The sequence below is a fragment of the Myiozetetes cayanensis genome, unplaced genomic scaffold (genome assembly GCF_022539395.1).
Source record: "Myiozetetes cayanensis isolate MyiCay16 unplaced genomic scaffold, myiCay2020 scf6-25, whole genome shotgun sequence".
Lineage (NCBI taxonomy): Eukaryota > Metazoa > Chordata > Aves > Passeriformes > Tyrannidae > Myiozetetes > Myiozetetes cayanensis.
Window position 1 is genome coordinate 36786776 of NW_026087853.1, and position 143177 is coordinate 36929952.

General features: G+C 39.8%; 7 protein-coding genes and 1 long non-coding RNA gene across 10 annotated transcripts in view; 4 read left to right on the forward strand and 4 right to left on the reverse strand.

Annotated features, from left to right (window-relative positions):
- Window positions 1–1738: 1738 nt before the first annotated feature.
- Window positions 1739–31621, reverse strand: RTF1 (RTF1 homolog, Paf1/RNA polymerase II complex component). Its single transcript, XM_050335947.1, has 18 exons — window positions 31427–31621; window positions 28803–28913; window positions 20124–20271; window positions 18449–18653; window positions 16257–16371; window positions 14486–14597; window positions 13577–13712; window positions 12802–12979; window positions 11807–11889; window positions 11384–11471; window positions 11190–11297; window positions 10510–10587; window positions 9186–9307; window positions 8739–8796; window positions 8086–8163; window positions 6968–7063; window positions 6560–6671; window positions 1739–4844 (listed from the first exon to the last, which is right to left on the reverse strand). Exons 1-18 carry the CDS (start codon window positions 31619–31621, stop codon window positions 4738–4740), a joined length of 2130 nt encoding a protein of 709 aa, XP_050191904.1. The 3' UTR covers window positions 1739–4737.
- A 165-nt stretch (window positions 31622–31786) lies between these two features.
- On the forward strand, window positions 31787–38004 carry NDUFAF1 (NADH:ubiquinone oxidoreductase complex assembly factor 1). The gene is made up of 5 exons (XM_050336177.1): window positions 31787–31990; window positions 33343–33956; window positions 35878–36063; window positions 37273–37347; window positions 37567–38004. Exons 2-5 carry the CDS (start codon window positions 33459–33461, stop codon window positions 37705–37707), a joined length of 900 nt encoding a protein of 299 aa, XP_050192134.1. The 5' UTR covers window positions 31787–31990; window positions 33343–33458; the 3' UTR covers window positions 37708–38004.
- NUSAP1 (nucleolar and spindle associated protein 1) lies at window positions 37627–52958 on the reverse strand. The gene is made up of 11 exons (XM_050336178.1): window positions 52772–52958; window positions 51465–51524; window positions 50246–50437; window positions 49060–49228; window positions 47177–47266; window positions 46377–46489; window positions 44449–44636; window positions 42331–42515; window positions 41203–41313; window positions 40482–40593; window positions 37627–40035 (listed from the first exon to the last, which is right to left on the reverse strand). Exons 1-11 carry the CDS (start codon window positions 52862–52864, stop codon window positions 39948–39950), a joined length of 1401 nt encoding a protein of 466 aa, XP_050192135.1. The 5' UTR covers window positions 52865–52958; the 3' UTR covers window positions 37627–39947.
- Window positions 52959–53206: 248 nt separating this feature from the next.
- On the forward strand, window positions 53207–58204 carry OIP5 (Opa interacting protein 5). The gene is made up of 5 exons (XM_050335402.1): window positions 53207–53507; window positions 53663–53729; window positions 54441–54563; window positions 55117–55198; window positions 56371–58204. Exons 1-5 carry the CDS (start codon window positions 53207–53209, stop codon window positions 56524–56526), a joined length of 729 nt encoding a protein of 242 aa, XP_050191359.1. The 3' UTR covers window positions 56527–58204.
- Window positions 58205–59374: 1170 nt separating this feature from the next.
- LOC126650521 (uncharacterized) lies at window positions 59375–75169 on the reverse strand. 2 transcript variants are annotated; one of them, XR_007631443.1, is made up of 5 exons: window positions 75055–75169; window positions 74295–74508; window positions 70052–70087; window positions 69266–69494; window positions 59375–68477 (listed from the first exon to the last, which is right to left on the reverse strand). It is a non-coding gene; the product is annotated as an uncharacterized LOC126650521 (long non-coding RNA). The 2 variants fall into 2 exon arrangements; XR_007631444.1 differs by lacking the exon at window positions 74295–74508 and having other exon boundaries at window positions 75055–75164.
- Window positions 75170–76597: 1428 nt separating this feature from the next.
- CHP1 (calcineurin like EF-hand protein 1) lies at window positions 76598–96999 on the reverse strand. The gene is made up of 7 exons (XM_050336002.1): window positions 96814–96999; window positions 90834–90906; window positions 83630–83710; window positions 82325–82452; window positions 81397–81458; window positions 80332–80454; window positions 76598–79026 (listed from the first exon to the last, which is right to left on the reverse strand). The coding sequence occupies exons 1-7, from the start codon at window positions 96878–96880 to the stop codon at window positions 78973–78975; spliced, it is 588 nt and encodes a 195-aa protein (XP_050191959.1). The 5' UTR covers window positions 96881–96999; the 3' UTR covers window positions 76598–78972.
- A 1286-nt stretch (window positions 97000–98285) lies between these two features.
- On the forward strand, window positions 98286–116943 carry EXD1 (exonuclease 3'-5' domain containing 1). The gene is given in 10 exon segments (XM_050336696.1): window positions 98286–98304; window positions 98448–98596; window positions 101922–102030; window positions 103071–103162; window positions 103286–103361; window positions 107192–107349; window positions 109357–109510; window positions 109513–109547; window positions 115938–116213; window positions 116917–116943. Coding segments are annotated over 10 exon segments (1095 nt in total).
- A 2874-nt stretch (window positions 116944–119817) lies between these two features.
- Window positions 119818–143177, forward strand: part of INO80 (INO80 complex ATPase subunit) — a 65759-nt gene continuing 42399 nt past the window's right edge. Inside the window, exons 1-14 of one of the 2 annotated variants that reach the window (XM_050335534.1) lie at window positions 119818–120076; window positions 128053–128238; window positions 129499–129665; window positions 129757–129824; window positions 132628–132789; window positions 133778–133898; window positions 135203–135417; window positions 136428–136481; window positions 137681–137884; window positions 139144–139339; window positions 139536–139603; window positions 139939–140148; window positions 140723–140803; window positions 141935–142030. In XM_050335534.1, the coding sequence (XP_050191491.1) occupies window positions 128096–128238; window positions 129499–129665; window positions 129757–129824; window positions 132628–132789; window positions 133778–133898; window positions 135203–135417; window positions 136428–136481; window positions 137681–137884; window positions 139144–139339; window positions 139536–139603; window positions 139939–140148; window positions 140723–140803; window positions 141935–142030 (1785 nt within the window). In that variant the 5' untranslated portion in view covers window positions 119818–120076; window positions 128053–128095. Of the gene's footprint in view, window positions 120077–122879; window positions 122895–128052; window positions 128239–129498; window positions 129666–129756; window positions 129825–132627; window positions 132790–133777; window positions 133899–135202; window positions 135418–136427; window positions 136482–137680; window positions 137885–139143; window positions 139340–139535; window positions 139604–139938; window positions 140149–140722; window positions 140804–141934; window positions 142031–143177 lie in introns of those variants that run through there. The other variant, XM_050335535.1, reaches the window with a different exon arrangement.

Genomic DNA, 143177 nt, shown 5'->3' on the forward strand with positions numbered 1-143177 from the left:
CAGAAAATAACCTGTATTCTTTGCTTCCATTCCAGTGCTCATTTAGCATTAAGCTGTATTTATGAATCTTGTCTAAAATGGTCTTAAACAAATTGGCAAAGTTACTCATCTGCAGTGTGATTTATTACCCTATCCACCCTTGTATTTTCTGCAGAAAAAAGTGACAGATGTTTAATAACAAACAAAAACCTGCCCCAGGAAGACTGGATAAAATGTAAAATTTTTACTTGACAATTAATGTGAGATTTAGGAAATCAGCCTGAGACTTCCATCAAGTTTTTTTTTCCAATGGCTTTCTTCCCTTTCTCCTTTGCTGTAATCATGGGTTTCTGCACTGACCTACTATAATTTCTCCAGAACAGTACTCAAAAAACATAGTTCTCATATAGCAAAATTATACTAAAACCAAACAAATTTGTGCAGAATCTACAGTAATTTATGCACATGCAGTTAAGTCAGGAATGTTGCCTGCAAGCATTTGTATGAGTAACCACTAATTTCCCAACTGACCTACCCAATTTAATAACACTCAGATAAATTATTTGCTCTACAAAAAATATACTTTATAACCCACAGACTACTGGAATGCAGAATGCAGAATTTAGGAAGAACCAGTTGATAAATTCCAGGTTTTTCCCAAGGAGAGTCACTGTCCACGATAGCATTGGGCTATGGTAGCAGAACTGTTCTTAACATTTTCAATTCAATTAAACAATAGAAATTAGAAAACTTATGCACAGACTGTATAGAGAAGCCAAACTGTAACTAAATTGATAGCCTAAAATCCTCATTTGCAAATAGTCAAGTCCTGTTTGGCAACTTGGGTAACTCCTATAATCTTTCTTAAAACAGCTCTTCACTCTACCTTGTAAAAAGCTCAGTCTTCCAGCCTGCTCAGTGGTTAATCTGCAGGGACAACTTTGTTTCACAGACAGCGCTCGCAGGAATTCTACAGGTGTCTACAACCAGGGAGTCTCAGAAAGGATGAGTGTGTTGGGAAATGCCCATCATAAGCCACTACATCTGTGAGACAAATTCTATGTGCTACACGTAGTCTGTGTGTTGGAATGGTGATTGGGAGGGAGCAGTACTTGCAGGGAAGACAGACAACAACTGGAGAAAGCAATATGAAATTACTTATAGGATCATAGGATAATTCAGATCAGAGAGGAGCTCAGGGAGGTCTCCAGTCCACCCTCCTGCTCAAAGCTGAGTAAGCTACATCACATTATTCATGGCTTCATCTAACATTCTCTTGAAAACCTCAACATGAAGACAGAAAACTTTTATCCTCTTATCTTGGAAGAACTTATCCTGTTTCAAGGTATGCTTGTTGTGTCTCATCCTTCCACCAAGCACCCCCTGAGAACAGTCTTTTTCACCTCATTCAGTAGCTTAAGTTCAGGTATATGCTTTACCATCTTTGATTAAAAACGTACTCTGGATTTCCACAAGACAAGCAAAGCCTGTGTTTTAAGTGAGATGCAGCAGAGGTGCAAGTGAACTGACTTTCCAAGAGACTCCATTCGATTCTAGTGATAAGGACCAACTCTAGATGTTAGAGAGTGATCAGGAGTTAACTGCTCCTTTTGTAAAAGAGGAGGTTTTCTTTAATTATTTTACAGTATCGGTATTAAATATAATCATTCAGACTGAGAAGCAAAGTGTCAGTTTCTAAAAAAACAAATTCCAGACAGGAAACCCTTAGCACCTCAGATCAAGGGATAAACAATCAACCTTATTAAACCAACAAACCAATTTTATTTATAGAAGTCTGTACAATTGTGATGAACTATGCTAGGACACCAACAAAACAAAGTAAACAAATCTCTCCCTCTCTAACAAGTGGGAGGTGTAGTCACTCACCTTTACATGCACTTAAAAGAAAAAGATTACAGCATTCATACAATTTTGTAACTATTTGAGAGTACTTTTTTCATGTATTATTCTCAATATAAGAGGTTTGCATGATAATTTACTGTTACCTCTCTTAAAAAACAGCATTTCAGCAAAATCCAGAGACTTTGAGAGGGTAAGTGGCAGTTTCATAGTTGCAGATAACTAGGACATGGTCCATCATTAAGACTGGCATCCTAAACTCACTGCATCTCCTCTGTTTTGGTTATCTCTACTAAAAGTTACTTGCAACACTGTACAGGGTTTCATCCACATTTTGGCTGTAGTACAGATTATTCTTGTGTTACCAAACGTAGAAGTTAACTAAAATCAATAATAATGGCCAGTCTTCACGAGCGAAGATCCGGGGAAGGTCTTTACACCTTCCAGCCTGCGCATTGGATTTTTTAGGTGAGACACAGTGTGCGCGGAACTGAGCCCACCCTTTAATCCTAAGGTTCATCTGCCGGGGCCAAGCGAGCTTGGACGGTGGCAGCGAGGTCCTTAGAACGTAGATGGGTTGCCTTTAAGGGCTAACGAGCTCCACCTGCCCGGGAGTGGCCCTGACCGGGAATCGAACCCGGGTCTCGGCAGTGATAGCGCCCGCCTTTACCACTAGACCACACTAAAATCAATACAGGAAGGCCAAACATATTAAAATATTGTATTTCAGTTAACTTTACCTTTAGAGACTTGTCACTGCATCTCAGAACTCTGAGGCATTTCTGTGGAAAAATCAACTCCTGAATTGCTTGATTTGGCAATTATTTCTGCAAAGCATTGGAGAACGATTACTTTGAAAACTGGCTATTGCAAAGTAAGTTTAGATTTTATTACAAATCCATAACATCACTGAAGCCGTTGAAAAAACCAAAATCATTTCAAATGCATATCTACACAGTGAATCACATTTCCTATGAAGTTATGACTGTAGATTCCATAAATTCAATCTTAAAAAGTTAAAAGTACACATATGTGAGAGCCTACTACAACTCCAGAGAAGTTGCTAAAATAGGCCAACAAATAAAGCAGTCTACAATTACATATTTACAGAATAATCCATATGTGTCCTAGAACTATGGATTATTCAGTAAATAAGTACTGAAATATTCCTAATTATTTGTTTACATGATAGGCAAGAGCTGCTTTGTAGGTTGATTTTCTTTTTATACACAGTTTGTAGAATCAATCTGCACACAATTACATGATGTTTCTTTAAAGCTACTGTTAAAAAAGGAAGAGAAAGTTAAATAAGAACTAGATTAAAGTTTCATTAAGAATCCAACAAGAAAGTATCAAACACAGGTTGAAATGTAACCAGTGTATGATTTCAGAAAAACAGTAATGCTCTGACACAAGAAGAGCATCAGCATTTTCCCTCTTCAGGGTCCCCCAGAAACATTCCTATCCAGTTCAGTGCTGAAGTTATTATATATGTACTGTCCTGAGCAGGAACAAACACGTGCTTGCACGCTTACCTGAACGAGGGCCTCTAACCTTTTAGACTTCTAATTCTCTTTTAATTTAGTTCTTAGTTTCATAAATTCAGTTGTGTCTTGCCTGGAAAAGTTCTTTGTTAAATTTTGCTTATATTTACACTTGATTTTTTTTCTTTTTTTTTTTTTTTTACACCTGAGTGATAATTTAGCTGTCAACTTGTGTCCAGTCAAATATTCCATAAAGCCACACAATTATTGTGCACTTCACTTGTACCAGTTTATATATGAAAAACGTGCATCAGCTACCTCTCATACATCACCCACTGACCTTTCTATTACGTCCTTCCCTTTCCACAGAATGTGATTATATTTATTTTTTTTTTTTAATTTTTATTTGTTTTTAGGAGCCCCATTTAAATGGTTCATAAAGCAAGAAACAAAGTGAGCTGGAGCCCAGTGAAGACATGATGACTTAACAAATACGTAATACTGAAGGCCTGGAGAAGAAATTAAAGCCAAACTGATGAGCACCCCAGGGTCATCCCACAAAAAGCTACCTCATCCAGCTACCACTGGAGACTCTGGATGTGCTATGGATGACAAGTCCCACATTAAGAGCTGTGTGTACCTCTTTCTCATCAGTTAAGTGTAAATAAAAAAGGGAACATGAAGTTAAACAGCTATATCAGCCAAGCCGTTTTAGTAAGAAGAATCACATTTAATGAGTTTCTTTCTTGCAATTTCAGATGCTCAAGTACAGCTGGTAGAAATTCAAAACAGCCGTAAAGAACTGTGACAGACGGATACAAATAGTACTGCAGCTTAAAAATGATAAAAAACACCTGAAAAAAAGTCACACAACCCTCCCAAAAAATTTACACTTTGAACCTAGGCCAGTTTTTGAAGATTCCCTTCTCCAAAGCTAGGATGAAGGAGGAAGAAGAAGAGGAAGAAAGTGCAGATGACCTTCGAGCCACAACGGTCTTGCGCCAATGTTTATTCACTGTGCCTGTGGTGGTATGTAAGGGGAGATCACCAAGTGCTGATTCTGTGACTGCGAAGAGATTCCTATGGAAATCCAGACCTCAGGCTAATACTGAACACAGAGTGGACCAATGAGCTGCATCAACAAAATAAAAACAAAACTCAAACTAAAAGAAAATGGGAAAACCCCAAATAGCACAGATCCACATTTGTGAGGGGAGCAGGAGGAAAGGGCAAGAAGGGAGGTCTATACAGTAAATAGTTGAATGGTTTATGTTACAGATGACTGGCAGTTTTAAAGAGTCTCTTCCCAGCTCCATTGCTGCTCCAACCCAGAAGGGAGAACTGAAAAGGGAGGAAGAAAAGGTAGGACATCATCATGGAGCATGCAGGATCAGAAGCAGCAGAGTGGGCATGCTCAAATAAGCCCCCGTCTCTTTTTGTAGTCCTCCAAGTTCAATGATCGCCGCGGGGCACCATCTTTTGCTGGAGGAGCCTTGGAGGTGATGGCCAGTGCCTTAGATTCTGTTGGGGATAAGAAAAGAGTGAGGACCAAAATACATGAAAACTACAAATTTTTACTTGCTGCTTTTGTTAATAACTTCACTGCAAAATCATGTTTGACTTCTCTAGTATACATCAGGTTAGAACTTTAGTTAATAATACAGGGAGCTTATCTTCAGAGATACAGCTCATGCAATTTTGACCCTGTCTGTTAATCCAACTTTCTGTTGATAAGTATACTTTCACTTCTTAAGAAAACTATACCGCGCTAAAGTCACAGTATAAACAGCTTTCAGGCTCAGTTCTGGAATCTTTGGTAAATCATTATTCCATTATTGCAAGCACAAAGACACAGGAAGTGAGCAGGCAAAGTCAAATTTCCTATCCATGTCTACAATACCATTTTAACAAATCTCCACGTTTCTCTATTAAGAAAGAAGACTGCACAAAGATGCCAAAATGGTGTTCTTTCTAAGGAACTGTGTGTCTCATCCTTCTCTTTTCAGTGCCTAACCCTCATCTGCTTGCTAACTCTCACTGTCTGCTTCAGGAAGTCTCCTATTCTTGGCATCCTACCTCATTCTGTAGTCTTATGTCCAGAGTTTCAATCTTGACCTAGTTTGGAAAGACAACTGCTCCTACTCACCCTTCTTGACAAGGTTTTAAGTCTTCGTACATTCTTACAGTAATTCTTAAATTATTTTCCTCTAAAAAACTTCAGATGTAATCCTTCAAGTAATGAAATAAGTAATAAACCTTGTGTGTCAAATTGTACTGGTATACTCGCATGCTTTCCCTCCACTGTAAAACAACTTCATGGGACGCAAGGAAATGGCTTCAAGTTGCCCTAAGGGAGGTTAAGATTGGATTGTTAGGAAAAATTTCTTCACCAAGGTTGTCGAGTATTGGAACGGGTTGCTCAGGGAAGTGGTTGAGTGCCTTGGAGGTATTCAAAAGATGTGCAGATGTAGTACATGGGGACATGGTTTAGTGGTAGACTTGGCAGTGTTGGGTTAACAGTTGGACTCTATGATCTTAAGGGTCTTTTCCAATCAAAATGATTCTGTGACACTGAACTGTTCTGCCACACAAGCTGTCAAAGTCAAGATTACAAAGAGAAAGAGTCAGCAAGTTTCTTTCTGCCTGTATCTTCACTCCCTGGCCAGTGTTTTTGTTCCCCTAAAATTTATCTTCTAATACCATCTGCAATACCTAAGTTAGGGAACAGCAACTTGGTAAAGTAGTAGGTTCAAAATCAAGTAAAAATACTTAATCCCTATAGCATGTACACAGACTATGGATCACAACATCACAGACACCCAAAGCTTATTCATCCTCAAAAGCAATTACACAAATCAACAAAGTAAGTATCAAGGTAGCTGTCAAGACTTATTAAATACAACACCCATCTGTTCCCCAGAGATTTTATAAGTAATAGATAATGTAAACTGGAAGAATATATCAGAAAACATCATTATGTCCTAAACTTTTGAAGCGAGGATATGGGGGTATAGAGGTGTTTAGTCTAATACAATACAGTTGTTCTTGTTTTCTCAATAGATGTCACTACCACAGATCCCTGCCTCAGTTCAAGATACTTGCCAAGATGACAAACCGAATCCTTGCTCCCATTCTCAAAAGCCCATTGATAATTTTGAAAATATTATTCTGGAAGAAGTGAGCTCTACTGTAATGAGATGGACAATCACAGTCCTAAACTCAGCTGGAACACCTACCTGAACTAGGAACTTGAAGATCAATCTTTACATCAAAGTCATGCACTTTGAAAAGATCTTCTGAGAGGTCACTGGCTGATTTAGAGTTCACATCTTTATCTTTTCCTTGACCCTGAAATAGAAACTACAGGTAAGCCTTCAACCCTGACCTGTCCAGATAAACAAAGATAAAAATATTGTTTTCCCTCTTCTGTCACAAACATACTTAGTTTAGCTTTCATAATGCTAGAGAAACTTACATTTCTTTTCCCAAGAAACAAAAAGAAAAAGTTGTTGCTTTTCTATGATAATGGTCTTCAGGATACCCATTTCTAGAACTGAAGCATGCACATTTGCTATTAGTCATAAGCTTCACAGAGTAAAAGGGTGACTGTGAGGAACATAACAGAGACAGAAATGGAAACTTGCCTTACTCATGTCTTTTGGAGCATCTGGTAATACACCAGATCCATATTTTGCATTTAGCTGGGCAAGGATGGCAGCTTGGACAGCAGGATCTCTGGACTGCAAAGGAGAAATATTAGGGAAAATATGCAAATAAAAAACCATTGCATTTAAATTGGCAAAAAGCAGAACTACATTTTGTTAAAACAGTGCTCATATCCATGAATCTAAAACCATATAAGACTGTGTTTTAGTTCACCCAGCCTTCAGGATCTCAGAGACAAGTGAAATTATCTTGATACCTGTGCAATGCATCTCATAGTAACAAACTGAAAATCATCCTTCAGAAAGGTTTTCCTTGAAAAAATGAGAAATACATTTCCTATTGCTATAGTTTGTTTCTGTGACTACTCTTAACACTATTGTTAGATATAGTTGCTTACAGTTCTGGTTGAAACACTCTATAGAGAGAAGAAATCTTTAGAAGACTATTTTCTATACATAATATTTCTCCACCATGATAAAGCTACTCAGTTAATGATACTGTTTGTGGAGACTGATAAGAGTCAAACTTACCAGGTTTTTTTAAGTACCAATACCAGAACCATCTACTATTCCAGAACAGGCCTCAGCAAGGACAGATTACTTAGAAGTAGGAGTTGATCAATTTGCTGTTCATCAGTTACATATCTAGGGACTGCAATAACAGGTTTTGCCACAGTATCACATGGGAAGTTTGTGTTGAATTACTTTATCCATCACAGCCCAAAATGTCTACTCTTCCTCTCTCCTTTCACCAATATTTCAGAACAGTTTCAGCTGATTAGAAGTGAAACTCACACCTAAGGCAAACCATCTTCCAAGTGCTAACTATATCTGAGTAATTCTGCATAGAAGAACTCACTATAGAAGCCTAAATCATGGTTGCTTTTGCAGTACATACCCACATCACTTATGTCCTTCACACTTCGCATCAATAAAAAAATTGAGACCAGGATCTCACTCAATTATATATCATATTGGTATCCAGAGCATTATTAGCATATGCCACAGTTGGGAATTTTCCCTCTTGCTCTCTGCATTATACACCGGTTTCTACTTTTCTGCAAATGGCCTCAATTGAACTTAAGTATTACACTCACATTAGACACTATTGTGGGCTTACACTGCCGCCTAGTAAAGGGGTCCATTTGTTGATTTTTCATGCTGTGACTTTCAGCCTGAAGAAGAAAAAGCACATGGTTTTGCAGAGTTGGCTATTTGCTCCCTGGTAAATCCTCTCATAGCACCCCATCCATGCAAGCACTCACCCTCTAAACACAATGCCAAGATCAGAGGAAAATTAGCAACAGCATTACAGATTAGAAAGATTTTAACCCACCCACCGTTCTATGCTTCACAAGGCAAAACTGTCCTTATCAAATTCAGCACAGAAAACAGGCACATAACTCTCAGGACAGTTAATACTTAACCATTTGTTAACAAGCTTAACTTTTCTTCAATAAAAGTGTCACTGCAGAGAACTTAATATCTCCTTCACTGTTTTGTTCTATGAAGTTTCCTTTCTGAGTTCTTACCCATACAAAATGCATCAAGTCACTATGACAGTCACTAATCTGCTGATAATTGGTGTGAACAAAAGGATAAAGCAATGTGCTTTAAAATCACGTCATTTGCCTATATGAAAAATTTTACAGAACGTTAGAAAAAAAATTAGTAACTTCACCATGCAATTATCCCTGTTCACATCATTTCATCCCTACTTGCACAAAAGTATTACTTCAGCGCTATTTACCACAAGAGCCTTCTCAGACTCAACGATATTCCATTCCCTGTTCCTCTGGTTGATGTAACTGCAGAATGGAAAAAAAGGAGGGCGAGGGAAAGAAAAACAAAGTGACTGTCATTTATCAGTCCCTACACAACAAAGCACAACAATGCAACGAAAGCATTCTTAACAGCTTCATCCTGATCACAAGTTATTCTTATTGCAACACAACCGCTACCAGGGGTATGCTGAAGGGAGTTTACATTTTCAACAGTTTTAACTGAATGACAGATTCGAGAAAGTGAAGATAGACAAGCACTAACAGAGCTATCACAGTACACATTGCATTAATACATTGTACAGGAAAGAAGTGACAAAATTCTGCAGTTAATTTGCTTCTGCATTTGTTTCTCTTTTCTAAATATTTTGATTGATATTATTTAATAAAGAAAATTTCTAATATCTGCCTCTTACCTGATTGCAGAAATATTTTTTGTTCGTTGACGATCCAGTGCCTCTGCTCTCTCTTCAAGTTCATTAAGCTGATCTTGAATCTGCTTGGCCTTATCTTGGTCTCCCAAGTCCTCGGCCATAGCCTTCAACCAAACAGTGACTTGTTAAGCACTACTCTCTACCACAGAAATAGTCAGTGAAACAAGGGATGTACCTGTGAATCAGACAGCTAATCCTATGCCAATTGCAAATGTTCTTCTCTGCATTGTACAAATACAACAAAGAGCTACACTCTCTTTGCATCTCAAGGCAAAACTGGACTTCTTATTCTGAAGAACTCTGAAAACCTCTGAAATCCCTTAAACTAAGGAAGACATAGGACCACCAGCCCCAGAATGAGGAGAGCAAGTCAGTTTGATGATTTAAATTATGGGTTTCATTAAAATTTAACAACATCACTATTTACCAGCTCAGGAAAAGAATTATTTCAGCAACTGCCAGTTGCCACTTATTTCAGGGAGCTGGAGAATGCCCGAACACGACACGAGCTTATTATGCCACCTGGTGACAACAAAAAGCAATTGCAGTCTCCTGCGATGGGAAACCAATTATTTACCTATTTGTGCATAGTAATATGGTGACCAAATAATACAATTAAGCCAAGGAACGTAGATTAATACAAACTCTTTGTTTTTCCTGTATACAAAGCATGAATATCTTGAAAAAGGACTGCATGAATAAAAACAAAACATGTCTATCTTCAGAGATATTTAAGACTGCTTGGTTTCTTCACTTCTTGGCTTTGGCATCTCAGAGCTCCTGGGTGTATTTGTTCCAGGAGGACTACATGTAAAACAGTTTAGTGGCGAGTACGTCCTTCAGCCACCTTTTTTTTTTTTTAATATAAATTACTGGTCATAAAGTGACAATTCAGTTACCCCTGGGAAAAAAAATAGTAACACAATCTTATCTTTCCTGTTTTAAAATAAGCACAGGAAATCAATGTTATTATGGGGTACTCTAAAAAAAACAAACACAAAAAAAAGATTAAAAAAAAAAAAAAAAGAAAAAAAGGAAAAGTTTCTGAGGAAGAAGAGCTTAAGACCTTGTTTAAACGACACAAAAAGAGACAGCTATAATTGTTAGCAATTACTCTTAAAAAAAGAATGCAATAGTTCTAACTGGGTTCTGATTGTTCTGAACCCAGCAATGAACCCTGAGATCCACCTTTTAGCTGCATAGTTAAAGTCGAGCTTACTGCTGACTACCGCCAAAATCCAGATGAGCTCCAGTTCTTCAAAATCAAAGAGTGTATTAAGCTTGCAGGCATCATCTCATCTCTCACCTTCTCCTTTAATAGCTGAGTTTTCTTCATGGCATAATTTGGAGGTGCTTTTCTGAACCTTTCCTTCTCTTTCACAATCTGTAAGAGGTAGAAGAAATAGCACAAATATGTAAATATGAAATCTTTATTTTAATACTTGGACATTAGAAGAAACAGATCAGTATCATCTAAGAAATGTATTACTGTTACAGAATTTTACTTATGCTCTTTCTCTGATGCCTTGTTTTTGTTTGGTTGGTTTTTTTTTTTTATTTGTGCCTTTGGTAATGAGTTATAGGTCCATTCTTCTCACTTATGACCTACAAAAATCTGATGCTAATCCTCTTTGATCAGTATTAAGCAAGTATTAAACTGCAGAAGCTGTGATAAATGCAAATATCATGATGCTATTAACTTTTCAGAACTTGAGAATTAAGTTGCCATACTCAGGTTAGAAGTTCAGAGATTCACAACGAAAGTTCAAGAGGAGGTAAAAGGGCACAAAGGATGAAAAAACCAGGAGCGAGCGCCAAACAACAGTGGGATCACCGAGCTACTCTATCCAGTTATGAAACTTCATTTTGAGCCTTATTAGAAAGTAAATACCATGATCCTTTTGCTTTGTACCAGCTAGTGCTCTACTTCATGAGCTCTTGTCACTTTTAAGCACTGACACAGCCTCACAACAATGCACTGTTTACCTCTTCAATGTCCTGATCATTAAACTTGTAGTTGAGGGCTTCTTTGATGGACATTTCCTTCTTGTTTATCTCATCTAATGTGGGTAGCTGCATCCCAGCAGAGAACATCTAAGCACAAGAGACCAAGTTATTTTCCATTTAAAGTACGCTTGGCAGAAGGCTTCTAAAAAGGAACTGAAGTCTGGCAAACTTACTGCTTCCTTCCACTTCATAAATTCACTTTCGGTAAATTCCTGATTTGAGACAAACTCCAAACGAAATACACGTGAATCACTGCCATGCCTGCAACAAGAAAGTGTGAAAAATCCCTTTCTGATAGGGTAAAGTGGTGATCTTGGATCTATAGATGTAAACTAATCAAAGAATCCCCAAACCAGAAAACCAGATGTCAATACACTCACAACTCCCTGCATGAGACCTTTCCTTTTTAATATAATTTCCATTACGTACAAGGAGAAAAAGCCACAAATAAGCCCAAACTCAACATTGCAGCAGTAAGTAGCATGACAGGGCGCAGTCTGCTTCTTCGTTCTCACCTCCAAACCACACACAGAACGTTCTTTGCTATGAAAAGGACACTGATTCATGAACTAAAGAGGATTACTTCAGTATCTTACCGTAACTGTAGTCCTTTGTTTGTCCGTGTGCCACCAAGCTGGTAAACCTTTGCAGTCTCTACCACACCAGTTATTTCAGCAACCTAAATCAGAGTAAAATACACAAGAGAGAGAATGCAAGAGGGTTTTTATTTGGTGTTCCTGGAATATATCTGGCATATTCAAGCCTTTCTATTAGAGATAAAAACCTTAATCTAACTAACAATTTTAACCAGATCAAAGAAGCAAGACTCTTCAGGGTGCGTTATCAGGTACTGAATTAGTTGCTTCATACAGCATCTTTCAGTTAAAAAATTATACCATCTGAGTGCCTGATGCAGTTTTTCTTCTTCTCAGCCCTGCCTTCCTGACCAAATAGTGTACACTCTCCTGCTTTTCCTATTTCCTTTTCAACTAAGGTTGGTTTAGGTTAATGTATGTCCCAAATGAAATACACCAATGCTGCTCACAGACTAAACACAGCCCTTCTGGGGGACTTATTAATGCAATTTTAGAGAATATTATTGCATCCTATGCTTATAGCAATGAAACAGAAAAACAAAACTGTGTTCTCAATCACCTTCTCTCCTGAAGGCAAACTGATGTACTAGAAACACTTTGTAAAAAAACGAATCAAGACCACACAATAACTAGGGAACGGTCTCAGAAATGAGGAGTGAATATTACTCATCCTGACCTGGTTTGAGCAGAGTCTGGAACTCTAGTTTGCAATACAAATGATGAGATAAGACAACATGAACCAAAGCTGGGAGAACAGGCTTTGTTAGTGCTCCCTCTCTCTCACCAAATGCATCTCTTCCCCTAGCTGGTCCCATCCATCTATTTATTCTTAAACCAGTCTCCTCCATTTCTTTGGCAGCAACTGCATTTCCTAGTTATAAGCAATCTTTTTATATCAGTCAATCAAACAATCACAGGTACTTGAGAACTGATTAGCTGCAAGTATTGTATTACAGCACTAAAAAAAGAATTAAATGCCTCAGAGCTAAACTCACCCGATAAACAGGTTTACTGTTGTGATTGCCAATGCCAATACGGACAAAGCAGCCAGTGACTGTCTTGGCAAAGAAGGGCATGTGACACCAGCGTTCCAGCTTGTGTCGCGATAATCGTACTCGGTTCAGTTCCTCAGGCAAGGACACCGGCTGGGACTTAGGAGGAATTTCTTCTTTCCTGATTTGGGAAAGGTGAGAGCGAATAAAGAAAAAAGTAGAGACATAATCACCAAAAAAGGGGTTATGAGTAAGGTGCAGCGTGAGTGCTATTTAAATTACTAGTAAAAGGAATGATTCATCATCAGTAGTTGACTGTAGGGGTGTAAATTTAACATTCACGATAAAGGCTTAATGTGAAGTCCCAGATTTGTTACCTACTGCCCCTGCTACCACAAAGCAGAAAGATACACACCAAGGCAGTTTACAGACTAATGCTTTAAGATAAGCCAGCACACATCTCTGCCTTGATGCATGCCAGGGTTCTGCAGCTGCTAAACTGTACAGCTAAACAAATCTGTAAACAGCAGGGTAATCTGGGCTAAAGGTAACAGAAGGGAACTGAAGCTGCAAACTCATCCAAGGTAAATGAGTCCCATGAAACACGATATAGTGACAAGGACTCAAATCTGCAGGATGCAATTGTGCCTAGAGGCAAAAACACTAGAGACACTGAACTGCCCCAAACAATCCTCTAACACAGCGTGTGTCTGCCTAAAGTGGGTCTCTGTTTTGGAACACACAAGTAATCATAGTCCAGCACTAGTTTACTACTTACTCTTCCTCTTCATCAGAAGATGACGATCTGGATGAACGATCACTTTTCTCACTAGACTTATCATCCTCCTCCTCTTCTTCATCATCAGAGTATACTTCACTAGTTTTTAATGGTTGTTTTTTTGCAAGCAATTCAGCTGAGGGAAGGACAGTGAAAAGAAAAGAAAAGCAAGTTGTAAATCTTTCATGAAAGCTTCCTTTAAGAGATGAAAGGTGGTTAAAAACATCCAAGAGGCAGATAGCTATTAATTTTGTGCTGTATACAAGTGGCACAGGTTCAAATCCACTGCTAAGCTAAGCATTGATTTCTCTCTTGGAATATATACAGAGTATTTAAAAGCATCTTAAATCTCAGTTATACTTATCTTCAGTCTCCCAACTTGACTGCACATAGTAATTCAAAATGGGTGTAACAACTGGATATACAAGATAAAAATACTATGATCAGACAACTTGTTATTTTGTAAGGAAAAAAGAAAAAAAGTCCAGCAGAGTTAAAAAAAGGGTTGCATCCAAAGTCAGTGGCAAGATAGACAAGATAATGTGCCAATGAAGAAACAAGCAAATGTAGACAAGGTAGCACAAGTACAATAAACACAGTTTGGATCTTTCAGAAATTAAATAACTGAATCTAAGTGATCAATTTAAATATGTTAACTAAACATTACTAGAGCCATTCAGTGGACTGTGATGAAAGTTCACTCTGGTTTTAGACCATTCCAGGGAGGGACCGGTGTGAGGAATACAGCATCAGTGGCGCCAAACAACACCTTACGTGATCATATTGGGCAAAAGACCAAAGAAAACAGACACAGAATTCATTCACTCCAAGGTGTGGGACTGTTGCATTGATTTGAAACTGTAAGTAGCACTTTCAGAAAACTGTAGCAATAGTAACATGCTTTCATACCTGTTCTGTTCTTCCTTTTCTCTCTTTCTGCTTTTAGCTCCTCCATTGCCTGAGATTTCTTGTCTAGCTTCTCATCCCGCTTTGATCGCCTCTCTTTGTTATGAGACATGACCTAAAAACATGCACAGCAAGTGCCTCAATATCATAAATCCATAAACTGAAAAGCATTAAAGCGAAGATTATTTGCACACTTTGAAAATGTTTCAAACAGAAATTACTAACAACTCCTCTTTTTAAATGTTTTTTTCATTTCATTTTTTACAGAGGCTGGTAGTAGGGAAATCAATCTGAAGTGCATTTCTTTATTCTGCTTCATATCAGAAACAATGAACAAATTTATACTTCAACATTTCTGCCAGCAAGTTTCAGTCTCAAAACGCCTCCTTAAAGTTAAAAAAGGACTAGAGAAATAAAATGGAAATAATTCTGTAAATAACATATAATGAGAAAAAACTGGATGAATATTCTTCTCATTTGCTTCTCCTTCTGCAAGACCAAATCAAAGCACTTGTTCTCATATCAGCAGCAAAGAAAAAAACTTATGTTAAAAAATACTTAGAGCAGAAATAAAGTTGTTTGTAAAGTCTGCAATATGAATCCAAATATTAAATCTTTTAAGTCTTACAGTATTTTCCATTTCTATCCAGATATATCTGGAATACCAAGTAGCACAGAAAGTAGCCTCTATAATAAGCATAAAAGACAGTCATCTGAGCTAAGGTGAAGTAATTTCTGCAAGGCATTGTAAATGAACTCTAAATAACATCTTTTTACACATGCATATATGTATATGCATCTACACTGTATTATAGATGGAGTGCTTAAGATTACAGGATGGCCTACATAGATGCACTATTTAAGTGTACACACACACGTATGTATATGGAGTTGGGGGAGTAGGGAGATGAGACTCACTCCACTCAATATGTGCCTACAGGAATATTCATCTCACCTAATTTGATTTAGATGTTAAACATCTGTTTCACTAGAAAATAAGATGTCAGCTCTTAAGATGCCCTGCTCTGCTGCACAAAGTTAGCTGTGACAACAAGTGCAAACAAGCAACTATTTCTTCAATGGCTCAAGTTAGGGAAGATGAATTCCATCCCACTCTGGGAGCCTGTCTGCCCCGACTTTGTATTAATGACAGGATCTTCACCATTTGCAACTACAGCCAGTTCAGCCATTTGAAACTACACTTCAGTTACAGAGGCCTTGCCCCCAAAATTGCTGTTATCCTCTTTCTACTGGTGGTGGAAAAACTATAGAACTACTTCAGCTCCTCCTGGCATTCAAGCTACTCCTTAAGATCCCTACTAGTAGAAACTAAGCATTTTTAACACTCTATGCACATGCAAAATAATTAAGACAACAGTTGAGCAGTTTCTGATCTGCTCTCTCAAACTTTCATTTGCAAGAGAGGGAGTGTATGTGATGTTTCATCTGAATGACAGAAGTTTGGCTAAAGTAACTGTAAAAGGTTGCTTTACTGTCCTCATGTGGGAGGACTATCACAGCAACACTAGATGTAGCTGCAACTTTGCATTTTTCATTGAAAGGAATTATCAGTGCAGCCCTCAGCAGGTCAAAGATGCTAATTTCTTTAAATGAACTGGAAATACTAAGGATAGTTTGAGCATATAAACTCTATCTGACCTGCTTACTACACTTTTTGACACTAAAAGAAAACATCGGGGCAGAGAGAGGCAGCATCCTATCTCCTATTGCCATGGGAGAAAGATTTATCACTAAGAACAGTTTCATTTCCTACCTGGGATTCCTGGATCTGTGTGAGTTTTTTCTTCTCCTGCTCTTCCTCTTGTTTTTTCTTTTTCTCTTTCTTTTCTTTCTTTTTTGCTGTTTTTAGTTTTTTCTTGATTTCAAATCTAGTAGCAGATATTGAAACAAAAAGAATGTATGAAAAAATGCTCTCCCTGAGAGAGAAAAGGACTGCTCAGATGCTGTCACAGTTGTTAGTAGGCTGCAAGGAAAACTTCAACAGCTTGCTTCTTTAATGCTATCCTGTCCCCTATTCCCATCCCTTCCCTTTCCTTCCCCAAGAAAATAAAGTGAACAAAAGCTGAGTATAGAAAAGTGCAGACTTACAGAGAACTAACCTAAAGGGCAGATGAGACCACATAGTAATGACTATTCCACAGAAATCTGTCCTTACTCCATCCTCCTCTTTGCTAGTGTAGTGATCATTGCATGCTGCCTCCAACTCTAAAATCAACTGGCTATTTCACATCCTTTGAACCTGAACAGCTAAAACCTTTTTTGCTTAAAGCCACTATCATGCTAACTTTTTCATGCTTGAACTTCACATTTCTACCGGCACTGTTCTATAAGACTGACCACAAAGAAGTCTCAGAGAGTCCTTCTTCAGCATCAGAAGGTTCTCATCAGACTCTGGCAGTTTCTGCAGAAGAATTTAGGCATTTCCATGCCTAAATTTCTACTTTCATGAAATATATCACCCTGATATCTTCTTTTCAGCCTCTGTATGAGGCTGGTGATTTTGATGGAACAGTCCCATGACAGATTCCACTGCACTGTGGACTGGTTATTGCTTTAGTGAAGGGTGCATATGGACAAACAGGAAAAAAATTACTTAACTTCCAACAACTGAAATTCAAAATGTGTTATCCACATGTACATTACACAGTTCACTCTACTGGATTTTGCAAACAACAAACTGAAATGCTAGATGAGCTCATTGCCCTTTATGCTTTTAACACTAAGCATAACACTCAAGGCACAGGCATTGTATCCCATGCAATGCCTGCTGTAATTCCAAAGAACTCACAGCATAATGTGCATACAAAAAGCTTTTGAAAGATTGAACTGACCATGAAGTTAAATGATTACCCCACCACTCCCTTAGTTCTACTTGTCAAACCTTTACACACAACAGCACAAATTAATTTAAGATTAAATCAGTAACTCAAGTTTAGATTGCTTAGCTTGTTTGTATCAACTATTCCACAGCACTCATTTTAAAAGACAGACAGTTAGTGAGGAATATTGAATAAAATTTAAAAATATTATGTCCTTCTAGGTGACCTAAATGCAAACTTTCAACCATTCAGATCCCTTTGAGGAGAGCAGAAGACCACATAAGATCCTGAACGTAGTATTAAAACCATAGTCAGGCAGGCAGTGCTCTACCAAATAGACAGTCTGGCAGTCACTTCTATCAATATGATTTACTTAACAGATGTCAGTCCTCTAGGGAAATTTCTCAGCAACTAAGAAAAGAGAAGGCACTAAAGAGGAAAGAAACTGGAGAAAACTTGCCCCATACATGCCAAATCTTTTCAACTAGACAAAAGGGAAGAAAAATATCTTTACTACAAAGAAGCTGCCTGACTGGGTTGTGTAACAGTAACAGACAAACCCAAACCACAACACATAAGGTAGGAAATCCACAATAATCCCACAAAAATGACATATCCGACGCCAGTCCTCATTATTTCAATCTCTCTCTCTTCTATCAGGAGCCAAACCAGTTTCACACCCATACACAGGCAACCCTAACACTGCTCTGTTCTTCATCATTGTTTTCTGAAAAATTCCAGAAACTCATGTACCCCTTACACTTCATTTGCCTTTTTCCAAAGTATCAGCATATGACAGCAAATACAAAAGAAGACAGAAGAGAAATAAGGCTTTCTGACTGTCTGGCATCTAATCTGTGAAGCAGTAACATAGCTACAAGGGTAGCTGACAGAACCACGTGTATTCAGCTGAGGAACTTTCAGAAAACTTTAACAAGAACATGCAGAATTCTCGCTGTGTGATTCTCAACCAGCTATAAGGACAGTTATGCAAAAAAAATACAGTGAAGCTTATTTCACTTTATAGAGCTGAACCCTTGCACCTTAAACATGAGAGCACAGTCACCATACTCTCCATATAGTCTGTAAGAATTTGTTATCAAATATCAACAAATATCAAATTCACCTTCTCTTCAGCACTTCTCTCTTCTCTATCCGGTTAAACAATTCCTGCTCTCTCTCCTTTTCTGTCATTTGTTCCAGTCGAGCCCGGTCTTCTTCATCTCCCATCAGGTCTTCTCCATAGCCATCATGGAACTCCTCATCTTCAGATGAAGAATCTGAATCTGAGCTAGACGAGGAGCTGTTGCTTTCTGAGTCAGAGACTTCTCCTAATTCAAAAATATAAGGCAGTAAGATTCAGCTGGAGCAAAGCCCAACCACTTCATTACAGCATATTAGCAAAGGATAGCAAGACTGAATTTTACACTCATCTTCTACTATACTAAAAGCATACATATAGTGAAAATTAAACCCAGGTGGAAGTTACCATAAAATATGCATGCTAATAAATGATAAAATGAGTGGTACCACATTTGAAGACAAATTGGATTATAAGTGAAAATTCTTAGTAGAACAAGCAAATTTTAGGAGGCCTTTTGGTTAATGTGTTAGGGTCTTAAAGCATACGTCTATATGCTTATGCTCCAGAGAAGTTGCTTATACAGCCATAACTTTGTGTGCACGCACCTCGAATACCACTATTAACCACCACCAATATAGCAACATGATGGACCAAAATTCATCATTTGAGGACTGCAACACTACGAATTACTACATCAGGAGATAAAGTTGAAACACAATACCCCCAAGTCTGGCAAGGCTAGCTCCCTTAGTTGTAACAAGCACTCCCAGTTACACATGGGCTTAGGGATTAGCTGACTCCACAGCAGCATTGGGTAACACCACCTTTAAACTTGATCCAAGTCCAAGCACTTTGATTATCTCACCTAATCAACTAAATTACACTAAATTGCGAAAACAGACATTAGGATTTGTTCTTTCACTTTCATTCTGGTATTAGTATTTCTGGATACCTCCAGCTTTGCAAGCTCACACTGTGAAAAACCTTGATTTGTAAGCATTGATATATACAGGTTCAGTCACTTCATGCTTTTGTCTGTCTGTGCTGTGCTTGATATACTTAAAACTGTAGGCTCCTTTACACTCTTCCTTAACTTTTGGGTTTAGTATGAACTGAAATCGCAACTAAGCACCTGCAAACCTTCATGGGCATGACAACAGAAAAGACAGGAAGGAAGTTTGCCCAGCATTGAAATGAATTCAATATTCATATAAAAAAATTTGGACAAAGTTATAGAATGATTTGCCACCTTCTATGGTAGTATAAACATGCAAGAATTCCAATCCAGAGCAAATGCATGCAAGATAAGCTCCTATTTGCATCACCAATACTATATACATCTGTCTTTGATCTCACAAGATGTTTGGAAAGGGAAAATATGTCAATGGGAATAAAAAATGCTACCCACACTAAAGATGGGACATGCTAGAAGGAAGCAAAGAATTTTCCAAGAGAAAGTCAAGTATTGAAATATGCCATACATTCTTCAGTTGGAACAGTACTTGGTGTTGCAGTTGTAATGAAGTGCTCACAGCAATGCTATACTGAATTACACACACTTCAAGCCATGGTAAGCTAAAGTTATCTTGACTACCAGTAACAGTGAAAAGTCTTTCAAGACAGTCTAACATCACCATTTAACATTACTCTTCAGTGTGCACAAAGGGTAACTTCCCTTGGAATCACACAGTAAGTAGATGCACATGTGTTATCTTACCCTCTTCAGGTGCTGAGCTCTCAGCCGAGCTGTCTTTATCTGAGCTGCCTGAAGAGGCAGCTTTGTTCATCTGCTTCTTCATGGCTCCTTTCTTCTCTGCCTTACCCGCTTTTCCCTTTTTTTTGTTTTTAGAACCTCCAACAGTCCACTGCAAGAAAAGAACCAAGAAAGGGATCATGAGACACAAACATCACTCTCTTCTCCCTTCTCCAAAACATTGGAGTAAAAACGGCTGAGAAACAGTCCGATACCTGACAGCAAAAAATCAAACAAGAGGAAAGAGGGGAAAAAAGAAGAAGCCAATAGGAAACTTATCAAATGAAAACCTTTTACAAGGTTTTTGGGGGTGGAGTGTTGTGTGGTTGATTTGGGATTTTTCTTTTAAAAAACAAAGCACAAATCAGTTATCAATGCAAGTCAACAGTGAGCAGGAAATAATAATGAAGAATTTAAAGTCTGCAATATACACCAAGAGAGGAGGTACTGAAAACATTTTCCCAGGAAAATAATTTTAAACAACACATCCAACTGCATTTGTAAAGATTACCTTCAGTTTACTATTACACAGAAGCAACAGATGTGTTTCCAGAACTAGTTTAACCAAAAGCAGATTTTACATTTCATGAAGCACACCAATTACACAACAGCCTTTCCAAAATCTCAAGTTTTATCAAAATTACATATTGTCTGTATTTCTATGTAAGAAGCCAATAGTGCACTCACTCACAGATGCAGGTGGTGGTACTATTATCTATGTACACAAGGTGGAATCAAATCAGAATCAAAGTAGTCAGAGGGGAAAAAAAAAAGTCAAGTCCTAATTTTTTTTTCTTAATATCATATCCTCATTTAACTTAGACCGCAGATTCCAAGTACAGGACTTATATCACCACACATACACAGCCATTTTAAATCCCAAAGTCCCAGAAAAACTCATATTTATCTTACAGTGTGATTTCTTAATAGAATTTTTGCATTGTTCCAACTACCCAGGTAAAGCCAGAAGGGAATAAAACCAATAGGGATTGCCTGTGTATTACTTCAAGGCTTTACAATATTTTGCATTTCAGTGCCTCTCCTAGAAACTCTCCAGGCACGAGACTCGCAGGGATATAACGGGTTTTTTTCTAAACATATATATATTTAGACCATAATCCTCTTCATACCTGTATATTACTCTCATCTTTCATGCACATCAGCATCTGTTCAAGCACGTAGTCTATTAAAACACATTCCTAATTCAAGTGAGCAAAGACGCTTTTGCATAATTGAGATCTTGCACTCAAAACTACTCTTAAGCAGAAAAAAAGCTGCTTTAGGTTTGACTTCAGGTGCACAATAAGCTTTAGGCTTCTCACCCCTCCACCCTGTCCTGGGAGATTAATCAAGTCCATTTCTGCAGGTAGGAATCATTCCATCAAATTGGTGAATTATTCTGCCTGATTCTTCAGAGAACCCAGGTGTTCAACTACTCTGGATGAAACTCAAACAAGTAGTTATAAGCTACTACCTGATCTGCTAATACCTTTAGAATTTCCCAAGTTTTGACTGCTCTTACACTGAGCCTTGTACATTCAATATTACCAACTGCTTCATCATTTTCTTTCAGCATCATCGGTATATCCAAAAGTATCTGTCAAAGGCCATGCAGAAATTGGTTTTTTATTTCTCTGAGGTAAAAACACAGTGGCAAGCCCTGCAATTCATACCCTATGCAGGTACTCCAGTCTGTTGTGGTCTATAGGATTGCTGAGAAACTGCAGAGAAAGTACCTGATTTTATACCACCCTGAGCTTGTAACAAAGGCTTTACTGGCTTCCACATTAAAGTTCTATTTGTTCAGTGTTAACAATATTGCTCTCTAACAATATTTCTGTTTAACTACGCCCATGAAAATCAATTAAGAACAAGCCTGTACTCTTTCTTGAATCTGCTCAAACCTCAGCATTAAGGAATCATCTCCCAGGTGTACAGAAAAGTGCATTTTTGCTCTTTGCTCAAGAGCTCACCTATTTCAATCATAGCAGTGAAAACACAACAGTGAGAAAGTGAAACTAAGCATTTAGCAGTGATGCAGAGGTGCCTCCTTCCCAGAGTTCTGCTACTTCTTTTCAGTGTTCTAACACTGAATTACACCTCATGTCAGCATGCTGCACAGCAAGGAAGCAGCAGACAGAAAGCCACAGTATACAACACAGTTATATCAAGACCTTGAGAGGTCATGCTGAGGTGAAAGAAGATCAGATAAAAGACAGCAGGACTTCAGTTAAAAAAATGTTTAATAGCTGTACATACATGGGTTACAAATCACTGTTCTCAGCCTTTAACTCACAAGTAGAATAGTGGAGAGAACTTGGGATCAGGAAGATAGGACTGAAAAGAAACCTGTATGACAACCTCTTGAACAAAACAAAGTAAACAAAAACCACCAAAACCAACAACAAAAGTAATAAAAATCTGCCCTAAACTCAGAAGTATGCTTTGGGTTCTATTTCACCCTGGAGATTACACTTCATCTCACTTTTCTTTATGGAAGTGACCTCTATGTCCACCTCTCAGTTTAAATAGTGTCACTTAAAAAATTCTTCCTCATCCAACTCAGGTGCTTCAGGGCTTGATATTCAGTTACCCCAATCCCTCATGAATGCCTGGTCATGCCTGGAACCACTACCAGACAAGACAAGGGTTAGAGCAAATCTTAAGGACAAATAAGTCATCAAAACCAGGAAATGGTCAGTGCAAGACTCTTTTAGGCTCACAAATTGCTCTGCAGACTAAGGAAGCACTAGCAGTCATTTGGACACTGAATGACAACTCTGCATTGTTCAGAGGAGCCAATACAAAGTTTGTTCTTGCAGCAGAGGAAGACACAACAGATTAGAAGGTCTGGGAGGAAGAGACAATACTGGAAAGCCATGGGTTGCATGGCAATCTGCAGTCTAAATCAAAGTCTTGAGCCTCTTCCTCATGTTCCAGCACACAGGCAGAAATCAAAAAGGCAAGAACGTGTTCGCATGCAACATCAAGTGAAAATGCACACACAGTTATAGTCATAAACACTTCTTTACACTGTTTCCCTTAACTCCAAACAACAAATAACCACCACTTTCAAAAATCTGTTCTCTACTGAAGCTTCTCCACGTTCGCTCTTCCATTTTCCAGTCAGGCAGCACCAGTCAACACCTCTCACATGCTTCCCATGACTATAATGCCTCCTCTAAACAGCCCCTCTATTCACAGCTGCCTCCTCAGCCACCATCTGGAATCCGCCATGGTTCCAGACACAGCAAGTTAATAAATCCATGCAGAAGTGTACTGCAGCATGGCTTCCTGGATATTGTTTAGCACTACTGAACAGCAGAGCTTTATGGTTCATTCAAAAGAAGTAGCCAGAACAGCGTACCAAATTTTCCTCTTGCTGCCAAGGTTCATAGTGCTAATAATGTGCATATTTCCTCCAAGAAGCAGTAGGAAATGATGTTCTTAAAGGTCCTTGTCAATCCTAATAATTCTATCATTCTAAGGAATCCAAGAGAAGCCACAGTACCTAGAATGGACTTGGCAAAAAAAAAAACAACAACCCATCACATCAGAAATTACCTAGATCTACACGTCAGCTTCTACAAAAGCAACTACACAGAGTGATTGAAGAAAATAATTTATAGCTCAGCTATATTTCCACTAAGGAGATGAAAGGAGATCACGGGGAAAAAAAAAAAAAAGTAAAACCAAAAAACCACACACCTGCAGTGAGCTCAGAGCGCAGAACTGTTTTATCTCCACTGCTCAGATAGTTGCCGTTTTCTTCTATTCACACAGTACCTAAACACGTTAGCCACTGAGATTTTAAGTTGCAAATACGTGTTCTCCCAGTTTTCCCCCCATTAAACCAGACAGAGATGCACAAGCAAGGTTGCCAGCCCATCCTTGCCATATCCTTCCCTCCTGCATATGGCTTTTATAAGCAGAAGACAAACTACAAGCCACAACAAAGCAAAACAGGTCAAGGAACCAGTGTGTCCCTTTCCTAGGCCAGATAAACTTACACACCATGACATGACAGTTTTAGTGCACCAAGGTACACAGTATTAGCCCAGCTTACAAACTTCTATCCATTCAAATAGGAAGAACAAAAGGCAGTCCTCCAGGCAAGTCATCAAACTACAGTTCCAGCCTGTCTGAAGACAAGAGTAGAAAGCACAGATATGAAGACAAGGCTGTATATACTGTCTTCAGGGTTCCTCAAAGCTGAGAAAACTCTACAGACCGCACTCCAAGAGCTACAAAGGAGGAAAATGCTCTCTACCTCTACTTTTAAAACTAAATAGTAAATAAAAAGCCCTTGTTACTTTTCTTGCCTTTCAGGACTGACACCTATCATGAGAACACCTCAGACACTTTCATCATGACAACAGTGCAGTGATTAGAAAACTTTTTAGACCATTTTAGACACAGAGAGGAGACTCTAGGTGTCATCACCCAAATGGAGAGGAAATAAACAAATAAAGAAAACACCTTCTAAAGCCACAAGAGGGTTTGCTAGGAACTAGCTGAAAGAAGACTTCATGGGCCAAAATATCACCAGACCCCTGAACTACCCTTGTTGTCCAAGTAGTGCTCTAAGGAGCTCACTGAAAGGTAACTAGACAATTATGAACTACTAGGTTCAAATTCAGTTTAAGATTCAAGTTAACATTTGTTCTAGAAGTATTTTGAGGAGGTCCATGTATTGAAAAGTGGCAAGAACTTCTGAGAGACAACATCAAGATGGTAGATACCTAATGCCAATAAAGAAGCACTCTCCATCACCAAAACACATATTGGATGCTACTGGATGTGAAAAATGTACAATGTTTTATTTAAGAAGCCTGGACCAACAGCCTGAGATGACAAGAGCCATAAAACACTTGGTCAACAAGTGCCTTGCACAGCTCTAGCATCACCAGCCAGTCAACATCATTTGGACTAACAAAGGCTTAACAACTTCCCTAGTTATTAGACAGTGCCTTATGCATTGCACTCAGCAAAAACTGCTCCATAAGTACAAAGGAAAAGTTTGTTTAGAAAAACAAACAAACAAACAAACAAATCACATATTCAATCCAATACCTCCACGAGTCTATTTCTAAAGCAACCTGCTGTTCTTCAGAGGTTCTACTAGCTCTCCATATAAATCAAGTCCCAAGAAGTTATCACCATGCTAGTTTGCAATTTAAAGGAGCTACTTGAAGACTAAATTTTATACCCATGTTTGTCTACAGCTTGTTCAAATTACTTCTTTGGACATGCTAGCCTTCATACAATTAGCCTGTGCTATTCAGATTTGCACTTGCGCTTTATTGGGGGTAGGGGAAGTAACAGCATCTCTCTCCCTTGAAAAACAGATTTACCATTGCACCCATTAACAGCTCAAGGAAACTGACTCCAAGAAGAGACAAAGTTACAAAGCACACAGCCTATAAGCCGTGTATAAGAAGATTAAAGCACAGCCTGTTTCAAATTTTCTAAGCTTGAAAAAAAGTATGGCAAAGGCCTCACAGGACTGGAGAACTCATTCTTGAAGATTTAACTAAGTAATATTATGAAACAAAAGCACACAGGAAAAGACAACATTAATCATTGTAATTTCTACAAACCCACAAAAGACCCCCCCCAAAACAGAAGGAACACGTGCAGTTTTCTGCTAATCTGTGCTTTGCTGGAGTGCTAGAACTTGAAATGCAGTAAGTAAATCCAAACTTTCAAGTTCTTTCCTCAAAATAGGGACATAAATTCCTCCAGGTTAATGTTTGTAAATAAAGGCATAAACAGATATTCCTCACTAAACTCCAGACTAATAACAAGCATTCATGAGATAACTTTTCTGGTCCTGGAAGTATCTTCTGCCATCATCCAAGAGATGTTAAAAGACAACCAAGCCCTTCATGACATTAGAATGAGTGTAGAAAGGTGTAAGGTCTTACACCACCATTGGTAACAACAAATCTTTCAAAAGAAACAAAGAGGAGCTCCTACAGCATTGTGACTTTCTGTCTAATCAACACTAATGTCAGTGAAGTTGTTGTAGAAGTCATCCAGGCATCACCACACAACAGAAAGAATTACCTTACTGCAAGCAACAATGCCAAGATAAAAGAATGTGCAAGACCCCAGAATTAACCTACTGCAACTGAGGAACATCATCCACAGGATGCCTTTAATGGGCAACAACAACACGCTGTGGACACACACAGCTCTAGCATGGTAGCCCCAGTAGTAACTTGCCTAACACCAAACTGGGTACATGCAGAAAGCAACCAGTTTGAGATGATGAGCTCTTGAGTAGACATGGCCACACACTGATCCACAGACAGAGGAATTATCTGCTTCTATATGTGTGTCCATCTTAAAATATCTCTATGCAAAGGTAGCACTTCTTATTGCAAAGTCCTGCAGTCATTGCTATTTATCAGTTCATTGTCAATTCAGTCATGCATTTTCCACAGAGCCAACAGAAGACAGTTTAGAGCATCCTTCCTATTTTATTGCCTGCAACTCACCTTCAGTCCCTTGGCTAGGAAATTTGATTCAGAGGTCTTTTAAGTGTTACAGAAACCAGCATCTGAGTGAGAAGTGCATTCTCACTGAGACACATAAACATAACATTACAGAGCTAGCAAAATCCCTTGGACACTATTGTATAGATGCGGCATGATCTGTACATGCTGTTATTTAGTAATTCCAAAATGCTTTTCTCTCCTCTGTGCTCCACAAACTTTCTCCCCTTTAAAAAATGCAGCATGCTCTATTATCCTGTTAAGTAGAGATTTAGGCTCCTTGCTTCTACATGCAACATATTGTTGGAACATTTAGCACTTTCTAGGACCCACGAAGGACATGCACACTGCAAAACGTATGTAGAAGCACATGAGTATGATTTAGCACATTTGCCCAGGGCAACAATTTCCATGCTTTTGCCTCAAGGTCCTTATCTTGCAGGAATTCCAGTAATACAATTTCAACTTCTAGATCCTCTCTCCCAATCCTCAAGGTTGAATAAACTTCAAACCAACACCAAGAACACTTATTAAACCCAAAGTTGTTTAGCAGTACTAGTGTAGTCAAGCCTAGGGATGCACACAACTGAATGACTGGCAGAAGCAGAAGTGTTATAACCCAGCCTCTCACCCTGCTGTGACAAGCAGTAGTTCAGAATGCATATTTCAGGCACAGGAATAGAAGCAAGTGTCCTAATTACCTCTTCTCTAAATCTTTTCCTCTTGCTGCATGGAGGTCAGAAAGAACAGAGTATCAATTAGAAGTGATACAGAGATTAGAAAGAGTATCAAATGCACCAATGCAACAGTGACACTACTGCATCTGCACGGTATGTGCAAATTCCTGAAGAGATACATTATCAAATGCTACATATAGTGGAAAGGTAGACCTTATTACACAAGATAAAATTCTATCAGTTTTCAGAGGTAAACACAGAACGGAAAGCTTTATCATCCACATGCTTTTCACACCCAAGTCCACCTTCCCAAGCAAGCCGATCTCCACACAGCTTAGAATAAATACTCTGTGTGCCAGCAGAGCTGAACACAAACAGCAACAGACCGTTACTCAATAACAAATCTAATACATCTAGCCTATTCAGAATTTTCTCTCTCTTTGTGCCTTAAACACAGATACAAGAATCTCTTCAAGAAAAGGATTGATTGAAATAAACTTCCAAACATATTTATTTCAAAAATGCCTCAGAAGGAAAATTAATTCACAGTCTTCACACTTATTGGAAGAACTCTGCTACACTGCCAAATGCTTAATAGTTTATCATTGGCCTATCCAATTGGTCTTCAAGTTGCCACAACCTCACTGTGCTTTGCCAAAAGCTTGCATAAGACATTTGTATGCCTTCAAGAAAATTTTTATTCAAATACCCATATAACCTTTGTCAGTTTCTGTTTTAATAAGTCTATTTCAATTTTTCTTTCTAGATGAAAGCAGAGAGTTTTAACCAGCTTTTAACCAGAATGTGGTACCAAGAACCAACACTAAAACCAGATCCAGCAGATAAGCAGCACTATACACGAAACTGACAACACCCAGAACAACGTAATGCTAAACTCTTTCCCGTCCCTTTCTTCAAAAATGTCAGTCAAAACATACCCTGTTGCACGTCCAAATGGCCAGACAGCTAGTTCACACAGTCCTTGGAGAATCAAGGTAGCTAAATAAGACAGTTTTACTACCTGTAAAATAGTACCACCTACCCTGACCCTTCTAAAGCTGAGAACCTCTCTCCCTGAATTCAGAGTCCAGCTCTAGCAGCTTCACTGCTATTTCAACTGCAAGCATGACACAGGAAAAACACTAGTTTTAAGCAGGCATCTCATCAGACCATTCAGACCATGTGAACGTGGGATTAAACCAGCAGTCATCTTTACTACAGACAAACTATTTTGTAACCAGTTAGAGTTCAAAGCATATTAATAAAAAAAAAAAGAAAAAAGAAAAAAACCCCATCCTCTTGCCTTAATTGGTCACCATCAGTTTCACTGATGGAAATCTGGATGGCCAGTCCCATTTCACAAAGTCAGAAGGCTAAATATACTGTACGATAAATGCACTTGCACTGCTTAGGCACGATCAGAAAAACAACCCATAGTAATTTTACCAACAATGTGACAAACTCACCTCATCGTCACTGTCTGAAGTCTCAGAGTCTGAAGATGCTGTAGGTTTGCTCACAGGTGGTTCCTTTTCTTCCGAGTCACTACGTTTCCGTTTGGCCAGTGATAAGAGCTCCTGTGGTAAAAACATACGCATTTATTTCAAAGCGTCATAATTAGTTTTACCAATCCAGGTCGGTGCACGTGCACCTTCCCTGCGATATCTGAGCACATCCCAGTAACATGATTATTCCCACTGACTAGGGAACAAAGTAGTACCATTACTTTCTTGGTATAAATAATGTAAGACAAATTACTTCAGAGTCATGTCCAGGTTTGTTTTATTTGGATTGAGTAATAATTCAAAACGACCCTAAATACGCTGTGTAGCATTAACCCAAAAAGCTCCTTCTTCTACAAAAGAGATGTTTGCAATTATACACTTTAAAGGAGAAATACTTTAGGCATCACCACAATGTCATGTCTGATATTATTTAGCCAGCCTGTTCAATTCCTTTTCACTGTCCCTACGCATCACTGAATGCACTTAAAACTTTGCATAGACACAGAGCAGGCATCAAGCTCAAAGTTTGCAAAACTAAGTAGAGCTGTTCTCCACAAACGGAAGCACTTTCAAAGGCAGCACGCACCAGAACAAAGAACTAAATGTCTCAAATAATTGCATCATCTGCTGTTCATAACCTGCTCAGGTGTCAGAGGCAGTAGTACAAAAAAACCCATTTTTGAAACAGCATTACTGTCTTTGTAACCCATGACACATAATTTATTCTTAAAGGAATTGCTCTGGGGCTGATGAACCTTAGCTACCTGTAGAAATGCAATCACACCAACTTCTGCAGTCTTGGGAAGTCAATACCAGATTGGTTTGCATTAACTTCTCAACTGGACGATAATCTCCACAACTAATGGATTATAATTTAGTACCTCAAAAAAGAACATAAACACTGCAGAATCTGACGGCCTAGGCTACTTACCAATAAAGAAACTTTCCATTAGTAATGGCCTTTTACCAACTTTTCTCAGAAGAAGCCATGCAACATCAACACAGCACATTTGTACAATTAACAGTTCATCAGGAAGCTCCTGAAGGAGTACCACTCTGAAGAGTGGTACTGAAGAGTGCTTCTCTTTGGGAAGCTCCTGGAGTACCACTTTTATTCCAAGAAGTTTTCCTTCTTTCTTTCTACATTTGTTTTTTGTTTTCCAAGATGCTATATTAGAAAGGCTCCTACTCCTCTGATTCAACAAGCCTAGATCAGCAGGGGAAGCTAGGGGAAGTCAAACGTTTAACCTACAGGAGTTAACTCAGTATTTGACATTTAACTCAGTATCCCCACACCCCTGAATCACACCACAGAAACATTGCTTCCCTGCTACCTAGTCTTAATCTTTGCACATATCCCTGCAATTACAGTTGCTACAAACAGCTGAGTGTAGGGGGAAGCACCTACTACTCAGGTACAGCTGCACACGGATGCTTTCAGTGAATGACAGAACAGATGCAGAGCCATGTGGTTATTCCTACCACCATCACTCCGATTGCCTGATTGATGCTAGAGCTAGTCCAACTCCTTCTGCTTTCAAGTTCTAAAGAAACTACCAAACTGATATGCTAGCAGTGAGATGCTGGCAGCTCTAAAGGCTCTAGAGGTATGCAAGATCAACCACAACAGGGCATGCTCTGCTCCAGTGTATTTGTCTAACAGAGTATTCACCAAGATGCAAAACTATTTTTGAGTATTTGGGAAGGCTTTTTATTGCAACATAACAACATCTTCTACATTAAAAACCCTGAAGGTCCAACAATTAAATTACATCAGACAATTTAGGCTTCAGCATATTTAATCAGCTAAACTTCTCCCTGGAACAAGGACTGTCATACCAGCTGTAACACACTTCACCTATAATGTCTTTATTTACCATTTGAATCGCACCATCAGTACCTGCTACACCAAGAAATGAGTCTTTAAAAGCAGCTCCCTCATAAGAGGAAGGGGCCCCCTTTGCAGCCCTGATACGATTCAGATATTGCACTTACAACCCAGGGAGATGCCCTGACAAATTATAAATAAATACTTCTTCTTGTTACATCTATAGTCTCCTAACTCTGTGCGGTTTCTCATCAAAAGGGCTCCCCTAGCGCATCCACCAGGACTGAGGGGGGGACATTAAACACGCATTAACACTCTGGGAGCCCGCCTGCCCGGAGGGGAGCAGGGATCTGACACGCTGCTCTCCCGTTGCCGAAGCAGCACCGAAAAGTTGCCCAGCCCTTTGGGCCTCTTCCCCCGCTGCCCGAGGCGTTCAGACCGCCGGCAGCCGGGCCTCTCTAACCCCTCCTCAGGGCCAGACCACCCCTGAGCATCCATCGCCCCTCCGTCCCGCCGGCGCCGAGCACCGGGCCCGCGGCAAGGAGCCCTCGCCAGGGCGGGCCGCCTGCCAGGGGCGGGTCGGGGACCCGCCGGAGGGGCACGGGCTCCCTCCCGGCGGCCGCGGGGCTCCATCGGGCTGAGGAAGGCGAGAGCGGCGCGGAAGCTCCGGGCGGGAGCGACGGGGGGATGGCGGCGCCGAGCCCCGCGCGGGCCGGCGAGCCCAGGCCCCGCGTTCGGGCCGGGCCTGCCCGCGCACCTGGTCCAGGTTCTCCTCGCTGCCGCTGTCCTCAGTGTCGGAGTCGATGAGGACGCGGCCTTTCCGCTTCTTCACCATGGCGGAGCCGCGGTGCCCCCTCCCCGCCCCGGCGGCGGCGGCGGCGGCGGCGCTCGCACGGCCCGGCCCGGCCTGACCCGCGCCGCCCGCCCGCCCGACACAAAGGGCACCGCGCATGCGCGGCCCGCGGGGCGGGGCCGAGGCGGGGCTGCCGCCGCTGTCCCCGCGCGGAGCTGCGAGCGGTGCTCGCGCGGGCCCCGCGGTCCTGAGGCACCCGCAGGGAGGGAGGGAGGGAGAGAGGGAAGGCACGGCGGGAGAGCATCGCGCCAGGCATCGCGCCAGGGGTCGCGCCAGGGATCGCGCCAGGGATCGCGCCAGGGATCGCGCCAAGGGTCGCGTTAAGGATCGCACCAAGGATCGCGCCGCGGCCGCCGGAGCGGGCGGGACATCAGCGGCTGCGGCCGCCGCTGGCGGCGGAACAGGAGCGGCGCGGTGCGCGTTCCGCGGCGGGCCCGGGAGCGGCGGACCCGCGGCGGTGGCGGGAAGGTGAGGCGGCGGCGGAGGCGGCGGCGGCAGAGCTGGGTCTGTCGGTCACGGGGCGGGAGCGGCCGAGGCGGCCGCTCTGCAGGGACAGGCCGCGACCGCCGGTGTCCCTGTGCCGGCCTCGCCCCTGCCCGCCGGGATCGGGAGGGCGGGCGGGATCCCTCCCGGTGCTCGGGCCGCGGCTGAAGCCGAGGCGTCGTCGCACTGCCGGGCGGTAGGTCGTGGTGGCGCTACACCGGCGAGCTGCTGAAGACTTGCCAAAGATCGGGCAAAAGCAAAATGTATTAAAATTCACCATTTATCTCCTCCTTGGTACTCGGGGGAAACAAGGAGAGGAGTCAGGGTTTTCCTGTTCGGGAACTTTCCTCCAGTCTTACTGAATTCGTGGTGGACAGAAATGTGAATTCCTTCACTGCAGCTTTAGCCCACAGTGCACAACATCATTGGAGTGCGAGAAGGGCAGTGGATTTTACCGTGGGTTAAGGGAGGCACGTGGCATGAGGTGAATATCTGTAGAGTGCCAGTATATGTGGGATATTCCATTCTTAAAAGCTCAGAGAAACTGAATGCATTTGACATAATTTCTGGATTTATTCTGTGGCATTAAAAAAAATCAAACCCCAGAAAGTGTCTAATTTTATGAGTCACAGGTAACAGCCTCTGTACAGAGCATTGAATGTTAAGGCTCACCTTTATGAATTGGAGAATAGCAATGTGGCAGACCTGCTCCTACCAACAGTGATACAGGCAGAAGCATAGAGAAGATTTTCAGAATTTTTCCAAAGCTTTACTAAAAAAACACCTTATTGAATTGCAGTCTTTTTCAGTCTCGGCAATCGTCTCCGTGATCCTAAACTGGGTACATTGATGGGGGCAAGGAGCTGGATGAGGCGTGTAGTATGGCTGCTGCAGGACTTCTTATCTGAAAAGTCTTGTCATCTGACTGTCAAATGAGACTGTCAGTCTGGTCCTGGTGGCAGCAGGGTCTGCCTGTTGTGAATTTGTGGTTTTCTTGCAGGGGATAATACTTTGTTTATCAGCTTTTAGAAAGCTTCTTGGATTGTTTTTGCTGGTGTTGCACCTAAACTTATTTACAGTGGAAGAATGAATAGGAGTTGGGGGGGTTTCCAGTTTTATTTAAGGTGTTTTACATGAGTTTTCTTATTTGCCTGGGGATTTCACATTGTGGGGGGTGTGGAAGTCAAGAAATACTCTGAGGAAACGTAATTATTGATTTTTTTTCATTCCTTTTTCCAATGACTTAGATTTCTAGCTAACATCAGTTTTAAAAATTAAACCGTTTCACAAGTATCCTATATGCAATTTTTTTTGACCTTTCCTTTTTTGTATTAAAGGTGAAGATCAGCTACAGTAACTACAGCAAGACAGCTCTGGATACTAGTTTTGTTGTTCACTTAATTTCCAACCCATTCATTGCCTTACTGGAAGTGAATTCTTCAGGTTTACCAATATGACTGTGATGTTGCTGAACGGTGCTGCCTTGCGTGGTGGATGCTGCAGGCAAAAAACTTTGCTGCAATTGCTTGGACCTCTCCTCAGCCATTCAAAATTGTACAGCAGCTACAGGAGGCCAGGGGCAGAGCCTGAGAAAAAACCATTGTGGCAGAATGCTGATTTCAGCTTTAAGAAGGGCTTTGATGTCTTAAAGACTCAGCTAAGCTTACTGAAGGAGGAAACCCGAAATCACTTAGTAGGACCTGAAGGCCGTCCATTAAGTCAGTACCTGTTGGAACAGACGAGGGTGGTATGGCAGTTTCGGAGCCAAGAAGATTTAAATAAATGGATTATTTCCTCTGATGTAGAGATTGGAGGGAAAAGTGAAGTTTACCTCAAATTGGGTAGGAATAACCAGGGTGCTATGCTGTACGGAACCCTCAATACGGAAGTACCTCGTGATGGGGAGACAAAATACAGTGGATATTGTAGTATGAGAGCTAAACCACAACTGGTAAGTACAGCTCCATGTTTGCACAGCTTTGCTACTGAATCTGAGGGCATGTTTGTGTAATCCCAGTGAAAGCAAGTGGCCTGCTGTTTACTGCAGTTGAAACTGATCACTTTCAGTATTAGATATTCTTTCAGGGATGTCATTGCTGCTGTATCCTTTGACCTGGAAGGAACTAAAATTTTTCTTGGATTTCATTTTCCTTAGAAAAGGAATAATATGTGTTTGATCATTTGCTTATGTACCATAGAGAGACCCATTTGCAGCATCCTTGCAAATGGAGGATCTGTAATCGTAGAATCATTAAGGTTGGAAAGTACCTCCAAGATCATTGAGTCCAAATGAATCATTACATTCAGAATTGATATGGTTAAATTAGATGTCTCTCTAAATTTGAAGTTAAGTGAATATATCATAAGGAAAAGTTTTCTGGGCTTTAACTTGGTCTATTCATCCAACTTGGTTAGGGTGAACAAGCTCATCGTCTTTTCTCACAGGAAAGAAAAGAATGCTTTGAACTGAAATTTTTAAAGGTCCACCTCTTACTGTACATCAGAAAAAGGGAGACACAGATCTTTGATAGCTCAGAATTGAGCAAAATAGAACCAGAAATGAATGTGCTTGTTGTTGACACTGCTTGTTTCATTCCTTATTTCTAAGCACCTTTAAAAGCAAAGGAACATTTTGACTCAGTGTCTAAAATCCTAAACTGTTTAGTTTGTTCTGTTGTTTGTGTCTCAGCACAACTACACAGGTAAGATCATTTCTTGGCCAGAATCTTGAAGACCAGAACATATCAGCAAAAAACGTATCAGTAGCAAAATCAGTGGGTAAATAAGAAACAGAGGAAAACCAATTAAAATGGTGACAGTGGGTCAGACAAGTGGAACAACAAGTGGAATCTGGTCTGAATTAAATTCTCGTGACTGCTACTGATTTGTGCAGATATGACTCAAACTTTCACCTCATAATTTTGAAGAAGTGAAGTGTATCAGTCCATCTTTATAAGGCAGTTTGAAAATGGAGGGTGAAAACATAAATACAAAGACTCTTCTTTATATAAGTAGAATGGCTGAAAACTGTCAAAACTATACAATCAAGTAGCTACAGGCCTTGTATTAATATGTTGATGATCTAGTCATCCTGTTATCTACAAGATGAGTTGGTAGAAGGCTGGTTGATATGTGACCCATAGTAGTAGTGTAAAATAAAGGGGAAACATCTGAATTTTTGGTGCTAATTTTGACTTCATTTAAGCAATTCTGGTCAGGAATAAGCCTGACCCTTGCTGTAAGCGACCTCAGTGTAAGTCTCTGAAGACTCTTGGATCTGCCTGTGTGCAAATGGCAACAAAGGTGCAGATCTTTGGAAAAAATGCTGTTGAGAATTAGACATGCTTGCAATTGGTATCATTATGCACAATTAATGAAAAAAAGTGTTGGAAAGCATTAAATGCTCCCAGTGCTTATGTTAGTCTTCAATTGGGAGGTTATTACAGGGGATAAATTATCCCACTTCTTCAATTTCCTGTCATCATCTCTGAATAATCTAGAACTGACCACAGAATATTAAGCTTAATGAACTACATTAAACCTAATGAACTACATAACTACTGATCCATCACTATAGCATTTGTATACTTGCCTGGTGGGGAATTCAGTCCTAGAAAGATCTGATTTCCGACACTTAAAAGATTGTGGCTTATAATGAAAGCGTTAGTCCTCAGGGTAGTAATATTGCAATTTGTAGGCTCTCTAATACAGTGCTGAAGGAAGTCAAGTGAGCTCAGCAGCCAGTGTGATGAAAGAATCATCCAAAGTTTTCATAATAATGAGGGCAGTGATCAAAGCAACAGTGCTCTATTCTTCATAATAAAAGTTTCCCTTATTAAGGAGAAATAATTCTATTTATTAATAATTTGTAGGGATCTTTTAGGAGGAAGAAGTATTTTGACTGGTCAAACTTCAACAGTCTGTATTTACGTGTCCGTGGTGATGGCAGACCTTGGATGGTAAACATTTATACAGACCCTTACTTCTCTCATCAGAAGGATGACCTCTATAACTACTTTATGTTCACCCGAGGAGGCCCATACTGGGAGGAAATAAAGGTAAACTAATGAGTCGTTAATTCTAATGAGACTGTCTTGGGGTGTGTGGCCAAAACACTGTGGAAGGGGAATTCTTTCAACAGTCACAGTTTATTTCTGTTGCATTATTTCTGTCCATTCAGTTTTTGTTATAAAACAGACATGTGCCTTTGGCTTGAAAGTTCCCAAAACTGGATTGTGGAAGGGCCTGCTGTGTGTCAATTGTATTAAAGATTTCATCCACTATCTGTTTGCTTAAATGCCTGCTGTTGGCTATTACTGGAGTATTAGGATAGATACAGCAATTGAAGTTTAGCAGGTAATGCCATGAATATTCTCTGTGATAACCCTTTTATCTGTAATACAAATGGGCATAGGCTGGCATAGGATTTGTTCCCTGTGACAGGATTTGCTTAATCCGCAGCCTTGCTGGAGTCAATCAGAGACTCAGAGGTGTGGTTTGTCATTTGTGACCCTTGAATCTGTGACACAAAATAATATTTTTAAAAAATATTAGTTGCAGCTCTTTTCTGGTGCAACTTGGGGACCTTTCATAATTGGCTGATGACAATGATGAGGTTTGCACATCCTTACGAATTGGCATTGAGTGCTTCATAATACCATTGTCCAGTCATATGGTAACAGCCTGCTGTTTCACAGATGAGGAGTCATGAGGATGGAAGTCATTGTGTCATTGCTGGCTTGGTTGTTTTCCTCTCACCCTCAGCAGCCAGCCCTCCTCTTTCTTGTTCCCACTGCATTCAAAGTAATTTTTACATTATTCTGAATTGCTTTGCTGAAGTACTGATGTCTCAGTACAAAGTTTGTACTGTGAAATCCACAGCCTGGGTACACACGAGCTGCCAATGTGCACGTGTCAGACTTTTCAATAATATCTGTTTTATGTTGACATGTTATTGGAAGGAGATATTCTCGATGTAAACAGCCCTTTTCTATGCTGCAGCCCCTCATTGTATCCTGACAGGGTAACACCCTGCATGATGGCTACAGCCACCGCAGAACAGGAGGGCCTGGCGCTGGCTGCAAGTGGCCGTTTGAAAGAGTTAATGTTGGCACATTTCTTTGTGCCAGTTTTATCTACCCAACTAATGCTGTACCAGATGTAGCAGTGTTATTTTTTTTTTTACTAAAACAGGCTTTTTTATTTCCTTAAGGTTCTATTCTATATACTGGTGACACTAAACTCTTGGTTTGTTTTATTTATGTCAGATTCCATTCTCCAAATTCTTTCTCTCCAGTCGGGGAAGAGTCCAGGATAGTCAGCATCCTATCTGGCTAGACAAGGCAAGTTTTCTATAGGTTTTCTCTGAAATTTCTTTTGAAAAGGCAGTATAAGGAACACACAACTGCTCTGTAAGCCTTAAGAAATGCTGTTGTATTTTGAGCAAATACTAGTTCAAAGTGGATAGCCATGAACTGTTTGTAAAATATGGAGTGGGAGGCACAATTGGGTTTGATTGTAACATTATAAACACTGTTCTACTCTATGTATCTTTTAATTAGATTAGTACCCTTGGATTCACCATCGGAGATAAAATAGATGGTCCATTCCAGCTGGAGATAGATTTTATTGGCCTGTTAAATGATAGAGCTCATACAGAAGAATTTGCCTATGAAACATATGACAAGAATACTCCAGTCTAAGGTGGGCTGGTCTCCTTTGGGACATTCTTCAGATATTTGGTTCCTTTTTATAAAATATTAACACATGGCTTACAACAACTTGAAGATGCTCTGTAAACATTAAAGAGATAATTGCCTGAAGTTTGACACCACTGGCATCTTGAAGCTTCCAAATGCAGAATCCTGGCGAGAATGTACAGACACGTACTGCACCTAGCCTGAGGGGAGTTGTGATATGTTCTTACGAAGTAGTAACTCTTCCTTGGGTAAGTTTTGGCTTCTATCCTGACCCTTACTAAAATAAAAAGTATTTCATGAGCTTGTTGTAGTTATTTTTTTGTACACCACTTTCATTTTATACATTACATGGTTTGTTGACAGTTGTAAAACACTGGAACCTGCTGGTTTTAAACAAAAAAAGTCTGATGAGAATTAATGCCCTGATGACTGGTGCTTAAGTGTGACTCAGCTGGCTGAAATTTACAAACAGCAGCACTAAGAAGTGGAAAAGACCTTCAAAAAGATTTCAACCTTTAGCTTTAGTTACTCTGGATAGCTAAAAAAAGAAAAATCTGCTGCTGCCAAGATTGAAACAGTAGCTACGCAGTAGGCTTGGGTTTTCCTTGAGAGGTCTTGAGGATAATCCTACAGTGTTACAGAGCTAGGGTTGTTGGAGAAAAGTAGTGCTCTGGAGGAGGTTTGGGAGGAAATCCTCAGCATTGTCTGCCCCCTGAGGAGTCACAGCTTAGCTTGGCTTGATTAGCACCTTTACAGGGCAGAGCAGATCACACTTCTGATATGTGCAATTAGCCTAACTCAGCTATGGTGCAAGAAGTCACAGCCTCAGCTGGTGGCACAGAAGCTCAAAACCTCCTTTTTTCTGAGAAGTCTAGTTTTCAGTAATTCAAGAAACACTTTACAAAGTAAGTGCTGAATGGTCTTGTTTCAGCTGTCCTCCTCCACCGGGACCTTGTTGAAGTATACTTTACAGATATTAAATATACCTGTATTTTATATGGAAGTGACCACAATAAAGCAAGCTGAAACAATATCTTGTACTATCACTTTCCTTTTGCACAGAATTCAACAGCTTAAGTGCAAAAGAGGAGTGAGGGTTATTGTTTCTAAAGATACCAGACCAAGCATGCTTTCATGAAGTGGTAGGCAGGCTGGTTGGTAAGGAAAACATGGCGAAGAGAAAGAGGTGGAGTAGTAAATACAAGTGTAAACAAAACTATTGCTACACTAAGGAAGCAGTTATACATGGTACACTAGATAATATAACCACTGATAACACCATATATACAAAATACCAATTTCCTCCCCATTAATGTCATAAAAAAAGTTACTTGTTCTTGACATTTCGACATATATTTGATAGGACACTAAATTCAGTGAAACATTTATTGCTCAATATCTGAGATTACAACTCGTAAATTACTCTTTCAGTTCTATCCATAACAAATCCAGACAGCTTTTCTATGTATTTTTTAAAAGTAAAAGTAACAACTGCTTTTAAATCTAAGGTATTCAATGTGCCTCAACACTACAATCTCTTTTAAGCATCATAGAGATGAAAAGCAAAAGAATTGTTAGCATTGCTATTTACCATAGAAAGGAACAAAGCAACCTTAACTGTTCAAAGCATTCAGTTGGTAATTTGTAAATTCTCAGTTGTGACTTTTTTTAAAATAAGATAGCTTATAATTATGTTAAGCTGCAAGCTTTTAGTTTTCCAGAGAGCTTGCATATTTTTTCTTCTCTTTGAAATTCTCTACTATGCCACAAGCATGCAAATTAGAAATGCTGAATAATTGCTCTAACTTTTAGAGAATTTAAGGATTTATCTGGAAAACAGGTATCTCCAATTCCTGTAATTTACAAGTGGAACATTTCAATGCTTGCTATCCAAAGCCTGCATTCTAGTGGGCAACAAATGCATGCTGGTGCAGAAGTCTGTTCTGCAAGGAGGCTTCTTGAGCATCTTTTTTTCACACTTACATTTCCTTCTTTAACATGTTTATTTAAATTAGTTAAAACATTATGAAGCAACAAGAGAGAGCTCTAAGCTCCTGAAAGTCTAGAACTCTCATCTCATTGGAGAAGTTGATCACAGAAATATTATGCTCAGATACAAGTTCTCATTAATTGTTCTCTGGATTCCACTAGCTGATAGTAACATGAGCCATACACAGACAGCACACATATTTACAGGACAGGAACAATATTTACAGGGATTTCTTAGATACTTCTTATTCATCCTAACATGCAGATACTCCTCTACGGTTTCCGAGAGCCTGAGCCTTTTTCTTTTTTCTCTCTTGCTCATGTTTCTCACGCCTTTCTTCCCTAAAGGGGAAAAAGAAGAGAGATGGACCATATCAAGTTACATTAAAGGTAGAGAAGCAACCAAAGTAATCTGAAATTGACCAGTGCTTAACACCACTTTAATCAGTGTGCTGCATTTGCCACTAGAGAGAACAGTATCATTTTGGACTGAACACACATTCACAGAACATGCTTCTTAGACATAAACATTCAAGGTAGCAACATGTCTGTTGCCAGCTTCTTTCAAGGTAAAGGTAAATCTCCAAACTCTAGCACTGATGACTTTCATGGAAAAAAAAGTCTAACAGAATCAGAGTGGCCATCCTTGCTGGCCTTCCTCATATTGAAAACAAAAATAGCTTTAATACAAAAGTATTGTTTCCTGCACTGCATATTTAAATCTCAAGAAGAATGAGACGTATTATTTTAAGTAACAGTACTCATACAAAGACCAGTGGTGTACTAACCTTGTCTGGAGATGCGGCTGTTTGTAATCTTTCTTACGTGAAGAGATATTGCTACCACCAGACTTATTGAGGACGGTGTTTTCTTTAAATTCTCCCCACGGTTTTAGTCGTCCTGTGGTTTAAGGGTAAAAAGAGAGACTATTAGTTTAGTAACTGTGTATTTAACTTCTTATCATGAATTTTATCCTAGCTAGCATGTTTTTTGCTGGTTGACCTTAGGATGAAGTGCATTTTCAAGCTGTGTATTATCAGTTTCAGCATTCCATATGCATTTCAAGTGTACTATCAGTTTCACCAGCCCATTCCCTACAATAGTCCTTCTAGAAGTAGTAACAGGTGACTGTACCTAGAATTAGAACTCACCACACAAAGTTCAGCTTCTCAAACAATAGTGCACGTCAAAAAAAAAAAAGTCCAATTATGTAAGGAATGTTTCCTATTTCCTGTACATAACATCATTCGGTGGAATACAAGGGTGCTTATTCTCGTATTGATGGACTTTTAGTCATAAAGTCTTAATCTTCAGTAGTGAAGCTCTTGGAGCATATATTATGTAGAAATTTAACATCAGTCCACAGACTGTGTGGGAATCCAGAGAGAAAGGAAAAGAGACGAGAAAAGACTTTGCTATCACGATTTGTATCAATGCCTCCCAAGTACTCCCTGCCAGCAGCTGAGCATAAGGCATGTGACCAACACAAGCTGCAAAGGATCACAGTACCTTTATGTGGCTGATACCGAAGGGGCCTTGAGAGACTTGCTTTGAGATCAAATGTCTTCTTAGTGCTTGTGGATTCTGCAGGTTGAGCTCCAAATTTGAAGGGAGTGATAACTACAAAAGGCATCACAATATCATTATTATAGCAGCAAGAGTAAGAGTAGCTTTGTGTGTAGCTGTACACAAAGTTGGGAAGTGCCTGTGAAGACCATCTTACAATTATTAAGACCAAAGAAAGAGCCCTTAAGTGCTACTGTCTGCTACCTCTAACAGTAGAATTGCACAAATACAGCTTACTTGAAATAGGGAGTTTCAAGGTCTGGAGAGGGCAAGAGTTGCAGAATTTCTAGCCCTTTTAGTATGATTGGACTATCCAAGAGCATATACAGCTTCACGTGTTTTTCTAATACACTTCTGAGCACACTGTGTTCTCTAGTCTCTGTGTGGAACTGCGTGGCTTTTCACATTAAACAAAGAAGCGTTCCTTCAGGACAGATCAGCTTCAGATCAACATGGAGCTTTGTTTTCCCCTTAAAAACATTAATACTGTTACAGAGTAAACCAAGAAGCTCTGGGTTCTTGGCCTGTGCTAATAGGCTGGTGATACTAAAGGTATCAATGGCTGGATAGCAGAGCTGTGCTGGCGCGGAGATTGTGAGCAATCAGAAGACTTCTGTTTTTACTTAGTTTTAGTTCTGGAATTAATCAGAGTTACTGAGGCTGGTAATAACAGATTGTCCTAAAACATAGCTAAAAGCCTAATGCATGCTAACCCCATGAGGAGAATGAGATCTCTGAGAAGGCATCGGAAACTCCTGTCACCACAGACAGGATCTCCATGTATCTGCAATATGAACCTTTTGCTACGTAATCCCTAAAGGTCCAGAAGGTTTTCTATCCTCTCTTCTGTACATAGCCAGGTACCATATGTTTAAGTCTTGGCACCCAACCATTTTACTCAAGCCACTGGAAAACAAATGAAACAAAAAACTACTGCAGTTTCTAACAAATCAGTCATAAATTAGAGAATTAAGTTAAGACCTGGGACTACATGACACTGTGTTATTAAAAATTTATATAATAATTATTCACTAAGACAAAAGTCTTGATCTGAAAGAGCCAAATATTCACCATCCACTTTACCCTTTGGTGCAGGCAGATCATTTTTTGCATTTCCCTTGCTGTTTTTCAGACTTATTGGTTTGCAGTTCTTTTGAGTGTCAGGTGTGCAAATCTCCTGCACGTATGGAGACATTCGAGATGGAGTCTTGGTAAGAGAGCGTTTGTGCTCATTATCTTTTGTGGCTTCTGAGAACCTGAAAATAGTTAGAAATATGAAGACAAATTTAGTCACCTACAAGGAACGTAAGCAATGTGCTAGAATACAGAAAGTTCTGCATTCTGTTTTTCTTACATATATAAGATGTTCTTGCATATATAAGATATTCACAGCTCGCGCATCAATTGCACTAAAATGCCTTGCTGGTATAACAGTTTTCAAGTTACGAGCCATCATCAATAGCAGTAAAGGATATTAGGAATTACAAAGAACTCGTTTGTTGTTTTGGAGAGCAAATGTATTTCGATGCAATAAGATAGTAGATTTCTTCACCAACAGATATGATTTATTTTAGATTTGGATTCTGTAGGAAAGCATTACGTGTCACTATTGTTAATTTTAAAATTCAAATTAAGAAAAACTGAAAGAAAATTAACTAACAGAATGCTGGAACTCAAAGATCTACAAGATGAAGCTCAAAATTTTAGTCAGAATACACAAGTTACTTGCATACCAAGATGCACATATGTGCTGTATGTGTATATACACATTTTTAATGTGTATGTGTGAATACATATATATATATATATAAACAGATAAAAGAAAATTCAAAATCTTGCATGAAGTAACACCCCTATCAAAAAGGTACTGAGAATAAGCTAAAAGCCTGCAAGATTTGGAAAGGCAGTGAGTATATGTTGAAGAAAGCTATGTTTTGTGGGCTAGCAAGTTTATGGTTATTTTTTTCATTTGTTATTTACTGAAATCAAAAAGAGGACTTTAAAACTAGAAACAAAGCTAGTAAGCTTATAAACTTGATTTTGACCTTTGAACAGCAAAAGACCTGCATTCCAAAGTCACATAAAATTATCAGATATCCATATTAGAAGTTGCATTATCTGACCTCACAATAACAACAAGTCCACATACATTTTATTCAGGGACAAAAAGCTCCAGCAGTTTTAACCTTGGCATGCAAAAGTTGAAAAGTGAAGGTCATAAAAGAAGTGGGCAGTTACACAACCAAGACCTGAGAACAACCATGTATTGTTAGCAAGTGAGAATGTCTAATTAGAACTTCAGTCACCTTGGAAAGTTTAGTAAAATGATTAAAGACAGAATTAGTATAATGGTTAGAAACCAATTAAGGAATAGTACAGACAAGGACTCACTAAAAGAAACACAAGCAAAAGGATGTTTGTCAAAGGAATACCATAAACACTGTCCTTTTAATTCCATCATTTAAAAGGTTTCTTGATGAAAACTTCAATAAATTTTATTAGCTTATTAATAATTTCTTTAATAACAAATTCATGAAACAAACATTAATAGAGAACTAGATTACTGTGGAGGAATAATGACATACACATGATGTTTTAAAAGGAAATGTGATAAAATAGTAGCATTGAGTATGAGTTCACTCATTTAGCAATTCCTCATGACTTACTAGTGTCAACTTAGTTCCCATCTGCTAGAAACAATCTGCTTATAGTAGTCAATCACAAGATGATCACTGCTGTGACACTGAGAGGGAGGGAAAATAGAGGAAAAGGAAGAGAGACTAGCTAAAAACCCCAAATGATGAGTCCATTGCAAGACTCACCTGGAATACTGAATACAGTTCTGGTTAAGAAATTTCAAAGATAAATTAATTTAGATGTAACAGATAGGTTGTCTGACAAAATGGAAAACCTAACGCAGTAAGAAAAATAATTTGCTTGCCTGGTTTAGCAAAATGGAGGCTGAGATGCAAGATTCTGCTATCAACAGACATAAAAACGAAGAAGCGAGACAGTAACAGCACAGTAAGGATTAAACCAGCTATAATGCTAGGTTGAAAGTTAGTAATCAGAACTGGTCTTGCACAATTCATGTTTAGAATAGAAATAAGGTAGCAAAATCACAGTGTTGATTATTTCATGTGTATTGTATCAAATGGCTTGCTGTTAGTTTTGTTTTGTTCATTTTACCTGACATTCATTTTGGATGTTGAAAGAACAGAAGGATTAAATGAAGATTTCTGGGACAAAATACTCCGATTTGCAGCATTCAGAGAATTGCGTGGTGAGCGCCGGAGGTTACCAGGAGTGCAGGTGGTAGAGAATCTGCCCCTTGCTGGATGTGGGCTGAATAAAAGTGCTTTGCCACTGTTTCGTTTCTAGGGAAAATCAAATAATGAGTTACGAGACTCTGCTAAAAATTTATCTGAACAGTAGCCAAGAGGAAGAGAAAATACATAGCAAATCATAAGCATACAGCCTCTTCAGTTTTTTTCCCTTTCTTTGAAAGCATAAAAACATAAATAGTTTTATTGTTTTTAAACTCATCCTGATCTGGAAAGACATACCTTAGAACTGTTATATGAAGTTCCTTTTTCTGATGCTTTTAAGGGATTTGATTTTTTTGGTCAGCACCTGCCAATAGTAATCTGTCTCAAGTAAGCATTGATACATGTATGCCATAAAGAAAAGAAATGTAATGTTCAGGAGTTTCAGTGTTACTGTTTTGATATGGAGTTGGCAGTGCTAGGATAATGGTTGGACTCAACAATCTTAAAGGTCTTTTCCAACCTGAACAATTCTATATCCACTGACATATTTATAGATTCATTGATACATTGCTGTCACTTCTCTAGGGTTGGCTACACTTGCAAGAGGTTCTGTTAGCAGCTTTGACCCACACAAGGGTTAGAGGTAAGAACTGAGTGTCAGGGACACTAAAAACAATATATGTTGCATTTATTTTAAAAGAGAGTCATATGCAGCCATTGGACAATAGTCCTTTTAGGCACAAAAGAGGAAATGAATATTTAATTCCTGCTCTTTGAAAGGCAACCTATCCCCTTAAGTTCTGCAGCAATTCAAACAGTTGTAAACAAAACCTCCAGATCTTCCACTGAAGTGGTTGTGACATAATTATTTTAACTCAAAACAAACAAGTTATTTGTTGGTTCCTATAGCTATACACTGTTAATATATAAAAAGTTATATAACATATACGTTGGAAGTGCTGAGGCCTGAACAACAGGCCCTAAGCCAGAGTTGACCTCTAGATGAACCTTCCAACCTAATGTTGTATTTAGTCATCTATCTGCTTATTAGCCAAAATTCTGTATAATCATTTGTAAAATATGTAGTGTGATAAGACTACACCTGTGTAAACATGCATGCTTGTTGGTAAGACATATTGGTATCTGCTTATTAGTGAAGATTTCTATCCATTAATGTTCAACATTATATGGTCCAAACTGACTCCCTTGATTTTCCTCTGAGCCCTGGCCAGGCTTTGGGTGAAACTCCAGGAGAGAAGAAATTCAGACATTTTTCTGCACTAAGCAGTGATGTAAGCTTGTTTGTTTACCAATAAAAGCTGGGCCCTTTTCACAGTGAAGGTGGAAGCCTCACCTATGAGTGAACACACTGCGTAGGATTTGCCAGTTACCGGGAGTGGTTCTCAGATCCGTCACTGCAACTGGGGCTCCCCAGCTGACCTGCGGGTCTGGATGATGTTGCATTAAAAGGCAGCTGGTGATGTATCTTTCTTAATCACTAGAGACACTCTTTGTAGTAATGATTAGGTGCGTTGCGAAGCTTATCCTTTTGTAATTCTTTGCTGGGTTGAACTATAGTAAATTTATACACTTGTTCTTTAAAGTTCATGTCTGTGTCTCTCTCTTGTGCTGCCTCTCATCCCTCGACAAAACAATGTTATATACAAATAACTATATATAATTAGTTATATAGGACTAAGATAAATTTCATTCATCATAATATTCCACTGCTTGTTCACATGACCAGCTACTTACTGCTCTAAAGAGACTCTACAAGGACTTTTACAGAGAGGCCCTGGAAATAAATGAATATGGGAACAACAGATATCTTCCTCTGTTATCGGTTACCTTGACTGTGCTGAGAGAACTGGTACAGTTTTCATTCCTTTTTTTTTTCCTCTCCATGTAGTCAGCAATAGATTCCAAGTTCTTGAAGTGAGCCTCGTGCAACTTTTTAAAGTCTAAGAAAGAAGATTCACAGATGTAATATGCTCTAAGGAAGTTTAATACTTAATAGGAGAATTTTTCAACGCCTATTGTTATGGCCTCAAAGAAAAAGTATCCCTCTAATTAAAGACTGCATACACAGCTGGCCAAACACTATGAAAAAGATCCTATTTCACCAGCTTTGTGACCAGTTACCTGGTGCGTGCTCTGGAGAATTACAGATTCATGGAACTGTTTGGGTTGGAAGGGACTTTTAAAGATCATCTAACCTAACCCCCAAATTCTGCAGTTAAAGAAAACAGTACTTCTAAATTTAAACTAATAAATTCATTTTAAGAAGTGATGAAAATGAGCTAATGCATAGTAATATAGCACAACAGTAGTATTTATAAAGTGAAAACTAAATAAGCAGGAATAATAGCATGTATTCCTGCTCTTTGAAAATCAATGCAAGTATTATATCCCAAAGACATCAAAATGTTCAATAACAGTCTTATAACATTTACTACTTTGAATTTACAAGTTGGAATATATACCTTAAAATGTAACCTTTGGGAAATTTTTTTGTTTGCTTGATTTTTAAAGAGAGGATGTTCTCTTCTTTGAGCAAAAATAGAAATCTGAGTGATAAAAAACTAAGCCACATCTCCCATTACACACAGCAAAACACATCTATTTCTAAAGACGGTAGGTTATCTTACTTGGTGTAGTAGCTTTCATCCTTGTTTTTGCAGACCTAGGTGCACAGCCTACAGATAAAGGGGTCTTCCCGCCTGCATTATGAGCATCACCTGGCACAGTAAGATTAGACAAAATCATTAGAACTCCTGGAAAACATTTTTAAGTCGTCACAATGGTTTTAAAAGAATTTGTTCTAAAACACACCTCATCTCATCAAAGCGGGTTTCGGTTTTGAGAAATAAAAAGAGCTGGAATATGTCTTGTTTTAATTGGTTTGTCAGTAATACCATGTCTTGACAAACTACAAGCCCAGCATGAATCTTACAGTCCTATTAGGTTAGTATTTTATGATAATAAAATATTTCACAGAGAAAGTTAAAAAGAGAACTGTGCTTGTGGTAAGCAAAAGCAAGTTTAACTTCACAGGCCGTGAACTGTGTTTTTTAAATGTTGATAATAAAGAAAAAATACCTTTTGCCCACCTTTTCTGCCACTGCCTTATATACATACAGAGAGTCTGAGTTGGGTTTTTTCCATCTCTGCTCTCAGGTATATTATTAAGCTCATGTTCACATTTTACTGATTAATTTTCTTTAAAATATCAGGTGAAGACTCCACATCAAGTTCAGCATTTGCAAATAAAAAGCAAACATTTGCTTTTCTGTTCATTCACGTCCCCTTAAAAGTAAACACAGATGACCCATATATTGAAAGAAACCCTCATTGGAAGCAAATAATGGGGTGTTGTTGAAAATAATTGTTGAAAAATCAACTCATCAACGTTAAATGCAGGCATAGTATTTTCCTGTAACACAGCCTCCCTGTCTGAAATTACTGAGGGAAAAAAAACAAAAAACAAACACAACAAAGGAAAACCACCAACCCCCCCAAAAAAAAACCAACCAAAAAAACCCACCAAAAAACACCACCAACAAAACACCAAGACACAAAACCTCAACACAGAAAGTAGTACAGACACTTGTAACTACAGTTACAGGAAGAGATGTACCAGCTGTCAGGATGAATGCTGCTTCAGCCCAAGCATTCTCCACAATACTCTATTGCTTCTGTTTTATAAATAACCTTCACTGGAAATCCTACTAAGCTACTTTCAAAATTATAGGTGGTCTCCCATAAGACAGTCCTTGTAAATTCTACTGAATAGCAAGAATACCCATAGTCCAGTTTACAGACTACATACACATAGCCTAACCAGAGCAAATGAAGGTATATATCTTACTTGAGAAATTCACAACACAAATGAATTATCAGATTGATTAGAAAAACTCATTTCTTCCTGTCAGCTGCATACACAAAGGAGTGGGGGATAAATTAATATTTGCAGTGGTATCATGTTGCAAGAGCTAAAAAAAACAACCGTATGGAAAAATTATGCACTGGAATACAGATACTATTAGGTAGTTCAAACAAATTATAAAGGATTCTGTCTGTATGTCCTTTTCTACTAATTTTACTCCTGGGAAAAAAAAGATAAGCCTATTCATCTGTAGGAAAAGATAATGAAGCCTTAGGAAGAAAGTTCTCCTTTCCTTGCCACGTGTTAAAGAAGCCAAGTAACAACCTCAGGGATATTCCAAAAGGCACTGATCCTTTTGGAAGTGCAAGGCTCAAACATACTCAGATTTTTGAGAACTCCTTCACTAAAAACATCATGTCCAGAGTTCTGAAGTCAAAGCCAGCAAAACTGCTACAGTGCAGAATTTATGGATTTGTGTAACAATATGTTAAAAGAAAAAACAGACAGATTTCCTTCTGGTATCCCCAAATAAAGTACTAATCATCAGACATGCCACAGAAATCTTCACAACAAAATTAAATTTACTTCTTGATTATTTTAAGAAGTAAAAATTATTAAAGTTGCTTTTTTTCATTTCCTACTTACATTCATTTCCCTGGATTTTAACAGACGTCTTCTCTGTTTGTTTCTTCTGACCACTACCCATCCCTGCATTCTCAATAGCTCTCTTTTTGGTTACTTGTTTCTTGTTTTGGAGAACCTTCTGTCCCTGCTCATCCTGAGGCACTTCGTTTTCTTTCGTTTCAGAATGCACCTGCAATTTAAACATACTTCATTTTAAACTATTTCTTCCAATTGTTTGTTCCTTTCTGTTCCAGAGAAAGGCTGTTTTTCTGAGAACAGTGAATCAGTGGAACATGTTGCCCAGGGAGATGCATAACCTCCATCATCAGGGGTTTTCAATATGAGGTTAGATAAAGCCCCAAGCACTGTGGTCTAACCTTACAGTTGAGTCTGCTTTGGTTGGGAGATTGAGATTTTCTGAAGTCCAACCTGAATTAACCTGTGAAATACTTACCCTGTTACTTCACAAACAGATATATTAGAAAGCTTTCACCTGCACAGCTCTAACATTTTAGTATAAAATTGCCTTTATTGACAAAAGTTAATTATTTGCAAGTAAAAATAAATTCACTGAGGATGTTACTTTTCACTGTTGGAGCTTTGGTTACTGTACAATTTTCTAACTCTTCTCATCTCCTCATTTCCCTTCTTAGGTCAGTAAAAGTCTTTCAGACAGTTCTTAGTTTACCCACTCATTGTAGCTCTAGAGAAAAAGAATTCTACGTCCATCTCACCTTGAAACTTCCTCTCCCTCAGTCATACAACACTCACAATAAAAAAAATTGTGAAGTTTAGGCAATGGTACAACTTCTGATAATTTTTTTCTGTATTAAAAAAGTGAGAACAGCCTTGTTTTAGATAAATTTTGGCACTAGCTTAATATTCAGAATACTATCATGAAGTAGGTGAGAGCACTCTTACACTCAGATAAAGTGCTTGGTATTGTATATTTCTTAAGAGGAATTTATTTCCTTGAAGCAATGACTAGCAAGTAATGTCTGTTTATTATGGAATAGCACATAGTTAAGATAGAGGAAAGTCAGTGCTAGAATGTCCAATACCAGAACACTACATATGTAATTCTTATATGTATATACACACACACACACAAGTGTAAACCATCTATAAATGGTGGTAAAAAGAAATCAAATATGTTTAAATTACACTCAGAGGAAGGGGAGACACAAAACCAATCAATGCATATCACCTCTTTCTCATCAGAAAGCACTGGGTTTTCTTCACTGGTAATAGTTTCCTCATGGGAGTTCCTCTTTTTTCTGGTTATTTTCTTTTCTTTGCCACATCTTTTTGTAATAAAACGCACTGAATCAGGCGTAATTTCCTCCTGATTGCTCAGTTCATCCAATTCAATGGAAGCAGATGCACTCTTTTCAGGATCCTGTAGTAGAAAAACACTATAATGTGGTAGATACCTGACACAAACATGAATTAGATACTCCAGGGACAGTTTGAATTTTATTAATGGAAAAAGTATTTCACACAGAGGAAAAACAGTAGGAAGCATGCCATTTAGCAGCATAGTAATCACCAAACTGGCAGTATCTAGATTTCCCTAAACATCAAAGCTCACTGTTTGAGTACTCTCAAAATAAATTCTATGATTGTTTTATTATATTGTATTTTAATATTATAAAAGCCTAATATTTCATATTTGAAATCTAACTTGCATAATGCCGCAACCCTCCCAGATTTGTACGTTTGTGGAATACTCTTCACCAAAAAAAATTTTAAAAAGCTGACAAGGATTACAGCGCTCCTTCAAATCTTTAAAGGTTTTTGAAAGGAAGCACTTCAAAGGAGATACATTTTAGAAAAAGCAGACACCACTTTTTTTTTTAATCAAAACCAAAAAACATCACCACACCCAACAAAATAATTCCACTTAGAGAAAACTTTTAAAAAAATTAAGAAAATAATAGCTTAAGAAATGAATAAAGGAAATAGCGCAACTGTATCACTTTCATTATAGTGTTAGTGTAAGTAAATCTTAGTAGATACAAAATGTTTTCCAATTACTATCTAGACATGCAAAATAAATAAAATATTTTTACATTTGGTAGGAACTATTGTCTGGAGCTAAACAGACAAGAATTAAGATTTGTTCAATGAAAATTAGGTGTTAGTCTTTACAGAGACTAACTTTTTACTAATGCTGAAAAACACACTGTTAATTTTTGCAGCTGAAAGGAAAACAGTTTTGGGTCATATGAGAGGCCACTTCAAAACTAACATTAGCATACCTATTTCTATCAGCATATGGGTACATTAAGCTACAGGCACTAAAGAAAAAGGTATTTCTATTATAGTTCATGGTCAAAACCACCCTCTATCACACACCCCATCCTGCTGGTCACAAATTTAAGTTTATATCTCTTAAAAACAATAGTTGATTTATCATCTATTACCATATTTTCTTGTTCTGTTTCTTGAAAGTGTTGCTTCAATAATTCCAACAGTTTGTCTGCCTGGAGGGAAATCAAAGCAATTTATGAACCAAATAGTCCATTAAGTCATCCAACAAAAATCTGCATAAACGTAACGAGTGTCCTATAAATTGATCAAACAAACAAGCTGAAAATTCCCTGAATATGATGGAATAAGGTGCCTAGGTCTTCCTTCAAGGTAAATTAGGGAAAGTGCTTAGGGCCGCAGATAAGTACATAGCGTACCCTCCATGGAGGCACAAAGGCAAATTTCTCAGACTAGGTTTCTTTCGGTCTGTCTGTTTTTCAGGTTAATTGTTCAAGGATGAATGAGACAGATTGTTTTAACCAACACTGCACAGCTGAACATGAATTAAAATCATATTAAATTTCTGCAGTTAGTTCTGTCTTGTCCATACTACACGCAAAGCAGCTTTCGTCCCTTGCATACATTCAGCAGCTACAGCAACAAAATAACAACAAAACCACGCCACCGATAATTCAGGCTACGAGAGACTCGTAAGACCTAATTGGAAAGATCAGCATAAAATCAAACCCGAACTAGGAGTTTAAGAGCAAAATACTCCAAAAACTAAAACTCCAGGAAAAAATCTTAGTCAGGTCAGGACAACCAATTCCCTTTTCCACCGAAGCGGTGGATTTTCTTCAAGGTTTTGTGACTTCTCCCGCTGCTGGCAGCGCCTACCACGAGAGGCCAGGCCGTGCCACAGCTACACCAGGCAGGATATCGGGGAGAGCTGAAACTTCTCTTCCTTAAGCGCGGCTGGTAAACGCGCACACCCGCTCCCCTCGCCGAAGGCACCCTTCTCTCACTGCTCCTCCGACTCCGAGTCGTAAACAAAACACCCGACCCACCACACCTACGCGCACCGAGGGGGAGGAGGCGGGGAAACAGTGCGGGGACAGCGGCGAGAGAGGGGCAGCGGGGCCACCAGCGGCCGGGGCAGGAGAGGGGGGCAGCCTTCCCTCCTCGGTGCCGCCAGACGGCCGGAGCCCCGCGCCGCCCCTGCCCGAGCCCCCACGGGAGCGCACGGCCCGGCCGCGCCTCTCGGGACGCACCGCGCGGGACTCCAGCGCCGGGAGGGGAGGGCGGCTGCGGCCCCAGACCGAGAGCACCGCCCGCGGGGACGGACGGGCGCCTTCCCAGCGGGACACCCGCTGCCCCGGGCTCACGGCCGTGCGGAGGGGGAACCTCATAGCCCGGACCTTCCCCCCCACCCCTTCTCGCTCTGCTCCCTGCCACCGCTCCCCCCCGCCGCCCCGCTCACACGGAGGTTGGCCCTCAGCCCGGCGGCCTTGGCGAGGCGCTGGAGCTCGGCGTATTTCAGCGCCTCCAGGGAGCGGGACGAGGCGAGTGGCATGGCGGTGGCACCCCGGCTCGTGCCGCGCGCCCAACCGACGCTGCGCCCGCCGCGCCCGCCGTTCGAACTGCCCGCCGCGCCAGCCCATTGGCTGCGACCCGCCACGGGGGGCGGGGCGCGGAAACCGCCAATGGCGGCGCGTCCCGCCGCGCGTGCTTATTTTCAAGCGCGCTGGGGCGTTCCCGGCTGGGGAGGCGTGGCCCGGTGCGGCTCGCTGCCCAATAGCCTCGGGCGGCTAGGATTGACGCGCCCGCTGACCAGTGGCAGCTCAGACCCGTAAAGCGCGATCCAATCGCCGGGCTCGGAGGGCGGGCGCCGCGCTCGAGCGCGCGGCGGGAGGAGATGGCGGTGCGGCGGCAGCTGTGGGAGCTGTTCCAGGACCGGGAGCTGTTCCAGGACCAGCAGCCCGTCGGGACCATCGTGCTGGAGCGGGCATCCTCCCCCGCCGCTGCCGCCCGGATGCCGCCGTCACCGCCGTCCTCCTTGCCGCCGGCCGCGGAGCCGGCGTCGCCGCCGCGGCGACAGGGTCCGCTGCCGGAGCTGTGCGCCGTGTTCCACTGCCGCGGCTGCTGGACGGTGCTGGGGGACTCGCTGCAGCTGTGCGCGCCGGAGGAGCCGCGGCTCGGCTTCCTCGCCTGCTTCAGTCAGTGCCTCCTCGGGGACGGGGGTGGCGAGCCCGCGCTGCCGCTGTCCCCGGGGCCGCGGGGCGGGAGGACGCGCCGCTGCCCCGGGCGGGTCTCGGGCCGGGCTGAGGTTGGGCCGGGAGCTCTCGCCTGCAGCGCGTCTCTCTCTCCGCAGAAGTCACCAGTGATGTGATCTGGGAGGATTCGATCTTGATCGGCCTCGAGGAACCGCTCCTGGGATGGTGCGTAGCTCGCCCATGTCCTTGCTCTTGGCATCGCGCCGCCGCGGGAAATCGGGCGGGCAAAGCCGGCTCTGCCAGGGCTGGGAGCCGGGGGCTCCTCCGGCTCCTGCACGAAGGGTTCTGAGGGGCTTAGGAAACTCCCAAGTCCTTGTTCTACCTTTGCTTCACCGCTTCGGATGGAGAAACCTTTTGCAGGGATGTAGCTTTCGCTTCTGTCAAAATCAAAAGTTTTACTGGTCTAACCTTTGTAGTGAAGAGGAGCATTTGAGCAATGTTTAAAGGCTGCTTTACAAACTATAGGACTGGGAACTTTTTAAATATAAAACTTGCTATTTTTTTGTCTATTTTTCCCGCCCCCTCTCTCTGTATGAAGCAATAATTGTTTTATCAAGAGGAAATTTCACATCTGTGACCTGGTATGTGTGTTGTTTTATCGGTTAAATCCTCTTTGAGTAGTATAGCCTAAACCACTCTGTGATAATAAGACGTGTATTTTCTTCCGTAATTGCAACTTCACTTAGTAAAGAGCACAACATGAGCACAACATGCCCAACTTCTTATGTTCACGTTCTTTCTGTATCTATTATTTTTTTAATGAGAAAGCATTATTATGTCTTGGTTTTTTGTCCTAATAGAAGATTTGATGTTGTCTGACAGGCATGTAGTATCTGTGGTTTCTGTTTTAAAATATTTTTCCCTTTCTTCTTCTAGTGCTTACAATGCATTGTCCTGTCGGTCATGTGGCTTGTCTGTGGGCTTCATCCTTCATTCTGCCGCCAGCGACATGGCGCATCTCCGAGGCTTGTTCTGTTTCTTCAAGGACAGAATCCTCTGGTGAGTACATTATTATTATTATTATTATTACATTGTATTCCTACAGTCAGGGATTTCACAGGATTTGTAATTTACTGTACAACTGGCCAACAGCTAACAAAAACGGCTTTACTTTTGTCTGAGCACATTGGTGTGAGATTTTAACATCCTGGATGTCTAAGTTGTTTGTGTTGATTTGCCTTCCACCTCTTGAGTGTCCTCATGTAATGTAAGGGTTTAAATTTAGTTGAGTGCAATGCTGAAATCTCCTTCTGTTCCAGGTTTGCTTAGCTAATGTAAGGTATCAAAGTAGTTCCATGATAGGTTGAGGGCTTGACTATAGAAACTTCATTACTTATAGCTGGTAATGAGAGGATCTTAAGATCTCAAAGTAAAACTATGTTATGTTTATTGTTATGCTTTTCATATTTTCTTAATTATTGATTACTTTTGGCAACAAATTTGTATATGCTTTAAAATTGTCTTAAATAATCTGTCTAAACAATGAATGCAAGTGTGCGGCTTTTAACTGTTCTTCTTGTGGCTTTTTTCCCTATCCCCTTTTGTTTTCCAGCTATCTCTTAGAAAACAAAATGGTTATAGAAGCTTCTAAGGTGGATTTTCCTGCTGTGACCTTAAAAAAAGAAGTGCAGGAAGTAAGGTTTCTATATTAATCTCTACATTAATGGAAAATAGTTTTAAACCGCTGATAATTTGGGATATTAGTTCCAAAGTATGGATACAATTACTGGTTTTTTAAGTGCATAAGATTGAGAAAATGCTGACTGTTTTATCCTTTTACCTCTATACCGTGAAAAGAAAAAACCCAAGAATCATTTATACAGACTTCACCTAAGTATTACTACTTGTGTTGTCACTGTTGAAGAATTAAAAAATAGTAATTTGTTAATTTGAAAGGGATTCTTGCACAGTTATGTCTGTGTAAGCTCAAAACAGCATGGCAGTATTTGTAGCTTCAGAGACAGCACTAGGACCTCCCTCCTTTGGTGTTTAGATTGGATGTTCTTGTCTGTAACCTGGTTAGTTGTTATCTTAGTAAATTGTCTGTCCCATACGATGTGTTGGAAACAGCCAGCGTACCCAGTTTATGTGTTTACTTATACCTTTCTTTTTCTTTTTTTTTTTTTTGTTTTAGTTTAGTTTCTCTTCTAATGGGCCTGTGACATTTCTTTTGTCCTCTTTAAAGTCATCTTCCAGTGTCCATAAGATGATAGTGTTTTTGCAGGTCAAGTGAGACTAAAATGCAAAAATCTCATCCAGGCAAGACTTGTAGAGATGCAGTTTTCTGAAGTAAAAAAAAAGATAGTACTTCATTGCAAACACAAATTATGTGTCTGTAGAGTTTGCTTGTTGATTAGAACAAGCTCAAAAAAAGCAAGCCTTTGCTTTTTGAGAAATAATGTGTCCACATGTATTCCTAAACTAATGATGAAACAGTTTGTCCAGATACTGTCAAAGAAGGTCTCCAGTTGTGTGAAAACTTGTAATGAGTTAACCAGGTAAGATCAGATTCATCATAGTAAAACTCCAGCAACTCCATCTCCTTAAATAGAGTGTTTCCCTACATCTCTGGAAGGGCTGATGCTGGCACATATTCATCCATCTCCAGTTTGTAGTGCAGACCTATGATTTGAGTGCTGGTTTTGTCTGTGCTAGACATGCAGTATAAAGATTCAAGCCCCACTATTTTTCCATCTTAAAAACTAGCTGCTCTTGAGCCACTGAAAGTGCGATGCAGATCATTCAAAGACCCAGTGTTAGGACATTTTTCACTAGTTTTAATACTCTTATTTCTCTTTTTTTCTAGCTGAAAGAAAAGCTTGTGGAGTTCCACATTCGCATGGAGTTGCTGACGAACAAGCTGAAGGAACTGGAACAAAGTAATTATGTAACACAATGGCAGAGCTCTGCATCAGATACAGATGGCCTACCACCAGGATATGCAGGAGTTAGGATCAACTAGTAGCCATTTGCAAGAACTGCTGGAGTTGTTTCTGCATCTCTGCTGCGTTTGTTCATTGTGGTGAAATAATGCACCAGATCAGGTTTGACTGTTGATCTGTCACTTTATCTGTGTATGGAAAGAACTGATGATTAAGTGCATCCCTTCAGGGCAACACCTAAAAACCCAACATATTGAAGTTATGCTTGGAAGACTGAATAGCTCACCCATGCAGCACATCACTCTCTGAGGCAGTATAACTGTGACTTCGTTTTTTTTCTCTTGGGGGAAAACCAGCCTTTGAAATACTGAAGTCAGGTTTCTGGAGCTATACAAACACACTAATAAGGTGGTATTCAAGAGGAGCTAATATAAATTGAACATTCTTAGAGGTGTAAAGTTCTTGTCCTACCTTTTCATATAGATACAGTGTTAATGGCAGCCTGGGTGTTAATGGCAGCTGGTTAAGTGGCTCATTGGCTACATCTCATATGCAAACCACTGCTAAATGTACTCCTGAATAGTTCTTTTAAATTTGCTTGTATGTGTGGCCTGCAAAAAGGGCAGGCTAGCATGTCACAGATGCTGCACACTGTTCTTACTGCTTGAATCTGGATGGCACAATGCAGGCTGGAGCACAAGGTTTTGAATTTCAGTTAAAGGGCAACCATGCACCTGCCAAGTCCTCTGGAAATGCAGCCCCATGACTGCACAGGAGCGAGTCAAATACGTCCATTTAGGCTGTGAGCAACTGCCTTTAACAGATTTGAGCATTTCTTTCTGGGGCTGAAACTGTGAAACCATGGAACAGTCTTGTCTTCTCCTTCACTTCTGCTCAGTCATGGGAACTGCTCTGCTGGAGTTGTGATGATCTGCTTGCTGCCTTCAATTGGCCAGTCAAGATATTTAATAAAAAAAACCCTAACTGGCATTTCTCTCTATTTTGAATGGGTTCTGCTTATTTCCAAACATTGGAAAATAATTTGATGGAAAAGAAGGAGCACTACTCACCCTTTGTTTCTGAGACAGAGTATCTTTCTTGCTTGTTGGGAAGGTTGAGGGTCCTTTTCCTCTCCTTTTTGCTGCCTAAAGGGCTAATGTTTGTCCCTAAGGGGATGATAGATTTTATGGGAAGTTTAGTAGTTGTCTGTAGTAGGCTAGAGAGGATTCTATTTACTTGCTCAGCTTAATTCCAGTGATGCTATGTGCAAGCACCTTTCCACCTCAGGTAAATGTTTTCCACTGTATAACTTCACCTTTGTGGTACTTCCTAAGTGACAGCACTTCTGTTGTTGCCTTAGTCTAAGAAACATGATTGATAATGAGACTACCCACTTTTGTCCTTTCATTTCAGTTTCTGCATTGAGACTCTTTCTTGCTATATACTTTATGTCTATATATACTGTGTATAATTGTGCTAAATAGCTTTGCTTCATCTGGCTAAGTGTCAATCCCTAAAAGGGAAAGAAAGCTGTCAGTTACATTTTTATATTATATTTACAGTTGTGAAAAAGAAACTGTTTAAATAAAAAAAACCCCTGACATTCAGAAATTCATATTGTGCAAATCATTGCCAATATCATGGGAGTCATAGGCCTACTTCTTTTCCTTTGATTATGTTTGCAAGAAAAAAACATCAGTTTGTCTTGGTTGGGTTCTGGGTTGTTATAAAGCATTTAATGAATGGTTCCTCAAATTATATTACTTAGCATGAATTTAAACAAATAATGAATATATGCTAAATAATAGCTGTTAATTTTTTAAACTACATTTCTGTAATCTTTTTAACTGGGAGAACCTCTAAGTAAATTCTGTTTTAAGATGCAAGCTGCATAAAATAAATACATTATCTTCAGTAATTTGAAATGAACATGTACTGAGATACCAAATTAAACCTATGGATGCATTTTGATTTAAGTGATGCTTATAAACTTATTCCTGAAAGATTCAACGTTTGATCCCACAGCCTGTCCCGGATTCAAATTCCTTTTAATCTGAAATTGATCAGTGAATAAATGTTGTTATTCTAGAGTTGAGTCTTATCTCCTGTGCCTAGGCATCTTGAGATGTGTTCTAGCCTTCAGTGCAGCCAGGGCCAGTTTGGCTTGCAAGGGATGGATTCTCTGTTTAAATAAATAACAACCACTTAGAAAGCAAGTCTCAAGCTCAGGCCTTCTTATGTTAGCTAATCAGCAGCTGTCTTCTCTGGCATCCACAGATAAAACCCAATAGAAAATGAAACAGTGGTTGAACAGGCTATCGAAGTAACAATCATACTGCGAATCTTCCGTAAGGTAGCAGAAGGGTCAGCAATCCATAACAGATTTTGGAAAACTTGTGGCAGCGTTGGAACGCTTCTCCGGTAGTCCCGACGAGGTGGTGTCCTACTGCTGCATTACAGCAGTTCCCAACACTGCTTGCAGCAGCAACTGCAGGGAAAGTTGTGCCCCCCTGCAGGTTGTGACAAGCCAACCACAGAAGAAAGTTTTCAGATGTGTAGTTATCAAAACAATAAACAATCCATGTATATAAAAGAGCTACCTATAAAAGGCTTTTTACTTTTAGGCCATCTCTACAGGCAACATAGGGTTCTGCTACCCTCTGAAACAACCCTTGAAGCTTTTAACTGGTAAGTTACTCATCTTATGAGTGGAATAATAACAATTTTTGTTTAGTTGCCTTCCAAGTCAGAGGCTCTCGTGCTTGAAGTCTGCTGGAACAGCTGGCCCTAAAGCAGATACTCAGCATGTATCAGTTCAGCTCAAATTTTTAAGTTTTGACAAAGATACAGCAAGTACAAACACCTCAGAAGTAGAGTGTAGTCAGTTGGTTAATTTGTCTTCTGAACAGATGACACATCCAGTATTAGTGCATTCTCAGCCTGTGCTGCTTTATTGCTAAAAAAATTTGTTTACAGGTGCAGAGTTTCCAAGTTCATTTTTAAACAGTTCCTCTTTACAGTGTCAAAAGAATAAATTCTTATCTTGAAATCCTCAAAGATGCATAGATATAAAAGCAAGCTGCCTTTTGGAAAAACATCAGAATTTGCAGGGAGACATTCTTTCTCTGTTACCATGTAAAACATGTGCAATGGGAGTACACAGTTCCTAGTTACACCAATAATTTCCTCCACTAATCCATGTAAGAATGCCATCAGAAGTTCAGTCTAAGTATTTTCTAGCTTGTTTTAAGTACTAAGGTAATTTTAAAGAATTTATATTCAATACTTCTCCTTTGCTGTTATGCTTTCCAAAAGGAGGATAACTTCACTGACATCCTAAAGTAGCTTTTTCCTCAGGTTATACTGAAGCGAAATACAAAGGATACAATGGCTTACTCATCACAAAACAAAAAAAAAGACAGTGTTTAAAGCCATGCATAGTGTTCTAAAGACTTAAGAATGACCATGGTTAACCACTGGGCTAAATTTGTCTTACAGATTTACTTGTTGCTTGAAGAAGTTGGCTCAAAGGATTTCCTTTAGTCTAATTTCTAATACCATAAAATAGTTATTTTCTCTCATAATAGTCCTATCTTCGTTTGGCAATTCTTATCTATCTAGAAGGAGTACTCATGAGAAAAACGCAACCCCTGTTTTAAATCCAAATCACGGTGCTTCATGAATGGTTGGCCATGAAGTATGAATAGGAGTTAACTTGACATACAATTTCTTCCACCAAGACGCTTCTTTCTATTTAAGAAAGAGGACTGAGCCTCTGTACATGGAGAAGTGTTCTGCACAAGTTAAGCCCACTTACAAAATTAAGCTAAGCTAGAAGTATGGAATTCTGCAGTAACAAGCTAGTATTCTACATGTTTAATTACAAGTTTAAACTTGGAAAAGTATTAGTGATGTAGGTTACGCCACACATTCTCTTATTTTCAAACTGCCAGCAGAATTGACTGCATTATCCACTAAGATTTGCAGAATATTACAGAGAACACACTAAGAGTTTACAGAAAGATGGCACCCAAATACCCTTTTATTTAATAAGTGAAATAAAGAAAAAAGACAATTGCAACCTGTGTTGCAGAAGATAAAGACCTTCAGCGATCAAACCTCATTTTCTGTTTTTAAAAATCTCTTTAAAGAACATAAAAAATATACAAGATTACCAGTATTTTCAGGTTCATTCCTGCAGGTGCCATTATTGCTGGCTGGTACCAGTATGCTTCAGTACAGCTGCCTATGTGGCTAGAGTTACCTGAAAATACTGTCTATTAAAAAGCTATTCAACACCTGAAAAATATGTACTGTGCTTATTAATTTCAGTCTTCTCCAAATAATTTCTATCACCACATCCAAGCTCATTACCTACTGTCTGGCAAATACTACACTCAACTTGAGTGGTTTCTGCTACTTGTTTGTTGGTTTGGAGGTTTGTTGTCTTTTTGTTGGTGGGTTTTTCTGTGTTGTTTTGTGGCTTTGTTTTTCTTCTTTCCCACCAGTTGCTCCTCCCTGCACCTTGTAAGAAACTCTGCACCCTTTTCCTTGCTACAGCTGCAGCAGGTGAGAAACCTCATCTCGCCCCTAAACATGCTTAGTTCATGCCCTGCTTTTTACATGCTCAGGACACTAATATGAACCAGACGAGAGGTTATAAAGGCGAGTTCTGCTGATCCTAGTTCCTGATTTACAGTTTTGGTGCCATGCTTCTGTCCCTATCTATACATTCTGCCCCTTTCTCTACAGAGGCAGCACATTCTCTAAAAAAACCCAAAATTTGAGAATCAAAGCAGGAAGTTCAAGCTATTGGTATATTAATTCCTATTGCTTCATTATGTATAAATGCATATCTCAATTTACTGGTAATAACTACATTACACTAGACATTTTGAATCATGCATAATTAGAATACTAGCTCTAAGGTTTGGTTTGTGGGCCTGTGCCGCTTTCCTTCAGTTTCTCCATGCAGTTCTTCATGCCTACGGCATTGCAAACTAGCCTCCTTTTATTTGACCTGCAAACACACTCATTTGGAGGGGAAATGGAGAGAAGCAGACAGGATTTACATAGGACACACTGAACAGTAAGTTACCTTTTATCTTTATCTTTAGGTGGTGTAAAGTCTTGGCAATCTGTCTATATTATAACCTGGCACATAGGCTCAAGAGACAGAAACACGCTCTGCTGACATCATGAACACTGACACCTTCTCTAAATCTCAGGAGAAAGTGAAGAGCAGACTGAAAGGGAACAGACATCAGAATCCATGGTTAGTGTTCTGCACTGTTAAACAAGACACCCTGGTTCAACTGCTGGCTTTTGTGTGCCAGTCAAAATGCTACAGGGGCAAAATGCTGGATCGTTCTGTAAAAGAAATCCAGTGGAATCTAACTTGGACTGCCATTATGCAGCTTTGTACCTGAACAACAAGCACGATTATTAGTTTTGGAGGAAGACCAGACAGTTTCCTAAGGATGACAGTTTCCTAAGCGGTAATTTCTAAGATTGGTTATCAATCAAGAACTGTTCTTATCTTGAATAATTTTCCCTTTTCTGCCCAAAAAAGCAGGCTGCCAACTCTTGATAATGTAATCCAAGCGCCAGTGATCTCAAGCTCAGTAAAATTTCTTCTCACTCACTATCAAGAAGTCTTTGCAAGACTTTCTTTTTGTCCTAAATTTGACAATTACCCTCAGTTGCAAAAGGTGCAATCCTTGAAAGTGCAGTTCCCTGCACACATACTGGCTGGACCCTCTGCAGCAGCACTACTGGATATGCAAACAGCATATACTTGGTGTCATCTGGGTTTGGTACTGCTAAAGGAGGCACGTCCATACCAGTCACTACACCTTTGATATCCCACACCAAAGTGTAGTAGCATCTAACACTTCCACTCAGGTTTGGAAGCAGGTAAATCAAGGAGGTTGAAGGAAAAGTCATGCCACTGTACAAGAGCTGAAAGGCAAAGGGATTCCTTTTCTTGCTGTGAATAGTAATTTCTAGTCTAGTAGCCCATAGAATACAGATCATTATAAAAAGCCTGAACTGGGAAGAATATGCAGATAGCTTGCCTGGCTACATCAGTCTTGATTTCCTCTCCCCCTCTCTGAACGGATATAGCCTTAAAGAATTCTGTTCCACTACAAAGTTCATAATTCTGAAGTATCAACGTGACTGTGTTTTCATTATTTCACTTTATGTAAATGTACTTGCTGATCACAGACCAGAATAAATTTATAATTTCTCTAATGTAATCAGATAACAATCAAATTAAGGTCCCCTTTGGCCAGCTTCCAATTTTATCAATAATTCAATAGCTGGAATTTATACTGATTACAGCCTTCCAGATCAATTAGCTTTTCATATGCATATTACATACTAGCCAACACTTAATTTAGACATTCTCATGCTTGTTACTTTATACACTAAAAATGCTCACAGCTGTCACAGTTCCATTATCAATTTCTGAAGAGCCAAACTGCTTCACATCCATGCTTTCAAAACCACAAGCTTCCATTCAGCTGTAAGTCACAGCCTAAATTACTTTAGCTTTCCAGAAGAAATCCAGCCGGATAGATGTAAGCCGCTGGTGAAATAATTCTGTTCAGAATACATTATTATCTGTTGGGCCATATTGTCTCTATAGACCGAAAATAGCGTCAACTAGGAATGCTTTAGAATTCCTGTGGCTCTTTTATGTAACCCTTTGACAGCAAATACTTAGCTGGGTGCAGAGGCTACAGCTGGAGATCAATAACCCTTTGTGTTACCAGAGGCTTCACAGTACTTGCCCCTGCAAAACTTCCGGCATCGACAGAAATCAACCATGGTCTGAAACAGTGTTTAGCAAGGTTAAAATTATTTCCTGCTGTAAAGTAACATTTTTAGAATTCTACAGTTGTGCCTGGCATGTACAAACATTTTGAGTGTCAAGTGCTCTCTAATTTTTTTAGTTTGTTTTTTATTTATTTAAAGACCATCTCAGATTGGCCTTTTTAAACAAAAACAAACAAAAAAAAAACCACAACCAACCAACCAAAAAAAAAAAAAAAAAAAAAAAAAGAGCAGAAAAGACTTCACACAATAAAAGCTCTAACTTCAGAATCAGGTTCTCTTTACAGTCCAACATCTGGAAAGGTTCAGTTTCTTCTCAGAGAAATAGAGCAAGTGCTAGACTACTAAAAAGAAAAAAAATACAGGGAAACTTCAGCTATCCTTTCAAAAAGAACTGTCTGCCCTTCCCCTAGCACTCATTGACAGTGCTTCAGATGTGACAAAGCTAATTTTTCTTTTTTATATATATGTATCAAATTCATTAACTTTGTATTCAAGTGCCAAATTCCCTCCAATGAGAGGAACATAAGAAGAATTTACCTTTCTTCTCAGGAAGACTCTTCACACAACTCCCTGCAGCACAGAGCGCCACAAACTTATTTGGTTATTACCCACTTACTCTACTGTACAGTCTTGCTAATTTGCAAGTTATTTACTATCACATGCAAAACAGTTATTGCTACTAAAGTTCTATTTTCTTATTAAATCATCTTATGGCTTTGTTTGCATCAGGGATTCTTCCCCCTACATACTGTGCTATTTTGCATTCCAGTTTCAGAGGTATTTTTCAATTGATTCTCCCAAGCATTAAAACTAACTACTTTATTCAATGGTACAGCTACTTCCATTTAGAATTGAACCTGACTTTCAGCACAGGTCCCCCAGAGCTCTGCTGTAAATGGCCCATCTGTCCAATTTTCTTGGAAATATATTAGATGCAGAGGCTTGTCAGTTTGGTTTTGTTGGGTTTTTTTTCCCTGTTACATACATCAACTCTGCATGGATTACTGCCATTGCACAGAAGTACATGCTTCTTGATTAATTACTTTAGAGACATTGTACCAAAATACAAAACCAAGTACCCGTTCCCTCCCTCCCCCTAATGGCCATTTACAGGCAGGTCTCAGGAAAAAAAGATGCAGTATCCTCTCTAAGTTGAAAGAAAATTTTGTTCTTGTAAAAGAGAGAAAATGGGTGAAAAGCAACACTGGCACCAAATAAAAGACTTATTCCTAGGAAATCAGAGGATGCCATCCACAGAGCATTGCACATCTCAAGAATAATGCCAGTCCTCTATTTGACCAGTCCAAGCTGCCCATTGAGTCATTTTGACTTCCCCGGTCTAAACCTTCCTTCTGAGAAAAGCAGAGGGAGAAACAGAAATTATTAAAATTGAGCTCAAGAGCTGGAAAGCAAAACTGGAAGTTATCTAAAATACAGGATAGTGAATTCTCAACAATACAGGGGTGGGGAATCTCTGATCCACTGGCTAGAGATCGTCTGCTGTACAGATACAGTCTGCAACATCATTTTTCAACAGCCTTTGACCTTATTATATTCTTTATTCTTATTAACACTAAGATGTATGTAAATGCAGGATCCACCAAAGTTATTGTAAAATTCAATAGGACTTCAGCCAAAAAAGGTTCCCCATTCCTGCAATAATGGATAAAAGTCTTCTACATCGCATTTTGCAACTATTAACTTATCACATAATGAGGATAATGTTTAACTAGCTATAATAATCATATAGTCAGTCTGAAAAAAAAATTACTTGATCCACAGATTTTGCAAATGATCTGAAGGTAACAGAGATGTGTACAGAATGCACACAAACTCCTTAGCATATTCATACTTTTCTGAGTATATAATGGGATGGCTAATAATAAAATTGAAAATGCTGCACATGGAAGAAAACACCAACAAAGACTAAAAAGAATCCCACCGATAGAGATGGACGCTTGCATACTCTAGCTTACTATTGCCGTTGGACAGACAGACAAATAACAAAAAGTCAACTATGATTCTATGAAGCCCATTAAGTTAATGCGTTCCAGTTTTAAGGATAGCATTGCCATTGTCAAAGGGAGGATACTGCATGTTTAGACCATGTTTGTGACATTTCTATTGTATCCTTTCTAGTGTTAATTACATTATCATCACTGTTTACTAATAAATTTGTCACTCTGAAATTGTAAAAATACTACTAGGCTCATGCATTGATCCTAACATGGCACTACAGTTTGCTACAAAGCACTAATGCTTATGGAACTATACACATCTCAAAATGGAAGACATTGGTGATTTTGTTGTTTTCAAACAACTTGTAACATCATTTTGTCCACAAGTATTAAAATATATATATGTATATATATATATGATTTATTGCACGTGCCCCTTGTTTTTGTAATCTTTCACATGGGAAGATTTCCAACCAACACAGAGAAAAAGTGGAGCAAGAAAAAGTAAGTAGGCTGAAGCAGCATTTCCTAACACAGCAGTTTTATAAAAGTGCTGGCCAGGAAGGTACAGCAATTGGGGTCTTCTGGACATGCACTATTGCAATATTACTTCTGTGAAAACCACAGATCATTAGCCTAATAAAATCTTGATGTTCTGAAATTAAACTTGAAAACTAAAGCTGATACATTGTCATCAATAAGATTCAGGAGAAATCAACAATTTTTTCTTTTTTTTTGTTACAATGTGGGTTACAAAACATTAAGTGTTATTCCTAAAGAAAAAGAAATTGAAGAGCTTGAAGTGTCTACTCTGTAGGCAGACAAATTTGCAATTTCTGTACATGTCCACAGAAAACAAAAATACCTTCCTGTTCCCCAAGTATTTTGTCATCAAGCTATGCAAGAAACAACTGCTAGCTCTAATAGCAGAAGGGTAAGTATGGGCAGTAGGAAAAAAAGAAAATTCCCAGATCTAAAATGAGACATTTCTTATACCAGATACTTCCCAACGATTTATAATCCTATGATATTGACAGTGTTTTCCATCACTTAGAGATGGATCCTGCTTCTACAGACATCTACATTAAATCCTATTGGCTTCAACATAAGGACGCCCTAAAAGGAAGTGTGCTTTTCTAGTTGCCTCCAATGCCAGAAAATTCAGACCATATTCAGCAAAGAAATCCTATGCTCTTAAAAGTCAGACCAAGCTGATGGTTGCCTCAAGATTAATGTTAACTCTTATCGCAGAGCTCAGCACAGTGCTGGACACAATTTTAGTGCACCTGTCTGCTCATTACAGTTGGCATTATTTTGAGACACAGTGTCTTGCCCCCCGTCCTTTAGCTAACACATCTGCTCTTTTCTTCATGGGAACAAAAAATGGGTAAAGCTGTCACTAAACCTTATTGTTACAAGGCATGTCTAAACACAGACGTTACTACGAAGATCAGGATCAACATCAACACTTGTCCTCACTCTGCTATGGAACTTGGTCCCATAAAATATCACCACACTTTAAATATTAGAATGCTGCCCTTACAAGCTGTCATTAAGATTTAAGAAGGATTTCCATTGTTTGCTTTTTCAGCCATTTTCAGGCTGTTTGGCTCTCTCCAGCAGTTTTCTAAAAGGCAAAACAGAACAAAACAAGAAATCTGGAACATCTCCTCAACCATTTTAGTATCTCCCAAAACATATTAATAGAAGCTATATATCCTTATCTTATCCAGATTTGAAAACATTATTTTAAGCTAGTAAGTCACATTTTCTAAATCACAAGCTTGGAATAAGGTGCACTAAGAAAAGCTTCAGATTTGAAGTGGAATACAATACACATCCCAGGTCTGGTGTTTTTTTGCCAAGAAATCTTACTTGCCATAAACAATACCATAGCAGGGAGCACGTAAACAATATATGCTCCCATCTCAAAATGACAGAAAACATCCTATATAAGCACAAATGATGTAGACAAAGAATCTCGTGTAAACATAAGAACAACAGATTGTGCCTTAGTTTGGGAAGGAATGAGAAGAGCCAGAAAAAGGCCCATCCTAAGTATTTTTGCTGTACCTCGACTTACCCCCTTACATGGCTAACATTCCATTCTCTTCAGCCTATTTCTGCCTAGATAATGAAAATCTACAGGTCCTCTCAGTTCTCAGTCACGAAAGAATCAGAAAGCTGATTCCATCAGCAGTATGAAAAGCTGAAACTGTGTCAAGGAAGCCAGGTGGATAAACCACAACTTTACACTTGTGGTCTCCTTCATCTCACCTGAAGTTAATTTCTATAATAAAGAAACATGTTCTGCCCTATTTCTTCTACAGTAGAATGGTTTTGTTCCTTTCGCTGCTAAGAATTCACAAAAAGCCAGAGGGAGGGAATGATTTAACGTAAAGCTAATCATTATCTTGTTACCCTCAAGGCTTTAAAGCTTCATTTTTCTTTGCTAAAAGTTAAATGGTGCAGGGTGATTTCTCCTTCTGTTGAAACCTCTTCATATCCAGCACTTACATAGGTTTACACATGCAAATATACATTTTGATCACAGACTGGGATAATGCATTTACACACTACAGACAAGGTGATTCTGCATTTGTTCTTGTTCTTGCATTAGCTGCTTTATGTGATTTGACATCTATCTACAAAGTCAAGCCTGGGTCCTGGACTAGAAAATACCTGTATGGGATGTCCCCAGTTGTTTGGTAAGTTTCCTCCTCATGTCAGAGCAATTTTTCCTGCTGCAACTTTTCATATATGTCAAGTGAGTCTGACACAGTAATGCATGCAGACACTTTATCTGCTAGGAAATCCAATATGACACAGCAAAGTACCAAACCTTCCTAAAATGAAGAAGGAAATATCAGTGAAGAACACCAGCTTCCACTTGCATCTGATTACAAAGCATTTCTCATTTTAAAACAGAATGGAGAAAGCTGTTTGAAGAGCTGGCACAGAAGACATTTCTTCAGGAAACCAAATGCTGATTTCTGTTACTCTGCTTTTGAATTTTGATAAAACAGTGGGGGTACTTCTGTAGGAGAAACCATCTGGTGAACCAAATGTTTGGTGACATGACTGAAACTGGACAGATCTTTGTTCATTCAGCTCCATGGAAGTGAAGGACAGGTTTTTGCTTGCTAGAAGAGAAACATCCACATCTTGCAGTCTGTGAGCAGGTAACAGGACCACCTTCTTGATGTCAGGATAGGATCTAGAATCCCAAACTAAAAAAACAGGAAAGGTAGTTTAGGAATCAGAATAAAATATATTCAACATTAAAATGCCCATCAGTTCATTACTTTAAAAGCCTGACAAAATTAGCTGGCTTCACAAACTGCATTAATCCCTTGCTCTCTAGGACTTAATATCTAACTGTAGATGTCCACAAGCTGGCTAAGGAAATACTTCAGAAGTGCTGAACTATACACTTACTGAGAAGCAATGCATCCAGAAATATACCACTGTTAATTAGCTGTGGGGCTTCTTAACTGTGTCTTCAACATACAGCATGACTACGTTGAGGAAGCACCAGAAAGCATACTGCAGAGAGAGAGTATATTCTGCTCTAGCAAGTCACAGTTCAAAGACACATCCTGAACTATCACCTAACTAGTTATGAAACTGTCAGTGCTGTAGAGGAAAAAAGCATTTACAACAATTTTAAGATCATACACATTAAATACTTACTTTTACTCATTTCTCCCCACTTATCTACAGCACAAACTTCAACAACTTGTCACTGATGTCCTGGCCTTTCATCAGTGACACTCACCTGGTATCACCTAGTCACGGCGGCTCTTAAGACACGATGTTTTTTTTTAAGTTGGAAGGTAACATGGGTGCACTCCTGCACAGATAGTGCCAGAAATGTTTATTACCATTCTCCTGTGCTAAAAGGAGAGATGTGAAATAGAATATTTTTCTTTGGTTTCTTTTTCTCACATACAAGAACATGAGGACAACTAACCTCTTCCTCTCCTTTCCCTGTCTGTACTTATGTTATTCTAATTACCTTAACCACTTGGTTGATCGAATTCAGAAAGTCTTCCACTGACAATTTTCAGCTCCTACGTTAGAAGCAGCAAGAAGATCATGAAAATGGAAATACAGTACATATCACCATCTCTTTCTCTCTGAGGCACTCAAATACTTCTGCTGATCATTTTGTTGACCATCCATGCTCACACTGTTGGGAAAGTCTTATTCTTGTTATGAAGATGTGGAAAAACAGATCTGGAAAGCTGCAACAAAACATGCCAAAGGTTCATAGCAGAGCTGAGAATAGAATATAGTACTCTGTTACACACCTTAAATACCAAAATATCTTAATTTGATTCACTGGGAAAAAAAATAAATCGAAGCTCCAGAAGTTTACTGTCATCTTTAGACATTTTGAATGTACTTTTTTCTATTTGATAATTTACATTTGATTATGTTATCATTCTTCCAATCCTACTGTTTAACAAATAAAACTTTTACCATAACTACTTCAAGTTAATACCATGACACAATTAGTGCTTCATAGCAAATGACATCACAGGACAGGAATTTTATAATTTTAAAAGTATTTATTCTTATTAGAATATATAATAGTTAAATCATTGCTTCTTGCACACAAAGGTCAAGCTGAAAGCTGACACTGTGGCAACATTCCAGTTCTCAGAAAGTACGCTACAAAAAACTAAAATCTCAGTGACATATTTCTTTGGTCAGGGAAAATGAAACTGAATCAACCAACAAACTTGACAAGTTTAGTACATTATATTTACTACCTAAATGACCTTACAATTGTACTCACCGTTATTTTTAATCAATCCACAATCTCTTCTGGGAGCTTAGAGAGAAAGAGATGAATAAACAAAATTAAATTTGCATTTAGGAAGTTATTGAGATCATAGATGATTATCTGCAAAAGACACAAAAGATTACCTGTATCTTCCACAAACCAGTTAACGATTTTAGACTTTCCACATAAAATATGCCAATGTTAATTTTCAAATTACCATATCCACACCCCTCCTTTAGTTTAAGTCAAGAGAATTGGGCCCAAGTATGGAAGACCCAGGACAGGAAAACTTTAACTAAGAACAGAGTGGGGAGGAGAAGCATATATCCAAAACATGCCTGAAAGGGTTTTGTTCAGAGACCGTTCTGCTTCCTGGAGTAAAATCATGTGTGCCGTTCATTCCATGTAGTTTTCTCGCCACAGAATTCCCTTTTTCCCTGGAATTTGTTGGTTCCTACTTTACTGAGAACAGACTACAGCCCATGCTTGACCAAGTACACCTGGAGCATTAAGTATACACCATGACCAGAACAGCTTTTTAATTGTGCATATTTTGAAGATAAATCTTGTTATGGTAAGGTATCATCAACAGACACACATTTCAGATTCAAAGGAATTGAGATGGACACAGTTTAGTCTCCAGTAAAGCAAGAAGCTTTTTCATGTTAATAACAAATCACTGCAGCATGGAAGAGTAATGACTGCTCTCAAGGACACAGCTGACAACCTAACTGAAGGAACAATGGATTGCCACAAGCAGAACTATCTCATCACACAGACATACATTATTAAAAATTCCCAATATCCTCAGTTAAGTATTACTAGCTTTCACACTCCTGCATAACACAGCATTTCTACAAGCACCAGACACCTGCACCTTCAAAAAAACCACAGTCATCAGAAAATCCCCGTTTTAGCGTAGTTATTCTCATGTTGTCAATGCTGACTCTTCCTACTCAAATCCTCCCTCAAGCACTACGTGAGTTTGAGACTGAGGAACCAACAGCAAATGATTCACAAAAGAATTAATTTGAGAAGAAGCTCAAGAGCTCTCCCAAATTTCCTTGTCATAATAGAAACCAATGCAATCTTTGAAAAGTTGGATTTTCTTTCACTTATTCTAAAACTATAAATCAACTAAACTAAAGTAAATCTCATTTTAAAAAAAAGCAGTAGGTGACACTTGTCATGCAAAGGAATGGTTCATCCAACACTGAATTTCACTGGCTTTAACCTATTTTTTAAAATTTTATTTTTACAACTTCATCAACTTTGAATGCCCCAGTTTTTACCTACCCTGCTTGCTGTACTTTCTAGCTGACTTTCATAGATTACCACATGGGAGCTGATTTCACAGTAGTACCAAGAGAATGCACAGATGCTACTGGATATAAATCAAGGTTATTGACCATTAGTAGACATTGAAACTGATGTCGACAATACCAAATCTTCAAATAAAAGCTAGTGGACATTACAAATTAAAAAATACTATTTTTCTTGTTTCACACCTTACTGAATGCACAACCAATAGATATGGAACAAGAAATAATGTAAAAACTTAACATTACCTATATTAATCCTTTTCTGTTAAAATTTCAGAAAATATTATTTTTATTAAGTTTTCACCTACTGCCCATTCATATTTTTTTGTTCTACCATAACTAAAGGTTAGTCTCCATGAATTTTATATCTCACATTCAGATAGAGAACTTCTTGGATGCAGTCAACTAACTTTAGGAATTTCAAAGCCAAAAAGAGATGAAGAAATATCTCAATATAAATTTACCAGCAAAATTGTAACACTTGTCTTTTAATATATATCAAAATACTCTATTACCAATGTAAAAGTGTGGGGAAAAAAGCGAGTGTTCTGACATAATCAGTGCTTTGGAATTGGAAACTATACTAAAATAATAGTGTGCATCTATACAACCAACTTTCACTCCATCCCTCACACTCTGTTTTAAGGTACTCTTAGGTTTAATTACATTGTTCAGCAAAAACTCAGATTCATCAGACCCAGCTTTCCAAAATAGTACCTTTGTCTCTTACACATACACAAATGTTCCAGGACATAAGCAGAATTAACAAGAACACAGAAGACAATTTCTCTTCTCTTCTGTACAGCCTGAGAAGTGTGTAAGGAAGAAAAGATCTAGAAATCAGTTTATATAAAGACCAAAACACAAGAACTTGAAAGTTAAGTATGACAGAGACATGTAGAGATATAGAAAGCAAAATCAGCACTATAGATCACAAGTTCACTGAGGTCTTTCTTATGGCTTAAAAATGTCAAATGTAACCTGGAAATCTGACAATGACAAAAGCTTAAATCATAAACACAAAATACAACAGAAGTATCTCACAGTCCTGCAAAAAAAAATTACATGCCTTCATGCTCTTTCTACTTACTAGATAACTTTGAAATGGCTTCTAAATCAAATCTATGAGGTAAGGGCAACAACTGTGATAGAAAGCCTAAGACTGATGTGATTGGAGAAAGAACGGGAGTGCCTGAGTGTGGAGGCACCAAAAGGAACACTGAGCAGGAACTGGGCTCTCAAAAGGCACTTGTGTTTACAGCACCCAAGTTACCAGGCCATCAAGACCCCAGAACATCCCCCAGCAATTTCAGAAGACACACAGATTTTGAGACAAAGAAACTGATAATCCAGAGTCAGAAACCAAAGTCATCTCCAAAAGAGTAAACAAAGGCATATCTGAAGCCTAGAAAGGCTGCCAGCCTAGGAAGAGGCCAGAAGACAGGAAGGAGCTGCCAGCTGCTGCCCCTTGTCAACACAGACTGAAAGACTGTTGAATGCACAGCTTACACACCCCTGCTATGGCGCTTGGCAGCTGTAGAGATGTCTCAGGCACTGCAAACATTCTGCCTGAGATTTGTTCCACTCTGTACTTTTAAATGAAACCACCTTCCACAAGGTTTCCAGTTGATATCTGCCACATTATTGGTACAGCGTTGTAACAGCATTTCCTACCGCAGCACAGAACATACGGAAGACTGTTTAAAGATGAGCTTTCAATTCCATGACACATTATAGGAATGTGCTCCTGGAATACTGCTCAGGCAAAGAAACAACTCTTCCTTCACATTCTATTTTAGAGAAATCCTCTCCTTTTCTTAAATCTCCAAAGATTGCGCAGGCCTTTGCACCTTGCACTCACGTAACCTCCAGCATGTCAGGTCTGGTTTCAAGCACTGTTCCTTTTCTAGTTTTTAAGAATGAACGTGGGAGGCATGCAAAAGATACTCCAGACTCTTCACAGACTCGGGTCAGGTTTTTTTAGCCTTAACTGGCCCACGATTTTTGATGCCCCTGAATGACAGGTGACCGTGAGGTGCAGAGCCTGTTCATGCAGATTTTCACACTGCAGACTCTCAGCACTGTGGGCAAGATTGTAAAGCAGTGCATATTGCTGATTTGACATATAACAGGGTAACAGAAAACCCTAATGTTATTCTTTTTAAGATACTACTTCTCACAGCTCTTGTGCATTGAAAGTAATTAAAAATAAATATTAATCCAAATCTATTTCTCACTGCTAAAATAGCATACAACTTCATACAAAAGCAAGCTGATTGGTTATTATTCTTTTAATGGTAATATAAAGCCATACATATCTTTATATGCAGTATGCCAAAGGCAAATCCCCTGGCATACTTTAATAATTCATACACACACATGTATAAGTAAGAATATTCATCAGGAACAGCATCCTGTGCCTTACTGTTATGTTGCTCCTAAACTGCTATTACTGTTACTACATGAGTAATGCAGCACATGAAAATTGGTAAAATGTTCCTTTGGAAACTTTTCTCACAAGTAGCTATTGCTTTCAGAACTAATTGTAACAAACATGCTTATATTTCTTTTGAGTTATTTCGCCACTTACAAAGAACTAGTTCATTATTAGGTCATACAAGCTAACACACCATGTCTTCACAAGACCTAAAGCAATTTTTTCATGTAACCACTTCAATTCTTTACTTTACCTGCCACGCACATTGAAAACGCAGTCACAATTCTGACAAACTAGAGATTTAAAGAACTGCTTTCAGTAAAGAACATGGGGAATTTCATGTTAGTGACACTAATTCTTTTGCTTTCAGTAAGAAGTTTTGTCCCCACCCTCCTTTTTTTTTTTTTTTTAATTTAAACAAAGTACGTCCTGTAGCACAAAATGCCACGGACAATTTTGAACAATTCAGGGCGCCGCTGACCCGCATGACACTAACCTGAAGAGCCAGTGGTTTCAGTAATACTTTCACAGGTTTCATCGTGTCTTAAGTCTTTTTCACCTTATTATCACATGAATTCATAAGGCTAAACAAATTCCATTGTAATCTCTCCACTTTCCATAAAACTTGTTTTGCACTGTGGATTATTCGTACGTTCTGGTTTTGTCTAATGACTCGGACACCATCCCCTTTGTGCGCTCCTGTGTCAGCACTAGAGACATCAGAAAAGGATATGACCGTTCAGATCAGCAGAATCCACCCAGCACACGGACCGCAACACTAACAGCGGAGTAGCTCTAATCAGCACTACGTTTGCAGCCGGAGATGCAAAGGCTCATTTCGATGATACATTTCGTTTTCCCTTCCCCACACTGCTGCCAGCTGTTCCCAGCCGGGCTGCGGGGCACGGCTGTGCAGGGCACAGGCTCTGCCGCCCGGCCATCTGCTGCCAGACCTGCAGGACACCTTCGCCCCCAGCTCCGAAGTTGCCCGGACTTTTCAGGGCGGCGGGCGGGTCGGACCGGCCCGGTTCCGCATAGGCGCCCGCCCGGACACCGTCCCGCTCCTCGCCCGGGGCCGGCGCGGCGAGGGCGGGCAGCCGCTCCCACCGCTCGGCCCAGCCCGCGGAACGAGCACGGGCCCAGCCCCATCACGGGGCGGGACGGGGAGGCGGGTGCGCGGGCGCCCGGCCCCAGCCCCATCAGGGAGCCGGCGCCAGGGTCCGGGCCGGGCAGGCCGCTGCTCCCGCTGCACTCACCTGAGCGCGGCCGAGGCCGCGGGGCCGCGGGCGGCCCGGCCCCTCCGCCTCCTCCGCCCCTCACTCCGCCATCTTCCCCTCCTTCCCCGGCCGCCCGGCGGGGGCTCGCGCCGCCAGGGCCCGCCCCCTCGGCCGCGAGCCTATTGGGTGCCGCGCCCATGCATCAGCCGTCCGGCTTCGGCGCGGATTGGTCAGCGGCGCCGTCCATCATTGAGACCGGCCTCCCGCCTCCAAAGCTTCCCTCTCTGATTGGCCCCGGGAAGGGCAAGGGCCTGGGATTGGCTGGAGCGGCGCGAGCGGGGCTGGCCCGGGGCGAGTCCCGCGGTGACCTCGGCGGGCACGCGAAGCGGCCGCCAGGGGGCGGGGCGGGGCGGCGCGCGCGGTGCCTCGGTGTCACTCGTGGGTGCCGGTCCCGGGGTACCCCCGCGCTCACCCAGCCCTCTGATCCTTCTGCCGGGTTTGCGGCACCTGCAAAAACCCGGTGGGTTTCTTTTTAGCAGCGGTAGCTTTGCACTTCAAGCTGACGGGTGAATGAAGAGTGTGGAGTACGTACCCATTCAGAAAACCCTCGAGAAACACCCCCGTCTCACCGTGATTCATCACAGATTACTACAAGCCATTTTACTTGAAATCTTAACACGTGCGTTAAACATTTAACACACACTGTTCTCCCGTGTCACATTTTAGTGCAGACCATCAGCCTAAATGAAATGCTTCTGCCAACTTAAGTATTATACCCACATGCTACTTACAACCACAGCTGTAGTTTCAAAGAATCAAAAGCAGACTTTTATTTTCTACTGTAAAGTTACAGAAACTAACATAATTTTCAGTCTTGTTCTTCGTGAGTCAAATCCTGATTTTGGATTCTTTTGCTTTGCCCAGATTTGATGCCAAGCTAAAGGGCCTACAGCTATTTAAGCAAACTCATTTGCCACCTTTCAGTATTGATGAGACATTGAACCTATTTTGGCTTTCCACAGTCTCCATAATACCCCGGTAACTGTTCTCAGCCACAGATTTCTGCATCAACCATCCAGAGATTCTCAACATGGCAAACTCATGTCTGCAGAATTGAAAATAGACTTTCTATCTGCCAGCAGACTGGAGAATCGTTCATCTGTACTTACACTCCTATCCCTTATACTGCTTTTCCAAAGGACAAAGATGGAATACTAAGTACTCTGCCTCTGAGCTGCTAATCTTACCCCTCTTCCAGACTTTCACCTTCACAACCAACCTTTGTTCTCAAGATGACTGAATATATTTCTACAAGCAACAAACTATGCTAAAAATACTACTTTTGTGGAAATCTGCTTGTATCTGTACAGCTTAGTTTTGAACAAATTTAAGAACTCAGCTCTGGAAAACTCCTCCTACTGTCAACAACCTTTTAAGTTACATGTTTAATATACAGATTTCAGAACGTTAAGTAAGATAGTGGCTTACATGTGATTTATTCTGCTAATGGCAAAGTTAGATTCTGATAGTTGGGTGTCTTTTTGTTTATTGCAGGAAGGTTAGCTGGTCTTTGCTTTGATTGTTTTGTTTTTTTTTTTTTTTTCAGTGAATCTGTCAGAGCATTTGTGTTCACCTCAAGCACATTAGCAAAAATACTTGACATCTGAAGTGGGGGCTTATAAAGACAGATGTCAGAAAAAACAGCATTGGTATTATATACCCTTTAATTAGAACAACACTACAACAATTATGGGGAGGGAAAAAATAACCCAAACAAAAAGTCTAATTTGGAACCACGGGGAGGTGTAAAGCTCATATTGTTGTGGGATCCATAGTGCAGGTTATGAGTGCATGTCCTCTTCTGGAGCTCATGTTTTGCACTGGTTTCCTCCACTTTGTCAGCAGAATAAAGAACTATTAATACTCTGAAAACAAGCTCGGTTACAAGAAACTGATCTGTAAGGCCTGCTAGCACCATTCTACTGGTATTTAATTTTTGTAGTCATTAAAGGGTAATCAGTTACAGGAATAGTTAGGGTCTGGGTTTTTTTGTGTGTGTATTGTTTTGTTTTGGTTTTGGTTTTTTTATACAGTGGAAGGTTTATTTATGGACTGATAAATACAATATCCAGTCTCACTAGGACAATAAGGCACAACTGTAGGTTATCACTATAGAGCCTGAAAAAAGCAACACCTACATTCAAGCAAATCACAAAGCCTACAAGCACTTTTCACTTTTCAATCCATTAACATTGTTACATTCCTATTTTACATTACATGGTTATAAAACTATAGTGTTTCTTCCTCATACAAGGCAGAGGTTTTTAATTTACATTTCTTTCTGGAATTGTGCTGCACTCTGCAAAAGAATGAAGTGCAACATTTTACTTTTGAATTCCTTAATTTAAAACAAACCAAAAATCTGTCAGAGACTTGCAAGTTATTCTTTAACAAAAGTGATGATTAAAGGAACTGAGAAAAAAGGAAATGCACATTTGAGAGTAGTTTGAGACTGGTAAGTATTTATAGAAATGTTAGCACATAACAGAGAAGCAGTTATAACACAGATTCTTCAATAAAGAAGCTCCCAGGGTTTTTTTGGTTTTATTGGAAGGACCTCCCAGACTGTGGAATGTTCCAGATGAAACTACATGACATCATTTGTCAATCTAGCCACAGAAAATTGTTAGTATTAAACCTTCAAAAATTTAGATCTCTTGAATTTATCAGCATTCTATTCATAGTATTAATCACCTTACACTTGCAAAGAGATTTGCATAGAAATACATTCTGAAATATTTGGGATAATATGTACTACCCCAAATTGTATTCTGATGCTAGTTTTCCTAAATACAGCTACCCATCCTCAACACAAATCTAACAGACCAGAACTTTCATACTGGAAAACATAAATACTGATTATCCATGCCACTCTAATTGGGAAAAAAAACCCCATGAAATCAGTTTCATGATTTCATGTTTCATGACACTGTTATCGGGGGCAGTGGCAGAACTACAAATCCAGATTTTGGCACGACTAGTTTTCTTGTATTATGTACACTGGTCAACAACTTTACACTTTCAGAAGCAAAACCACCCTTAGGAAAGGAGGGATCCTAGAAGAAAGAAATCTGTAGAGGACACTTCACGGGCCACTGGCTGTCAAGCCTGAAAGCTACTCAAAAAAAAAAGAAACAAGTTTCTGCATCTGCTACTGGAACAGTTTAAGTGACTTAGTACAGAATTCCTATTCCTTTCGGGAACACCACAGCCTGTCTCCACCACAGATTCTCCCACTGTCCCTATGAATTAATTCCACAAACAATAAAGTCTATTCACAGTACCTTAAAGTACTCTAGACTATCATCATGCATTCAGTGCTAGTTATACAATGAAGCCATATAAATTGAGAAGTCCTCAAGTAAAAGGCAGATTTAGAAGCAGTGAAGAAACAAATCTGTATGTAAAGAGCCAAACAGGAAAGGGTAAAAAAAAAAAAAAAAAGGCAGCTGTCATGTGGCAAAAGTGGATCATTATCACTGCACCTAGTATTTGAGTAGATGCTTGTCTCCGAAATGTTTCAGAGGGCACTTCTGTGGCATGTTCCCGTTTTTCCGTTTTCAGATTCAGAGCTCAGAAGAATCAGTTTGTAGATTACGCAGCAGTGCAAAAGGAGAGACATTTTTACTGAAACAGTAGTGAAGAAAGAGACAAGAGAAAGGGTAAAAAAACCACGAAGGAAAACATTAAAAAAAGCTCCTTTTCCAAGTTGCACAGCAGCCATTTCCCTTTGTTCCTGATGCACAGGGAATGTTCACATTGGTAGAACAAATCAGGGAGGGGTTGGAGATGTATTGTATATGCACCAGTAGCAATGCTCTGGGGGATGGTGCTAAGGATAAAATGAAGTTCTATTCATTACATAGTCGGAGTAGAAAGGAATAGGTTCTCCATCCATCAGTGAAGAAATCGAATGCTCATTTTCTGCTCTACATCCACCTTCTCCAAAACCTGCAATAAAATTGAGAAACAGCTACTGAAGTTACTGTACATCTCTCCTACAAGGTTTCTTACTCTAGTATAGAGGAAACGGGCAGGAACATGGCATGTCTTCAATTTGGCATGCCAGTCTTTCACCTAGAGACTGCTATTTTTCATTATGGACTGAGGTCCTCCCAAGGGAAGGAGCTTCAGCCATCAAAGCTGCAAAGAAGGCTATCAATCAAAATGTAACTAATACAGTTTCAGTCAGCCAACAGCACAGAAAGGCCTAGATTTCCAAAACTAGATTGTGTGGGAATGCCCAGCCAGGAAACACAAGGGAGAATAGAGTAGAGGAAGGGGCATGAGCAGCCACTGAAGAGCAAGAATCAAGACCACAGCATCACTGATGCAGGTCCCTGTAAAACTTGGGTGGCAAGTTCATTCACTAAATCATCATGAACACTGAGGCATGAAGACAGTACTCTGCTCCAGGCCACTTCAGGCAGTAGACTTCAGTGATTCCAAGATTAGAGAGTAATTTACATTTGAAAAGACCTCTGGAGGTTTTTTAGTCCAACTCCCTAACCCTAACTTAAAGCAAGGCCAAGTAAATCAGGTTGCTTAGAGTCTTGTCTGGTTAAGCTTCAGATTTCTCCAAGGAAGGAATTTCTATGTCTTCAGTAGCTATGATCATCCTCTTGGTAAAGAGTTTTCCTTAAAGCTAACAACAATTTCCCATGTTGCAACTTGTTTCTGTTGTTTTTTTGTGCATCTTCAAGGTAAGTCTGATTCCTCTTGTTGATACAATCCCATTAGGTAGCTGAAATTGTTCTGCTACGGGACAACTTTCTCCACTGACTATCTGATGGCTCCCAAGTATTATGTATTCCTGACTATCAGAAGGACTAGAGCTAGGAACTTGAATACTGGTATTAGTTGTGTTGCTAATAAATGAAATCTACAAGTGAAAACTCATCAGTATTATTACAGCAGAAGAATTACTCTGTTGTAACGGTCTAGTCAGGCTACTTGTATAGAAAGCAGCAGTTGCAAAAGAAAAAGTAAAAATTCTTCAGTATATTCAGTGCTGTAGCTTTATGTAAGAGTATGAAGAAACATGTGGGCTAATTATTAGTACCCTGACAGTACTAAAAAAAACAAAACAAAACCCCACAACTAATAAAGGGAAGAAAAAGCTAGCAGAAGGCTTTGCCCAAATGCAGGTACAACTATTTGAATGACTTCCTCTCTGTTTCTATTTGCATTTAAGTCTGAATGACTTGCTCGTTACTGAACAGCTTCATTTAGTCATTAAAAATGTTGTTTACGAACCTTTACAAACTCTGCAAAGGAGATGGCACTATCTCCATCTTGATCAGCTTCCTGGATTGTCCTGTCAGCAATGCTGCCCAGCTGCTCATCTGAAATATTTACACCAACCATCATCCGTAGTACCTGTAACACAGAAATAATTATTGACATAGGAACAGAAGTATTCTTAGTGTTTTTTTTCTTGTGTGTACTGTCAACACTATACAAGATTTTCATGGAAGTAATTTCTAGACAGACTTCTATTGCCCTTTGTACACTAAGGCTTTCAAGAAAGACAATTTCCTTTTACATTCACCACTGACAAAGAATCCTGCTTTTTCAGTAGGCAGCAGAAAGAGGCAGAAGTAAGCGAAAGCTTTAGGAACTAGGAATGAGTCATTCTGTCCAATGTTTCTATTTTTTTCCCCACAAAACATACCACCATTTGACTGAATATCTGCTGTTTGAGATAGTTGCCTACAAGAATCTTGAAAGTACACAGTAAAACGGTAACTGCCATTACGCTCCACAGTAAGTAAAGCATTCTCTGTGCAGATAGAAGAGGGCAGTTCCAGTCAAAAGCAAATTGTTGTCCTACATCAGGAACCACAAATTGCCATGTGTACTTCCCAGGATTAGTAGTATGTAATTACACCTAGGTCAAGCCTAGTTTCATATATATGCAGCACTGATGAACTTTGATTGCTGGTGCTGCAATTTCAAGAAGTTTTATTGAGAGGATGTGCAGAGGATCAGGCAAACAACCTAACCCATCTCAATGATTGTTCCTTTGAAGTACTGTTAGAAGCACCTTTCAAAGTTATTGAAGGTAGTTCTTAAGCGGCTTAGTATATCTGTTTAATATTTAGGTATCACTTCCAACAGGATCTGCCTAGCCTACCAAATGAGATTAAAGTCTCCTACCATAACTAAAGCTTTAAACCAGGAGGTAAGCAATTAGCCACCAAATTCCTCCAGGATTTTCTTTAGAGAAAACTGGTGTAACTCCCCACTTCTTTCTAAGAGGGTGTGAAGTCACAGAGGAGGTCATGACTGAGTCATTCAAAGCAGCCCTGTGTTATTTACCTGAAGAAGCTCATCTCTGGAAATCTTGTCATCTTTATCTAGATCATATAATCGAAAAGCAACTACACGGAAGAAAGAAAGAGCATTTAAATTTGAGAGCCATTATTTTTCTTCATAACAATAGATTTATCTAAAAGAAAAACAACAAAACTAACTATTTCTAAAATATTTTAAGAGAATTACCTTAGAATTTTAATTCACCATAAAACTCATCTCAGTTCCATAAACTGTGATTATTACAAACATGAATAGCATTACTGACAATAATGGAAAAATTTTACTTTCAGAAGCACTCTGCTTGCAGGTTACTTCCTCAAAACCCCAAGTCATGGAAATATAATTATCACTATGATACATTCAATCCTTTAATTTCAGAGTCAAACACTTTTACATTACCATTTATTCTCTTTGACTATTCTGGATGAGATATGACGGAAATTTTAAGTGCCCTGAGGACTGCTGCCAAATTTGATTAGCAAGAAAGAGCATTCTGATCATATACTGTAGGCAGACATCCAAATACTTAAGAAAGTACTCAGCTGAAGGTGAGGTAAAAACACTGTATTATATGGAAGACTGGAAAAAGAAGCAGAAAAGCTCATTCATGTATGGGATGTAGCTTCTAAATCTGAAATAACTTTGAATGCGAAGCATTTTAAAACACTTCTGTTATGAGACATTTTGCAAAGACTATACATATTTCAAGATTCAAACAACTCCACTGAATTACAGTGCAGCAATGGCTCAGTTGTTGACATTCTGAACAGGTAAGCTTCCAAGTTAATAAAAAACAATAAAATCAGATATTAGAGGATATCATTACACAGGAAACAACTATATGCAAGATCCCAAGCCCCTTTCCTCTCTTCCTAAGGAAAAATAGAAAATAAAAAAGAATTGATTCTATAGAAAGATTCACGTTTCTTACAGTGGAGCTTGTTACTTCGGCTGTTGAGTGGTTCTGGTCCATTCTGGTCTTTGCTCTTTTCATTATCTTCTATGGGTCTGAAGTGGGCTAGTGTCCTCATGAATCCACGGAAATTCACCTGGTCCTCTCTGCATAAGCATTTCAGGATGTCAGTTTTAGTACAGCTTATACAGGTTCTTCATTTCAGAAAACAAGACTATGAATGTCGAAACATCAAGACATATGAAGTCTTCCACTCCCACCCCCCCAGGGTTTGGCTGCCTATGCTGTTGCAAGCTGGGATCATGCTGTTCTGAAGTATGATGTGTAAAAAAACAACTGTGAAAAGTCTTGTTGAGGGGTCCCCTCCCCTTGCCTGCAAGTTCTATTGAAGCTCAAGCCCTCACCTTTAGCTCCTGCCTGAGCTATGCTGCAGCTGTGCCTGAATGTAGCAATGTATCTTGCTGATCTGGACCCTGATTTCCTGGATTGACTTAAAACTAGTTTCACTGCTGTCAAACACTGGATTGTTGGCTGGCCTGACAACAGTCACTGGACCTGCCCTGCTATTCTTGTTCAGGTGCATGCCCTTTGACAGCAAGTACGTGACCCCTTCCAGCTTTGCTGTCAACCTTGACTCCTGCCTGTGGGGCTGCCATTGCTCACTGCTCTCTGACAAAGAATTCTCTTCTCCAGTTTCTGTGGGAACTGGCCATACAAGTACTTTCCAGGACTCCTGCTTTCTACTCAGTAAACCCTACCTGGTATTAGCTGATATATTATAACTTGACTGGACAATCCAATTTCCATCAATCAGTAATGACAACTGTGTTCAAGAAGAGAAGCAGATTCCATAGAACAATCCAGAGAGGTATAATGAAGGAGAGACTGCAAATCTGATCATCTCTTTGGATTTGTGTTAAAAGTGTCATAAGCTAGGTCTTAAATGTAATGAAAATCTAAAAGCAATCAACCAAAAAAGCCAATCTAATAACAGTGGTACACTTAGATATAAGACCTACTTAGTTAACTGCAATGCTACTAACCATAAAATAGTGTTGACACAAATTTGCTTTAAGACAAGCCTGAGTTTGTCAATAAAAAAAGCACAGAAAAAGATGGTAGCATGTCATGAAGTATTTTTCATTAGAAAATGAAAATATGCTGAGGAAACCATGTACCCACACACACTGCATGACAAGTCTGAAGTGTTCAATTATTAGTACATTCAAATTCTGAGCTTTAATTATCAGCATTTCGCTCCTATCAAAACTTTTGATGAACTATAAATTTTTTTCCTGCTCACAAATGCAGTTTGGAACTCACCCTTCTGGAAAAAAGGCATTGATAATTCTGTCTCCAAGTGGATTGATGGCAAGCTCTGGAATCCGCTGGAAGTCTTCACGGCTAAGTGAAGCAAGAACACAAGAAGTCTGCATAAAGTTGAAGTCAGAGAGGAAGTTGCTTAAAAAGAATTCACAGTGAAACATCCATGGAGTTCTATTTCTGCAGCAAGACACTTGGTGGTTTTGAAAGTGTAACTCTTTAAATCATGTTTTCCCCATGACTGATGGCACAAAACAAAGCAAAAGACAATGCCAAGCCTGTATTCCATTACAAACTAGCAGTGTTCATTTATCACGTTAACAGCACTTCTCAGACACTAACATTGTTTGTGCTAGAAACATCACTGTACTGATGCCAACTAGTTTGCAATGTAAGAAAAAGAAAGCTTCTGAAAAGGCTTTGAAGGAAATTATGGCTTCAAAATGAAAATAATAATTGGGGTTTTTTAATAATTATTTTGGTACTTTTGAGTTGTCATGACTTTTCCAGACTGCTTCATTTCAGATTCTGGGACAATATCATACTCCTCCAACCATAGCATAGGTTATCTGCAGGTTCCAATAGATTTTTTTTGTTGTTTATGCAACAAATTTATATATTATCATAAGACCCAAAATTCAGATTATTTCAGCTTCAACCAGGCCGCATATTTTAAAGTAGTAAATTTACACTTTTACAGGTGCTTGTACACCAGATATAACTTCAGCAGTACATGCAAATACTCACTGCTCTTGCAAGTCATTCTTTTCTGATCATGATTATATATACACAGCACAATATAAACACATTGTTATAACTTCCTCTGATCTGAAGGACATCATGAGTTCTACCGTATACACATTTTAGATCAGTATGACATGAACATATGGTTTATTCTATTATTAGAACTGCAGTAAAAACTTATCTCTTCTTTCAACCTAATAGACTGTCAGTGACAGGGAAGTGGGATAATCTTGGTGTGACCAAGGCAGATGCACCAGATGTGTCTTAGTGAACAGGTTTGGTTTGTTGTTTTTTCACTACAACAGAACACAGCAACTTATCAGTTAGTACAAGATGTACTCCATAATCATTTAGATTTTAAATTGCCAACAGTAAGGGGATAAAGCTGTAAAAACCCCACTCTATTCTGTCTGAATGCAGAACTTGATATTTCCTGCCCAATCTCCAGAAATACTGGCAATTCCCTTCAAGTCAAATGCAGTCCTGCTGATTTTGAAGTTTGGGTCAAAGTCTCAAACTTGGTTACTGGATATTTGCTGCTTTTGAAAACTATGCTCACTAAATAAATTAGCAACAAGGTTTGAGTCATGTTGTTATTGTACCAAAAAGTTGGCAAAGTAAGCATAAACAAATTTTGAGTATATTTAAGTATACTGGCCTCTTCTAATGCGGTGATACTAAAGACGAGAAAAAAGGAATTGGCTGACCTTATCATTAGTCTAGCTTGGGAAAGGCAGAGAAGCAAGACGATCTAGTTTTAAATGTATTCTAAAGCACTCCTTGCACCCAGTCACACCACAGCGCTGCTGTTAAGAGTCTCAGTTACAATATATCTGTTACAACCTGGTTAAACTGTTTGACCTTCTAAATAGAGTGACCTGACCATATTTTTAAGTTATCCCAGTAAACTTCTGCTCTGACCAGGTTTGAGTTATTTTTAACAGGCAAAGTTAACGCCCATATGGCATGATCAACTTGTTACCAGACCCTTCAGGTCTCCTGCATTTTAAGCTATAGCTGAAGGGCAAAGTATGCATTAGTGATTTAAGCAGGAGATGCAGTGATGTGGAAAACCCATGTCCTAGCAACAATATTTTAACAACAGAACTTCAGTGTCAATGCTAACATTTATAACCTAAAAGTAGCAGCTGCCCTCTCTTCCATTTAGGGAAAATCCTAACGTTTCACAATTTTTTACTTGCATATCACTACTTTTTAGTATTGGGCCTCAGTTCACACTCAGCATATCAGTCTCTAGTTATTCTGCTTTCTAACCGGAGATTAACAATTAACCACAAATAACTCCCCAGGTTTCAAATCTATTTGTCCTGTCATTATCAGAATTGCAGTAGACCACTTCTGCTTATTAAGAGTACATTACTGAGTGAGTGTTATAACTGAAATAGCTGTAACAGCCATAAAAGCAAATGAATGCATGATGTAAGTTATTCTCCCCTTTATAAAACTAAGGCTTACTGCAGTCATTAGGGACCAGCTTCACCCGGCTGAAGCCGGAGCTTACAGGAAATTTAATGCGCTCTACTTAATGGGCAACAAGGCTCTCCTAAGGTATCTTTCCAGGAACCTGGCTCTGACCAAATCCTTCCTTAAATGCAACATGCAAAGCACCTTTAACTGCATGCGAGCACTACGCAGGCCAACGACTTAATATATATGCCAGTGTATTCACAATTAGACATACTTTGCAGCAAAGAATTCGTAGATTCTAAGCACGACAAGTATTCTTAAGCATGAGTATACCCTCCAAGGCACAAAGCACATCCCTACCGTACAAAGGGATCCTTACCCCAAAGACTGCAAGAAACCTACTAGACCTCTTTCTTCTTCCATTTATTTTTGTTCATCCTTCTGCTACTTCTAGATGGTAGCAAAACACTGTTACCTCACCAGGGATGAGGAGGGTAGGGCTCTCTAGAGCTGAGGGAAAGAAAAATAATGGAGAGGAAAAAAAACCCTAAACATATGCAAATCAGAAGTGCTAGATGAAAGGAAAGATGGCCAGAAGATAAAGGTAATAAGAAATTACTTGAAGAAGGGAAATAATTAAAAGCAGTAAGGTGTATTGTGCAAGCTGGTCAAACGGTTGGTCAAACTGAAGAGGTTCCATTGCTCCCTTCCCTTGTTAACGTCAGCCTTCTCATTCAGCTAACCTTTTGGTGGTTTAATGTATCCCTCCTAAAAAACTCCCTACCTTCCTCCTCTCCATCCTCCCAATTATCTTTCTGTTGAATTCAAAACTTAAGGCAGTTCAAAAAACTTCCAAAAAAAAAAAAAATCTAAGAGCACCACAGCTGCCAAAGAGGTGCTGGGAGCCTGGAGAAGCTACGGGGGAAGAATATGGGCTTCCACCTCTTTCACAATTGTGTCAGCCATCTCATTTAACTTCACCCTTATCCATGCTCTACGCAAATATTAAAAGTTGCTTAAGTATCAGAGCAGTAATTGGTTCATAAACATTAGGCCCAGAAGTATGTGAAAAGGTGATAATTAGATGAGCAAGAGGGAAGGAAAGAAAAAAAAGGCAGGGTGCATAAAGTGTGGTTGAGGATGGAAGTATAGACTATTCTTATACCCTATCTTTTCCAATCCAAACCCATATCCTTCCTGCCTTGTCTATTTTTGATAAAGCTAAAAATGCTTTGCATTTTCTTAAGCAAAAGAATTCCACATTCAGAAAGCTAGCTCTTATGGTTTACTTTGCAGTCTTGCAATATCACTTTGAACTAATATGAACAAGCCTGCCACCGTTCCAGACCAAGATGGTTCAATTAACTGACAAAGATGGCCTGGGTAACAGATGGCCTGGGCAGCTCATGTTACCCTTCTCTCAGGATCAGAGGCCTTCTCAAGTTCTCCAGGAGACACAGTCTAGCGAACAGCTTTCATAAGCATGAGATACACTGAGCTGTTTGTGTGTATCTACTCGCTGTAGGTACCAGCTTTCAGAATACTTCCCTTCCCTTCCCCCTTTCTTCCACAGGCTACACCAATTACTGTACGGTAAAAAACATTTCAGAAGTGCTTAATCTGTCATTTCCTCAGTGCACAAGAAACTACTGTTAAGTGGGAGGTTCCCCGCAAAAGTTATGCGCAAAAACAGCATTTTAGACAAGTATCTCCTTTTTAGAGCTATATACATGTCTGTCTAGAGCTACTTATTAGTTAGATAATAATTTATTACTTAGATAATAAAATACATCTTTGGAACAGATGTATTCTTGTGTGGTGTACACTTCATGACCAGCCCAACAAGGAGACTCACTGAAGCAAACACATCCTGGTCATACACTTCTACTTCCTCCTATTGAAAATCAGCCTGTAAATACGAGAACAGGCACACTGATTTCCTCCTGAGCTATAGTTAGGATGTAGACAGAACAAGTATGTTCCAGATTTCACAACTTAGACGTAGCTATGGACATCCAAGGATACGGACCCCACCTTTTGTTTTGGCAATTCAGCATGTCACAATATTAAAATCAAAGGTGACAAAAGAATACTCAAAAGAACACTTTTGTCCTGTCTTTTACATGATTTTTTTTCAGTCCCTCAGCAAGTCTGAGGGAACTTATGCATTTTATTTAGTAAAAATGAAGCTGAGGAAAAATATAAGATTTTTCTACACTTTTAAAAGAACTGACAGGTAAAAATGGAACATAGTCATTTAGAGAATAAGGATGAGAGAGGAAAAAAAGAAAGCAAAAACAAGGCATATGAAGTTTTGTCTCCATCAACAACCATGTCTAATATTTCATTTATGTAACTCCTTAAAAACAAAGTGCCTTGAAACTCACATATGTACCTGGATAGAAATATCTGGTTAGGAAAGATTTCTGCTTTTGATTATAGTTCCAGAACTACTTGGATTAATCATCATCTACCAGATCTTCCGTAAAAAGTGCTCTTTACCCTGCCCTGCTTCAGAAATGTGGTACACATCTAAAGACTTATTTCATGCCATAAGGAACTGCCTAACACTTCTTTTCCTAATCATAGTCACATGAGTGATTTTGTCATGTTTGATTGGTAAGTCAAAGGTATAAGTCATCCTTATGGAAACAGTAACTCTTGCTTACAGGAAACAAACAGAAGACATACCTTCTGAATGGTTGGGTGGTAGTTAGCAAGTGATAACTTAGTCTTACTTGTCTTAAAGCAGCAAGTTCTCTTTGATCTGTATTTAAGAAACCAACATCTATGACCTTCCAAGCTGTAGTTCTTACTTTCCTCTCATTCTTTCTATTTTTTTGGGAAGTAGTTTTCCATTACTTAAACTTAATAGTTCCCACACGTTGTGGGTACCAGAACAAGTTTAAAAATTTGAATGCCAATCTTAAGTCAGACATATTTCAGAGTGGGCTATGTTTAGGGGTCAAGACTGCAAGTTAAGGGATCATAATTAGCACAGTTGCTGGGATTTTCCAAACAATCCTCACTTCCTTCCCGAAGTAGCACATGATTATTAACAATGGAAGTCAAACTCCTCCTGAAGCATAATACTGTGAAATTAAGCATTGTGCAACAGACACTCATAGCATATTTAATCAATTACTCCTTTTATGTAAACTGATTACAATATTTATACAAATCTTTATTTGTATCTTGCAATATTTTATACAAACTTCATGGATTCAGTAAGTGAATTCAGTGTTGGAGGGAAGAGTTGAGGAGGAACATGTGCTAGGTTCAAATTGTGCTAGACAGGTCTGGTAGTCATCACCTTTATTCATCAGTGAGTATTAAACCCACATGTAAAGTTTGAAAAGGCTGTTAAAGGTTTTTTTTTTCAAATAATTCAGTTTTAAGACTTATGAAATATTAACCTTACCTACAATATCAGCTGATCTCTACGTCAGAATTGACAATGCCACAATTTATGTGATACCTTGGCTTTAGTGTCAGAGTGGGCTTAGGAAGTTCCTGCATATCCCATCCCAAGCCATTTTTTTCCATACACACAAACCATTTTATCATCCCTTCAGCTATACACATCCAGAAATTTACAGTACAGCCACAGTCCAAATCACTGGAGTCAATCATCTTCAAAACCTATACATTCCCAAAGGGAAGGGAGAGTATTTTTAACCCAAAATAATCACTCAGTAGTCCTGTTTACAGCACAATTCTACATCCAATTATTTAAATGCTGAGAAATCAGCAATTTGTGGGACCAGCAGGAACTTCGCATTTCCTTCAGGAGAGGAAACTGCAGTAAGCCAACAGTACTGCCAAAGGCCACGTGTCTTACAATGTGCCTCTTTCATCTTTTAACAGGCAACTCTAGCATTACAGTTTAGGTTGGTTTATAGGTAGGTTGAGCTTTTCTGGGTTTATAGTGCATCCTAGAGTCGTATTTTACAAGATCACATACAAAACTTCAGGTGATCCCCGAATCCACGTTTACTGGATTTGACTGGGATAGAGTTGCTATGAAAGAAATTAACTGCATAGGAGCCAGATCCCATATACTATGTACAACAAGGTTCTTCTCCCCTTTCTACTCTCTCCCCTTCCTATTCTCTCCTGAACTGTCTCCAGCTTTCCTGTGCACTGTGGTTATATGGAGAATGGGAAACAAAAACCACAAGAGTGGGGGAAGGCTAGAGAATAACAACAGCAGGCAGAGATATATTTTAACAGGCAATCATCTCACTAGAGTTTACCTTTTTGTTGAGAATACTCTTTACACCAGACTCAGTCCATCAATATGGAAAATGTTTCACAGATAAAGACTCATCATTATTTAATTGATTAAGCTGTAGGAAACCAGTTCACTTCTGTAGTTTTCAAATTATTGACAGGAGATAAACATTTTAAAGGCCTTAGAATGTCCTGCACTACCACTTCTAAGAACAGAATGTTTGTTTAGTCACAGTGACTTGGTTCCGGCTCCTTTTTTTTATTTTTGAGCATACTAACAGATATGGGTGTTCACCAAGAGCTGCAAAGTTAAGTATAGTAAATGGACTGCAGATCCAAGTAGTGTTAAAAGACACTGGGTATCAGAAACAAGTAAGAACATGTCTTTTTGTTATGAAAGTCAAGAAAAAGAACACACAGCAGAAACCATTCTTGTAACAATTATTATAAAACAAGATATAAAGAAAGGTAAGAACTAACAATCTAAAAATGTTATTTAACAATTCTGAACATTTTTATAAGACTTTGAATATATATATATACTTTCTTGTATTAACTGCTACAAACCTTCAACACTATATAAAGACAACTGATATTTAGAGCACCTCAGTTCAACAATGAAACATTTCGTAAAAGAAAAGAAACTTCAATGTCCATGTAGACAGCAGGCATAAAAGAACCTGTTATAACATCCTCAGGGATTTACTACATGTGGAAAACATGCAGGCATCCTGCAACAGCAAGTGACCACTACAGATGTGCCAACGCCAAGGACAGCTGAATTAGTGACAATACCTACCTAAGAGTGCCATTTTCTCCTTTGTCCAGGCTAGTGAAGCGACTGTACAAGCGGGTGATTTGACTGTGGGAGACTGAAAAAAAAAAGAAAGATGGACAAATTAGCATGTCAGTGGTTCCTCAGGAGCAGACTTCATTACACTGAACTACTCTGTTGGCAGAAGCTGTGTTCAAAAAAAGAGATCACAGAGAAAAAGTTACATTGGAAGCACATGGCAATCAGCATTTAGGGACTTCCTGAGCTATAAATCACAGCTTAATATTCAAGAATCCACAAATAAGCTCATTCTTCAAAAATCTGTCTAACTGCCTTCTATTTCTATTTTCAGTCTTTAACATTTTTCAGTTATCTGACTCAGTAAATGCCAATTGAAAAGAAAAATATTTGATTCATAGTTCCACTTTATTTCCTTTAATTCCTTTATGGTTACAAATAATCTGGACACAGCCTACAATGATGGCCTCTACATCATTCATGACACTGCAGACCTCTGCTATAGTATCTTTCCTTCTCTTTTGCTTATCTCTACTCCTGTTGTCTTTTTTACACATAAGATGGAAAGTGTACTCAGTTTCTCTGCATCAGGAAAGTGGTCAGAGAGGTTTTATGCCTTCACTTTTCTTCCCTTACAGAACTGCCTGAATTTAAAGTTTGGTCATTTGGGGGTTTATAGAATAATACAATATCCTGAGTGGGAAGGAACCCACAAGTATCATCAAAGTCTAACTCGTGGCCCTGCACAGGACCACCCCAAGAATCACACCATGTGCCTAGAGCATTGTTCTTGAACTCTGTCAGGTTTGGTGCTGTGACTACTTCTCTGGTGAGCCTGTTCCAGTGCCCAACCATTCCCTGCGTGAAGAACCTTTTTCTAATATACACCTAAACCTTCCCTGTCACATTTTCATACTGTTCCCTCAGGTCGTATCACTGGTCCCCAGAGAGAAGAAATCATAAAGGTTTTGTTTCAGAACCCAGAACCAACAACAGATTTGTTATTAAATCTAATAGTATTTTTTAGATCCTAAATTAAACCAATAGTTTAATTTAGGATCTGACATGTCAAGATCTCTCCCTCTGAGGGAGTGAACAGCTCCTCTCAATTTAGTGTCATCAGCAAATCTTCTCAGTATGCCTTCAAGTCCTAAGTACAAGTTGGTTTATGATGCCGATGAGAACTGGCCCTAAAATGGAGTCTTGTAGAACCGCACTAGTGACCAGTCACCAGCCTGATGTAACCCCATTTGCTATAACCCTTTGTGCCCAACCTCTTGTGAGCCAGTTGCTCACAAAAGTAGTTTTCAGGCTTTAAGACAATGGATTAAAAAATAAAAAGCCTATTTCTTGAGAAATTTCAGAATGAGTTGGGACACAAAGCAAGCAGAAAGTTATTGCAACCTTTTTAAATCTGCATCTGAAACAGAAATTACAAAGCCAGTATTAAGTTCAGCATAATTATGCCAGCATTATCAAGATATTAGACAATCCAAGATATTAGACAAGTAGATCTTTAGAACAGTCCACATGAGTGGGATAAACCTATACAGAATAGCAATTGCTTTAACACTGAAAGAATGCCTGTCTTGGTTTCATCTGGGACAGAGTTCATTTTCTTCTTAGTAGTTGGTACAGTGCCGTGGTTTTTGGATTTCATATGAGAATAATGTTGACAACACACCAGTGTTTTGGTTACTGCTGAATAGTGCTTACTCTAAGCCAAGGAGTTCTTCATTTCCCATGTTTTGCCAGTGAGGAGGTGCACAAAAAGCTGGGAGGGAGCACAGCCAGAACAGCTGATCCGAACTGGCCAAAGGGAGATTCCATACCATAGAACGTCATATTCAGTGTATAAACTGTGGGAGTTGGCCAGGAGGGGCCGACTGCTGTTCAGGGACTGGCTGGACATTGGTCAGCAGGTGGTGAGCAGCTATATTGTGTTTCACTTGTATTTCTTGGGTTTTATTTATATCTTTCCCTTTTTCATTACATTTAGTATTATTATTATTATTAACATTTTTATTATTATTATATCTTACTTTATTTCAATTATTAAACTGTTCTGATCTCAACCTGTGGGATTTACCTTCTTGCAATCCTTCCCTCCCAGCCCAATTCTCCTCCCCATTCAGGGCAGGGAAGTGAGCAAGCAACTCTGATACTTCATGGTCAGCTGGGGTTAAACCACAAGGCCCTGCAGGAGATCTTGGCTTTTCAGTCTCTTCTGATCAAGTTAATAAATACATGAAATAAGACTTAATTGAATGTTAATGTTTACTCAGTAAAGGCGTGATTTTCTACAATGTTAAACTAGAACCTAATGTCGTTTTCAGATCTATTTGTTTAAGATGCCTTCATCAGCACATGCACAATGCTTTTGCTACTTGCTAAAACTTATTTGAGAACAGGTTGCACAGTAGCTGTTTGATCTGTGACAAGGAAGGCAAATTTCTATTCTCAGGTTTGTTCTTTCTCAAGGCTATTTGTTTAGGTTCAATCGTTCCCTCCTTTAGGAAGACCTGCCAGCAACTGGGTTGTTTTTCAGGTTTTTTTTTTACCCTCCACCTTCTTCAGCTTTCATTCTTCACATAGGATTGGTCAATTTGCTCAGTTCCACCTAAGGCAATCTCTCTACCATCAAACTGAGCAGCTTGATCAATTTCAAGTTAAGCAACACACTCGCAGAAAACAAGTACCAGTACTCGAAAGACTTCAAACTTCTGCATTTCTGATTTAGCGATTTAGATAATATATGCAAAAACAATATCTGATTATGAAAAAAGAACAGGCTGGAGTCAGATCTGTACACCTGTACACAAAGAAAGTGATTAGAATTCTGCTCAGCTACCATTTCCAAACTAATGTCAGCAACTCCATTTTTGGAACACCTCTGTAACAGCTAGTATGTGAGAAATAGTAATAGCTGTTGACAGGAGAAGTGATATTTTTGTTAACGTCATACCAGACAAAAAGCACATCATAGCTATACAAGAAAGGAAGATGATTCAGGTCTACCACTGTATGCTTTCCTAATTTCCTTTTGGCTCTCAGCCCTCATGAAAGCTGCATCACTAAACATTTTTCAGCACATTCTCATGCAAAAATAAAGATTTTGACATTTCTTGCTCTTAAAGCTAGCTGAAACACCATTTTATCTATATTACTACCCCACCAAGGTCCTTCTAAAAGTTTAAGTCAAGACCTCTAAATTAGGAACTGCACCCTCTATTCTGTTAAATCATTGTGAAGTTTTTAGCAATTAGTTACTAAAACTCTTGTCTAAAACAGCAGCATAAACTCAAATATATTTATATACTTAAAAAATATATTAATATCCATCAGAAAAATCCATTACCTGTTACCACACAAATATTTTTTCCCCTAAACTCAGATATGAGCATTAGTTTATTATTAATACTTAAGTAGAAGGCTTCAAAGTATGGAAACAAAGGGTGTGGACAAAATAGTTTGAATTCCAGTGGCTTTCCAAAAACTTTCAACAGAATGTAGATAAGCAACATCTTGGATGTCTTACCTGTTTCTTATAGCTGTTACTGAAATACAAAAGCAATTAGGATGACTTCAAGGTTTTTTCAAACTCCAATTTCAAAATGTTTATATGCAAAGCAAATGGTTTCCATACAACTTCATAAAACATTTAGGACTGTCAACTTCAGGCTTAGCACCTCTGCTTTTCACCACAACATAAAAAAAAATTAATATGGAACTTTAATCCAAATGAATTTCATTCAACAGATTAAGTGTCATTGTATGGCTTTTGAAAGACTTTGCTTCAAATCCCCTAAAAGACATCTTTTCAATCCATTCTGCTAAAGAACACTACCATAGAGTTTCTCACACACGTTACTGTCATGGCCATCATAGTTTTGTGCTACATAAAATTTAACAAGAGAACAGTTGTTTAATTCCATAGTTGAACTCAACTGAATTGTTTAAGTATTCTATTCAGTGCTTCGCACCTATCCCAGATGAACTGAAGAAGACACATTTCACCACAAGGCGGCCAAAAAAAGAATCCTTAGGAGCACTGACCAGACTATCAGTTCAATATGGACATGTAGTAAAAGTCCCTTTCTCAAGCTCCTTAGTGGGTAAACCTCCAGCAGCGTCAAGTTTCTAACAAACCACAGGACAGTCTGGTAAGGCAGCGTTACTGAATTTTCTCCCTGTGAACTTTGATCCAGATAATCAGTGCCTGTCATTTTTCCCACCTTGTATAACTATTTTCACCTCTATGAAGTGTGTAACAGTGCTAAAAGCTTCTTGGAATTTTCCATCTACCTAGAGAAGTATAAAAGACAGAGAAAAATCACATTCCTAGACTGTACTTACAGGCTAGAGAAAGAAAAAAAAAAGATAAGTCAACAAGACATGCTGTGATGACTTGCAAGCAAGCATGACTCAGAGATTAGCAATCATTGATTACCAAAGTGGTATTACTTATAAAATTGAATGGATAAAAATACAGGGAAATGAACCAAACTCACACCACAAAGCTGAACACCTGATTGTACTTTGAGCTCCCCACTTTGATGAGACAAGAAAAGCATTCAGAGGCTGACTAGAGTCAAGTGGTTTTATTGCTTAGAATACCTATATAGCCATCTTAATGGTATTTATTTAAATATAAGTAAAATTTTAGGAATAAAACACTACAGATAATAAATCAAATAGCTGCATGAGGAAAAATGTAAAACCTTTTGGAAAAACACCGCAAATTTGGGATTTGCTTTTTGAAGCATCTTGAGGAGGCTATCGTTATACTGTTTGTGCTTAAAAATAAACACAGTAAGTTATTGCTGGATAAGCAGACTTTGATATTCCTACTTGTTTATCACAGCCTTCCTGTAGAAGGTTCCTTTGACAGATGGAAAAAGGATCATGGAAATTATGTTAACTCATTCAGCCTTCCACTACACTAGTGCCAGTGCTCTCAATTTTCTTCTACTCCTTTTCTGTAGTCATTCATTTTCCTGACACAAACAAACTAACACCTAAGAAGAATATATGATACCATCTATACTGAAAAGAAAACTGACGAAAGCATTTTCAAGTAGCTAGAACAGATCAGCAAGCATATGCAGAAGAAAAATGTCATCTGGGAAGATGATGATTACCTGAAGCGGTTCCTGGGGCAGCAAACAGCAAAGCAATACCTATGATGTTATGACCTCCCCTCTCCAACTAGTTAGGAGGGCACTCTCCATTTCCTATCATTCAGGATTTGCTAGAATTCTCAAGTTTTCATTCTATCAGGCAAATCAACAACAACGGAGTTTCATCTTTTCTAAGGTATTTTATGCTTACAAAGAACAACTCGATCAAATAAACAGTATAAGGTAAAGGCTAAATACTACAGACCAGCTTGAATAATGCTCTTCCAGTTGCTGGCAAGTACAGGGATTTTCACTTTTTTTAGTTAACCACACCTATCTCTCACAAGTTACATTACCATCCTGTATGGTTTAAATGCCACTCAGCATTCATTATTCTGAATAACCTTAAGGCAACTTCAGCACTAGCCTATGAAACAAATAACACTTGGGAAAAACATTTACTATACAGTGAGAGCTTTTTCGAGCTAAAAACAGCTGTTGGAGAGGAACTCCAGCACCAAACATTGAGACAGACGACTCTTCAAAACCCAGCGAATTATCTCTGCCCAAATGCAATACTGCGGATACCAAAAGCACTGCTTCCCTTCCATCCCGCTGGGATCTCGCTGCTCCTGCCAGCTACCGGCAGCGGGGAGCGAGCCGAGAGGCGTCTCCCAGGTTTCCGCAGGCCTGCCAGACATGTCCGGCCCCGGCAGCTGGGCGCGGCGGGGTCCCGGCCCAGGGACGGCGCGACCCGCGCCGGGAAGGGCCCCCCGGCCCGAGGCCCTGCGAGCGGCCCCGCTCCGGGCGCCGACCCCCCCGGCACTGCCCGCCCCGCCCCGCCGCGCTCACAGCCCCGCACTCACAGCCCGTCTCCTTCTTGATCTCCTCGATCTCCTCGTCCCGCAGCAGTGTGGACGCCCGGGAACCCATCGCGCCGCTGGGCCCGCGGGGGAGGGAAGGGAAGGAGGGAGTTACGCAGCCGAACAGCAGCGACGGCGGAGCCGCAGCCGCCCCCAGCACAGGCCCGACCGCGGCCGCCCCGCTGCTCTGAGGCGGAAGGCGAGCGCGCTCCGCCCGTCACCGCCCCGCTGTCACCGCCCGCTGTCACCGCCCCGCCCGCCGCCTCCTCCCGGCCCGGCCCGGCCCGGCCCGGCCGCCTCGTTCCGCCTCCGACCGCCCTCAGTGCCGGTCGTGAACCGCGCGCGCGTTTCTGGAAGCCCTCTGGTGTGGAGGGAGAGAGCGGTCACTTAAAGCAACGCCTTTGGGGGTTTTTGTTCCTGGTTAATAGCACTGCCGGGTCCTGCGGTCTGGCCTTGTTTTGCAAATCACAGAACCGGTCAGGTTGCAAGGGGCCACAGAGGGTTATCTGGTCCAACCGCCCTGCCCAAGCAGGGTCACCCCAGAGCACACTGCACAGGGCTGTGTCCCGACGGTTCTTGAGTATCTCCCGTGAGGGAGACTCCACAACTCGTCTTGCTTGCTGCTGTCTTGTATTCTTTCTCCCTGTTAAGTAAGCCTAAGTTAACACATACTTGAATAGTGGCAAGTCGGTAGCAGATTCGTGTGTTAATTTTTCAAATATATAATTTTAGGTACAAGAGTCTGCAGCTACATTTAAAGGCTGGTCACAAAGGTGTTTTATTCTACTGACATAGGGATGGACATTATTTGAGCTCTATAATCATAACTGAATATTTTTATATCAATATAAGGAAATTTATACTAAGAAGTCATATTTCCCAAGTATTCTTGACCTCAGGCTGCCCTGTTGTAGAAATTAAGCACTCTTATGTGTGATGTTTTTCAGTCAGGTGAATGTTTGCATACTTTTTGGGGGGGGGATTGTTTTTGGGTTTTTTGTTTTGTTTTGGGGTTTTTGGTTGGTTGGTTTTGGGTTTTTGGTGTTTGGTTTTTTTTTTTTTTGGTCCCGAGATGCTACCATTTTTTATGATTTTATAACTTGCATTTGATTACAGTAAAGTTTCAGTGGGTACAACTGTTTTACGCATTGGTCAACTTGTATAATTGCCCTTCAATTACAGTAACTTAACTAATAATTACAGTAATGTATCAAATACTATTGAATCAATGTAAATACTTACACATATTTAAACTGTGTGGTTCTTGGGCTCAGGTCGGGTACTTCATTCTTTGTACTTTGAACCCTAGCTTACCTTAAGATTGTTACTGACCTTTGCAGTGAACACCACTTCAGGTTCTGCTTTCACCCTTTATTTTCAGAATAAATATGAAATTTTATCTGAAATAAAGGCACTTTTGCGCAAAATAAGCTTGGGTGTTTTTTTGTGCAGCTTCAGGATCTTCTGTACGAGCCATGCACGTAGCACCAAGAGGTTGCTTCATATGCAGCAGTTCATTTTCTGAACACAGGTAAGGGGGTATTGGATGAAATATTTTTCTTTGCACATTTTATCAGCATGGAAATCTTAATAATGTTTTGACGTCTGTGTTATGTATGGTTGCTTTGCTCGTTCAGGTGCACTTCAGCTGTTGAAGGGGACAAACAAGCAGCCACAGGCAGCAGGTTGTGGCTCATGGAGTTCTCCTTGCGTCTCCTTAGAGAGCCAGCTCAGAGCCTCAGACAGCTTGAAATACTCCCTCTCAAGTGATGTGGATATTAGTCAAGCAATGTAGTTACTTTTTGTCAGATAACGTCTTTCCCAGAGTCTGTTATCTCTTGGTTTGCCTGTATCAGAACAGAATGTATTCTGAAAAAACAATGGTCACAGAAAAGTAGGTATAGAGCTCCTTATCTTCAGACATCAGAAGGAAACTCACCTGCTTTCCAGAAGGTTTATCCTGTAGCTCTTGTCAACTGTAAAAGCGGCTGAGCAGCACAGCTGATCTTTTGGAGGAAATCAAAGGGCTTCAGCCAATGCGGTGACTGTTTTAATCTTATACTTGTTCCTGAAATGTGTGTGGTGTGACAGATAACACAAAGCTCAGTAAGATATTGCTCTTTGACTCTGTGCTGGCTGTCAGGTGCTTGCATTGATTTGGACATGTGGTTCCTGCTGTAACATGTATGCAGGTGTGTACAGACACAGGTGCAGATCCAAAATCAGCTCGTTTTGTTCTCATAGAGCTGTGACAAGAGTACAAGATCTGTATAGACTAAAGAAAGGTTAGTTGCATTTACCTGGGTAGTGGGGGAGAAAATAGAATCATAGAATGTTTTGGGTTGGAAGGGACCTCATAGGTCATCTAGTTCCAGGGACACCTTCCATTAGACCATGTTTCTCAGAGCCCTGTCCAGCCTGATTTTGAACATTTCCAGGGACAGGGCATCTGCAACTTCCTTTATATAAAATACATACAGCACTTTGGTAATTTTACAATGATCTTCTGTTTGTATGTTCTCCACCACTGAGATGCTAATTCACTGTCCATTCACTTTTATATTTAACAATTCAGATACCAAAAGTAACAAAAAATGAGCAAGGGTTGATGTGATCTGTCTGTTAGTTCTGTCTTTGCAACAGTCTTTCTCATTCCCTAGACTATCGGAGGTGAGAGCTGTGACACCTCCAAAAATATTAAGACCATGTTCCATTCTGCTACAAATCACACACAGTGAGACAGAATGGACAAGACAGAGAGCGAGAGTGAGAGTTTATTTCGAGGGTCAACTAGCTTATATGTGGTAGAGCATAGAATGTGTGGAATTTGGGAGGATTTTAGGGAGTTTCATACCAGGAGGTGTCTATAAATGGAGAAATTAAGCTAAACACATCCTAATAAGGGTGAGAAAGATAGAGAAAAGCTATAAATTTTAACTAACAGGGCCAATGAGCATAGGGGTTACAACCAGCAGATAGGGACAGGGTTAACAATAATTGAAACTGCAGGTTACATAAAGCAGGATTTTTTCTAACAACATTGTTACTAAATTGAATAAACATAACACTTTTATAACATGAAAAGCAGTCTCTGAGGTAGGAAGTTATCTGTTGTCCAGTAGTTTAGCTGCATTCCAAAGCTGTCTTCTCTTCAATTCTCTTTTTCTTCAGAGATTTTTCTCCACCAAGAATTTATTTCTTGCACTGAACTTCCTACACTAGACAAGCCTGGAAATCAGGATGCTTGCTTTTTTTTTTAATGGACGTCATTTTTTTAACTGAAACTTTTTTTTTCATTTGGGTATCATAATGACAAAAAGTAATGCTGCAACTCACTTTTAAGCAGCCAATTTTTTGTTAAGAAACAGAATTGGGGTCATGCTCTAGACTGTGTGCATTTGAATCAAACAGTTTGGGAATCTGGGTGTGTTTAGGAAGAAGTGAGGGAAGAACTGAATAGCCCAACCAGAGAAGTAGAGTGATTCTACACCTAAAATACATTCCTGGTGCAAAGTGCATTCAGGTTAGAGGAAGTGTCTAATGATTTTTTTCCCTTTGTTTTAGAGAAGAAGGAAGAAGAGAATGAAAGAACAACACTTGTTGATTGTTTCCAGCAGAAATTTGGACCTGCAGTAAGTACTAGTGAAAGCTCTTATGCCATGTATATGACTTCTACGCCAGTTCTGTTCTAATTGTCAATACACTTTGGCAGACTGTGGTGAGATTTGAGTAATAGATAATAAATGGCTTCTTTAAGTCATGTAGAAATGGTATCTCTGGTGGCATCAAAGAATAACTAAAGTGTGCATTAGATTGCACTGCATGCGAGACTGCAGTGGATGTGTACAAATCTGCATCAGTGTGTGTTGGTTGCTGGTTTCAGACCCTGTATCACCCACCAGTAACTGAGGTGAAGGGTCAGTATTACTATTTAGTGAACACTTATTTGGTTTAGGAAAGGAGCAACATGAGGATTTGTTGTGATTTGGAGAGGAAATTGTGTTGGTTTTGCAGGTGTTTGGAACTCCAGAGATGACTGGACCTATTTCTCTTAAATCATGTACAATAAAAAAGCAGACTTGGTAGAATCATGGAATATCCTGAATTGAAAGGGACCCACAAGAAGCATTGAATCTGGCTCACGGCCCAGCACAGGACAACCCTGAGAATCACACCATGCATCCAAATGCTTCTTGAACTCCATCAAGTCTGGTGCTGTGACCAGTTCCCAGGGGAGCCTGATCCAATGCACAAACACCCTCTGGGTGAAGAACCTTTTCCTAATATCCCACCTAAATCTCCCCTTACACAGATTCGCGCCACGCCCTCAGGTCCTATCACTGATCCCTGGAAAAAAGAGATCAGAAAGGCTTTGTTTAAGAACTTGGAATCAATTATAGATTTATTATTAAATTTAATAGTATTTTTTAGATCTTAAATTGGACCAGCAATACTATAGGGTCCTCCATGCTGTTTTGTCTTGCAGTACCATGGATTGGGATTTGGGCTCTTATTTTGGTAAATCTATTGTAACTACAAAAGAAGCAGCTCTTTCCCATGGGAAGACATGTCTCTGCTTACAGAGGAATCTAACTGTTGCTTTAAAAAGAAGCTGGCTTTTTTATTTCCATTTATGCCTTTTACTCATGTTAAATGTGCACTACAGGTTGCTTTTCTTAATTGTCTGAAATTTTTTTGTGCCTATGAGAGTAACAGTTTTTTCTTTTATATCTTAGAAAATGAGTTTTCCTTTTTTCTGAAAGGAACACCTGCTTTATGTGACACTAAGGAATTTACTAGAACCTACTTTGGAGAATTTCTTGGGAGGAATTCAGGGGTGTCTGTGTTCTTTAGCTATCCATATCCCTGCTAGACCTATCGTTGATGCTTCTAGTTATAGAATTTCCAGCTGTCTGTCTGTAACTGAAACAATGCTGTGTCTTTTTCTCGTGGATTACTATCTGAGATTCATTGCGGTTTTGATCTGTATTTATCTTTTCAAATATGACCAGAAAAATCACAGTTTACTATTTTTCCCTCTGCCTATCATTCTCTGGTGCTATGTATTTTATCCCTGTTTTCTTCATTAGGTGCTGCTCCTAAAACAGTAGTGTGTTCTCAGAACAGCAGGAGAAGGTGTTAATTTGTGTCATCATGGAAAACTCTCATGGCCTGAAGTAAGAGACAGATACTTGCCAAAATATGTTACTAAACAGGGGCGTAATTGAGAAACATTTGAGGATTGCCCTGTGTTTAAGACTTACATAACTGTTCTGGTAATGGATATGTTGTCCTTTAAGAGAGATTAAGTATTTCATAAAAGATCTGTTACAGAAAGAATTATATAAGGTAATACAATAATTACTAAACTTGTGTGTAATATATACATTTGTATATAACAATGCAACAAATTTGGTTTGCATACTTGTATACAGGTAGAGCTATTGCAGTAGTACAGCTGTTGCTTATTAAAAACTGCAAGACCTAATCACAATGCCAATATAATTGAAGGTGTAAAATCCATCTAAAGATGATACTGTGCCTTAATAAGCTGTGACTATCTGCAGAGGAAGAGCCAGAAGGAAGAATAGCTTTATGTGATAGCTCAAAATCATCTTCGCTTATTTTTAAATAGATTTTAAAAGTGAGTGTGTTTATCCAAAGCAAAAACTTGTGTGGGAGTTCATACTTCAGATTTAACTCTTTTATGCAGAAGTGTCCACAAAATGTTTGCTTTCGTATGGCTAAATTGCTTTCAGCTTTTGTTAAAAAGCTTTCTGCTTCTGTTAAACCATTATGAATTTGAACATATGCAAAATTTAAATGTTGTGACCTGTTTGAAAGGCTAGGATGGAAGATGATGTCCTTTATTTCTTTGGTAGTGGCCTTTGACAATGAAACAAATGTCATGGGCACAAGAATTTTGTTGGAAGTAATTCTGTAAAAATGTCACCATAATGGGTGTAGATATTTGTTTTAAGTAGCATGCTCTTGATATGTCTCAAAATGCTTTTTTTAACCATGTACAGTAGACAACTGTGTTGTTCTTTCCAGTTATTGGGAAATTCTCTGTGCACCTCTGGAAAAAAGAAAACTTGCTTATGAATTACCACTAAGTAAACTAAACCCACTCTTCCCCACATAAGCCTGTACACAGGAGTTTATGGCTTAGGGCAACAGTGCAGTTTCTCCTGCTTGCAAATCCTTTGTTCTGTCCCTCACTCTCTGCAACTGAATTTGTTCTAGATAGTAACAAAGAGGCATGTTTTTTCTATTTGATATCTTCCTTCGGGGACCTCAGGCTTTCAAAAATGGATTAAAAATGGTACTTGAAGATAAAAACATCTTGAAGGTAAGGACACAGAGTGTGTAAGGACATTTGTGGTTGCAGAGGTCATATACATATATAATAATCTAGCTGCACCAAGGAAATTGCAGTTGGACACAGCTTTCCTTTATAGCTCTATTGCTTCAGGTCATATATGACTGCTGCTGTGTCTCAGACTGTCTCTTTCACCACTACAGTGTCCTTCATTGTCTTGGATACACAGGTGCCCTTCAAACGTTCTGGTTGGGAACAAAAGCTTCAACGAGAGAAACTTCAGGGCATTTTCTCAAATAAGGTTTAACATTACTAGAATGTAACAGTTGCTGAACTGTGTAAATGTTGTGGGTTTGTTCTAGCTGAAATGAAACAGCAGGCAAGGCTGATAGTGTTATTTAGAACCTCGTGCAGACCCATTTCAAAAGGTAGATAAGATTTAATATTAGCAGCAAGTAAGTCTAATGTGGTAAGATATGTTAGCTGGTTTTCTTCAAACTTGAACCAACCTGAGGCTTAACAGTGACTTAACAGGAGCCTGGTCAGATTGGGCTTTATATTCTTTGTTATTCTTTCTGCCCTTTCACAAGTGTAGAAACAGATTCAGACCACACGTATCCAGTGCTGGGATCATCCGCACGGTGAAAGAACAGGCCAGGTTATCACAAAAATCTCTTTCTGCTGGTGCTGGCCCTAATAGTTATGGTAGTTAATATGTGACTAACAGGAGAATCAGAGCCTTCTGAGAGAGAATAAAGTAACATAATGGCAATGATCTTCCATAATGGGCATGGATATGTTATACAGTTATGTCTGACTTGTGCTTTCATGTATACTGACTTTTCATTTCATAGATATGACTGCCTATAGTAACTCCTCAAAGCTCTAATCTGGGCTACTTAGTAAGCTTTATAAGGCTGATTAAATATCAGCCTGTGTAAAGTCTTGACTGTATGAAAAAGGTAGGGCTGAAAATTCCCACCAGTGCTCCCAACTGTACTGGCTAGAACATGTAACTGATGTAGTGGAAATAATTAACCAGAACTATCCACCCTAGGGTCCAAGGTACACAGAATTGCGCCCATTGTTTTGTTGTCTTGGTATGAGCTGACACACATGCTTTTCTTGCATTGATAGATCTCTAGGCTTAGAGATGAAATTACTCTGATTTGTTGGCCTGAATTCTTCTTCTAATGTAAGTAAGCTACTGATGTAGTCTGATTTTGGCCACCCTGTAGTTTACACGATATTGTGGAATTACGCTGTCTCATCTTCTTCTCTGTACTGCTGCAACAAATAAGTGGGAGATAATTCTGAGCAAATTCCCACAGATGCTTTTTGTGAAGCACTTCTCAGAGACAGCTTCCCAGTGTTGTTAAAATGGGAACAGGCTGTGTGCACAATTGAGATTCTGCTTTAAAAAGGTGGCAATGGAGTTTAGAACTCTCTTTTACATGGGATCCTGCCTACATAATTTGAAAAATGTTATCCCTGGGTTTGGCCAGTTGCTGCAACTGTTTATTCCTTACCATAAGTAAACTAATAAAATTAACACACGATATAGAGGATGGCAGCGTGCTGATGCTCACTGTCTTTCCCGCTGACATTCTTATAGTACTTAAACATCACCTGTTGAAGTAATTTTTAATGATAAAGTTTGTGGAAGTTTGATACTATTTCACATTTTATTTCCTTGGGGGTGGACAATGTATCCCTGTTGGGCTATAGCAGCCTAAAAAGCTGCACAGTGAGCAGGCAGCTGGCTGCTGTCAGTGCTTATAGACCTAACAGTGCCTTCTGTGGCACTTCTATGCTGCATCAGGAGGCTGGAGCATCCTCACGCTGTGAAATGCTTGCCTGTTGTAAGATATTGTTGGTTGCATACCTGTTTACTACCAAAAGAAATATCACAGTTATTTCTAGAGGTGTGTGCTGAAAAAAATAAAGAAAATTTGACAGCTTGAGGCTTTCCATAAGATAGAAATCTATACAAGATTTAACCATCAAATGTACAAGTGAAGAAGTCACTGTTGCTGTCTGATTCCACAGATCAATGAATATGCACTACTTTTTAGCATGCTGTGTGTTTTCTGCCCTTAAATCCATTAGCATGCATTAGACTTCGGACAAAGAATTTCACAGTGAAAGCTAAAACATTGCTTTCATTAAGGGAAAGTTTATTCTATAACCTTGTTCATTCAGGTTAGTTTTTATTAATCCTGATCACAAAGATGCTTTAATTTCTGTTTAAATATTTAAGTATTTTCTCTTCTTATTTGGAAAGCATTGATTTTGGTTTTTTTTACTAGGAACTCTCTAACCACCTAGAATATATTTTTACAGATTTGAACATCATCTTTGTTGTGATTTTGAGTAAAGGTAACTAACTGCTTGAGAAGGTCTATCCTGAGGTTTCTCTTCATCTGCATTTGGCCACTGAAAATAAAAAGCTAGAGAAGGTTTTAGTGGTCAGAAGTAGAATACAAAGGACTGTTCAGTAAGAAGTGATGGAAACTTCCTCTTTACCTAGTGATTTATGCTTATAATCCAGTTAATGTCAGCTCTACCTGGATCTTCTCAAATTTTCTTTTTCTTTTCAATGAACTCATAGTTTTGAATTGTTCCTTTCTCCACATATGTTTCCTGCCATTTTTCAGCTGGTGGTTGTAGTATTCTTTGGACTGCAGCAATACAGCCAGTCTAGCAGAAATATAGGCTGTCCTAGGTTCTCTGTCCTGCCACAGAACAAGGCAGACTTTCGCATTTTCTTCATAGTACCTTCCTACAAACTTATTCTTTAGAAAATCAGTAAATGTATTGGCTTAGCTCTTTCTTCTAGTAGGCTTAGCAAATACATGGCTTTTCTCCTAGAGAAGGCAGTAGTTATCTATTTAACTGGTGCCTTAGGGGCAGGTTTAGCATTATTAAGTCATACCAGGTTCTTTGCCTTTGCTATTGGACAGGAATAGATTTTTTTTTTCCACTGAAGACCTTAGAGATAAGTTAGGAATGGAGGGGGAGGGAGGTTAGTCTTGGAATTTACCCTCACTATAAGAGGCCAGTAGGGGCCAGTTACAATTCTGTGATCACTACTGCAGGGGCTGAGCTGGTGCTTCCAAGCACTACGTGGGCAGGTCTAGGTTGCACATGGGCAGCATGTGCCAGAAAGCTCAAACAGTGGCTCTTGCAGTAAAACCAGGCTGACCTGTAAACTCATGGTGGTGTTCGTGGGATTGTAGGTGTCTGCACTGAGTGTTGGCTTAAGGTTTCTCAGGAGACAGTAGTAAGGACAAAAGTGAGAAGTCAGTGGGGATTTCAGGGGACTTGAATGGGAATCTGGGCTTTTGAGTAGTGGAGGAAGCCTGAAGGGTAGGTTGTTCTAATGACAGATAGGCTCAGTCTCAGATTTTGACTGTGGATGCAGGTTTTTTTATTTTTTCCTCTCCATTCCCCTGATGAGTGGATTCTCTTCCAGCATTCCTTTTCCATTGGGCTGTCAGGGCTGTTCCTGCTTTTAGTGCAAACAGGTAAAAAGGATGAAACCAGGATTAGAAACAAGCGAACACTGTGACATGCAGTTGGTGCTGGAAGCTGTTGCCTGCTCGCTTTCTGGCTCTATGTGCTGTCAAATATGAGTCTTACTGGCAAAATCAGGTTTGAGGCAAAAGGTTTATGACAACTTACATATTCTTTCATCATGTTTTCTTTATATTGCATAACTATTTTAGGGTTTGGATAAAAGGCAAAACCATAAGTATCCTGGGAAAGCATCAGTGTATGTTTACTCTCTCCTGGTACTACTCAGCTAGAAGGAGCTGTAGACATATTGTTGTATTCAACATAAAATTAAGTCATTCTTAAAACTTAATTTACCTTTCATGTAACTTAACAGCTTTAAGGAGTCAAATTACTATCTCTGCAATTGTATGCAGTCAAAATGTTGAATAATTTGTTTTGTAGCATATTTTACTTCTAATTTGCATCTCCACTGTCAAACCTCCCCATTCTTTGCCTTGGGTTAATGGACGTTGGTCATGGCATATTGATCCCTTCCATCAGAGCCTGCTGATGCTCCGCAGTTTTCAATGCCTACAGGTGCCTTCCTTCCACACGGTGTCTGCACATTACAGAAGTGTTTGATGCAGCCCTTGAAGATACCTTCCAAATGGAATGCCATCCTGAAGTGCAGGCAGCAGCTGACTTCAATGAGTGATTCAGTGAAGTACCTTCTGAAGACTCACTTGTGAGCTGTGCTTTGCCCATTTTGAGATGCTTCTGTCAGTTTGCTTTTTTTAAGAGCATGGCACTAAAAAAGTGGTTGAATTGCTGCAGATAAGGGCATTTTGTAACAATGACTTGGGAGACATGTAAGCCTTAGTTGGCATCAGGGCTGGTATTTCCTAATAGCTCATTTGAAATTGAAGTTTTGAAGAACCACAAAGCTTGTACAATAGAGGATATATACAACTTGGGCAAAAAACTGTTCTGGATATAGTAGTATATTTGACTAATTCTGAAACCTAGTTTCAACAGAGCAAGTTGGTTACAATGAATCCTGAGTCAATCAGAGAAAAACAGAACTTTTATTGCCAGCACTATTAGAATGAAAAAATACTTGTGTAGTTGAGCAGCATTTGCCAAATCACTATTCTCTATTGTCCTTATTTTTGTTAATCTTTCAGATGGGGACAAGCAAGGGAAAACTTGATGGGCCAAGAGCTCCTAAGATTTGGGGAACATAATCTTGATAAATAGACTATGTCATATGAAAGGGACCTACATTGAGCATCTAGTCCAACCAGTTCTTCCTTCATACTGGTCTTGTAACTTCCACAGTAAATATGAGTGGTTTTGCACTGCCTGTTCATAGAATTAAAATCTTTCTCAAAAGCCTGGATTAAATGCTATTTAATATTGCTATAAAAGCTACTCAGTGAAACCTGTAATTTGAACGCAGTATTATTTTTATGTAAGTTTTAGAATTCAATAGTGTCTCTTAAAATTTCTATTTTGAGAACTCTGTATGGCAAATCTAAGCTGAATGACATCCCTTCCTTAGTTTATCATCCTATTGCTCTGAAGACTAAAAGTGGAAAATGACTGTGTAATATTAATGTAATAAGTATGCCAGTGTAAACCATTCTGTACTGACAGTTTTGCTCAGGGTATCACGGTCATGCTGTTTTAACTGGCACTTATTTTCATGTTCTTCTAGTTTCAGTTGTGATTGCTGAAGATGTTACTATCATGGGAGGGTTTTTTTTTTTCCATTTAGGTCTTTTAGCTCAGTTCCAAGGAATCCAACCTAGTTTCAGAGACAAATGAGAGACAACTAGCATTAAATGCTGGAATAGGTGTGTTTTGCTTTATAGTTTGTGTTTTTGTTGGTTGGGGGTTTTTTGTTTGTTTGTTTGTTTAGTTTTGTTGGGGCTTTTTTTGGGTTTTTGTGGTTTTTTTAAGGAAGCAATCTCTCCTTCCAAGCTTCTGCTTCTCTAATCACCACAGGTTTGTACTCAGATGGCCCCAGAAGCTGAAAGCATGCAGTAGCACTGAAAATAAAGATCAGCATCAGGAAATATGTTGTAAAGAAGAATGTGATAATAAGCTTTGTTACAATTTTTTTTACTTTAATAACTGTCCTGGTTTTGGCTGGGAGAGAGAACACTTTCTTCTTAGGAACTGGTACAGTGCTGTGTTTTTTGGATTTGGTATGGGAACACACTGATGTTTTGGTTGCTGCTTACCCTAAGCCAAGGACTTTTCAGTTTTCCATGCTCTGCCAGTGAGGAGGTGCACAAAAAGCTGTGAGGAAGCATGGCCAGGACAGGTGATCCATACTGGCCAAAGGGATATTCCATACCATAGAATGTCATACCCAGTATTTAAACTGGAGGAGTTACCTGGAAGGGGGCCGATTGCTGCTTGGGGATGGGGTATTGTGCATCACTTGTTTCTTTTGGGTTTTATTCCTCTCTTACCCTCTCCTTACCATTACTATTATCATCAGCATATATTATTGTTGCTGTTGTTATCGTTATTATTATATTTTGTTTCAATTATTAAACTTTTTTTCTCTCAACCCACAGGGTTTACCTTTTCTTTCCAGTTCTCCTTCCTACTGTGAGGGGGGTTGAGGGGAGTGAGCACATGGCTGCATGGTATATAATTGGTGGCTGGAATTGAACCGTAACAATAACTGTTTTCATTTGCATTGGCATATACAGGAGAATCCTGACATATGGTTCTTGAGACCCTTCCCAGCTTGTCTGCTTAAAGCACTGGTTCTGAATGCCATGCACCTCCTGTTGCTCCACTCATCTCTAATGGATAATTTGATGTGTGATCTATCAGCTGTATTAAATGGTTATTTTAATGCTTATTGGACTGTCCTGGAGATCATCTTGTGAGCACAAAGGTGGGTATGTCTCTGCTTGTTTCTCTGGCAGTGATTTGCTCTAAGTCTCTAATGGACAAACTCGTGAGGACCGAGCTACAGCAGCTTCCTTTTCGCAGCACTACACCCTCCTGTGTGCTACAGACCTTGTTTCCTGCGTGCTGCAGCAGAAGTGATGGTGTCCATATCTACCTAGCTCCATTTCGTGTTAGTTCATGAGCAGAATCCAGCTCAAGTTAGCCTAGTGGATGGTGAGTTGCAGCTGCTAAAGCATGGGCACAGTCACCTGTGCCTTCTGTTTTCTCTCCTCAGAGCCTGAGAGCGGCTGGGCTCAACAGGGGCAGTGTACATGTGAGGACATGAAGAGTGACAGGCAGGTGTGAAGTGTTGGTACCTGGAGCTGACAGGGTTGCTTTGTTTTGGCAAAAAATGTTTAGTCCCCACATCTTGTTCTGTTTTTGCTCCTAATCTGTCATTTTTACTGCTGAGCTGTTTTGCACACACTGGGTGTTTCTGAGTAACGTTTGTTAACCAAAGATTTTTATTTCTGTAAAAGCATCACTGAGTTATCTGGTCTTCCTAATTTATTCTCACGTTTGTTATTTTAAAGTAACATTTTTCATCTTTCATTACTTAGAACCATTAGTAGTGCATGCCTTGGAGTAGCTGGATGGTGGACACTTCTGTAATTGTTTATTAATTTTCAATGCAGGAAATGCAGGAAATGAGATTTTTGGTGAAGGAACTTGACTTCTTGCACTACTGGAAAGAACAGGTCCATGCAAAACAAACAAGCAGCGGTATTGGTGTAGCCTTTCTCTGTCTTCTCAATGAAATAATCCTATGAGGGCTTGCAGTAACTATGTAAGATATTGTTGGTATTAAATTTGGGTGCAAAGTGCATGGTCAAACATCCTCATTCATCACAAAGAGACTGAACTAACATGACTAAATCCTTTTAGTGCCTCATTTTTGCAGTTGTAAATGTCTTGAAATATTTATTAGGGAAAAAGAATGAAGTTCTACCTTCATGAAAGAAACTGTGGGGTTTTTTTTTCCTCCTGGTTTAACAAAGCACTGAAGCACAGACTTGAATCCTTTGGGAGTTACTTAAGAGCTCAGAGCAGTAAATCCCATTACTGAGGATTTAGGAAGAGATTAGATAACACAAGAGATCATAGTTGCTTCACAGATACAAGAGAAGAGGTCATAGCTGAAAACCTTTTCTCTTTAGAGGAAAGCTGCCAAAAAAAGAAGGTTGTTCATAGTTAATGAAAAAAAAATTAGCTGGACATGTGAATTTCCAATGTGCAGTGCATGCAAAAGTAGGCATGACACAAGGGAAAAGAACAGACTGCTAAAGTGAAGAGTACAAATTCTGTTTTGCATTGGGCTATTTGTTTGTAGAATTTTTAAAGTGGTATTCAGCTTGTTGAAGACAATACCTTTGTAAATCCATTTATTCCATAAGATTAGCCAAGGAATTAATTCGATCCTGAGTATTTCAAATGCCATTTTGAAGATCCATTTAATATAACATCTGGTAATCATACTTCTTGCATTTTAAAGCTGTTGCCTTCTGAAGCAACTGCTTTAGAATTCTAGTACAGGGAGTAAAAGTAGCAATTTTCATCATAATTTCACTGTTAATCATTTTCTGTTGTTTCTATATCTCATAAAAGTTTCTTCTGCTTCATTTAAATCTGCTTGCAATACATATTTAAACTCAAAATATGGAGTGTGATATAGTTAAATCTTGTCTATTACTTCTGTTTCTTCACTTAGTAAGTAAAAAAGTTAAGGGAATCCTTTGCAAGTCGATGAGTTCAGCTAAATCCGTTTTAAGACAAGAAGGAAAAAACCATAAACCTTTAGTTTCTGCAACTTCTAGGTTTTCCAGCTAAGTCTGTAGTATTTCCTTAAATCAAAAAGCCTTTATCCAGATCTGATTTCAGAATAAAGTAATAGTCAAAATACTTACACCCACACACCCCCCATTTACTGTAGTGCTTTTTCATGGTTATTTAGAAGTTTATGCACCACTACATTGTGCCTTCTGTACACTTTGTGGAGCAACATATGAAAGTTACCTGGAAAAGGCTTTCAGTGGGCTGTTTCACTTTTTACAGTGACCTGTTACAAATTACACTTTTGCTCCTCCTCAGACCCTTTGGTGCAATGAGCTTGACTTCACTTTGGAGCCAGTCTCAAACAACAGCAACACTGGACTCCCTGTGCTTGATTACTGTGTTCTCCAGACGGGATCTGTTGCAGTTCCAATGCTACTGCAGCACTGTAATGGATCTCCTTGGACTCTGATACCTGCGCCAGGGAAAAATCTTGGAAACCTGAAGTATGTTATCTACTATGCTCTCTCCTTTCTGGAGAACTGGAAGAGAGACCTCTGTTGCTGAAGCAGTACTGCAGCAAAGCTGAAGACAATAAATGCTCCAGCTGCTAAATTGGAAGGGGGACATCGCTGCTGAGTGAACAGGAACCATCTGTGATACATCAAGCCCTTACCTGAAAGTTGTGGAAGTCACTAGGCAAGGGAGTCTCCAAGTTACCATGGTTTCTTTGATTTATAGGCACTTGGAAAAGATGACCAGATCAGGAAACTAACTTTCATTACTCCAGGTAAGGAAGCCTCTCCTGGGCACTTCTCTGTTCTTCTTTAGTTTCTGGACTGTGCTGTCTGAGCAGAACCACCAGGTCTTCAGCCTTTTGAAAAAGGTAGTGTTAATTATGCAGATATGTCTTCTACTGTACCTCTGGGCTACAGAGAGGTTTGAGTATGTCCTACCTGACTGGAGCAATGAACAGAGCTGTGCTTCCCTGGGCTGCTCTTGTTTCCTCTGGTCTTATTGATGACATCATGTCACATAGAAGAATGCTTTTTTTTAAATTCTTCCGTCTCCCCAAACTTATGACATGTAAACTGTACTTACAAAACAAGTGCAGATGCAGTTTCAATCATGAGACTTCATTAAAAATCAAGTACTGAAGCTGGATGGGTTACAGTCACACTCCTTCCCATCTCTAGCTTTCACATGTTGAATCTCAGCTCCTGGATCAGGGTTTACAACACTGAACTTCAGCTTTGACTAGCATGGAAACATCCACCTAATCTTTCCAGTTCACTGCCACATCCAGTTCATAATGCCAACAGATTTTGTGTGTAATAACAGCAGCAGGATATACATGATGAAAAAGATGCTTTAACTTTCCAGTCTGAGGTGCCTGTGAATCAAATAAAGCTGAGTAACAACCAATAATGACTACTGGGGCAGTTACCTACTCTTTCATTCTCTTGTCTAGTCAGGGTATTCAACCTGTGGAAGCAGATCAGAACCAGACTCTCTTTTTTCTCCTCTTGGAAATAGCAGCAAGCAAAAGTGAATATGCATAATCATGGAGTAAAAGCCGATCCTGTTCACTTGCCCTTATGGGTCACTGCATCCCCTGAGAGCTGGGGAAAGATAAATGTGAATAAGGCTGATGAATGTAATTGTCACCACTCTTTCTTGGGCTCTTTCTGCCCAGCCGCTGCAGTCAGTTTTCCACGTGTATATCTTGTTCCTCCCTGATAAGTTTCTGTATCCTCTAACAAGCCCCCATTAGTGGCAAAATACCAGAATCACTTTTTGGCTAAATGCACAGCTCCTACTAGGGCCAGATCATCCTTGTGGCCTTCAACATATTCAGGAATGCTTGATTACAGACTTATGCATAATTGCATGTATCTAATTTATTAGCAATGGCAAAGTACTGCCAGTGGTCCACAGCAGCCACAAATAATAATGCAACACTCTTGCTGATGTAGGAGAGAATGAAAAAAAAACAAAAACAAAAACCACAGAGAAAACAAAATAAAAATGAAATAAAAAGAAAGGCATCTCATTCATCCTGATGGTTTAGGAAATGTATGTTGACACTTTCTGTGGTTTCTTGTGTCATCACCTGCAATTGGTAGTTCCGTCTTCTGAATAGTGGACACACCCTCATAAGCAACTGACGTTTTACCCACAAACCAGATGCAAAGCAGCAACCTCTAATCATCAGCACTTTGTTATCGAAACCCTCAGCTTCCCTCTTCAGCATCTTTCAAAAACTGATAATCCTCCTTGCTGTTGAGGGGAAGAACCCAACACAAACTTCTCACTCTGAATGTCTCTGCAGTTTCCTGCATTTTTGGCATAACTGTCTGCCAGCAGTAGTTCTTCTTGTGGATGCAGGCCCCTAGTAAAATGGGTGTCTGTGGCCCTGCAACTGTCACTAGGAAAGAGCTAGTAAAGGAGCTACATGTGCTACACTTCTAACTCTCCTTGTAGATTCATACTGAGTGTTGTTAGGTACTTGGAAATGCAGACATGTTCTCATGTTTAGGACTTAAATTCAAAGAAGCAAACACAGCCTGGGAACCCATCAGTGTAGAGAAGCAAATGTTCTAGAAGTGTGGAGCCTTCTTGTTCAAGTGGTGATAGTTCACACTCAGAACTCTAGGATACCACAGAGCACACCCCTGCAGAGTTGATTTCCCCAATGCACTTAAGGTAAAGCTGCAGTAGACAAAGTGCAGTATATTAGACCTCTAATAACACATTCATGACATGTGATGGTATAAACTCTGTTGTTTAAATATTTCTCCTGAACTAGAAGTTTTCTTAATTGGCAGGTGAGTTGGGACTACACACAATGCATATTAATCTTTATGAACATACAGCCTGAATTTTCTGCAACTTGGCTTTAAATGGCTTGGGACACAGATTACCCCTCACTGTAGAGTACAGCAGCAGTTAGGAAGATGGACGTGCAGCATTCTGGTTAAACTGAACTGACAGTGAGATGTTTTCAAGTAAGTTCTGCCTCTGCTTTTTTCTGTTATCCTGTCTAAATTATTTATCCTTCCTCTGGATTTGTGCAAATTTTTAGACACAGGTTTGTGAGGCATGGCTTCCCTTTGGAAACATTGTGGTAATTCTTTTCCACTGCATCACATATGTATATCTACTCATCTGTTATTAGTGTTTCTACCAATGTGCTTATACAGACATCTGACTTACTGGCATGTTGTCTCCTCTGTCTTTCTTGAGACCTTTAAACATTTACCAAGTTCCATCCCTGGGTATCAAGGCAGGTTTTAAGCAAGATACTATAGTTATCTGGCTAGTTCATCTTCCACTGTTCAGGAATTTTAGGTGAAATCCAACATGTTATTTGGATTTCAAGTATCGGTATTAAACATTTATGGACAATCTGAAACTAATTTTGGGTACATAATGAATAGGTTTGGTATGGGAATCTCCATTTTCATGCTGAATGAAGAAAAAAACATGGGTTTTACAGTGCTGCGTTTGCATTCTGGTCATCACTTGGTTGACATTTTGTGCTCTTCTCATGTTTGCAGATATCTTTTTATTAGTTGTTATATTTTTTAAAATATTATCAAACATAGTCTGTCCCATCCTTTGTTTTTTTCTGTAACTTCATCCTTACTATTTTCTTTACATGGATGTGGCATTGCTTTCCTGTTGGGATTCTTTCTTCATAGTCTGTTCCTCTAACCTATAGTCCTGCCAGTTTCCTTTCACTGTTCCTGTGCCCTTTTGCTGTGTTTTTTAGGTAATGTTTACTTTTATGCTGCTTGTATGTTGTCTTTAAGTTATTTCCATATTACCTGCTAGGATTGAATTTGCTTGGCTGTCTCTTACTCCTTTTTATCAAGTTTCCTTATTTGTGTAATTCCCCTTTCTACAGCAGAATGCAACTGTGGATTTTCTTACTGTTTCTACAAACCATGAACATGGCAGTCCTTCTTAAGCAACAGCTCCTTGGATTTAGTATTTTGAACAGTGCACTGCTCAAGGCCAAATCAAAGAGTGTATGTCTCTTCACACACTTCCTAAGCTGTTTCATCGATTTGTTAACTATGTTGGCTTTTGTCCACATAGGGGTTGGGTTTTTTTACTGATAGAATAGAAAGAATATCATGGTTTTAAATAAAAAGCTGGGACAGCTGCCTTTGCAGTGGTTACTACAAACAAACATGAACTGGTTATGCTTCTTTTGGGGTTTACAACTTCATAGTGCAAAAGGTTTCTCAGGAGAAATCTAAAAACCCATATGTGAAGTATTACTTAAAATCTTGAAGATCTTCATAATAAAGTAAACAATAAATGGAAGCCTAGTGTTTTTTCCTTTGGGTTGCCTTTAAAAGAAAATCTGGGGGACATGCAACTTTTTTTCCCTTAAGGCCTCCTCTTTGTATAAACAGGTAGTTGATAAATTCTACAGATCTAATGAGATGATTGTTGTGTTCCATTATAGGGGGAACTCTTCCCTGGTTCTAACAAAAGTATAGTATGTATTGGTTTGAGGTTTTTTCTGTCTCTTTTCCTTTTTCCTTATTAGCCCACTTGCACAGAGCTGCCAGAGGAGTTGTGTCAGCTGGCAGACATCCAGAAGCTGTGAAGGGAAGAAGCAATAAAAGACTACAGGATGAATGAGAATGGTCTTTTGGTGACACTAGCCATGGAATTTAGTAGAGAGAAGAAAATTCACAGAAGGATAGAAACTCCAGATATGATTGGGATTGATTTCCCACAAATAAAGCAGGGTCTCAAATCACATCCTTCAACAATCAGGATGTACTTTGTCAAAGAAGAGCTTGAAAATCAAAGTCATGTGGTAAATCTGTGGAAGGACCTTAAACTGACCTCAAGCTGACTGTATGGAATGTAGTTTCTAACACAGGGGACTTGATGAGCTTATATTGGGTGTTTGGAGACATCCGAGTGAAAAAAAAGGAGCTGTTCCCCATGCAGAGCCGTCAAACAAACGCTCCTTGCTTTACAATAAGAGGTAAAGCCATTGCTGGAGCCCCTGGTGGTCTAGGGGTAAAGGCGCTGCGCTATCACCGCGGAGACCCGGGTTCGATTCCCGGTCAGGGCCACTCCCGGGCAGGTGGGGCTCGTTAGCCCTTAAAGGCAACCCACCTACGTCCTAAGGACCTCGCTGCCACCGTCCAAGCTCGCTTGGCCCCGGCAGATGAACCTTAGGATTAAAGGGTGGGCTCAGTTCCGCGCACACTGTGTCTCACCTAAAAAATCCAATGCGCAGGCTGGAAGGTGGAAAGACCTTCCCCGGATCTTCGCTCGCGAAGACTGGCCAATAAAAAAATAATAAAAAAAAGCCATTGCTGAATGGAAATAATAATGGTCTGTCTTTCAGAGGAAATTCCTGCTGCCTCTGACTGTTCTTCTCCAGGTCTTTTTTTGAGATCCATTTTTTCCAAGAGCTGTTTCTTATTTTAAAACAGTGACTTTTTTTTTTTTTCTGGCATTGTTACCAACGTTTTAAATTGTATTGGTTCTTTTGTTACTTGTTGCAGGTATGTAAAATAGCCACACCCCGCTAGCACCGCTGTCCATCAGCGCTGCTGCATCCAGCTGGGGTCGATAAGGCTGTAACACACACGTGCTGCGTGTCTATAGACAAATGTCTGTGAACAGGGGGTCAGAAGCAGTTAAATTGGTTTAAAAGGTGTGTAGCAGCCCTTTGCCAAGCAAAATAAGGTATTAAGGCAAAACTACTATTTACCACGTGACAAAATTAATGTAGGCCGTGTCCGAATCTTGGAACACTTTTATTGGAGTATTGGTGAACACTGGTGAACAACATGGAATAGGGAAGAATGGAAGAAGTCAGTGGTCACTGTGCCAACCAGACCGCAGTCCAAGAATAATCTGGGCATCAGGCTGCAAATGTGGGAATAGTAATGATGCCAGGTTGGAAGGGACATGATGTCTGCATATGAGTACACGTCAATACCTGTTTGAGCTGGCTTTCTTTAGATGTAAATTGGTGTGACTGTGCTTATGATGTATCTGTACTTATGATGTATCTGTCTGCATTTCTTTTAAATATTACTCAGGGAAATGTGTGTGGATTTTTATCTCTCTCCATAGAGCACTAGACCAGCACTAGACCTATTTAAGTAGGTCTCTTCTTTGAAACTACAGATAGGACTTGCTCACTTCTGACAGTGACAGAAAAATTGCCAAGATTTGCTCTTTTTTTATTTATCTGGAGCAAGATTCTTTCAAGTAGTGATGGGATATCACTGATCAGTGAGGTACCATGTGGAGCACTCCAGCTCTTCTGTGCCAGAGACAGATAAAGAGCAATTACATTTCATTTCCACAACCAAAACCATCTGGGTCCACTCAGTCCTATTACCAGAGAGAGAAAAAATGGGAATACATCAGATAATAGAAGGAGGGAGGGAAGAGTGGCTGGAAGATGAAGGCATCAAGTCTGGGATGTAGAAGAGTGGTGTGGAGTGTCTCTGTGCAGAATACAAACTAATTGCTGAGTCCACCCTTCTTGGTAAGACACTGAGCTGCGTTCTCAGCCTCTTCCAGGAAGTAAATCTCTGGCTGGAACTGTATTATCATGGAATAAGGATTTCCAGGGGGGATTTGACAGTCTAATTGCATCTGTGCCACTACACTGATTTAAGTAGCAAATTCCTGGATAAACATGGTTGCAGCTTTTCCTTTGGTTCTCTTTTGGGACCAGCATAAAGAGAAGTAAGATTGGAATGGAGTATGCACAAGATTGAAAATTACAGTTTTCTTAAAGGAGAAAAAAAGGGGTTTTTTAAATGGTCCACAAGTCCTTGTTGTGCTGCTCAGTGCTAGCCCTGTCTAAGCTTGGTGAAAGTAACCAAACCACGCACACTTCCTGAACAACGCCAATTCCCAGCTGCAGGTAGGGACACAAGTACCACCACTAGTTCAGGACGACTCTAGTGAAGTTTTACTGGGGCAGTAGTGATGGTCTTATTTTTATTGCCTAGTAACTGTGTGTTATGGTTTAAGCCCAGCTGGAAACTAAGCACCACAGAGGCACTTCCTCAACCCCCCTCTTCTATCCCCCCAGCCCCCGCAGTGGACTGGGCAAGAGAACTGAAAGTAAAACTTCTGGGTTGAGATAAGAACAGTTTAATAACTGAAACCGAAGTAAAATATCGTAAGAATGATAATAAAAAAGGAAAGAAAAATAAGTGATGCACAATACAACAGCTCAGCACTTGCTGACCGATGCTAGACCGCCCTTCCCAAGCCCAGATTGGCCCCCCTTCCAGGTAACTCCCCTCAGTTTATATACTGAGCATGACATTCTATGCTATGGAATATTCCTTTGGCCAGCTCGGGTCAGTTGTCCTGGCCATGCTTCCTCAGTTTCTCTTTTGTGCACCTCCTCACTGCGAAAAATAGCAAAGCAAAAACTGTCCATGGCTTGGGATAAATGCAACTCAGCAAACCCGAAAACATCAGTGTTTTATCCACGTTATTTTCATTCCGAATTCAAAACTCAGCACTGCAGCAGCTACTGAGAAGAAATTATGTCAATCCCAGCCAAAACCAGGATGCAGCGGTGTGTACAGAGAGATGGAGTGACACAACTTAGCCATAAACACAGTTTTTAACTCCATGCACTAAGTGGTCTGGATTAATCACGTATTTAAGGACTTGCTGTAAATGTAGTATTTCATGGTTCGGGGAAGCAGTGGTGCCGAACAGCCAACAGCCACAGCGTGTTTTCACTGCAAAGCCTCTTCCCAATTAACCTTCGGGCCTATTTCGTCCTGGGCTCCTCTGATGCAACTCTCCGTGCATGACAAAGCGAAGGCGGCGGAACGCACGTAGCCCCACGTGTTATAACCGTGACGGCGCCCCAGTTCCACGCGCCGTCAGCCCCGCACCGCTGCCGTCGGCCGCGGGGGCCGGGCGGGCACAGGCCGCCTGCTCCCTGTGAGGAGCGGCCTCGGGAGGCACGCACGGCACACACAAACCCCGGCCCGGCCCGGGGGGGTCCCGGGGGTCCCACCGGCACCGCGCCCGCCCCGCGCCGCCTCAAGGGCGACCGCGTCACTTCCGGGACGCACCCGCCTCCTCGCGCCAGCATCGCGAGACCCCGCCCCGCCTCGCGCGAGACTCGCTGGCTCACCCGCCGCCTCGGCCGAGTCCCTTCGGCAATTTCCGTCATATCCAGGCCCTACCAATCGGCTGCGGGAGCGCATCGATGAGCGCGCGCCCCCCGCGGGGTCCGTGCGTGCCCGAGCCTCGCGGTGCGGGCCCGGGGTCCCTGCGGCGGCCGCGGCGGCGGGGGCGGGGCGGAGGGGCCGCGGTGCGGGGCTGGGACCCCGGGGAGGCATGCGGGGTTCGATTGATCAGGCCTGGGCATGGCGCCTCTCCTCCCCCCCGCCATGGCTCCCCGTGTCCCTGCTCCTCTCCTCTCAGTGAGCGAAAGTGGCCGCCGCCGCCGTCCCAGCGCCCGCAGCCGCCGCCTCCTCCTCAGCACCAGCGCGGGCGCCATCTTGGCGAGGCAGGAGCCGGGAGCGCTCCGCGGCAGGAGACAGGCAGCGCCAGCCCCGGCAACGCGGGGCGAGAGGCCGGGTGGAGCAAGCGGGGGAGCGAGCCCGGGAGACACCCCCAGCCCCCCGCCACCGCCGCCGCCGCACCGCCGCCGGGCCCGCTACCCAGGTGAGCCACCGCGGCGACCGCGCAAGGACACGCGGGGCCGGGGCTACTGCGGGCGTCGGCGGGGGCGCCGGGCAGGCAGGCCGCGGCTTCACCCCCCGCGCCGACCGGCGGCCGCAGCAGCCGGGCCTCTTCTTAAAGAGACAGGCCCCTTCCCCGCCCTGCCCGCCGGATGCGCCCCGCGGTACCGGAGGGCGCGGAGCCGCCGCCCCCCACCCCTCGGCCCGGATCGGCCGCCGGGCCCGGCCCTACGCGGGGGTTGGGGTGCGGGGGCGCCCCGCGCTCCCGGGGGCGCACGTGCGGGGGGCGGCGCGTGCGCGGCGGGCGTGGGGGCGCCCCGCGAGGGCGGCGGCGGCGCGGCCGGGCCGGGAGCGCCGCGTCACCGCCGGGAGCGCGCCCGGGGACGGCGGGGCTGGCGGAGCGCGGCCCCCACCCCGGGAGCCACGGCGAGGGCCGGGCCAGGCTGGGCCGGGCCGTGTGTGGCGGCGCTGCCCGCACAGCCCGGCGGAGCGGGGCCGGGGCGGCCCCGGCACCCCCGGAATGACCGCCGGCACCTGCAGGAAGGGGCCGCCTGCCAGGCGGGTGTCGGTGTGGATGGAAAGTATCTCTCGGGTGTACATGAAGCACAGTTCAGTGTTGTGCTTGCCCTGGTGAATGCGCATGCTAGGAAACACCTTTTTAAAGCTGGGGTGTAAAGTCTACTCCTGTTTCACTGCAAACACAGTCTAACGCAATTTCTGCCCATGGTTTAGCATTATACATTACTTTTTCATTAGCTGTTGCCGATCTTGCATGTTGGATTTCCCCCTCTACGGTGATCCAGATAGTAATAAATTCCTTTAGTTTATTTTCATATTTGCATGAAGAAAATGGTGCAAGTCAAGTTCCTTTTTTATAGTGAAATGTCTTTATGTGCATAATTAAAATTTTAGTTTCCTGTCTTACAAATACGTCTACTGTGTGGATTTGTACAGGACATCCGATATGCCTGTTTGCATGTGACGAACACATATCTAACTTACATGAATCAGAAATTATCTATTTGTGTTGACACTTATTTAACTTGTATGTATAGCAGTATGCCACGACATTGGGATGTTAATAAGATAAGGAAAAGTATAAGAAACAGTAGCTTGGAGCTTTTCCCAATGTCTAAGAATTTTCCTGTGATTCTTTTCCTCTCTATTTCTCACATGTACCTTGTTGAAGTTGCTTAAAATATTGCCTCACACGTCTTGACCGTTCAAATGAGCAGGTTTTATGCCACTCAGGTATAACATAATAAGCTGTAAGTTCTGTAATAAGCGTGCTCTTTGACAGGCTAAACTATGTGCTAGAAATTGATTTAGATGGCAATAAGAAAATAGTCTTGTAAAGCTTTTTTGGACATAGTTCCCTTTTCATGGTCTGGAGTGGAGGGAGTAAAAACCAAACAAAACTGAAAACATCCATACAGTTGATGTTTTGTGTAAGTGGCAATATGTGAAGGTAGCTGTTGGTGCTGTTGTCTAGAGCAAAGAGTATAAATACATTGTCAGAGGTCTCCATTAATACTGCTAACTGCTTTTTTTGGGAAAGAATTGCTCTAATTGAAACATTAAATATTTAGATTTGTTTTTCTGCTAGTTTAAATATAAAAGCAGAGCTGTGACATATCAGCTTTTGTGTTCAGTATGTTTTAAGGTATTCTGTTATTCACTTATGTGTACACTTCTGATACATTGTTGTATAGCTTTTCTTTTAAATAATAAACCGGGCCCTATCTGTTACTGTTCTTTTGGGCAATTGTAAAATTCAGAGCCAGTGCCCCACTGGCTCTTCTCTCTGTTTAAAAGTGATTAAAAGGTGGAACACAGATCGGTGAAATGCTGTCTCATTCCTTGCAAAACAATATAAAACCTTACTACAAAAGCAAACCAGCGTAGTAAAGTATCTAGTTTACCTATATTTCATTCAGAAAAGCAATTAAAATGTTTTTTTTTAATTTCAAACTGAAGTGATGCAAACTCACAGTTGAGTTTTTATATGCATGTCTTTTATTTGTTCAACTTGAGTTTAGTGAAGATTGAGGGCTTTAGGTTCATACAAATATCCTATCTGCTTTTATTAAAGCCATAATCTTTCACGTATCCAAGTTATATTTAAGACACTGCCATTAAAAAAGTTTGTATGGGAATTATGTTTTCCTTTAAAATGTAGTATACAGTACCTTTACCAAAGTGAGCTAAAGTGTGAACAGGGAAAGGAGAGCATATGATTCTTCTCCAAGCAAAATACCTCTTCACGTTTTTTATACCACCACAATTGTCTGTATTGGAGATTATGCACTTGTAAAGAAGTCTGACAAAGATATGCCTGGCTGACATTACTGTGCTAATGTAAGTTTTCCATGCAGACCTTGACTGAATCTTCTGTTTGGATATGTATATTTGTGTCAGAGTTTATTCTGGAGATCTTAATACAGGAAAATCTTAGAGTATTCTGCTATTCCGGAGAGAGTTTAATGTCTCAATTGTAAATTTCTTCAAGAACAAAATGTATTTTAGGTGTTTGTATCAGTTTGGAAAATCTCTCATAATAAGTTGGTGTCAAAATCCAAAACTGCTAAAATTGCGAGGTAACTAAGGTAACATGAAAGGTTGTGTTCTTGCTTCCAGTTTTTAGTTCTGCACTATGGATAAAACTTTCAATAGAGAGATGAGGAATACATGCCTTCTGGCATTTCAGGTTTTTGTCCGCTTGGATGTTTTGTCAGTGTGCTTACACTGATTGGACAGAGGAGAGAAAAGAGACTACTTCTGTGGGCTGAATACTGGAACAAGTAAGTAGTGGAGCTCAGCTGCCAGCTGGTCACGCCTCATATACATGCACTTAGTGTGTGGCAGGCGAGACTGAATTAGTTTTACCTGCCTGTTTTGCTTTGCATTTGTCATAGGCTAAGAAGAGGTACTTTGCATTAGCTGCTGTCTTGTACCTTTTCCTTCCATGGCAGCTTGAGTTTGCATATGTGCCCTCAGCTAGGAGTGTAGTCATTATCATTATTTACTATGATGGTCAACATTAGGCATAAAGAGCAGAAAAAGTAATCCTTTGGGCCTTACATGAGGTGTAGAGGTGACAGCCACTGAAGGGAAAACCCCCTAGAAATTCCTGGAAGAAAAAATGCTGCTTCAAAGAGCTCTGCAAAGCAAATCCCATCTAGCTTGCAGCTAAGTACAAAAGCCAGATTTTGCATTTACCACTGACAAGTCTCCTGTGTAACTTGGTATCAGTAGGAAAAACTTACTGGACTTCCATTCAGAAATAGTCAGTGAATATTTGTTTAAGTTGGGAGAATCTACTTCTAAAGCTAAGCTGCTTCATGAGACCACCAGTGTTTCTGCTGTTTGGTTGGTGCAGGTTGATGGGTATAAAACTTAGAAACCTTGTTATGAAAGCTAACTCTGCTCTCAGAATGCGTCCTTGGAGGATTCTTCTGCAATGCTGGCTGTTACCTTACTGAGTACATGTTAGAATGGGCAGAGTTGAAAAAACAGGAGTGAGTGAAGAAACCCCACAACTACATTAAAAGCAATATGATTTAAAACAGGATAAAGAAGGCTTCTTCAGAACTGAACTTACATATTAAAAAATGCATATTATTATGGAAGTTATTTGCATGAAGTTTTCATATTCCTGATGATGATATTTTACATATGCTTTTTATGATTCAGCAGTCCATATGATATAATTAAATGGTTTCACTGTGACCTTCTGAGTAAGAATTTAGAGGATTCCAAATGCCAGCCAGGCAGTGCAGAAGTTATTTGATTCCAAATTCCAGGTTTCTAAATTGTTAAAACCCTACAGGAGAGGAAGGGAGAAAGCAAATAGCTACCGAATTTGAGACTGAAACTTACCATAAAATTGGCATGTATCAGTAAAAAAGTCATGATGGCAGAAGGATTACTCTGCAGCATTGTCATTTTTACCACCTGTGACATATGAGTATTTACCTAAATGTTTCATCAGGAATTAAATAATTTCGAAAATCTGTGTCTTTGCAATCTTCCTTAAACTGAGTAGGCAAAAGGATAGATTTGTTTCAAAAATGACAAATAAAAGTGGAATGAATGTCATCACCATGTAAATCCACTGAAGCAATGTCTATGTGATGTCCTGAACACTCTTACCTACCATGGCAGATCAGGCTTTGTGCCTCTCTCTTGTTCCCATCTTTTCGTTTCAGTATTCAAGCAGGTTTTGCCTTGTTGGAAATCTTTGTTTATTAAAATCTAGAGTGGAAACAAAAGAACAAAGAATGAAGAGGTGTCTGTCACTTAGTTTCTGTATTATTACTTTGATCATCAGAGAAACAATGTGTGACTGTTAGCATGAATAAATGAAAGGATTGAATTCAATATCTAAACTATTCTCTATTCAAATATGCTTCTGTAACACTTACTAAATTTGTTTGGGGCATTGTAAATATGTTTAAGAATATTGTTAAGTTCTCCTGTGTTTATTTATTCATTTGGTAGGTAATATATAGACTAGTAACTGTTTTGAGGGCAAGAGTAATTGATGTTGTATGTACAGGAGCCTCGGTGGACAATTAAAATAGGAAGACAAGTAAAGGCATGTCTCTTTATATGGGTGAAATGCACAGTACTTATACTATGTCAGCTTAAGGAGGACGTCATTAAATGCGGAAATGTAAAGTTTCCTCGTCTGGAAAGTAATATTTAAGAGCATAGGTATCTGAAAAAAAGTACAGATGGACAGGTACTTAGCATGTAAGTGTACATGCTTAGCGTACTGTACACAACAGAGGGATTTAATGTGGTAAAATAAGGAGTAGAACCTCCTCTTTACAGTAACTGCAGTCACTGCAGATGGAGGATATTATCACTTGCTCTGATGCTTGCCTGGGAACTCTGTGCAGTACCAATGAGCCACTCCTGAGAAAATATCTATAGTTTTGTACTTACTAAACACATCTGACAACATCTTCTTATGATAGGGTCATTTGTATCTTACAGGTAAAGACATATTCTTCTGCTGGGTTGTCTCCTAAACTGTATGAGCATGGAAGCAGATGAGCACTATGGGAGGAGGGGCACTGATCCAGTTGGGTAGAACCACATAGACCAGCACCTGGGAGAGTGTGTCTGGGCAGCTAGAATGGCATCCAGTTATTCATTTTGGATCAGGAAGATGGTTATATTTGTTTTGCCTCTGGCCTGTTTGTTGTCCTGCAATTAAAAACTTGGCCTCAAATCTATCTTAATTCTTTTCCTTTATTTTGTTCTTAAGCTTGTTTAGTTTTTTGAGGGCAAGGCTCATTGTGGGGCAATAGAGTACATTTGTTTTTTCTATCTTCCTCGGAGGCCATGAATCCAAATCAAGTCCTGTGTACTTTATGCCCTTTGGGGCACATTTTTTCCCCACAGTGCTGAGAGGACTGGTAATGCCACTAAATGTTGAGTTTTGGGAACATGGTTTTCTGCCAAGAGCAGACAGGTGAAAAATGCCGTGTGGTTCTGAGTTAACCATGTTAATGTAACACATGCTCTTGTTGATTTTGAAATGGAGTGATAAAAAAAAATCACCATACTTTTTCTTATATTGTATTAGGTATAGATTCCTGCTCCTCTAAAATACATCTGAAGGAAAACCACTTTCACCTTCATGGTGTCCTTTTCTATCACCTTTTGAATGATTTCTTCTGTTAGAGATGGAAGTTTCATGTTTCCTCTCATTTTTTAACCCTTTTACTTCATTTCTTCATGGAAAGCATTGCCAAACACTGAAATAGGCTGCCCAGGGAAGAGGATGAGTCACTGTCCCTGGAGCTTTGAAAGTATTTGAAAGGTGTGTGGATGTGGCACCTGGGGACATCGTTTACTGGTGGATTTGGCACTACTGGGTTAGCAGTTGGGCTTGATGATCTTAGAAATCTTTTCCAACTGCAATGATTCTGTGGTTCATAGCCCTGTCTCTTGGAAGACAGTTTTTGATTTTAGGGTGGGTTTGTTTGCTTTTTCATTTGTTTTCTGTTTGACTGATTTGTTGGTTGGGTTTTTAAATGCCTGTTAAGCACTATGGAGTTGCTTGGAAAATGTGCATCTCACTACCCTTACAAGGAAGGTTTTTAGGTGTTCTCATACGCTTTGCTGGAAATGGGCATTTGGTAACTGAGGTCAACCATTCAATTTCTGTTTAAGTATGCAAAGACCTGATATGTGGAAAGCTGAACCTAGGTAGCTTCAGTCTAAGAATGATTTTTAGATCAGAGCTGGTATCCTGTCTAATAGCTTCTGGTATGTTATTGGTTATTCTCTGTGGATAAGGATGTTAACACTGAGTATTCATTAAGAAATAATAAAATTTGCTGTTGTTCAACCACTGCTATTAGTCTCAAGGTGGGAATCACTTATAGTTTCTTGTTACTTTAGAAGATCTAAAACCGTTCTGTAATTTTTGAGGATAAAAGACTTGGAAAAGGTTAGATGCTGGGCTTTGGACTGTATATGTGAAGAGAAAACTGTTTGAAGATCGGATACCCAATCTGTGTGTTCACTTATATAAGCATAAAACACTTTAGTTACTGATTTAATAATTGGACAAATATAAAATGTCTTTAAATAAATTAATGTGAAGTTTGCTTCAGTTTTTGTAGTATTTTTAAGAAGTGATAGAAACCAGAGGAATCCTTCAGAAGACCAACTAATCTAGGTCTGACCAAAGCTAACTGGTTTTAGTTTGAGCAACCTGTTCTAGTGGGAAGTGTCTCTGCCCGTGACAGGGGGGTTGGAACTAGATGTCCTCTAAGGTCCTTTCCAACCTAAACCATTCTATGATTTTTGTTCTCCACTGGAAGTAAAAGCTTAAGGAATTTATTTATTATTCAATATTATAGTATTTAGGATACTGACAGCACTTTCATTTATACAGTAACAACTGTGGCTTTGGAAATAATTTATCTTTCTCACTATTATTATAATGATGATGATGACATCCTTTGTAATTGAAGAAAAGTAAAATTCAAGTTGACAGTGCTATTATTGTAAACAGTTGTTATGACATCCTTTGTATTTGGAAAAGTAAACTGCAGTTGACAGAGCAATAAAATGTTTCGATAGCTTTGTTTTTAAAGTATATATTATGCAGATATATATATATTTATTGCAGGGAATGTGTTTGGTTTTGTTAAGAATTTTAAATACTGAGAACAAATAATGAAAATCAGGTGGATGATTTTTACTATTGAAAAAACATGAAGCTAGAATATGTCCTGAATTTGTAAATATTAAAAAGTATGTAGTAAATTGCTAATTATATTTTGCTTTTTCTTTAATAAATTTTAGAAAGTGAAAGGGTTTTTTTGTCAAGTATTTGTAGCTTGTTTGCCAACAAGTAACAACTTTGAGTGCTGTAAGAGTAGCATTGTTTTAAGGTAAAGTAGAAGTCTTACAAGTATTCAGTAGACTACTTGTGAACTGAATGGTAAAAGTAACAGAGGAACAGTATTTTCAGTAGTTCTTCCTTTTTGGAGTAAGTTTATATATATTTATTTTTATATATATATATATCTGCCCTCTGTTCAGAGTTAAACATGTTATATGTAATAGTGATGAAAGTTTACTCTAAATGCTTAAGGACTGGCTTCACAGTATTTTGCATTTCTGTGGCACCACTTGGATTATCATACTAGGTTAGCACATTGCTTATTCCTATCAAAGAGCATCCACAGAGTCATAAAAAAGAAACCTAAGAATCTAGTTTTTGGCTGTGGTAATATTGTGGTGGAAAGTTGAGCAGGAATTTGTTTACTATACCTATTAACAGCAGCCTTAGCTTTTACCCAGAACTACCTCGGTTCTGCATTCTAGGAAATATTAGCATTTGGTGCAGCATGGAGTCGATTTGCCTGCTCACCCAGTTCATTCCTTTCAGAGGAGGCAGTGGTGGTAATGATTCTTGTTTCTTCTTAACAGCTGTGTGTTCAGAGGCACCTGTGCATGAGGAGAAGTGTGTTCTATGGCTTCAGAGCTGGGTGCCAGGGAGGATGGCAGCTGCTCAGAGCTGGCAAAACCCCTCTATCTGCAGTATCTGGAGAAAGCTCTGCAACTGGATCAGTTTTTACGACAGACGTCTGCCATCTTTAACAGGAGTATATCCAGGTACCAAAACCTTTTCCATTTTCCCTTGGGAATACCAAGGAAAGACAAGCATTTTTATTACATCATTCCCAGACAACACCATATTAAGAATTTAGTAGTGACTTGTTAATTATAAAATCTTCTTCTTTAAAGAAGGAGATATCACTTGGATTGTTCAGCCTAGAAAAGAGGAGATGTAAAAAATACTTTTCAATTTAATAGTAAATCTATCATTGGCTCCAAGTTCTGAAACAAAGCCTTTCTGATCTCTGGTGACCAATGACAGGACCAAAGGGAATGGCACAAAGCTGTGACAGGAGAGGTTTAGGTTGGATATTAGGAAAAGGTTCTTCACCCAGAGGGTGGCTGGAACAGGCTCCCCAGGGAAGTGGTCACGGCACCAAGCCTGACAGAGTTCAAGAAGAATTTGCACAATGCTCTCACATACATGATGTGATTCTTGGGATGATTCTGTGCAGGTGTTGGACTTTGATGATCCTTGTAGGTCCCTTCCAACTTGGAGTATTCTATGATTATATGAAAGATTTTGGACTGTGATTCTCTTAGTTCACACTGATAATCCATTGTATTGCCAACCCATGTACAAACTAGCACAAATGTTTTAAAGCTCTTCTTTGTAAGTGAGTGGCCAAAACTTTCTTTGTCTGCAAAAAATAGGATGAGGAAGCACTAAGTTGATTTTCAGGGACACTTATGGCGTGTAGCCATAAACAAAATGCAAAGACTCTTGTCAGATGCAGAATTTATTTGTACATAAGTTGTAGCATTAAGAAGTGAGTCATCAAGGTATGTTCATTTCTGTCCCCAAACAATTGCATATTTAATTTCATCACTGTTTTGTAATTGTTGAGTTACCCATGCAGTTATCAGAACTGTAACAGCTAACAGGTATATTTACAAGCATGTAATAAGACCCACATAAGGATTAGGAAAAGTATAGCTTTACATCTACATGTGAGGATGACAATATTGTGCTTCCATTTGACTTGATATTAGTTTCTTGCTTAGTTCATGCTTCTTATTAGATACCTTGTTAAAGACTGGAGGTGAAGGTTGATTGTATAGCCAGGCTAGTGTGATGATTAACTGCTACTGAGGGGTTAATGGGAAATTATTAACCGCAGTATTTCTAATGTAAGATTACATCTGAAGTCTCAATTCTCAAACCTTTAGACAAGGGAGATGTAAGAAAGTTGCATGGGCATCTTCTCTTTTGAATATTTTCCTTTCATTGTCACTATATTATGTATCTTTTTGCAGCGATGAAAGTGAAGATGGTTTGGATGACAGTCCTTTGCTTCCTCAGTCTGGGGATCCCCTGATGCAAGTTAAGGAAGAGCCTCCAAACTCATTGCTTGGGGAGTCGTCTGGAGCAGGGAATTCTGGGATGCTGAACACACATTCCCTGAATGGAGTACTGCAGCCAGGTAGGCATGCACTAGGTTGAATGTCTGCTTTCTTGTGTTTAGCTGGGAAAAGCATTTTATTTCTTAAAAACTTTATTTTTAATTTCAACAGAACCAAAGTCTGAAAAAGGGAGCTTGTATAACTTCTCCAAACTGAAGAAAAGCAGAAAGTGGCTGAAGGTAAGAATATTGGAAAGAAATGCAGTTATTGCAGAGTCTATGAATAAAGTTACCCACCCAGGGGTACTGAGGGAGCTGGCAGAAGTGCTCACTGAGGCACTCTCAGTCATCTGCCGGCAGTCCCGGTTTACCAGTGAGGCCCTAGGTGACTGAAAATTAGCAAACGTGATGCCCATCTACAAGAAAAGCTGGCAGGAGGATCCGGGAACTATGGGCCTGTTAGCCTGACCTCGGTGCCATGAAAGGTTATAGAGCAGATCATCTTGAGTGCCATCACACAGCATGTATAGGATAACCAGGCATTCAGGTCCAGCAGACATGGATTTATGAATGTCAGGTCCTGCTTGACCAACATACTTATCTTCTATGACAGGTTGACCTGCTTAGTGGAAGAGGGAAAGGCTGTGGATGTTGTCTACCTAGATGTCAGTAAAGCCTTTGACACTGTTTCCCACAGCGTTCTCCTGGGCAAACTGGCTGCTCATGGCTCGAGTGCACTGTTCACTGGGTAGAAAACTGGCCAGGTGGCCAGGCCCAGAGAGTGATGGAGTGAAATCCAGCTGGTGACCAGTCACTAGTTGTTTTCTCCAGGGCTCCGTGTTGGGCCTGGTCCTATTTAATATATTTATCAATGATCAGAACAAGAGGATCGAATCAGTTTATCCCCTCAGTCAGTTTGCAGACAACACCGAGTTGGGTGGGAATGTTGATCTGCTGGAGGGTAGGAAGGCTCTGCAGAGGGATCTGGGCAGGCTTCATTGATGGTTCAAGGCCAATTGTACAAGGTTCAACAAGGCAAAGTGTCCAGTCCTACCTTTGGGTCACAGCAACCCCAGGCATCGCTACAGGCTGAGGGAAAAGTGGCTGGAAAGCTGCCAGGCGGAAAAGGACCTTGGGGTGCTGGTCAACAGGGGCTGAACATGAGCCAGCAGTGTGCCCAGGTGGCCAAGAAGGCCAATGGCATCCTGACTTGTATCAAGTATAGTGCGGCCAGCAGGACCTGGGCAGTGATCCCCCTGTACTCAGCACTGATGAGGCCACACCTCAAATACTGTGTTCAGTTTTGGTCCCCTCACTACAAGAAGGACACTGAGGTGCTGGAGCGTTTCCAGAGAAGGGCAATAAAGCTGCTGAAGGGTCTGGAGCAAAAGTCTCATAAGGGGCAGCTGAGGAAGCTGGGGTTGTTTAACCTAGAGAAAGGGAGGCTCAGGGGAGACCTTATCACTCTCCACAACTTCCCGGAAGGAGGTTGTAGTGAGATGAGGATCAGTCTCTTCTCCCAAATAATAAGCAACAGGACAAGCTGATACAGGTAGAACTGATAGAATAGAAGGACAAACTACAGATGGGGTAGGAAAGGACCTGCAATCATACATAACAAAATGCCCCTACTAGTATCCTGGCTTTTCTCATGGCTACTTTTCCAAGACCACGAACAGACAAAGTGGACTAAAATGACTTTAACTATCACCAAACTTACAGAAAACTACCTCTCCCCAAATCAGTTGGAACGAGTCCAGAGAAGGGCCACCAAGTTCATCAGAGGGTTGGAGCACCTCTCCTAAAAAGGATGACTGAGAGAACTGAGATTGTTCAGCCTGGAAAAGAGATGGCTTTGGGGTGAACTAATTGCAGCCTTCCAGTACTTGAAGGGAAGGAAAAAGAAAGCATGGAGCAAGATTATTTACAAGAGCAAGTAGTGACAGAACAAGGGGGAATGGGTTCAAATTGAAAGCCAGTAGGTTTGGATTAGTTATTAGGGAAAAATTCTTTACTGTGAGGATGGTGAGGCACTGGAACAGGTTGGCCAGGGAAGTTGTGGATGTCCCATTCCTGGAGGTGTTCAAGGCCAGGCAGGCTGGCTGGAGCTCTGAACAACCTGGTCTAGTTGAAGGTGTCCTTTCCCACAGCAGCAGGGTTGGAACTCAATGATCTTCAAGGTCCCCTTCCAACCTGTGTTGGATTGACCTTGGCTGGTTGCCAGGTGCCCACCAAGCCTCTCTATCACTCCCCTTCCCAACCAAACAGGGGAGAGAGAATAAGATGGAAAACAATTTACAGTCTGAGATAAGGCAGTTTGCTAAAGCAAAAGCGTATAGTTTGTGCATGCACAAGCAAAGAGGAAAATAACAAGGTTTATTCTCTACTTCTCGTTGGCAAGCAATTCCTAGCTACTTCCTGGGAAGCAGGACTTCAGCACACCTAGTGGTTGCTCAGAAGGCAAACATTGTAAATAAAAATTACCCCTCATTCGTCCTCCTTTCCTTAGCTTTTATATCTGAGCTGACTTCATGTGGTATGGAGTATCTCTTTGGTTAGATTGGGTCAGCTGGCCCACTTTAGTCCCCTCCCAGGATCTTGCCCTCAACGCGGGGTGGGGTGGGAATGTTGAGAGACAGTGCTCATGCTGTGCCAGCACTGCTCAGCAGTAGCCAAAACACTGGTGTGTTGTCCACACCTTTCCACCTACCAGTGCAGAGCACAGCACTGTGAAGGTTGCTATGGGGAAATGAACTCCATCTCAACCAGACCCAATACACAACCCAAACCACTCTATGATTCTGCAGTCACAAAATGTGTATTGGATTTGCTGCCACACAATACTGCACCTCAGAAAACTGTCATTTTAAGTCATTTTAAGTCATTTAAGTCATTTTAGACTGAAGACAAATGGTAAAAGTGTTGTTGTTGGGTCAGACCCACACCCTTTTATTAGGTAAAGGCTCAAGAGTGCTTTGCATAAGTAAGCAATTCAGTACAGGGACTTGTGATTGTTAAATTCATTCCTACTTATTGTTATTAGAGTATCCTCCTGAGTGATGACTCCAGTGACACAGATTCACCAAGTGATGAGGACGGAGAGGATGAAGAAGAATTTTCCCTTTCAAGGGAGGAACTTCACAATATGCTGCGATTACACAAATATAAGAAATTGCATCAAATTAAATATAGCAAGGACAAAGAGGTAAAAATCCAGAATTTTTTGCTTAATTGCCTTATTTTAATTGCTCTTACATTTTTATCAAAACTCATAATATTTTGTGGACTGGGAAATACCCTGTTGTTTGGTAGACTGTAACTGTCTAAAGTTAGTTTCAGACAAGGTTTAGGTAATTAATTACATACAGAATGAAAGGCTGTTGATGCCTTAAGCTGCCATCTGTCAGTAATGTCTATAGCTTGTACTGGCACATGTGTGGTATATAGCTTCCACAGTGCTCTGTCCCAGTCACTAGAGCATCTATAAGGGTTTAGGATGCAAGATTTGGATAATATATATGAAAACTGAGATGTGGCAAGTTAAATTCTAATACAGGTAGTAGCTGCTGTTCAATTATATTGACATGATCACTGAGGTGATGAATATTAAGGTGATGTTTACAATCTTGAAAGAGAATGCCTAGTTTTCTACCTTGTTTGCTGTCATGATTCGGGGTTTTATTTTACTCTCTTTTTTGCCTTTTTTTAAGTTTTGGATTTTCTTCTTGCCTTTTCTTTTTTACCTTCTTAGAAGAAAATAGTCTGTCACATTTCTGCATTTTTCTTAATATTAGGCCAAATTCCCTAAACCTGCTATTTTTCATCCTTTGGAATGGTAATGTAGAACATGTATGTAGTTTGAGAATGCAGGCAAAACAAATAATAGATCCGTATTTGGATCTTTTCATGTAGTGTGTTGTCTTGCTGAGCAGCACCCATATGACAAAGAGAGCAGTATGTTTTGAAACTTCACTGTGTGCTCTTACCTCTTGTTTTACTGGGTGGGCTTGGTTCCCTGTGCAGAACTTGGAGGCCATCTCTAGGAGCAGTGGTTTCACTTTGGGCACTGTGTGATATCTGATAACAAATGCAAAATATGGAGAAATGCATGCTTCCTGATCTCTTATTTATGTTCAAGATCTGAACTTGTTCACTGGCTGCCTCTGTTCACTGCTCACTTTCATACCCTTCAGTTGCAGCAGTATCAGTACTACAGCGCAGGGCTGCTGTCCACCCACGACCCTTACTATGAGCAGCAGCGCCATCTGCTAGGGCCCAAGAAAAAGAAGTTTAAAGAAGAGAAAAAAATAAAAGGTAAAGGCACTAACCTGGTAGTTTTAAGTGGTTTTTGAAGGAGTGCTCTGATTTAACTTCTTTTCTACATTATTTCCTTTGAATAAACACAAATATTCAAAACTTGTGGGTTTTGCATGGAAATATCAGGTCTGCCAAAGGAAAAAAAATCTTCAGAAAATACTGTACTTTATCATGGGGCTTCTAGAAACATAGAGTGGAAAAAAAGGGGTGTGACTGGAGAGTTCACGGCTTAAGATTTTCTTTGTGGACCTCTGAATATAGAATGAAGGAGTTATGCAGTAGGTACCTTATAGCTTTATTCATTGCTTCAGAATCCATAACCACTGTTTTGTAGCATTGTCAGTAGTTTTTTGAAAACATGATAGTTCCTTGAAAAATGTAAGGATTTATCCAGTACCTGCTGCAGTTATTCCTGAGTATGTAATTCTAGTGAACAAGAAGCTATAGGGAGTGAAAGTGTTTGCTGGAAATTAGAGGGAACTCAGAATTGATGTCCAATGTGAGTTAAAATAGAATTATATCTGTGACATACCAGCTGGAGTTTCTCAGGTGCACGTTTGCCAGGAAGTGCAGTTTCCTTTCTTATTTGAGCTGCCAACTGTTGTAAATCTGTAAGGAAGCAAAAAGAGAAGGCTGTGAACTGTCAGTGTAAGGTGAACTCTCTCTAGTGCAAGAACTTGAAGTTTGAGCTGTGTTTTAAGGAGGTTATTTTGGGCTTCCTTCCTTTTTATTTGCAAGTTCCTTTAAGTGTGGTGGTTTTTTCCTCCACTAATCTTGCAGCACCCATAATTTTGTATAATCACAGAGAATATTTTTAATACTTGTAATACTTTTAATACCAGTATCAATTGCCTCTGAAAACTGGTATCTGTAATACAAGACAACGTGCCAATCTCTTTCAACTTCTGAGAAGTTTGCTTTGAGACTAACTGTACCAAATGCTAGTGTTGTTACCTTTAAATGTCTTACCTTTAAATGTCTTTAAGTAGAATTTTACCACAAAGCAAGAGAGATTGCAGCAAGTCCTAGACATTTTAATGCTTAAGGCATGTTTTCCTGAGTGGAAGTAATTGCATTTCACCCCTCTATTAAATAGGAAAACCTTTCCATTCTAGAGTAGTAGGAAATATCTAGTAGAATAAATAAATGCTCCCAGAATTGGCACACATGGAGAAGCTTGGCTTTTTTGTTGGTTCCACATATATATTGACTAGGATAGTTTACTCAGGAAAGATACCTGACTGAATGTGTCCCAAAAATAGAAAAAGAAATGTATTTTTATGACCATTGTTGCCATGCAGGCAAGTTGAAAAAAGTAAAGAAAAAGAGGAGACGGGATGAAGAACTCTCTTCAGAGGAGTCACCACGACGCCACCATCACCAGACCAAAGTTTTCGCCAAGTTTTCTCATGATACACCACCACCTGGGTCCAAGAAGAAGCATTTGTCTATTGAGCAGCTTAATGCACGTCGACGGAAGGTGTGGCTTACCATTGTTAAAAAGGAGTTGCCAAAGGTGAGCTTGGCTAATGGCACTACATCAGTGATCCTATCAAGAAAGTGAAACGGAAAATTATTTTAGCGGGGAGTTGACACTTGGAAAAACAGAGTAAAGCAAGACCTGATTTTTCCGGTGGTCATTAGTGACCTAACTGGTATTCTCTAATCCATAAGCAAAGTGTAGTTCAGATTTCTTACTACCAAGGATACCTGAATGGATCATGCAGTGCTTTGCCATGGCTGTTCAATTCTTTTGAATGAACAGTATTGTAAACTTTAGCAGGTACTCATATTAGTCTACAGAATGGCAATGTAGAGCAAACCAATATCTAGGTTTACCATAAAGTTCAGGAAAGGAATATTTCAATCTTATAGCATGTGTGTTTTTCAAAACTTATTTCAGAAACAGTCTAGGAAAAAGTGTTTGTATCATTTGCAGTACAAGCTTCAGGCACGTTTGGCATAGAAAACTGGGTTCACTGTTACTAGTTCTGTGAGATGATCAGAGTGGACCTTAGAACTTGCTTTTTGGAGTTCACAGTTAGCAGACTTTGAATTCTAGGAAGTTTAAAACAAGTGATGACTGAATCATCCTTTATGATCTTAAAGCCAAACAAAGGATATGTGCAGTGTGATAGACCATATTTTTTCAAAAGACTCATTTTGATCATGTGAAGAACGTCGGATCTGTATTAATTCTTAACATCTCTGGGAAACAATGGAAAATGTTGTTTACTTGAGTGGTAGCAGTGGAATAGGAGAACCCTGCTTTGCAATAATAGTAATTAAAGAAACAATCAAGAAAAAGGAGGTGTTTTGCATGCTTTCATTAGGATATGGAATACATTCATGTATGCCTTCAGTAATTTCAATCAAAATGAATACTTGCAGTACCTATACCCAATTATACAACAGTGTGCATGGCTGCTGTTGGCACATGTACCTGCTGAAACCTGGTTAGTGATCTTTTAAAATACTGTGCAACCATTACCCTTTAACTAATTTAAAGATGGTATTCTTTTACAGGCATACAAACAGAAAGCTTCAGCCCGTAACCTTTTCCTAACCAACAGCAAAAAGGTAGGTGGTGTTTTGTTTTATACTGTTACTGGTGCTGGATATAATAAGCAAGCTGTAACCTCTTTATGTTTCTTCTGTTTCTCACAATACTGACTATAGTAGCGGGGGAGTATAGGAGAAAGCACTGTATACAAGTTATTTGTCACTTAGTATAAGGCTTTTTGTTTTTTAGGTGTGTGATTTTGGCATGTTTCATAAGCAAAAGATGAAACAATGTGAGTTTTTTTCATGAGATCTTCTTGGCTTTTGTGAGATTTAGTTTGCACATTATCAAGAAAGGATACATTTTCTATGTAAGGGATGCAGAAAACAGGACCTCTCTGGGTATGTTTAAGAAACTTTGCTGTAGGTAGGTTCTCTTCTATGGTCCCCCTTAGCTAGCACTCACTGAATTTCTTTGTGATCTCTGCCCAAATAAACTGTGAGTATTGTATTTGTAGGTATCATAAATGACATTTATGTGTGATCACAGTGAGTGAGTGATCACAGAATCATTAAGGTTGGAAAAGACCTTTAAGATCATCAAGTCCAACCATGAAATGCAGCATACTTAGAGGTTTAGAAATTCCACTTTTTAAAATTTGTTTTCATTTTGTTTTATCATTTGAAATCTGTATATTAGAATTTTTGATGTGCAAATTTTAGTGGAGGAAAAAAAAACCTGTCACAAACATCAAACCCAGTAATTTTGACTGTTATGACAATGACTTAGAATAAAAAATTACATTGTATTATACTTCTTCATGAAATGGTGGGAAAATTTTAGAATACTCCCTCACTTTTCTGTGTATTAATGTGAATTGTGTTCCACCAATGCTGCTATTGCAGCAACCTTATTAAAAAGTGAGAAAATAACCACAGAAAAGTGTCAAGAAAAAGGTTAGTCAGAGTTACAGGCAGGCCTCGAATTCTGTTCTCCTGAGTTCCTTTCAAGGGCCTACTCACCAGATCAGTCTTTTAAGTCCTATGCTATTCTGAAGCTGTCTTTAGATTTTGTCTTCTCCACCATCTCGGTATTTTTTTGGAAGTTCACGTTCTCTCATGCCATTTCAGAAACATTACTGCTTAGTAAACTATCACAGTTTTTTCTCTTCTGAAGGATCAGACTTGGTAATAATTGATTTTGATGATGTTTATTGCTGGCTTCCTCTAAAATCTACCCATTTTATCACTATTCCCAAAATCTTACTTCTCTCTAGCTTGCTCATCAGTGCATGAGGGAGGTACGTCGAGCCGCTATCCAAGCCCAGAAAAACTGTAAGGAAACTCTACCCAGAGCACGTCGTCTTACCAAGGAGATGCTTCTCTACTGGAAAAAGTATGAAAAGGTAGAAAAAGAACATCGCAAACGAGCTGAGAAGGAGGCTCTGGAGCAACGCAAGCTGGATGAGGAGATGAGAGAGGTACAGCAAAATCACAGATTGTTGATAATTAATCTACTGAGGAGACACAGAACAGATAATTTGAGTTTCTAAATCCAGGCTGTGAAATTCAGTTATTTGTTCAGTTTCAGCACTATTCCACATATTTTTTCTGCTATCTTATTTTTCTTTGCATAATTCTTCTAATGTTAGTGAGAGGTGATTAAAAAAACCCTTCTACTTAAATTCTTTACAAGTGAGTGAAATGGAGGAAGGAATTAGAGAAGCAGTGTGTGTCTCTCAGACATAGCTCAGTGTTAGTAAGGGCCAATCTTTGGTCATGGTTTGTATATCATTCTGGGTCCAGAAGGCAAGACACTTTTTCATTTACATTGAATTTTTTTTTTCCTCCCTTTTTCCCCTTCCTGTTAGCTGAAACTGTAGTTTATGTAGGGGGGAAGAGAATTTTTCTGTGATTCCTTTTTTGTCAGCCAAGTGACAGCTTTGTGAACTTCCTTACAGAGTACTAGAGGTTAAATATAAGAAAAAGTTTCCTTGTAAAAGCTCTCTATTTGTTACCTTATATATGTGGTGATGAGGTAAGGTTGAATCTTTAGAAGACCTTATGTTTAGTTTTATGCTTAAATTAGGCTTTTATTTATTGTGTTCCTCTCATTCTTGAAATTCATAAGCATTTTGTGACAGTTTCTGCTGACTTAGATTAATAGACAACTGTAGCATTTTTTAACCAGAGCCTAAGGGTGAACAGTTTCTGCAGTGTCTTGCTGAATAATGATATTATTCAGCAATACTATACAATACAATAGTATTCAGTAATACTCAACTGTACTACCTATTGATGTATTTCACATGTTCTAACATAATTCTCTTTACTAATAAGTAACTGAATATTGAGTCAAGTTGTCATGAGAGTGTTTTTTACCATTAAATTCTTTTACTGTGGATCACTAAAATCTTGTTAATTTCTGTTGATATTTTAATTTTTTAGTGTAAACAAAGCTTTAAACATTTCTTTTATTAGATTATGGTGTTCTTTGCCATGATAACTAAATTTAAAAGAACTTTTCATTTACAACGATTTTATATTTTAATATAGATGTTTGTGAAGGTGGTCAGTGTTCTTATGTGCAACTAGTACCATTTTGATAGTACTTGTATACCATAATCTAGATAGATTAGTTGTTGATATTTTAGTAGATGAAATTTTTTTCTTTAATTATATTTTAAATATTGAACTCTTGTCCTTTTTTTTTCCCTTCATCTGTTTTTTGTTCTCTTAGGCGAAGAGGCAGCAGCGAAAACTTAACTTCCTGATCACACAAACTGAATTATATGCCCATTTTATGAGTCGTAAACGAGATATGGGACACGATGGAATACAGGAGGAAATCCTACGCAAACTGGAAGACAGCTCTACCCAAAGGCAGATTGATATTGGTGGAGGAGTAGTGGTCAACATCACCCAAGAAGATTATGGTAAGCGATTTGTCTACAGTCCCTTCTTTGCACTCCTTTGAAATTTACTGTACCCTGCATATTACTGTGCACACTTAACAATTTCAAGCACAAATCCTTCTGTGCAAGAAGCACTGTTGTAATTACTGGTATTTATCCGTGTGTTTATTTGTGTGGTTACTGCTGCCAAGCTCTGACATGGGTATGCTGTTTTCAGATAGTAACTATTACAAGGCCCAAGCTCTGAAGAATGCTGAGGATGCTTACCAGATTCATCAGGCCCGGGTATGTATTTTTGGGATCCGTGAAGTAGAAGAGAAAGGAAACTAATTGGTAGGGGCCAGAGAACCAGGATCTTTCATAGCAGCCGAGTCAAGTAGGTTTGTTTAGTCCTGGGTGCCAGATTTGAATTTCCAATTTAAAATTTCCATTACCAATCTCTGTGCTAAGCAAGTAGAAAGCCAGAATATAAAGATTTAGGTGCAGGAACAGTCTCATTTTCTCTTAGTTTCTGGCAGGCATCCTATGTCTTAATGGGAATTGTAAGGCATTTTAGTATGCAGTTTCTTGGTAAGTTAAAATGTTCATTATCTTATGCATACTTTCCTGTTCCTGTTTAGACCAGATCATTTGATGAAGATGCAAAGGAGAGCCGGGCAGCCGCTTTACGGGCTGCGAACAAGTCTGGTACTGGCTTTGGAGAGAGCTACAGTTTAGCAAACCCTTCTATCCGAGCAGGAGAAGATATTCCACAGCCTACAATTTTCAATGGAAAACTGAAAGGTTACCAACTGAAAGGCATGAATTGGCTGGCAAACCTCTATGAGCAGGTATCTCAGTACATCTTGCGAATTTTTATAACTTCTAGGATTATTTAAGTCATTAGAGTAAACCTGAAGTAAACCAGTACAAAAGAATGTACTAGTTTTAAAAATTTAATGTCTTTAGAAGAAAGGAAAATATTATGTAGGCTACATAACAGTATTCTTGATTATTTAGGAAATAACTTTGAATGGGACATTGAGTTCAGTATTCTTTTTGTGGTTTTTACAACTGTTTATCACTTAGAGCATACACTGAGGAGTCTTTTGGTGCTCGAAGTTGCATGCTGCTTCAGGCTTGGGTCAGCTGGTAAACTGCAGGCAATCTTGTCCTTATGAGTGTATCTAGTTCACAGTGTGATCACAAAGTGCAGAGAGGCTGAGGGAAAAGATCAGACTGAGAGAAGAATGAAAATGCCTTTGAGATCAATTATCTCTCAGCAGCAGATGTAAGAGATGTTAAAGTGTATCGGAGTTGTTACAGTGGAATTGTTCCCACTAAATTCAGTGGCATCCGTTCTGCTAGTCCTTTATGGATTAAAAAGTAGTAAAGTGAAGGTGTTCGTTTATGGATCTTTTGCAGGGCATCAATGGCATCCTGGCAGATGAAATGGGTCTGGGTAAAACAGTACAAAGTATTGCTCTCCTTGCCCATCTGGCTGAGGTAGGTGGATTATAGCTTATTCCTGGGCAGTATGCTCGATAGAAGATGCATACTTTTCACATGTTGGAAATGAATTCTAGATTATAAAGCATCAGTGTTTTAAAAGTAATTTTACACTTTGTTTTCAAGTGGAGCCTTTGAAATAGTTGTGTGTGTCTGTATGTCTATATAAATAGAATTTTCATTTATTCACAGAGTGATATCTTTTCACTTGCACTGAATGTGAAAGCCTTGTGAGAGAACAAGTCATGCACTTGGTGGTTCACTGAGTTTTACAGATCAGAGAGCCCAAATTCTGAGCTTCATGGCAATCAGCATGGATTTCCATATTTCAATGGGGTTATTTAGGAAGCATAGTGATTCTTCAGTTTCAGGGCAGACAAGCAAAACAGAAAAAGCAACAGGAGCTTAACTGCTTCTTGCAGAAATAGATATATTTATTAAAAGAAAAAAAGTCTTGTTTGCAGTCACTTGCCTTAAATAGGGAGTATCAGTTAAGTGATATGATACTAAAAGCAGAATTAGCTGCACTAGTGACCAAATGACAATTGCATGCGTTTCTTTATGTTCCTTTTGGTACCAGTTCAGTGGTACTATTGGCCAAAATACTGTAAGAGTGCGTAGAGCTGAAGGTTCTTGAGCTCATCTCAAGGAATAAGAGATAAGCTTGTCTCCCTGTTGCACTGCAGTTTGAGATTTTTTGGAAGGTTACCCCGGCTTTGTTTTTTCTCTGCCTTACGTGGGCCAGCTTGTAACTGCTAATATACTAATGGATCAACTCAGTTATTCACCAGAGGGTATTGTAATGAGTGATGTGGTGGAGCAAAGCTTTCCAATGCCCCCTGAAGTTTTCCTCATCAAAATGACAGGGGCTGCTAGTAATGTGAAGGTGGCAGCTCTTAGAAACAAAGGAGTTTGTTCTGGGAACAACTTTGCTGTTATGAAATAAGTCTTGGTCAAACATTAGATCTGCTCTATTTGATTTTGTATCACCCTGCTGTGCTGGGACAGTTTTGCTATGTTGCACATAGTTTCCTCTCATGTAGCCACTATCATTTAGTAATTGTAAAGCTGTAGCAAGCCATCTCTATATCCCCTCCCCTCAATTAATTTTTTATGTGTGCCTTCCAGAGAGAGAACATCTGGGGACCGTTTTTAATAATTTCACCCGCCTCTACTCTGAACAACTGGCACCAGGAGTTTGCCAGATTTGTACCTAAATTTAAGGTAATAAGGATGTGTTTTCTCAAGAGCAAACCGGTTTGTTTTTCTGAGGTCTTTGTCACATCTGGGTGTTTAATCACCTTGGAATTTGAAACTGTGTAACGAGCCCGATACTGCTATTTTTTTCCATGATCCTGTTTTTTTCTGGAGTGTTCAATTATCTAAGGCTTAAAAATGTTCTTACTTTAATCATATGATTTTCACTTTGCATCACCTTAAAGACAGCTTCTCGGTGAGGAATTGAAGCAGATCAGCAAGGGGATGTATGGTTATAATGTGTGGGCCAGTCAGCAGAAACAGGAATAATATTTCAGTATTATATACTATCTTTAGGGTTAGAGCTGTGTTTTCAGACATTCATATGAATTTGAGTCAGATAAAGATTGTATGTGAACAAACTCTAAACAGGTAAGAGGGAGACAAAATACAGAAGAATAGGAGAACCATGGACATAAGCCAGTAGTCAAGAAAAAGGAAAGAGGTGAGGCACAAAGAGATAAGAACAGAAAGACTAGAGGAAAGCAAAAGGAGTTTTTCAGGTGTATTTTAAACATGAAAATGTAGTAAGTTAGAAAGCAAGGAAACATCAGTTACTAGAAAACAACCTGCTTACCAGTTCTCTAGTGGAAGACACTGGAGTGTTGAAAAGGAAGATTTGAATAGGAATGTTTACTGCTAAAACAGTGCTGAAATTTTAGAATTAAAGTTAGACAAAAGTGTCAGAAGCTTGCAGTTACATCTGCAAAGATGTTAAAGTATTTGAGGTGTTAACATAGTAACATTTGATATGAAGAGGTCTTGATCAGTTTTTTTTTAAACATCTGATTTTCTTTTTTATAGAAAACAGTAAAGTATGCCAGTTACAAGTAACTAGTATACCAGTAACATAGGGCTCATTGTTTGATTGTCTTGACTACTTAATAATAAAATGCGGGGAAAAAACTTGGAAGTATTGCTATAAGTGATACTTGATTTCTTGATCTGGGGTAGGGCAATATTAAAGGGCATACCTTTTACCAAACAGCTTGTTTTGGAGATCCCTGATGGGGCTGTATGTTGGTTGTGGTGGTTTATAGTTTGAAGTATCTATATGAGGAGAAATTGTGCTAGAACATGGTTCAATACTGGATTATTTGAGTGAGTTGTATTT

What these genes read in the sequence shown, in the direction of transcription:
- RTF1 (XM_050335947.1), bottom strand. Translation starts at nt 31,621, where the DNA reads ATGCGCGGTGCCCTTTGTGTCGGGCGGGCGGGCGGCGCGGGTCAGGCC. An exon ending in TCTTCTGATGAAGAGGAAGA is followed by an intron (nt 12,980 to 13,576) that starts GTAAGTAGTAAA and finishes TTCCCAAATCAG; the next exon opens with GAAAGAAGAAATTCCTCCTA. An exon ending in TCTTCAAGTTCCTAGTTCAG is followed by an intron (nt 4,845 to 6,559) that starts GTAGGTGTTCCA and finishes TATCCCCAACAG; the next exon opens with AATCTAAGGCACTGGCCATC.
- NDUFAF1 (XM_050336177.1), top strand. Translation starts at nt 33,459, where the DNA reads ATGACTGTGATGTTGCTGAACGGTGCTGCCTTGCGTGGTGGATGCTGC. An exon ending in TGAGAGCTAAACCACAACTG is followed by an intron (nt 33,957 to 35,877) that starts GTAAGTACAGCT and finishes AATAATTTGTAG; the next exon opens with GGATCTTTTAGGAGGAAGAA. An exon ending in CATACTGGGAGGAAATAAAG is followed by an intron (nt 36,064 to 37,272) that starts GTAAACTAATGA and finishes TATTTATGTCAG; the next exon opens with ATTCCATTCTCCAAATTCTT.
- NUSAP1 (XM_050336178.1), bottom strand. Translation starts at nt 52,864, where the DNA reads ATGCCACTCGCCTCGTCCCGCTCCCTGGAGGCGCTGAAATACGCCGAG. An exon ending in GATGAAAGCTACTACACCAA is followed by an intron (nt 46,490 to 47,176) that starts GTAAGATAACCT and finishes CTTCTTTCTTAG; the next exon opens with ACTTTAAAAAGTTGCACGAG. An exon ending in ACATCCAAAATGAATGTCAG is followed by an intron (nt 42,516 to 44,448) that starts GTAAAATGAACA and finishes AACTATTTTCAG; the next exon opens with GTTCTCAGAAGCCACAAAAG.
- OIP5 (XM_050335402.1), top strand. Translation starts at nt 53,207, where the DNA reads ATGGCGGTGCGGCGGCAGCTGTGGGAGCTGTTCCAGGACCGGGAGCTG. An exon ending in CGGCTTCCTCGCCTGCTTCA is followed by an intron (nt 53,508 to 53,662) that starts GTCAGTGCCTCC and finishes CTCTCTCCGCAG; the next exon opens with AAGTCACCAGTGATGTGATC. An exon ending in TTCAAGGACAGAATCCTCTG is followed by an intron (nt 54,564 to 55,116) that starts GTGAGTACATTA and finishes TTTGTTTTCCAG; the next exon opens with CTATCTCTTAGAAAACAAAA.
- CHP1 (XM_050336002.1), bottom strand. Translation starts at nt 96,880, where the DNA reads ATGGGTTCCCGGGCGTCCACACTGCTGCGGGACGAGGAGATCGAGGAG. An exon ending in CCGAAGTAACAAGCTCCACT is followed by an intron (nt 81,459 to 82,324) that starts GTAAGAAACGTG and finishes TCTTCCGTGTAG; the next exon opens with TTGCTTTTCGATTATATGAT. An exon ending in CCTTTGCAGAGTTTGTAAAG is followed by an intron (nt 79,027 to 80,331) that starts GTTCGTAAACAA and finishes ATTTTATTGCAG; the next exon opens with GTTTTGGAGAAGGTGGATGT.